The sequence below is a fragment of the Canis lupus genome, chromosome 17, assembly GCF_048164855.1.
Source record: "Canis lupus baileyi chromosome 17, mCanLup2.hap1, whole genome shotgun sequence".
NCBI lineage: Eukaryota > Metazoa > Chordata > Mammalia > Carnivora > Canidae > Canis > Canis lupus.
The window spans coordinates 4,360,967-4,501,802 of NC_132854.1; the positions used below are offsets into that span (position 1 = coordinate 4,360,967).

At 39.9% G+C, this 140,836-nt stretch overlaps 3 protein-coding genes across 13 annotated transcripts; 1 reads left to right on the forward strand and 2 right to left on the reverse strand.

Moving 5' to 3' along the window:
* Window positions 1-18,990: 18,990 nt before the first annotated feature.
* TNFSF13B (TNF superfamily member 13b) lies at window positions 18,991-66,652 on the reverse strand. Of its 4 annotated transcripts, none has more exons than XM_072782410.1 (8): window positions 66,635-66,652; window positions 52,682-52,812; window positions 50,542-50,695; window positions 50,357-50,444; window positions 34,885-34,941; window positions 24,543-24,655; window positions 24,308-24,458; window positions 18,991-20,612 (listed from the first exon to the last, which is right to left on the reverse strand). In XM_072782410.1, exons 2-8 carry the CDS (start codon window positions 52,726-52,728, stop codon window positions 20,500-20,502), a joined length of 723 nt encoding a protein of 240 aa, XP_072638511.1. In that variant the 5' UTR covers window positions 52,729-52,812; window positions 66,635-66,652; the 3' UTR covers window positions 18,991-20,499. The 4 variants fall into 4 exon arrangements, 3 of the variants coding, with proteins under 3 accessions (XP_072638511.1, XP_072638509.1, XP_072638510.1); XR_012009751.1 differs by lacking the exon at window positions 18,991-20,612 and adding an exon at window positions 30,410-30,458 and having other exon boundaries at window positions 24,437-24,458; window positions 50,542-51,368; window positions 66,635-66,649; XM_072782408.1 differs by lacking the exons at window positions 52,682-52,812; window positions 66,635-66,652 and having other exon boundaries at window positions 50,542-51,126.
* A 10,442-nt stretch (window positions 66,653-77,094) lies between these two features.
* Window positions 77,095-97,764, reverse strand: ABHD13 (abhydrolase domain containing 13). Of its 4 annotated transcripts, XR_012009752.1 has the most exons (4): window positions 97,471-97,764; window positions 96,814-96,984; window positions 93,780-93,900; window positions 93,427-93,626 (listed from the first exon to the last, which is right to left on the reverse strand). XR_012009752.1 is itself a non-coding variant. In XM_072782414.1 (3 exons), the coding sequence occupies exon 3, from the start codon at window positions 82,119-82,121 to the stop codon at window positions 81,108-81,110; it is 1,014 nt and encodes a 337-aa protein (XP_072638515.1). In that variant the 5' UTR covers window positions 82,122-82,141; window positions 96,882-96,984; window positions 97,471-97,749; the 3' UTR covers window positions 77,095-81,107. The 4 variants fall into 4 exon arrangements, 3 of the variants coding, with proteins under 3 accessions (XP_072638515.1, XP_072638513.1, XP_072638514.1); XM_072782414.1 differs by lacking the exons at window positions 93,427-93,626; window positions 93,780-93,900 and adding an exon at window positions 77,095-82,141 and having other exon boundaries at window positions 96,882-96,984; window positions 97,471-97,749; XM_072782412.1 differs by lacking the exons at window positions 93,427-93,626; window positions 93,780-93,900; window positions 96,814-96,984 and adding an exon at window positions 77,095-82,141 and having other exon boundaries at window positions 97,471-97,749.
* Window positions 97,765-97,783: 19 nt separating this feature from the next.
* LIG4 (DNA ligase 4) lies at window positions 97,784-108,524 on the forward strand. 5 transcript variants are annotated; one of them, XM_072782406.1, is made up of 3 exons: window positions 97,784-97,930; window positions 100,025-100,257; window positions 104,570-108,524. In XM_072782406.1, the coding sequence occupies exon 3, from the start codon at window positions 104,719-104,721 to the stop codon at window positions 107,251-107,253; it is 2,535 nt and encodes an 844-aa protein (XP_072638507.1). In that variant the 5' UTR covers window positions 97,784-97,930; window positions 100,025-100,257; window positions 104,570-104,718; the 3' UTR covers window positions 107,254-108,524. The 5 variants fall into 5 exon arrangements, with proteins under 5 accessions (XP_072638507.1, XP_072638504.1, XP_072638505.1 ...); XM_072782403.1 differs by having other exon boundaries at window positions 97,816-97,930; window positions 104,490-108,524; XM_072782404.1 differs by lacking the exons at window positions 97,784-97,930; window positions 100,025-100,257 and adding an exon at window positions 100,355-100,681 and having other exon boundaries at window positions 104,490-108,524.
* The last annotated feature ends 32,312 nt before the right edge of the window (window positions 108,525-140,836 follow it).

Below are 140,836 nucleotides of genomic sequence, written 5' to 3' on the forward strand. Positions count from 1 at the left end.
ATAAATCATGTTGATAACATGTACACTCAATAGTGAGGCACCTGAGGGCTCAGTAGATTGAGTGTCTGCCTTTGGCTAAGGTCATGGTCTCAGGGTCCTGGGATTGAGCTGTGTCAGGCTCCCTGCTCAGCAGGGGATCTGCTTCTCCCTTTCCCTTTGCCCCTCCCACTGCTCTCTCACTTTATCTCTCTCAAATAAATAAATAAAATCTTAAAAAACAAACATGTACACTCAACAAGACAGGACAGCAGTGGCACCTTATGTCTGTGATCTTCCTTCCAAGAATCCATAACCCCAGTCTCATCATGAAAAAAACATTAGGAAAATCCTAATAGAAAAGCAGTGGCCGAGGATCACTCCCCAGGACTATTAGAGTCCTCCTCTACAAGGGAAATGTGCAAAGCGGTCACTGACAAGAGAAGCCAAAGGAGACCCGGCAGCTGGATGTGATCTGCTACCCTGGGTGGGACCATCAGGTAAGAAACAGGAAATGGTCATCAGGTAAAAACTAAGAAAGTAGAAACAAATTGTGGAACATAGTCATTAATCCTGTATCAGTAATGGTTCATTAACTGTGACACATGGTACAGAATATGTGAGAACTCTGTACTAACTTTTCATTTTTTTCTATAAATCTAGAACTATTCTCAAAAAGTCTACCAGAAAGAAAAAAAAAAAAAAAGTTTACCAGAAAGAAAAAAAAAATGCAGTAAATTTGAACTACTAAAGAGTTAGATTTAGAGTCCCATGTAGTGTTTCCCTGTCTCCAAGGATGTATTTTTTTTTTTTCAGGATTTGCTGCTAGCAATGAATGTTCAGGTGTTTTGTGTTTCCAGGGTGGGGGGCATTCTTTTGGTCTATGGCAGATGAGGGAGGAGGCATATTTTGAAACAGGTCCCCCAGAGCACAGTATGTAAGTATGTGCTTTCTTTGAAAAGGCTGGCCTCATGTGAGGGCATGTCTTAAATAAATGTTTTGTTATTGGTGAGTACAGAATATATGATTATTGGCCACCAGGGAGGACTTCAGTGACTTGAAAAATAACAGAATTGAAGGCCATTTTTATTGGCCTCTCATACTTATTCACATAATCAAAGGCTTATTTTATAGCAAAACATTAAAATGAAGTGCCATCTATCTGACCGAATATAAAGGACGCTTCAATTGACCAAATGAAGAGACACGTTTTCAGGCTGCTTCTCCTATCTCTTTCCTTCCTTTCACAGACAAGCCTATTGAATGAAATGAAATGCACTCTATGTCCCCACATCCTTATCTATATAAATTTCTCTATCCCCTGATGCTCTTGCAGGATTAAAACTGCTCTCACCAAGGGCAGCAGAGATCTCCTTAGGAGATGCGTTGGAAATGTTTGGTCTTATCTTGGCCCATCTTGTTGTGAGGCCTCCACAAGAACTAGCTGGGGCTCAGGGCAGGATGGATGCTGAACACCCCCCTCCCCAACCAGTGAGTAAGCCATGAAACCATAGAAACAGGATCAAGGCTTCATGGGGGACACAGGGTCCTCTCACCCCACAGGACTCTTCAAAACTTGTGGGACTTCGTGGTCAGTGCAGACCATGCAGGCCATGGAGGCCCAGAACTACAGACTCACCCTTTTCCCACTAGAGACTGGGGATGCCGCCAAGACTATACCAAGGATCTTCTCCCTGTGTGGGTCACACGCCTTCCCTGGTTATTTCTTTCTGAGCCAGGAGGCTGCAGGGCCATCATCAGGATGGCTCTACCTCCCAAGTATCCCCACTGCCCACCTGCTCCGTCATGTCCTCTGCATGACTGCCAGGGTGCAGACCCTCTTCACTGATTTTCTTGTTTCCTTTCTCACTGTGACAAATCACTACTGCAGAGCTGCCAACATCATCTTACAAATGATAATGTCACTTGTAAGTACCCAACATGAGTGTTACATTCCTTAACACATCCTCTGAAGACCTACTCTCTAACAGTGTCCTCGCTCTTACTGGGCAGAGTCAAGCACTCCTATTACGTGATACTTCCCCTCCACTCCAATACTTATGCCCTTTGAGAGGTCCCACCACTTTGTACTGTCAATCTCTTTGCCTATAGGACTATAAAAATACCAGAATTTAGGTGTTCCAATGAATGTTAGAAGATCTACAGGCTTAACCTCAAAATTATCCATGAAATGTTGATTGAATTAATTCAAGACCTCTCGAAAACCTTTAGAATTGGAGCTGTCATTTGAGAAGAATGATGACAATATTTAACAAGCCCTAAATGTTAGATTCTATGCTGCTCGTTGGTACAAGACAGAAAACATAAGACCCTTGACCATTAGGTCTCAACAGTCCTGCTTGCATGTGAGTAACTAATTTCCAATGGAAATACGTAAGCACAATAAAAAAAATATATATATATATATATATCTAACATTTACTGAACACTTTAGTGGGTCAGGCAGAAGGGCATTTTCACATATTTTATTTCAGTGAATTTTCAAGATGGTTGAAGGTGCAGGATGTGATTGGCCCCATTAGGAGGCCCAGGTGGCGATCCCATGTCGTGCAGCTGGGAAATGGAGCACCTAGGAGGCATTCTCAAATGTGCTTGCTTCCAAAGCCTAGCCTCCAAGGAGGAAAATATACAGCATACTTTTGTTATTATTATTATTATTATTTTATTTATGATAGTCACAGAGAGAGAGAGAGAGAGAGAGAGAGGCAGAGACACAGGCAGAGGGAGAAGCAGGCTCCATGCACCGGGAGCCCGATGTGGGATTCGATCCCGGGTCTCCAGGATCGCGCCCTGGGCCAAAGGCAGGTGCCAAACTGCTGCACCACCCAGGGATCCCTACAGCATACTTTTGAAATGGACTCTATAGCTGCACTTCACAAATAATGTTCGAGGGACTCATGGTGAGGACAGATCACCCAACGTTGAGTGGGTGTAGTATGTGGACTGAGTTTGGGTATCCTCGTAATACAGGCTGTGCTGGAGATTCTGTGTCCATCACAAGAATATTGCTGCCCACATCCATATGGCCCCTCGTCCTACAGGGGCTGGAAGTCTGACAGCTACCTTCCCAGGCTTACCTGAAGGATTGTAATTTAGATGCTACCGCTGAGAGGTGTTCCCGGAGGACTAGAGGCAGGAGCTCAGCAGGAGCATTTAGGGCTCTGCCAGTAGCAGAGCTTCAGCAGCTGAGGGTAGCTCCAGCCTCCGAGGATGTCCTGGCACATCACCCAGGCCCTGCCAGTAGCCGAGGTCACCACACGTGACCTGTTGGGGATGAAAGCCACCATCCTTCGGACTCACTTTCTCAGGCATAGAAGTTTAGATCTTTGTAAGATGGCCATGGTTTCATCATTTTGGGGACTGGAACTCCTCAGGATGGATGACCTGTTACTTTCTGTTTTTCCCAAGATGCATAGTTTTGTTTGGGTTTGGTTGGTCTGACAGTGTGGCACTGGGTGTTCTTACACGTGACAGCCAAGTGTCTACTTCTCGCTTCCACAATGGCAGCCAACGATGTAAGCTCCTTTATGTGCTGGCATTTCCAACAGCAAAGACAAGACACCACAGTGGATCATTGCTTTAAAGATTTAAGGTTCAGTTCTTCCTTCTTGGGCCTTTAGGGAAAATATTAGGATATTATTATTACACGTCCTCCTGGTCCTGATTCCCTAAATTGCCAATACGCACAAGTCACTGCTGCTCTGTCCCCATGGGTTCCCTCAGTGCTGAGGGCATTTCCCGCCGTTCCTGGGAAGGAGCTGGAAGGCATGGCTCCAGCAAGGAGCGAGAAAGGCAGGCACAGAGCAAAGACGTAGCTAGAAACACAGAACTGGTAAGGCACCAGGTCGGCCCAACAGCAATTAAGGGATCGAGTCCTCATTTTAAAAATACAATTCATAAATTAGAGGGATGTTTGAGTTTACAATTTTTGCAGCTCCCAAGAAGGAAAGCGTTCTGGGATGAGGCACTGAAGAACTGTCATCGCGCCCCATCTAGTGGCCGCCACCAGACACGGAAGCGGCCTTTTGTCCTCCCAGGTGGGGACCAGGCTAGCACGAAGCCAAAGGGCTCCCTTTTACAAATTTTTTTTTTTTAAGATCTTATTTATTTATTCATGAGAGACAGAGAGAGAGAGAGGGAGAGAGAGAGAGGCAGAGACACAGGCAGAGGGAGAAGCAGGCTCCATGCAGGGAGCCTGACGCGGGACTCGATCCTGGGACTCCAGGATCACGCCCTGGGCCAAAGGCAGGCGCCAAACCGCTGAGCCACCCAGGCTGCCCTCCCTGTTACAAATTAAACCACCTGGAAAAGTAGACTCGTTTTTTATTTTTTTAAAGATTTTATTTATTTATTCGTGAGAGACACACACACAGAGATAGAGAGAGGCAGAGACACAGGCAGAGGGAGACGCAGGCTCCATGCAGGGAGCCTGATGTGGGACTCGATCCTGGGACTCCAGGATCACGCCCTGAGCAGAAGGCAGACTCTCAACCACTGAGCCACTCAGGTGTCCCAGATTCATTTTTTAAAGCCATGACAGTATTGGCCAGCGAACTCGAGACCGGTGCTTAATGAAAAAAAGTATTCTTCACATTCTTGGATTAAATGAGATAACTTTCAAAGGTCGCGATACCCCCACGATGAACTTCAAGAAATCACCATGACTTTTGTTGTGCCTCTTCTCTCTTCTCAGAAGAAGGCATATTGGATGCAATTTTCGATACACATACAGGAAGTTAGATTTCTGAGCAACCTTGCACTGTTAGTGTCCCTACAGAGCGGCCCACGTTTGCGTGGGTGCTGTCCAAGGTTTACACTTTATTAAACAAGCAACAGATAACGGGAGTTACTTGCAATTTGGAAACTGCTTTTCAATCCTGAAATTTTTTCCCTACAAACTCCAAGCCAGTGATCGATTTATCCCTAAAGACAATCACTCTAATGAAAAAGAATCCTGTAAGATCACTTCGATTAATTGGTAGCAGCCACACACTGTACTGCATTGAGAAATGGCATGTGATGAGGCTGAGAGCAATTTAGCCAAAGCAATTTGGGTTACCGTGATAGAACGGAAAGTATGATGTTCAACATAAAAGCCTAATTGAAAAGGAATATTCTTCTGGTGATGTGTTTGTCTTTTAAGTATGGTGCTTCTCAAAATATCTAGGTGCCATGACGAATTTGGGGGGAAGGGATTTCTACTTTATTATTTCCTAACTTACTTTTTAAAAACCTATATTCTTTCCTTTGCTCTCTTTGCAATAGCAAAAGTGTGGAGAACCCCAGATACCCATTCGCTGAGAACTGTGACATCTTTATACTGATTATCTCTGGATCATTAATGTTGGGATGTGTTCTCTGGGGGGGGGGATGATTTTATTTTTCCCTCACATACTATGAAAAAATTGAGTGAAATCATTTGGAAAATTATGAAAAAAGAAAGTGAAGATACTGATAAAGATCTGAGAATTTGATGAAAATATTCAAAGACAGGAAGAGTGGCAAAACTCTGGCAATGTACTAGAGATACCGGTTTTCAAAGAATTTGTGTGTTCGTTATTATGCCTAATATTATTATTCTGACTAGATTATCCCGGGGGCGGGTTTACACTTGGCTAAACAATATTGATCACATCAGTAATGGATACATAGGGACGGATGGAAAGCCTCAGGGCTCAGCCAGGGAGAAGAGTTAGATTGATCAGAGGTGTCAGCAGTTACTTCAAGGGCAACGAAGCCACAGTGGTTGGTGAGAGCCTCACCTCCTGGAACAGAAGCCATATTTCTATAAACAAAGAGAAAATGTTTGAAAGGCATGACTTGTCACCATCCTGCTGCAGTAAAAACAAAGAAATCAAAGACTCTAATTGCCCTATGCTTTAGCCTTTAGGGGGGAATATAACTTAAAATCTGCCAACTCAGAAATCTCCTCCATGAAGTCAGTACAGAAAGAAAACAGTTTTGTCACTGAATACGTGTTAAATCCAAATGTGGTTCACATAATGGGTAATCTGCTAAGAGATTGCAAAGAGAGAACGAAATGTCACCCTTGTGCGGCTGAGCTGGTGTACCCCCATGTCCGTGTTCTCAGGATGCACAGTAACTAGTCCTCAAGGGACAAGGCTTGACAGCACCACTTGTCTCACATGGTCCATCCTACACCCACTTGGTAACTGGAGTGACCATCTGTGTTAGTTAAATGGCTTTATACAAAGTCAGGACTTTGGGTGCACCAGGACTTGGGGTGGCTCTCTTCCATGATGCTTCATCTCATAGGAAGCCTCCCTAGTCCTCAAGAAGGATTTACTAGAGTTGGAAGACTGCCAAGATCAGCTTTTAAAAGACTGACATACATTCAAAGGGACAGAGAAAGAACCTACGAGTTTTTGAAGGAAAAAGAGGGGAGATGTCTCTTTCCTTAGCTTTAACGGGCTCAATGACACTCTTGGTATACTTTTTGTTTACTCTACACAGTCCACTCCCACTCATTTTCACGGCGGCACCACTACCTCTGCTGTCCCCCATCTGCCTTGCCAGCTGGTCAGCTCTGGGCCACCACCTTCGCCCCCAGGAAGCTGCTTTCCAATGTCACCCCTCCTTCTGTGGTTCCTGCAGCCATCTCACTGCCTCTACCTCAGCTGCTCTGGGACCGAGCTTCCTGCACTCTACAACATTTTTAAGTGCTTTAAAATAGCTGTTGTCACATCATTTCACGTGATAATGCTGCTATGTGATCTGTAGTTTCCTTTATAGACTTCAGCATAGACATGTGATGGGTCTGTGTGGCAAGGTGCCTCTAATTCATGCTGGAGGGATGAGAGGCAACAATGGATGAAGCATGAAACAAAACCTAGGGTGGGAGCTGAAGACCCTCATCGGGATTCCAGACGCCAGAGGCTAGAATGTCCAGCTCTACGAGTAATACCACCTGCACTGGAGGATTATTCATTAGTGTAATAGTCCATTGGAGAAATATGTGATGGTCACACTGTATGTTTACTGACAGTAGTTTAGGCATCTCAGTCCTTACGAGATCATGTATAAAAACCTGGTGAGTGAATAGCTTAACCTTCCAGATGGTGCCAAAGGTCTAAACCTCTGGTGGATCCTGTGACAGGCAGCTTCAAAACTTCGGTGTATCTACCTTCAGAACATGGTTGATTATGCAACTGAGTAAAACTTTCATGCAAACCACTTACTGAAGTATCTGATAGGACACAGAACTAGTTGTCTGACTGCACAGCCAAATTCAATACTCTCTTTCCCTCTACAGCATACTTCCTCATGGACAGTTTGTTGGAGGGTGTGAGGGTGTGGTGGGGGGATATCTCCAATTGTTAGAAACTACTAATGCCTGCCAAAAAAGATATGGAGATTACGACCACCAAAGAGATTTGTGTGAGATTTTAGCAGATGGATATCTGTCTCAGGAAAAGCTTAACTCATGAAGCAATGAGAGAAGTGACTGGATGTGCCAATACAAGACCCTGCAATGAAACCCAAATCTAAGAGAACAAGTAAAGTTTAAGTGTTTTCTGGCAAACAAAAACAAAAAGAAAACCATGCTAGTAATAAATAAATGAGGGGTGCCTAGGTGGCTCCATCGGTTAATTGACTCTTGATTTTGGCTAAGGTCATGATGTCAGGGTTGTGGGATGAAAGCACACGTGGGGTTCTGGGTTCTGTACTAGGTGTGGAGTCTGCTTAAGATTCTCTCCTCTTCCCCTCTCTCTCTCCTTTCTCTCTCTCTCTCTAAAAAAATAAATAAATAAATAAATGAAAAAATAATTATGTAAAGGGAATAAGAGTGATTCTACAAATTTCGAATCCACCAACAACCTATAATGAAAATCTTAAAAGAAAATTTGGTAGGGCACTTTTCTTTTGAAACAGCTTATTAAAAAAAAAAAATCAAGCTAGTTGAATGAAAATAGATAAGCCAGAAAAGAGACAAAAGTCTCAGTTATTGTCAAATCAGGCTTCTCTGATTTTCATTTACTCCCACGTTTCTTTTGTATCAGAAAATACTCGCATGCAACAGCATTCAAAGTTTTAGGTACATGGGTTGGTGAATTTCGGGAATTGCACAAAATGATGTTTGCTGAGTTGGAACCGCAAACTATGTCCTGGACAGAGGTCTGGTCTCAGTTCAGATATTTTCCTTTTAGCTCTGTGCTTTCAGTCTGTCCTTTGCACTCGTGTGTCAGGGGTCAGACAGAGACATGGGGAGGTCGGCTTTGGTCTGCCATTCTCAGACCATTTCCTTTCAACATCCCCGGCTCTCCCAAACAGGTATGTCCTCCCAGCTCTTTTCTGACTTCCCTTAGAGAACAAGCCTGGCTCTTTCCACGTGTCCCACACCACCCAGAGAAAGTTCCCGATAGAGTTCCACCTCCCCCTCTCCAAGGAAATGAGCACCCCCTGTGGGGGTCTGTCTGCTTCTCCTCACCTGTCACAGCATCAGGTCACTGCTTCATGCACATCCAGGTTCCATAGTTGTTTTTTCTGGGGCTTTGTCTAGTGGAGATTTAGTCTTTATTATTTTATTTTTTATTTTTTAAGACTTTATTCATTTATTCACGAGAGACACAGAGAGAGAGGAGAGACATAGGCAAAGGGAGAAGCAGGCTCCCTGTGGAGAGTCTGATGTGGGACTCGATCCTAGGATCCCAGGATCACAACCTGAGCCAAAGGCAGATGCTCAACCGTTGAGCCACCCAGGTGCCCGGAGATTTAGTCTTTAATGGAGACATTAGAGAGATCCTGTAGCAGAAGGCCCTCTGACTACAACTACTGACTTCATTTCCATCCTTACCAGAAACCACAGAAGGACAGGGTATACAGAGTAAAGAGAGGAAAGCCAAGTGTTTAAACCCTAAGCTTCCTAATTCAACCAGGTATAGAGTTAAAAGTACTTTACTAGTTAGCCTTTTCTAGGACATGTAAGTCCAAGAATAGAGAGATCAGGGAAATAATTGTCACAATCTCTCATAAAGCTTATCCATCAGGAACAAAAACAGGATCATTCAATCTTTCTTATCTGAGTGGTGACTCGTCTGGAGTCATTTTTATTAGCAGCTTCTTGCCAAGTGCTGTTGAACCACTGTGTTGACCCCAGGAGATGTGTGGACACAGGAGACAACCATGCACTTAGCACACATTCTCTGTGGGCGTCTCAATTCCCTCTATATTTTTTAAGATTGTATTTATTCATTCATGAGAGACACAGAGGCAGAGATATAGGTGGAGGGAGAAGCAGGGAGCCCAGGATCACGACGTGAGCCAAAGGCAGACGCTCAACCACTCAGCCACCAAGGCGCCCCTTAATTCTATTAACTTGAAATGTAAACAATGTTGTATTCTTCCCAATAAGACCTTAGGTGATGCACAACGAAAGTGCCAGATGTCTTTACAAACTGACATAACATACAGAAACTGACACAGGGCAAGAAAGTGGCTTTCTGGGTTTTCCTACGTTAGAGTTTCTAAGACACTTCATTCTTTTAACACCGAATTTCCTCAATCGAGAAACATAAACTGGCAGCTTTTAGAAGCAAAATGCTGAGCTAAGTGATGGTGGTAGAAGGTAAGATAGCTATTCCCCTGCCCTCCCTGGATGACATCAGATGCCTGGTGACCGAGGACACATGGGCGTGGGTGATGCCACAGCCACCCGGGCAGGATGGCGCTGCGGGGCCTGTAAAGGCCTGTCTGATTCCCACACGGGCTCCGCACAGATCGCTCTCCCTGTTCCACGGATCAAGAAACCGAGGCTCACAGAACTTCGGCACGTCCTTAGGGCTGCCCTCTGGGGTTGGAAATCAGACCGGTTCCTCAGGGCTGGAGGTCCCAGGTTCCTGTCGCGGTTCCACGTCGCTTTTTGAGTTCATGTAATGAGATCCATGAAAAATGCAGAAATGAAGTTCTGTGTGATTTCAGAGGAAGGCCTAAGCAATCCGAAATCCGAAACAGACTCGGCATCTTTGTGGCAAAGAAAGTGAATTCCTAGTCGAATGGACATACTGGTTCTCCACTGTGAACGGAATGCCGCCGAATAGAAGCGTTCCGCCCCAACGCCATTTCCGATACGTACACAGGCCATTCCATGATTATCGATTCGTAGCTGGTAAGTTCCAAGAAAAGCATGTGGGTGAAGACTCATGGAAGGGCTTCCTGTAGTTAAAGAGTAAAATAGGGAGGGCCCTTGAAATATCAGCTACGCCCTGCATTGTCTCATTGCTTGGGTCTGGTGCATTCGTTTAAAAGAAAATCGATGATCCGGAACTCCGAGATCAATATGAATAACACAATCACGAAAATCACAATATTTCAAGATGTGAATAACACGACCGTGGAGATTCTCTTATTGGATGGTGCGTTGTTGTAGGGCTCGATCCATTCGGGCCTAGTGATGCATGGCCAGTCCAGGTCAAACGCAAGCGAGCGAAGCGCACTGAGGCTGCGTCCAGGCCCAGAGTTCATTATTAAACTGAAAAGCTAATTAGAAGTGACGGGGGTGGGCGCGTAGGTGCACCGTCTTCCAGGAGCAGGAGCAGGAGCAGGAGCAGGAGCAGGAGTGGAGCGGGGTGGCGGGGTCAGGAGGCCAGGTGGCCTGGGCATCCCAGGGGCTGCTTGGCGGCTGCAGGCAGGGGGTGTCGGCGGGGCCAGGGCCGGGGACCCCCCAGTTCCTACAGCTCGAGGTGGACAGTTCGGGTCGATGTGATGGACAGGGAAGGCAAAGGAATCCAGACCCTCCGGGCTGTGCCGCTGGGTGAGGCGGGGGTGGCGGGGAGAGCCCTCCACTCCCCCCCCACCCCCACAGGTGGCCACCTGTAGGTGGGGCGGCCGCTGGTCCCCGAGGGACCCCGAGCTCTCCCTGCTGGGACGCCAGGAGAGGCCGCGCTGTGTGCAGCCAGCACTGCCGCCCCTTACCTGCCAGCGGGCGAGCTCTCTAGGTGTACCTACCACCTGCCCTGTCCTTAGGCTACTCTCGGCTGCCTCAGGTGAAGGGACACGAAGCTTTCTCCTTGCTATGATGCTGGATCCCGCCCTCTGGCCTGCAGCCTGCTGCCCTCTGGACCCCGGATCCAGGACTGGGGCCTGGCGCTTGCAGGATGCTCCCTCCCTGTTCCCTCTCAGCAGCGGATCACTGGGAGAACATTCTCTTTCGCCATCGGGACTGCTTGCAGTGATATGCCTCCCCTCTGTCCTCCCCGACTCCCACCCACGACTCTGTTGGCTGCCTGGTGACTTGGGACTGGGCACTCACAGATGCCGGCCCTCTCGCAGGCACTAGCTCCTCCTGTGGGCACCCAGGGGCAGCCCGGCCTCCCCCCATCCCGGGCCTCTCCCCTCTGCTCCTGGCCCAGCCCTGAGGCCCACAGATTAGATGGTTAGTGCTGCTCCACAGGGAGTGTCATCGAGCCACATTCTGACCGTAAGGTAGCCGATGCCACGCACGGGCAGCCGGATTTCCAGAAAACAAAATGTCCTTGTGTTGAAAGAAAAAATTGGCTCATGTTGAGTCTAGTTGTGCTCTTCCGAGTTATGTGGGATAGAGGAACTAATGCTGCTTCCTCAAGAAAGCATTTCAAATATTTGAGAGTGGCACCATCCCCCTCCACCCCCACCTCACTTTCCAGGTCCTCTGCTCTCTCTCTCTCTCTCTCTCTCTCTCTTTGTTTTGTTTTTAGGAAAATTGGTAGAGTTGATAATGCATTCACAGTACTGCTCGTCCACATTTTCTTCTGTGTTTGATTAAGTGAATTTCATAGCTCTCTCCCTGGAAATTTCCAGGCCAGGGTGATTTGAAATAAGGCCAGTTAACCCCCTGCCTCCACTCCTTGCAGATCCACTTTCATTTCCTCTAAGAAAACCACTAAACTCCCCTTGTTTAAGTTTCAGTGGAATTTTATGTGATCTTTCCAGAAACCATTCTATTCTCTGACATTGAAAAATCCCCACTGTTGGTCTGAATGCAACTCTTTGGAGGCTGGATATGATTTTACAGTATTTAAAAGTCTCTTTTAAAGCACCTATTATTGCTAACTCACTGCGTTTCTATTTTTTTTAAAGATTTATTTATTTATTCATGATAGACATATATATAGACATATGTGTCTATATATATATATATATATATATATATATATATATATAGAGAGAGAGAGAGAGAGAGAGAGAGAGAGAGAGGCAGAGACACAGGCAGAGGGAGAAGCAGGCTCCATGCAGGGAGCCCGACGTGGGACTCGATCCCGGGTCTCCAGGATCACGCTCTGGGCTGAAGGCGGCGCTAAACCGCTGAGCCACCCGGGCTGCCCACTCACTGCATTTCTAAATAAGCATTAGTATCTGGTGAAATGTGAATGGCAAACGGACAAGTATCAGGGTCTCAACATCATAACCGACCTCAGTCAAGTACCGATGGCCTGTGTGCAAAGCTAATGGGCACTGAATATGGGGTGAAGATGCGGTCAGCTCAGCAGACTCTGCTCCATCTGGGTTCACGTTCCAGATCCACTGTACTTTAGCATTTGTGAGCTTGGATGGGATACATAACTTCCCCAGGACCTGATTTCCTCAGGTAATTACCATACCTGGCATCACAGAGTTGATGATTTTTGCAACCTAGGAGAAAATCTTAGCAAAACACACATCTGATAAAGGACTTGTATCTGAAATATACACAGAGATTTTAGAACTCAACTATAAGAAAAGGAACTTACCAGTTGGATGGTGGGCAAAAGATCTCAACAGGCACCTCACCAAAGAAGATACCCAGATGGCAAATAACCATAGGATAGATGCTCCACATCCTGCGTCATGAGGGAACTGCAAATTGAGTATAAATGAGATAACTCTACTCACCCATTAAATGGTGAAAACCTGACAGCAAATCCTGGTGAGGTTGTGGAGCAACACAACCGCTCATTCATGGCTGTTGGGAATGCAAGATGGTGCCACCACTTTGGAAGACAGTTTGACAATTATTTACAAAGCTAGACACACCTTACCCATATGTTCCAGCAGCACTCCTTGATTCCACTCAGGGGATATTATTCAGCAGTAAAAAGAAACAAGTCATCAAACACCAAGAAGGCCAGGGGAACCTTAAATGCATATTGCTAAGTGAAAGAGGCTGGTCTCAAGAGGCTGCACATGATATGGTCCAAAGTCTATGGCATTCTGGAAAAAGCAAAACTAGGCAGACAATACAAGGATGAGTGGTTTGCCGGTGGCTTGGGGTGTGAAGGGGTGAATAGGTGGAGCACAGAGCACTTACAAGGCAGGGAAAGATTCCCTACGAAACTGCAGTGGTGGCTACATGACATCATGCACTTGTGGAAACCCGTGGATTGCACAACACCAAGAAAGAACCCTAATGGAAACTGTGCACTTTAATAATCCTGTATCGGTGTCTGCTCATTAATCATAGTAAGTTCATCACACTGATACAATCAATTAATCACAGGGGAAATTAGGGTGGTGGTGATTGGGTGTACGGGAACTCTGTGCTTTATGTGGAATTTTCTGAAAACCTAAAGCTGCTCTAAAAGTAGTATATTGATTTTTTAATTAAAATTAGATAATGTGGGGCACCTGGATGGCTCAGTTGGTTAAGTGTCTGCCTTCAGCTGAGGTCGAGCCCCACGTCTGTCCATCCGGCTCCCTGCTCAGCGGGGAGTCTGCCCCTCATCCAGCTCATTCTCTCTCTCTTACTTGCTCTCGGGTAAATAAATAAAATCCTCAAAAAAATTAGATAATGCGTGCAGATTGGTCTAGTGCAGTGAATATATAAGTAGTTTAAAAATTTAACGGAAGTAGTCTGCTATGTGTAAGCATCAGAATATATCACTAACCATCTCCCAGTAAGGGGTCAGAGATGGGAAGAGATTTCTACAAAGCCTGAGCCTACTTAGCCAAGAGAGCCTGTCCCTCAGCCTCCATCCCCTGTCTCTCCCTGCCCTTATTCTTTCCCCCTGCTCTGACTTCCCAGGATTGTATCTTTTCCAGGATTGTATCACAGCTTTCTGTGGACGAGCAGAAACCTATTTCCCAGGTTTGCCAACCATTTCATACAGTTGGACAGGAATCAACGTCCATCACGCAGGAACGGAGTAGAAATAGTGATACCGCAACTTTTCATTAAAAGTTGCATGTGATTTGAGGAAACAGGGTCTGGTTTGTCTGTGAACCATCTTCCAGTCCCGGTTCTATCAATCCTAGGATTTCTTTAATGCCCTGGAGTAGAGCACAGGTGGTTTCGGTTCCTTGTTCTCGTGCTTCCCTCTAGTGGTGACACTTGGGCATAACATCTCAGCCAGGCAAAGGCAGGACTGCCCCAAAACAGCATTTTGCGGGCTTCCAAATAACTGTAGCATCTATAGTTGACAGTTTCATGACTAGAGAAATTGTGAATTTAAAACTTGTCCTTTGGGAACCTGGAAAACACTACCTGGCCAGGTGATCGTGGATCTCTGATTTGATAGGGTGGATGTGAAGGGTTCTCCAACTCTATGGTGTTTTTCCCTCAAAAGGCACATCAACTCCGTTCCAACCGTGAGAATATCAGGCAAACCCAGACTGAGCGACATCCTGCAGAACAGCTGCCCAATACTCCTCAAAACTGCAGAGGCCACGAAACCAAGGAAAGTCAGAAGCTCAGAGCAGGGGAGGTAAAGGGGCTGGACATGCCCTGGATAGGATTCAAGGAAGAAAAAAGATAGCGGTGGGAATGCCAGTGAGATTCTGGTCAAGCATGGAGTTCAGCTAATCATAATGTACGGGTGTCCTTTCCCAGGTGTGATGATGTGAGAAACGTAGACGATGTAAGAAACACAAGAAACATGTAGGGGAGCCTGGGTGAGGCATTTGTAGCCTTTTGTAAATCTAAATCTACTTTAAAATTTTAAAAACGTGCTTCGCATATTTTCCTTAAAAGGTGGTAATGGTGGTTGTTGCTGGGAGACCCTTCTTTTCCTTCTTGGCAATATAATCTCGAGTTCCTATTATTTTTGTTTTTGTTTTTTAAAAGATTCTATTTATTCATGAGACACACAGAGAGAGGCAGAGACACAGGAAGAGGGAGAAGCAGGCTCCCTGCAGGTAGCCCGATGTGGGACTCGATCTCGGGACCCTGGGATCACACCCTGAACCAAAGGCAGATGCTCAACCACTGAGCCACCCAGGCACCCCTCAAGTTCCTAATGTTTTCAACTAAATTCTGTAACTTTCTGCACAGCTCTTCAAATTCATTTTTTAAAAAAACATTGCATTTTGCACTTTATATGAGTAAATTTTACAGTATGTAATGTGTACCTTAAAACATTTTTTTGAAAAGAAGAAAATTCTGTAAGTTCTATCCATTGATTCCAATGTTATCCTCTAGCTCTTTAAGTAATGAAAATGTTTCTTCCTTCCTCTTCCTCTCCTATTTATTTATTTATTTATTTATTTATTTAGATTTTGGCAGGAGGGGCGGTGTCTTTCTTTTTTAATTTTTCCCTCTCGTATAGAAATTTCTACTATCTTTATGCTTCATTACTTGGGAGTTTCTATATTTTTCACAGTCAGGTGTCATGTTGGGAAAGGCACATATGCGGAGGTGAGGGCTCTACTTTCCTGAGAAGCTGTGGGATCCACTCCCCAGGACAAACAGGCCGGCAGCCAGGATTCCCGTTAGTGTTAAGTTGCACAAAGGGAATCTCTGCAACTTCCCAGACTCGCCCAGCGGCTGCACCTGAGCTCATGTGGGAGCATGAGACGGTGTGCCAGGCTTGCCAGCCTCCTCTCTGGGACCCATGGTGAGACAGGTCCCCGGGAGCGTGGGACACACGGACACAGCTGGGACGGCCCCAGCGAAGCAGGCTGTCTTCTCTTGGGGAGTTTGCTCCGAGGCTGGAGGACGGCCTGCGACGTGGCGGAGAGCAGTCCTCAGCAGGTGATGCTGTTTAGAAACATCTTGTTCATTTTTGCTGTGAGTTTGGGACCCTAACTGAGCAGTCCAGTCAACTCTGAGGTTTACACTTTAAAAAACAATCACTTGCCTTAACTTCCAAGGCAGCCAGATGGCCCTGTATGATGCAGTGGACTTCTCTGAAATGCAAACCAATGTGTGGCTGTTTTCATTCTCACGTGACTCTTCACCCACAGCGTCCTGCTCATCCCCGAGTGTGGCTCCTACTCCAGGGGGTCACTGTGCACCCCTCAGGATGCTCACTCCCTGGCGAGGCCCCTTACAAAGATCAGCTGTTTCCCAAGGTTTGGAGGGAGCCATGTGGGGGGCGATGCTGAGGGCTGTGGGCAGGTCCCCCTCATCTACCTCCTGAGTCTGCTGAGGCTGGCTGCAGGCTGGGCATGTAGGGCGCCCCCAGGGCCCAGGAGGCTCTTCCCTGTGGACATTTTCTTTCTCATCACCACTACCCACCCCCTTCCTGTTTTCTTGCCACTCCCACCTGATCCCCTGGATCCAGGTCCTTTCACACTTATCAGGTTAAATTTAGGGCAGCCTTGGCTCCCACACTGACACTCTTGTCCCTACATCTTGGAAATGCTTAGCCTCTGGGGCAGGATTTCTGTTTCCATTGGCACCATCAGGCAGAGGCAGTTGTCCTTTTGGGACCTGAAGACAGGCAAGAGTGGTGTTCCCAACCCTGAGGGGCTGCATTCTTTCTTCTTTTTAAATTTTTGGTATATTCAAGATCTCTTAAGACCAAACAAAACCAGGTTCTTTCAGATCTTTTGCTAAAATAAAACCAAACACTGCATGTCTCTTTACTTCTTTTGAATTCCATACTCATGCTGCATTAATATTCTTCTATAATTTTATCTTATTACCTTTATTTTTAAGTGATGGTGAACATAATTTCATTGCATTCATTGTTAAACAACGCGAGACTTAGTTGACTTAAATAAGGACAGTGGTGAATGTGAGGACCTCAAAGCAAGCCTGAAAGCTGGTCAGGCCACGGCTGGACAGGGATGTCCCCAGAGTATGGTATCACTGACCCTGCATGGGCCCCTCACTCCTATGCATTACCTCACAAAAGATGAGGAACCCCAAAGGAGAAGCTGCCCTGGTATCAGCATGACCAGGGATCTTGGGCCACTGCCTTTTAACGGTGATTTGTTTGTAAAAGTTAATCCAATGTATACAAAGTTACAGAACTGATGTATGAAAGGGAATGTGCCCACAGATCATCGGGAGCAAAGTGCATTTGATAATCACTAGTCTTGGGCAGCCCCGGTGGCTTAGCGGTTTAGCACCGCCTTCGGCCCAGGGCGGGATCCTGGAGACCCAGGATCAAGTCCCACATCGGGCTCCCTGCATGGAGCCTGCTTCTCCCTCTGCCTGTGTCTCTGCCTCTCTCTCTGTCTATGTCTCTCATGAATAAAAAAATAAAATCTTAAAAAAAAAAAGATAATCGCTGGCCTCCTCATGCAGGGCCAGCAGGTGACAGGTGGGCAGAGAGTTGTATGGGGTCTGCAGCCCAGCACCTGCCTGGATAAAACTAGCCTACGGCACTGCTGCCTCTACAGCCTGCTTCTGTGCCACTTTCTGTTAACTCTTTACCCCTCAGATATCTTTCTGGCAGTATTTACTGAAGCTGAATGTATGAACATTCAATGTCACAATAGTTCGGCTTCTAGGTATAAATCCAGCAGAAAGGTGTCCATAGGTTTCCTCAAATATTTTCGGAGAATATTCATAGAAAGTTTAAATGTCCTGTTTTCATGTCACAAATCTAGGTTTTTTATATTAGCAACCAAGTCAAAAACCATAAAGTGACACGGAAGCCAAAGCAAACACATTAAGCTGTCGGCCTTGATGCCCCCTTCACGGGTCACCACCTCTCCCGGGACAGGCAAGCCTGATTTGTAACTCAAATTACAACAGGATTCATTAAGTTCCCCTATCAATACACTGCTGCACCCATAATCACCCAGGCCAGGAAGATCCCCTCTCTGGCTCGTCTGTCCCACACGGGCGAGCAAGCCCACACCCTCAAGCTGTCAGTTGTCAGCCCTGTTCCTGCGTTCACATGTAAGACCAGAGCCTCAGGTCTGGGCTCATACACCCAACTTTAGAAATGCTCTGTTCCAGAAAATCCCAGTACAGCATCATTTTTCTTAAATTGGGGGAAAGATAGGGAAGAGGGAAGCTGGACCACCAGTGCTGCCATGGGGACCCCGCATCCCCCACCCCTGCACTACCTCATCTTCGTCCCGTTTCCTCATTGCTAAATAAACTCCTATTGAATGGGTCTGACTCCACTCACAGCTTACACTCGAAGAGGACGGGATTCACATGTTTAATGCTGGTTTAAGCTGAAAACAAAGTAAGAGTTAAGAATATTTCATGCAACGGAATGCAGCATCTGCTGATAACTGGGCTAAGCCATTGAAGCACAGGGTAGCTGTAGACTACGGTGGCTGGTATGCAAGCCTGTTCATCTGTAGCACTACCTTCTTTACCCATGTGCTCCAAGAATTACTTATTTTCTTTCTATCTATCTATCTATCTATCTATCTATCTATCTATCTATCTATAAAAGCAATGTGAACAAATTCTTTCTGAAATATGTAAAATATTTATAATTTCAAATGCTTTGTTTCATACCCTAACATATATTACTTTTTAATACTTTTACAGGTATGCACTGAATTTTAATTTATTTATTTATTATTTTTTAAAAAAGATTTACTTATTTTAGAGAGAGAGAGGGAAGAGGAGAGAAAGAGAGTATGGGGGAGATGGGGCAGAGGGAGAGAGATAGAGAATCTCAAGCAGGCTCCATGCTGAGCACTAAGCCTGTCCCGGGGCTCCATCTCATGCCCCCAAGATCATGACCTGAGCAGAAACCAAGAGTCGGACACTCAACCAGCTGTGCCAGCTGGGTGCCTCTGCCCTGAATTTTTAAAATGGCATTTAGTTACGTGAAGAGAAGCCAAAAGATGAGTTGGTGTTAACCAAACTCCAATCAAAAAGCCAAGCAGAAGAAATTGAAGTTTTTTATTTGGCAATTCAACTTAGCAGCAACACTAGGAAAATGACTCACCCCCCAGATCAAGACTCCTGCTCCACCTATGCATTCAGATTATAATATTGTAAAACAAAGTAAGTTGCAAAATATATTTGATTTTAACCAAAAAAGCCAAAATTGTAGTAATCAGAGTTTTAAACAAAGTTTAATCTTAGACACAAAGTACAAATCGTTTTTTGTTCTGTTGTGAAAAGCATATCCTTAAAAACATTTTAATGTAGACTGGAGAAAATGAGTGTAGACCCGGGTCTATTGTTTTCCATCTACTGTTTAAACTAGAGAAGGAAATTGTTTAATGGAGTAAACTCCTTAAACCGATGACATTTAACAACAACAACAAAAAAAAGACAAGCAGAATAGGGAAACTGATGTTCTAAGGACGGTTATGACAGCATTTGCAAATATGATTGTCTATTAGACTGAAATGAGGGTGATGTCCCTGGCGCATCCTGAGCACACAGCTCAGCTCACCCTTAAGGAAGCCAAGAACTTTAATGAAACCTCCACTTCTGTAAAGCTAATCACAGGAGTATGTTGTAAAGGCTGTGATAATAGCAGCAGTTCAAAACAGAAGAATAGGAAATAAAGGGCAAATATATTCCATTGTTATAAATGTATTCATTAACTTCTCTTGGGAGATTTTATTTTTACATAGGAACAATTAGAGCTGGGCTTTTTTTTTTTTTTTTTCCACCTAATGCTCGTATGCGTAATAACTGGAATTACCCCACAGTAAAATTTCTGAAGTGAATGAAATTAGCTACGAAAAAATACATCGGGTGCAGATACACGAGAGAATTACCTCCCTCCTGTGAAAAATATCTGGTGCTCCATCAGGTGATACAAAATATTACAGGTAAAAACTGCACACTTGAAGTAAACCAGACGAATTTAAATAGTACCTGAATTTGAAGTCCAACTGCTTAATATATTTAAATGTAAGCTTTTAATTCCTTTTTTCATGTGTTAAGTGCAAGATTTGTTTGTTTTTCTTACTTACTACAATATTAACTGAAAGAGACTGGCAGATTGCACACGAAGAGAGAGGATGGACCTGAGAGTTCCCACATGTCCTACAGTCCTGTGGACGCCGGCAGTTGGTGTGCAGCAGTGATGGAATGCCGTTTTGGAAGAAATGATTCTTGCTCTTTTGCAGCCTGTGCTTCCTCCAGGTCAAGAAACTATGACTAAATTGTTTAACATGGCATTATAGGGAGAAGGCTACTTCTATCTTTCCTTAAATGGGCCCTATTTCTCATAATTCACATGACACCCTTTGGCTGTGGTTGTCTGTTAAATTTCCTGTTTTGGTCTAGTTTTAGCGAATCAAAACAAAGAGCTCACAGAGAAGGCTACGGTAACTACTGTTTTTCTTCCTTTTGGTGTTTCCAGTTAAGAGCCTTCTCCTTAGAGGTACAGAGAAAAGAAGGGATACAGCCACAAACGAGGTGTAAGTAGGTCACAGAAGCTTCAATGCACCAAAAAACGTGCCGTCCCCATCTCGTGATATTTTAGCGTCCTCACGCGGTATTGCAAGCTGGAGCTCATCTCCTTCTTCCAGCTTTGCGATGCCTGGAAAACAGTGATTTACAGGGACTTTAAGTGATTGTACAACGCGGGAGGCCAGGGGCGGGGGCATTAAGTAAAACAATGTTATTTTGGAAAAATGTGAACATGGGCATTCACACTTCAAATGACACCAGCAGACTTCTAAACCAGTTACTACTCTATCAGCCTAAAGACAAAAAAGAGCTAAAGCAAATGAGCACAAAGAATTACAACGGGTATAAGTGTATTTATCACCTGCTATCTGTAAAATGGAGACTCTGAACAGAAAGCCATGTCCTAGTTGAAGAAAAAAAGTTAAGTATGTCATGCACATTCCTCGATGGGGTATTGTATGGTTAAAAGTGGTTTTGCTTCATTTTATTGACAAAGAAAACTGTTTATAATAATTTAAAAAAATTATGTTAAATATGAACACAAACAGAAATACAAAAAAATAATGGTGCTAAATAAAAATATAAAACAGAAATACAAAAAGTACTCACACCATGTAGTATGTATATACTGCATAGACACTCATAAATACACTTAAATGTGGATATAATATGTGTGTATAATTAAAAATAAAAAACAAGGGCAGCCCGGGTGGCTCAGCAGTTTAGCGGCACCTTCAGCCCAGGGTGTGATCCTGGAGACCCGGGATCAAGTCCCACGTCGGGCTCCCTGCATGGAGCCTGCTTCTCCCTCTGCCTGTGTCTCTGCCTCTCTCTCTCTCTCTTTCTCTCTCTCTCTGTGTCTCTGATGAATAAATAAAAAATATTCTTAAAAAATATATTCTTAAAAAAATAATAAAATAAATAAAAAATAAAAAACAAAACACCACCTATTCACAAAGCCCATCTGTTAACAGTTTTTTTCTGGAGTCCAGACAACCGGGGTTAGGAGTCATGTGGATTATTTTTTACAATGTTCTATATTTCCATGTTTCCCTAAATGACCATATTTGTCCTCATAACCAAAAGCAATAAAGTACTTAAACTGACTGAAAAACCTGTATGTGCCTAATTTACAATGATGTGTTCTGCATATGTGTACACAGGGAGTACACTCAGTACATCAGTGGGGACCCCACTTTAACAGACAAATATGAGGGAAAAGAAAGGAGAATCAAGGGAGGAGAAGACACAAAGAAACTAACAAAGAAAGAAACTAAGAATACCAAAGCTGTTAATACTTTCAATCAAGTATTTAAAAAGTAGTTGCATTTTCATAAATCTGCCATGAAAACGTATTTACGCGAATTATGTTGTGTATATTAACATCCATCATCAAGTTGAAAGCACCTAGGCCTCCTTAGGCAACAGCCAGTCAGTGTTTACTTATCGAAACTTATGATGTACCAAACACCTTTCTAGACACGCACAGGGCTGTGATCAGAATGACAAAAATTCTGTCTCCAAGGATCTTGGGTTTTTTTTGTAATGGTTTGAGACAATAAACAAAAGAACAGTTTCAGGTAGTGTGGAGGGTGACGTGTACACTTTTCAGGATTAGCAAAGCATTTGATGACTACATGAAATAGTAAAAAAGAAACAGACTGGAATTTATTTGTTGAATAAGTCAGTTGTTATAAAGACTGAATATAATGTAATATTTTGACAAAGGCTATTGATCACACAGCATTAGGTAATACTAACTCTCAAAACAAAGTCGGAGTGAACCAATGATTTTAAGGTAGGTTCGATGGAATATCACTCAGCCATTAGAAACGACAAATACCCACCATTTCCTTCAACGTGGATGGAACTGGAGGGTATTATGCTGAGTGAAATAAGTCAGTCGGAGAAGGACAAACATTATATGTTCTCATTCATGTGGGGAATATAAATAATAGTGAAAGGGAATATAAGGGAAGGGAGAAGAAATGTGTGGGAAATATCAGAAAGGGAGGCAGAACATGAAGACTCCTAACTCTGGGAAACGAACTAGGGGTGGTGGAAGGGGAGGAGGGCGGGGGGTGGGGGTGAATGGGTGACGGGCACTGAGGGGGGCACTTGACGGGATGAGCACTGGGTGTTATTCTGTATGTTGGTAAATTGAACACCAATATAAAAATTAATTTATTAAAAAAAATAAAGTAGGTTCGGTTTAAAATTGCAACACAGGGCTATTGGCTATTTCAATTTTTCCAGGTTATAGAAATCAGGTATAACTTTGATTTGTAACTTCACCACACACTCGCTTTGTTAATGAAATAGTAAGACTCAGCTTTGTGTAAAAGCGGGCCTTGATGTTACACCGGGCTCCTCAAATGGACCATTTACATTTTTTCCAGGTTATTATATGTGGAAGTACTGCATTCTCTTATATATTAATATATAGTTTTTAATGGTTTTGAACAGAGTTGCCCTAGAACAGATTAAAATTGCACACCTGAAATGCTCTGGAGAATAGTTCTCATACATAACGCGAAGCTGCTGGCACTGAGACACAACTTTAAGGTTTGGTTAATTATTCTTAAAAGGCAAGGCACCTAGGGAATGTGGCTTAGAGTGTGAGCAGGGAGGGGCCAACAGCCAGACACCACCCGAAGAGCTCCTGGGGAAGCTCTGAGGGCTGCTGCATCTGAACACGGTACCAGGCATGGCCCCAGGGAGCCCCTGAGGTACCGGTTTGGATCTGCAACGCCAGGATACTGGTCATCATCACTGGCTGCAGGGGAACATCTCTTTATGAAAATTAGGGAGTTTTAGTTCAACACACTTCCTCATCATCCCCTTACAGCTGTTTATGGCTGTGGGTCCATAGTGCCAACTGTGTTCACTTTTTGAACTATTTTCCTTCCTTCCTGATTGAGTTACTATGTACTTGTTAGCAGGCACCTTCACATCTCAGGGCTTCAGAATTGGCGGCCAGGCTCCCAGCCTGTGTGACAGTAACTGTCTGAACTGAAGACATTCCTCGGGTTCTCAAGGGATTTATCAAATGACCAGAAAGGAACAAATGTATAAAAGGCAAATATTCCTCCCCCATACCAGCTTTGATAAATTTACCCCCAAAATAAAATGAAGAGTATGTTGGCAATTATAGCCCCAAAGACCTGGCTGAACAAAGCGCTGCCTTTCTCTTTTCCTCTCTACATTTTCACTGCCCCTGATCTGAAGAAGCCTTGCTCCTCCATGTCCCCATCCCAAATCAGCTGTCTAGTGTCCACGTGCACCAGACGTCACCTGTAGGAGAGTGAGAGAAAGCCACTGAGCAACTTGACCAGACCCTCAGTTCAGTCAAGGGCATTTCTTCAGCAACACGTGGGAAAAAAAAAAAAAAAAAAAAGCAAACCCTAGAGGCTCATTCTCTGGAGTCGGACCACTTGGTTTAATCCAAGTTCTGGAAATTAGAAGCTGTGCCACCTAGGACAATGTGTACTACCAGAGTGCCTCAGATTCCACCTTCCTTAAAAAGGGAGGATCATGTGAAGGAGCCCAGGTAAGGTGCAAGACAAGGATGCCTGGCACATGGTAATCATTCATCCTGTTATCCTCATCGCTGTTCTTATGCAATATTATATACTGAAGCAAATGCAGTTTAGAATGGCTATCCATGTTGCCTGCCCTTTCTCAATTACAGAAGAGTGATAAAACTATCGGTCACAATTTTATCCATTTCAATGCATTTGGACTAGCTTATCATTCCAGAGAATAAAAACCATGCAGTATATCAAGGAACATCTTCCTGTCTATTGATACAGAACCGTTATTTACCAGCTGAATAACAGGAATTATTGGGTAGTGTTTCAGGCATATTTTGAATACATCGGAACAAAGTCACCAGGCTCAGTTCATCCCCAAAGACATGGACTTTTTTCCTCTGTATTAGGTGTCCCATGGCAAAGGTGTTATCGGTGTATAAAACCTGAGAAACAAACCAAAGAAGCTGGTCAGAAGTGAGCATGGGACGGAGGCTGGGCGGTTGGCAGCAGGTGCGCGGGGAACCTACCTGACTGTATATGAAAAAGTAACCGGCTTCTTTTACAAGTATTTTATTTTCTTTCTCCTCCAGAGCTCTTCCCCTTTTAAAGCTGAGCAGCCATGGAACAAATGTGTAAGCTCCTGTGATGAAGACAGAAAACTTGTGAGAGCAGCAGTTTTTCACCTCCACTTAACGGTAAAACCGAGTCTGAAACTTAAGAGACGAATTTTATCTTTTGGTAAAAGAGGAGAAGGAGACAAATCAGGATGCTCCGTGCTGTCTCAGCAGTGGTCTGCACATTACTACCACACCCCTCAGACACAGGAACCCAAGGGCAAGCACTTTGCTTTTATTCTCATGTATTTAGCAGCGCTCACCAGACAGCCTGGTCTGGATGGGAGAGTCTCTGGATGACACACTAATAATAGGGATTTTCTGGTTTTGCTTTGGTTTCCACAGACAAGGGAGTTAGTATGGGGAAGAAGTCCTCTCCCCAGTACAGCACCAGAACAGCACTTACGGACAGCAGGGAAGTGACCAAGACAAAACCTATAATAGGACACAGTCAAGGAACTCGGAGATATTTGTCGGTGATACTCAAGTTGAAGTGGTTAGTGGTCAGCACACTAATTCTCCTTCATGACCTGAGATCTCTCTGGGGAGTGATGGGGGAGCCAGAGCTCAGAGCAGCCAGCAGCTCCAGAAGCAGGTAGGCAGGAGGGGACCCGGTCCCCACGCCAGAGCACCCTGCTCTGGGATGAACACCCGTGTGGGAGGTGCAAACACTCCTCTCCTATGAATTCACACCACAAATTCACTACATCTCTCACCACTGTGTAAAAATACTGGAATAAATGGTGAACTTTGAGGCTGGCTTAATAAATGGGGGGGGGGTTATAAATAAGATGGCGTGAAATAAGTGAAAAGAAGATTAGGTAAGTGGTAATATAAGGAGAGAATAGTGAAATGAAACTGTGGTAGTATAAAATAGTCTAAAAAATGTTCCCATGTAGTTAGTACTGTAGAACCACAAGCGTCCCCGAGCTTCACCTTGCTCATTGCATAAAGGGAAATAATAAACCTCAGAGCCCACTGGACAATAAGCCAGAAGCTCAGCAAGAACAATTTGTCCTAGCAGGAGCTTAAAGAAAATGTTTCCCTGTGAATTTTTGTAAGAAGGTGGCACCACCCAAGGATGTGGTGTTGGAGATGCTTTCACGTTCATAGATACAACTGCTAGGTGAATGTGCCTGGGTCAGCCATTCCACCAAGGCAAACCCATCATATCTGAACTTTTTCTAAATAGATCTTTGAGGGAATAGTATAAAACAAGAACCACACATTCTCTGAACACTTCTGAGAAGTAAAGAACCTGAGGTGCTCACACAAAGCAAACGACAAGGTGAATCTGAGTTCAGTTCCCTTAGGCAGCCCTGTAAGTGGGCATGCCAGACTGGAGGGCAAGGAAGGAGCCTGGCAGGTGCCTGTGGACGTAGGTGCTCTCGTGCCTCCTCTTCTGCACTCCTAGGATGCACCTCTGTCTCCCACAAGTAGGCTCTGCTGTTCCCAAGAAGGTCTGTGAGGAAATTTGGCTTGGGTGAAAGCCCTCTGGTGCTGTGCTGAAAGGGGACAGTCCCTGGAGAAAGCCTCCTCAGTTACAAGTCGCAGAGGCAAACTCACCATCCCCTGCTGTTTACACAGCATCAGCATCCTTTCAGTGGAGAGGATTATGGTAGCATAGTTTTACATTTGTTTAAGTGAGATCATGTGCCCAAGGCACTTCTAAATGCAGTGTGTCCAAAAGAGGAGGAGGAACTAATGATCATGGCTGTTCTTACTATAAAATAACTGATCATGGAAGGGGACTGCTCTCGTGGTCATGAGGACACCTGCCCGATGCTCTGACCAAGGAGGGCCTTCCTCCATTCAAAACCATACACGTCTTAGGTTCTGACCTCTCTGGGTTCAGGCATCACTGCTGTCCGGTTTCTGGCTCCTCCCCCGGGCCTAGTCACTGAATTAACTACTTCAATTTTAAACATAAAATAATTCAAATTGGTGGGGTACGATGCAGTTGCCCACCAGCATCCTGTTGTTTTTTAACATTTTTTTAGGGTATCCTGGGGGGCTCAGCGGTTTAGCGCCGCCGTCAGCTCAGGGCATGATCCTGGAGTCCTGGGATAGAGTCCCATGTCAGGCTCCCTGCATGGAGCCTGCTTCTCCCTCTGCCTGTGTCTCTGCCTCTCTTTCTCTCTCTGCGTCTCTCATGAATAAATAAATAAAATCTTTAAACAACAAAAAAAAAAAAGCATTTTTAAAAAAATCTATTTTTAAAAGCATTTTACGAGCTAGTTGCTGGAACTAGCTAGTTGTGTGAGATGGAGCGTCACCACGAAGGCAAGATGCACTTGTGAGCTGAAAGAAAGACACACATTTCCAAAACCGCTTGCTCATATTCTGTCTAGAGATATTTATTTACTAAATTTCTTTTTCAACACCTTAAGTTGGTTTCCTACTTCTTTACACCATACATCTACCTATAAAATCAGTAAGCTGGTTTTTACCCAGTTTCACTGCTGCATTGTCAGAATAGAAAGAAAAACAAGTAGTTATTAGGTATAAATTTTTATGTTTTCTTGACATTTTCTTTTGGCATTTCATCCTATCTTGCTGGAAATATTCTTACAAGAGACAGTACATGGTTGCTGGTTTTTATGCACTGTCTATATTTCTCCTTCCAGCACATACATGTTGCACACACATGCATACCCACAAATTACACTGCATGAGGCCAAATGCCAAGGACACAGCTCTGCACACATCTGCGTTCAATGAATATGTGTTACTGAGTGAATCTTAAATCCTTTAAGAAAACAGACGAAACAATACATTAAAAGCTAACGTAGGGCAGCCCAGGTGGCTCAGCGGTTTAGTGCTGCCTTCAGCCCAGGGCCTGATCTTGAAGACCCGGGATCGAGTCCCACATCAGTCTCCCTGCATGGAGCCTGCTTCTCCCTCTGCCTGTGTCTCTGCCTTTCTCTCTCTCTGTGTCTCTCATGAATAAATAAATAAAATATTTTTTAAAAAAGCTAAAGTAATTATAAACCTAAGCATAAATATTATAAACATGTTTCTACATCTTAAAACTTAATTTAGATATTTAGCATGTTAAATTAGACTATGGATAAATGCTAACAAGAAAATATGCATGAAGTGCCTATTCTGTAGGATGCTTTTCTAAGCCAGAATGTATCACTACCAATTGATATTTGAGAATTTGTAAATAAAGTCCAAGAGTATTACTGCTTCTCTCTCTCTCTGTTAGTCCACAGCTAAAATACAGATGTGCTGCGGCATGTAAAGGCTGAACTTCCCAGGTCCACTTAGCTGTAAATACTTGATGTATTTAAAGGTTTTTGAAAACTTAATATGTACAATAATATGTGAACTTAAATTAACAGAATGCCAGTATTAATATGTGAAAATAATTTATACATATACTTGAAAGTGTCCGCTCTTAAAGGAGCTCTTTCCTGATCAGACTTATACAAAATATATAAATTTTAGGTTGACAACATTTCATAGAAAAATCTGATATATTTCATTAATACCTGCTTTTTATTTTACTTTATGAATAGGAGATTTCCTTGAAAGCATCCATACTTCCGGTGTTACCTCCCTCAGAAACTGAAAATAAATGTTGCAGAGAGCAGCTGTCAATCACACCTATCCTATTGGGTTACAACTCTTGATTTTGTAATCCTATTATCATACAGCTGCTGGAAATAGTTTTAGGGGATAAGATACTGATAATACTTTTTTAAAAGGCAGATTATGTCAATTAATTCAAGAAATAGTAATTTCTTGTATAAAACAAGTACTGTTTGGCATAGAAACCCACAGTTATGGCAGATTTGGTTTTATAGTTGAGGCAGAGCAGCTAGGCCAGTCATGGGGGCTGAGCTCTTCAAAGGGCTGTGAGCAGCAGACAGAGATGATTACTCTATTTTAGAGAAACCACTATGTGGCTACCAGTCAAGGAAAGGTACAAAATTGGGGCCAAGGAAACCAGCCATGGGGACACATGAGGGCGGTCTAGCAGGATGGTGAGATGGGAATGAAGGGGAATAGATTAATTCAGGTTATATTCATGGGGAATAAATGATAGGGTTTTGAGATTAATGTACTGAGTCAGAGGGAACAGTCAAGAATGACACCCAAAATTCTACAGGAGGCAACCGAGGACACAGTCATCACACTCACTGAAATGGGAATGCTGGTGGAAGGAATTTGGGGGCAAATTGTACAGCCCAGGCTGAGATGCCACTGAGTTGCAAAGGAAGAAATGTTAAAGAGACAGAGGTGTATACAGGATTGGAGCTGAGTGGTTTGGGCCAAAGTGCTACATTTAAACCATCCGCACATAGATGCTAAGTGACAACATAGGAGTATTTAAGAACGCCAAAGCAGAGAGAAGAATGAAAAGAGAATGAGACTGTATCAGAGGACTGAAGAGCATCTATAGGAAGAAGGTACATTTAAGAGTAACTTGCAAGGAAATTTACAAAGGAGTGGCCTAAAGGGTCAGAAAATGGGTAGAGAAACAAACAAGGGCAGTGTGTGTTTCATCAAATGTCAAATTCTATTGGGATACTACAAGTAAATCTCATCATTTCCTGTAGAAAATACTCACATGGCAAAGGCAGAAATAAACAAGAGCCTTCTGCCACCAACATGAGTGTGGAAATAATGTCCGTCCTTTTCTACCTCCTGTTCCTTCATGTGAAAGAAGCAGACAGATTCATGTTCCAGAGTAGTCGTAAGGGCTTCAAAGTCACTGGGGTCCCCCTGGTACTGGGTGTGGAAGGGGAGGGACGAAGCAAGGAGAGCAGTGACAGGTTCTGGAAGTGGCCGAGTCCACAAAGAGCCAGCAAAAATCACCCCCCCTAAAGGTGAAGAAGCCCTCGTATGCATGCAGACGTCTCTGACGAGTATACAGTCCAAGAAGTTTCTGTGTCACCTAAAAGAACTTGGAAGATGAGGAGGGGAAAAAATCATTTAAATGAAAATAAAAATTTCAGAGTGGAAAATAGGTTTTGTACAAAAGAAAGATGGAAATAAAGAGTTTAAAATTTGAAAAAAAAAAAAAAGGACTATAGAATATATAGGACCCATAAAACAGTCTTACCCACATACCTGTGAACAGACCCCTGGTAGGCAAAACCAGCAACAACAAAAAGTCAAGCAGAGCAACCACAGAGGGCTGCTACAGACAGAGAGGACACACCCCAGGCCAGGAAGTTGATTCCAAATAGCTTCACTAGTTTTGTGCTGCTGTAACAAATCACCACAGACTTAGTGGCTTGAAACAACACACATTTACTAGCTCATGGTTCTAAACATCAAAAGTCTCACTGGGCAGAAATCAAGGTGTTGGCAAGTCTGGGTTCTTTCTGGAAGCTGCAAAACCTATCCCTTTTCTGGCTCCTGCAGTTGGCCTGCTTTCCTTGGCTCATGGCCACCTCCATCTTCCCAGGCACCCATCACATCATGCCTATCTCCACTTGCATCACCACATCGCCTCTCTGACTCTGATCCTACCAACTCCCTCAGTAAGGATGCTTGTGATTACCCTGAGCTCCCGGATCAGCCAGGGTAGTTCCCCCAAAGTTATTATCTTACATCTGCAAAAGTCCCCTTTCCCACATGACCTACAATACTCACAAATTTCAGGGATTAGGCTGCAGACATCTTTGGGAGCTGTTATTCTACCTACCATAATAGTCAACTCTGAAATATACAGTAAAACAAGCATTGACTTTTTAAGGTAAATAATTCTTTGTATAATCAGGCAAGAAAGTCAAGCCACTTATGAGAAGAAAAATTTCTCTTACCTTGGTTTTCTTCAAGTGCATTTAATGCCAAAAGAGAGTAGAGAAATTCCTACAACTCAAGTAAAGAAAAGATAAAATGGGGATTTTGCATCCAGCCACCTTTCTTTAAAATATAAAAACTACAGGGCAGTCTGGGTGGCTCAATCAGTTGAGCACCTTGCCTTTGGCTCAGGCCATGATCTCAGGGTCCTGGGATCATGTCCCACGTGGGGCTCCCTGCTCCTTTTTTTTTTTTTTTTCTTTGATACTTCCTCACTTTATTAAGGTTAACAGGATACTTATACATCTAAACATTTACTCTAGGTATTTATTCAGTGACATTTAAATTCTGAATTACCTTCCCATAATTAAGTTTCTTTAGGCACATTGGTTTGTATTTTACAGAAAACACTTATCTTTAGGTCACAAACAGGAAAGAATATAATTTGCAAATGTTACAAAGATGATACCAAATCTCAGCTAACCTCTTTCCCAAATTGCAACCATTGTTAGTATTTAAAGAAAACAGAGCCCCCAAATAATTGCTTACACATTATCACTGTATGATTGTGGTGACTAAGAAATCCCTGAAAGAGCAGTAAGCCATGATTACTGGAAAGCTCAGAACACTAGCAAGGCTTAATTGCCAAGTATTTAACAGAAGGCCACAAATTGTGTTTTCCTAAGAGGAGCTAGGAACTATGGATGTCATTTAGTAATGCATTGGAATGGCATTGCCTAGTGCGAGTGTTGCACAAAAACTCCAGGTCACCTCTTCTTTATCATTATTTTGGATAAGCTTCCACAATCATAGCATGGCCCTGCCCACCAGCTGCACAGGCAGCCACTAAGCCTAAGGTAAAGACCCCTCCCCCCTGCTCATGCTCTCTCTCTCTCTCTCATGCTTGCTTTCTCTTTCTCTCAAAAAAAAAATCTTAAAAAAAAAGAGTATTTGAAGAATAAGGGCCAAATTCTTCTTAATTTTGAAGAAAGAATGAATCTACACATCCAAGAAACTGCATGAATTCTAAAAAGGATAAACTCAAAGAGATCCATACCAAAGTGAGTTATAATTAAGGGGTTGAAAGAAAGAACCAGGAGAAAATCTTGAAAGCAGCAGGACAGAAGCAATTTTTCCAATACAAACAAGGGAGATGCTCAATAATATTAACAGTTGATTTCTTTCTTGAAACCATGTAGGCCGAAAACAGTGGGATGACACATTTAAAGTTCCAAATGAAGGATTACATCATCAAGGTGGCAGCATAGGAGTCTTACACATCATCCCTCCACAGAAACAATAATATTGGTGCCAAAACACCAGAAATTCAGAATCCAGCTAAGAAGTAGAAACTAAGTAGTAGAGCACAGACTGAGAAGAAGTCACATTTTTATAGGTAAGAAGAGCAATTTCAACTTATTTACATTAGCCCCTCCCCCAAACATGCCTAGGTCAGCACCACAAGATGGCCTCAGCCTGTGATTCCCCTGTGGAGGGATGGTGAGATCTGACTGTGCTCCAGGCCCCATGGTCTCTCAGAGTGCCTTCCATGGAGCTGGGTTCCATCTTGACCCATACTTTGTGCTGAACATCCAAAAGAGCTTGGTCCCTGCTACAGTTAGAAACAAAAAAAGGGAAGACATTCTTATAGCTCCAGTTTGTTTTCTTTGTTTTGTTTTGCATGATTGAGGAAAAGCAAAGAACAGATTATTTTCCTCCAGGAGGGAAGGGAGGAAGCAAAGGAGACCTTGCCCCTGGCCTTACAGTAGATAATATTAGGCACTGCTGATCAGTAAAAGTGTCTCCCAGTCAAAATCAGTCCATGAGAGGTAGCTGCATAAGCAACAAAGCAACTCTGCAAGGAATGTGAAGAATCAAGAAAATCCAACACAATCAAAGGGATAAAACAAATCTCTAGTAAATCTGAAAGAAATAGCTATAAAGAGTTGTAGATTACTCTGAACTCTAGTATAAAAGTTAAAAGACAAAAGCATTAAAAGGAATTATAACTACAGTAATTTGTTAATAGACACAATATAAAAAGTTGTAAATCAAAGTTGTTATCAGCTTAAAATAGACTACTGTAACTACGTTGTTTGATATAAGTGTCATGGTAAACACAAATTTAAAAACCTATAGCAGATATCCAAAATACAAAGAAAAAGGAATCAAAACATATAAATTCACAAAATAGTCAAGCCACAAAGGAAGACATCAAGAGAGGAAGAGAGGAACAAAGGAACTACAAAACAGCTAGAAAACAATTAACAAAGGAAAATAGTAAGTCCTCACTATCAGTAATTACCTTAAATGTAAATGGATTACATTATCCAATCAAAAGGCAAAGACTGGCTGAGTGAATTGAAAGAAAAACAAAATCCAAACATATTCCGCCTATAAGAAACTCCCTTCAGCTTTAAGGAAATATATAGTGAAGGGCTGGAAAGCAATATTTCATCCAACTGTTAGACAAAAGAGACAAGAAGTGGCTATTCTTATATTAGACAAAATAGGCTTCAAGTAAAAAAAAATGTCACAAAAGACAAAGAAGGTCATTATATGATGACAAGTAGATTGATTCATCAAGAGAATATAACAAGTATGTATGTGTGTGTATACACACACACACACACACACACACACATACACATATACACTCAACACTGGAGCCCCTAAATGTAATAGGCAAATACTATCAGATTTGAAGGGAGAAATAGACAGCATTTCAGTAACAGTAGGAGACTTCAATATCCTACTTTCAGTAATGGATAGATCACCCAAAAGAAAATCAGTAAGGAAAAAGTGTTCCTGAACAATACTATAGACCAGATGGACTTAGCAGATATGCACAGAATATTCTGCCCTATAGTCATAGAATATGCATTCTTCCTAAGGACACAAAGAAAATTCTCCAAGATAAATAAAATATTGGGGCACAAAATAAATATGAACAGATTTAGGAAGACTGAAGTCACACCAAGTATCTTTTCCAGCCACAATGATATGAAACTAGAATCAGTAGTAGGAGAAAAATAGGGATATTCAAAATATGTGGAAATTAAACAAAACACTCCTGAACACTAACAGGTCAAATGAAACCGAAAGGTAAATTTAAAAATATCCCGAGACAAATGAAAATGGAAACACAATCTATCAAACTTTATGGGACACAGGCAAGCAGTGATGCTACAACATGCCCATGTGCACCAACAGGTGCTGGTATCACAAGGCTAACCAATGGTTCCAAAGGGCAAGGCACCCAGTTCAGCACCCCTTGGTCAGTGAAGAGCAGTCACTACATAATATTCCGTGGAATTCATGTTCACGATCAAGGAGCAACTTCATCTTCTTGTGTGACATAGCATTTTCGTTTTGTCCAAATGTGTAAAACAAAGTTAATATTTTTAAAATGTTTTCTTTGGTCTTTAAGTTCTTCTTCTGACTTCATTTTAATTCTTAGTAAACAGTCTGATGCCTATTAAAGTGGCAAGCATAGGACTTTGGAAAATGCAGAGAGATAAATAATAACAGAATCTCAAATAGTTCCCTCTGTGTTACATGTTACATTTGGGATCACTAAAGTCACTCAGAAAGATACAGATGCAAGACAGCACTCAAAAAAAAAAAAAAAAAATACAGCACTCCTGGCACTCAAAGGCAAATCCAAAAATATTCTCTGGGCTCCTTCTCATTTCCATCCTGGCCTCCAGCTTGACTCTCTGATACTTGTGACCTCCCTGTTCTGGGTCGCAGCCCAGACATTCCCTAGCCCCTGGCCTGCTTTATTTTTCTCCATAGCACTTAATTTTATCATTCTACATTTTACTGATTCATTTGCTTTTTTTGTTATTTTTTTCCTGTTTTCCCCTCATCAAAAGGTAAATTTCATGAAAGTGAGGAACTATACATATTTTCTTCATTGCTAAGCTCTATGGCTCACACAGAAATTGGAACATTGTATGTCTTTAACTAATATGTGTAAAACATAAAGCAGTCATTTCACATTAGATTATCATAAAAGTGTTATATTTATTTGCACACAGTATATATTTATTAATAATTAATATTAAATGTTTGTGATATGTTCAGTTTCATCTTCATCCTATTATGATTTCTCAATCCTAGTAAAATAGGTGAACTGATATTTGTGCAGATGATCTCAAGTCATTAGAGAAGCCAAATTGATTTCTAAAAAATAAAAAAACCAAAAACTGAATTTGGCTTAGTATTGATTTTGTTTTATCATATGCTAATTTTAAAAAATTTCTAAGTATTAGCACCTCTACTAAACTAATTCTGCTTGTTAGATTATTATATTAGCCTAAATATTTACTCCCCAATCATTTTGAATATATTTCAGCTTCTTATTTTACATCTGATTCTGAGAAGCTTGGAGGCAGACAGCTGATGTGAGATGAAGTCTGAATATAGTCTTACAAGTGATTAGATTGGGTGGAACCGTAATAAGAAAAGTTATAGGAGATGATCTTATTACCTTTTCGTATAGTAGGTGTGTCACTGTCTGCAATCAGTTGCAAGCAGTCCTGAGTGACTGAAAAACAAAAATACATCCTTTTAGCTACTTGAATAAGAATGATAAGGGAAGTAAGATGTCTGAGCGCATAAGGCTACACAGCTGTTCTTCCAGAAACACGGAAACAATTATGCTTCCTACAGAGCCTGCACTTTGTTTTAAAACTGCTTTATGAAATCTGCACATAGATTTTTGTTACAAATTTTACTTAAAATATAGTACATACATGAAATTCATGGTTTAGAAAAGCTCTATGGGCTGTTTGAAACACAGTAAGTGTACCATCCTTAGAGTCCAACCTAACTTGCTGTGAGGTATGATGCCTGGACAGAAAGTGAGTTTAGTGATGATTATCATGTGCCTTTCAAGCCCACCGTACATATGAGCCAAATGATCAGAATACTCTAATGTAATGTTTTTGTTTTAGAAAAATCCTAACATTAAGGAGTGCCTGGATGGCTCAGTCAGTTAAGTGTCCGACTCTTGATTTTAGCTCAGGTCATGATCTCAGAGTCATGAGATTAAGCCCTGCATCCAGCTCTGCGCTGGGCATGGACCTGCTTGAGATTCTCTCTCTCCCTCTCCCCCCCTCCCTCTCCCCCACTCTCTCTCTCTTTCAAAACAAAAACAAAAACAAACAAAAAAAGCCAATGTTAAATAGCAACTCACTGTTACTGCTAATACAATTACCATTACTGAGAATAAAAATATTTATTGAGTAGATACAAATACAGGCAACCTCACAAAAATCCTAAAAATTATGTACGGGAAACTAAATCCTGAAAAGTGTAAACAGCTCATTTGGGGCCCATGGTGAAAAGTTAGCCAGAGCTTAACCCGTGCCTGTTTCACTCTGGAGCCAAAGTCAAGCTTTGGGTAAAATATTTTGGACCAAGAAGAGAGAAGAGACAGCATCTTTCAAAATAAAATGGGAGATTTCCCTGAAACTGCATAATCAGTAAAGTTTCTGGGAAGCATCAATTTGCATCACATATCACGTGTCCAATATCCCAGACAGCATTCAAGGAAACAGAGGACTATTCTGTTAAATAAAGACAGATGCCTCCAGGTAAAAGCATATTGAGAACACTGTGTAGATATCATGAAAAATAGGACACAGAAATTTAAGTTTGCCTATTTTAAGTCAAGAAGACATTAATTTAGAGTTTTTTTTATTACCCAGCAAGTATCTTATTCAGAGTTGAAGTATTACTTTAAAAACATTCTTCCCACATTTTAAGAGCTTGGCACAGTGAATTCCTGCTTCATTTGATGATTTTAAAATGTTCTAAGTTCTAATATTTGCAACACAACACCTAATAACAGATGTAATAGTTACAAGCTATTCCCAAGCTGCACAAACATACGGCTCTACAAAGATCACCGCTGCAGGGAATGATCACAGAAGAGAATCTGTTAAGAAGTCTCCCTCGGTGTTTGGGTGGAAATACGATGTTGCAATTCCTTTATCACCCTGAAGCTTTCCTAACATATTTCTATGTTTATCTGATCATTTCAATAGGAGCAGAACATTCTGGACTACTTGTGATTCTTTTGTTGATCTGCAAAGCAATGGTGGCCATGTCTGTGCCACAGGGAAAATGTGACTCATTAGTGCTGTTACTATGGTAGACCTTCTGCCACCACAAATAAGTAAAAGCATCGCAAGAGGAAGAACTGTTGTGAATAAGGATGGCATGAAAGAAAGAAGAAACAAAACACCCACAGCAGTGAAAGACTGAAGAGCGGGCACAGTATCTAGCTAGAGTGGCCCTACTAACCCTGCCTTTAACGTGTTCCTATCTTTCTAGCAAACACTTCTTAAGGAACTACCATTCATAGGGCACCATGGTAAGTTCTGTGAGGGATGCAAGGGTCAATCAGAGCTTGGGAGAAGAGGATACTGACAAAGGTCAAGGTCAAATTTCCAAATGTTCCATCTTTCCTTTGCTGTATGTGCATATGCATACAGAGATTATTAAGTGAGATAGTGTATGTGGCCCATTTAGTACCATTCCTGGTCCACGATACTTACAAGGTCAATCTTGGCTATTATAGTGGGAACAGTGCTAGCATTACTGCTCTTCACACTATTGCACTCAATAAACTGGACACATAAAGGAAGAGCACCAGGAGGCCATTAAAACCAAATGACCCCAATACAGAGAGACAAGAAAAATTGTAATATGTTATTCCGATTCCAATTAATCCTTCTTGACCATTTACCCAACATCCCATAGAATACTTACATGTTTTATTCAGAGAAAGAGTCTACCTAGAAAACATCTGAATTTTAATCTCTGCAGCCCAACAAGAGTTGGCTACAACTTACATGTTAAAAAACAATGATCTATTCCATCACGTAGTAGCAGAAATATAATTTTAATAGAAAATACACTGTGGTAAGAAAAGTGTATTCCAAGAAAATACTCTTCAGAAAGGAAAGTGGAATATTACAATAAAAGTTCAGTAATATGTTTGAATTACACTCACTGAGACCAGTGTCATTCATTGACTTTTCTTGTTCCAGACAAAGTCAATGGACTTTTGAACGAGGGCTGTCGGAAATAAGCCAAGGACATCCCACTTTGGCCTCATGAGTTGCTGCTTATGTGTCGTCAACCTCATCAGTGCTGTTTACCTCTTTGCTTTCAGCTCTTCCATTTTAGGAAATCTAATGTCCATTATCATCTTCTCTCTAGTACAATCCTTTAAGACTCTCCAATTCAACAGATCTGGCCTTAAAGTATGTATTATTGCTCACAAAAAGTGGGTCAAAATAGCAATACTGCTTTTTCACATCTCCCAGTAGCACAGATAGCCAACCACAAGAGTTTTGAGAATGCACAGTCGAAGGTAAGAAACACAATGCTGGTAACAACTATAATGGTCATCAATGTGTTTGGTTTTCAAGTCTTGCATACATCCTTCTCTCTACTACAACTGAAGGAAACTTGAAGAGTGTGAGAATAATCTATCTTTTTAACTAAACAGGGTGACAGCATACATTAAAACCTTTCTGTATGATGGGGATATACATATTTCTAAATATATATATTTTATATTATAATAATGTGTGAAAAAAAGGATAATTGATAAGTACAAATTTACAGCATAATATTGATTCATAACATTGTATTTTGTGTAAAATGTTTCTAAAACAAAAATATTGTATTGATGGCAAAAATAGTTTACAAAAGAGAATTCCTAAAATAAGAGTTTTTAGAACAAAAATAATTTGCTATTGCTCAATATTTGATATAATAAAATCCAACCAACCTCACAGTGAGAATACATTTAAATATTTTCCATATGGAAAACATTTTGAGTTTGAAAGCCATGTGTATGACATTATTGCAGAGCCTGTGTGGCTCAGTCTGTTAAGCATCTGCCTTCGGCTCAGGTCATGATCCCAGCCCCACATTGGGCTCCTTGCTCAGTGGGGAGTCTGCCTCTCCCTCTTCTCCCCACCCCCCCATGCTCTCTCTCTCAAATAAATAAAATCTTAAAAAAAATAAGTATGAGACCTATGCTACATTCAAACACCATTTAATTAGGAGAAGGGATTTGACAGTTTATGGGATTGCTAGTATCTGCTGTATTATTTTCTGTATTGGAACTAGACGTTTTCAAACTAGAATTGGGTTTACTGTACATTATTTCAAGAAAGTTCAACCTAATATAAACTACCATAAATAATGCAGTTATTGCAGATTATGCGTAATTCCAGTAGAAAGCACAGAGCTTCCCCCATTACATCTGCCCCATTCATATGAACCTCACCTACTTGTTCCTGATCATCCTTCTTACTCAGCTCATTCAAGCTGCTTCCAAGCTCCTCAGTCTGGATGAGAGGCCCTTCCTGCATTTCCCTGTATCTCTTCTTCCTTCCGTCCTCTTACTTACTGCACCATAGTTTCTGAAGGTGATGCCTCTCTCCTATTGCTGCATACTTTACCTATCAGTATATGGAAGTCATGTAGTTTGATTTTTATGGAACTAATTTTTTAAATTTTATTTATTTATTCATGAGAGAGAGGCAGAGACATAGGCAGAGGGAGAAGCAGGCTCCCTGTGGGGAGCCCAACATGGGACTGATCCCAGAACCCTGGGGTCACAATCTGAGCCAAGGGCAGATGCTCAACCACCAAGCCACCCAGCTGTCCCTGGAACTAGTTTTGAATAAATAATCAGTGGAAAAGTCTAACTAGGAGAAATCCCATAAAGATCTAAATATTGACCTAATGATGGACATGGATTTAAGAAGAAATTGAAGAAAACATGACTTTGGGATAAACATTCTTTAAGGAATGGGAATACAAGAATTTAGGGGTAAAAAAATGGATTTTAGAGTTTTATTTGACCATTGATAAACAGTTTGCGAAAACGAGTTAACAGGGTTTTAAAAGTCTTTCTAGAGATCTAAATTGTATATATTTGACTTACCAGAAAAGCTTTTAAAAATTCAGAATTTTTAATCTTGAGAGGGGCCTGCCTGATACATGTTGTGCTTTAGAAAGATCATAATGCATCCTTGTGTAGAATAAAATGTAGAGAGTATGAAAGCAAAGGGTCAACTGTTGACTGGTAGTAAATATAACATGAGGATTTGATCTCAGAAGCAATTATATAAATAGAGCATCCGAGGTACATTGTGAGAAAAAAAATTAAAAGTTTGTAACTAATGAGTATGTGTCTGAAGGAGAATTAAAAACTAATAATGAAAACACGATTTCAATTCTGGATAATTCAGAAGATGGTTGTACTACAATCCTGAGGCAGTACAAAAGGGGAGCTGGTTCTTTGGAGGTTTTGGAAAGAGGTTGATAAAATAAAATAGAAATTACAAGTGTCAACAGGAGTAAAGAAAGATATCTCAATGTAAGATTTGTGTGTGTGTGTGTGTGTGTGTGTGTGTGTGTGTGTGCTGAGTCCTAAGCACTAACTGGGCATTGTTACATACCCTTCATAATGTGAGTGTATCTTCTATGCCTAAAGCACTGCAGGATATACAAAATGGCAGCCCATTGCCTTGCCTCATAAACATCAAGAGTAAAAAAGCAGACAAAAAAAATTAAACAAACCCCGGAAAACAAGATGCCATCTTCATAAGTTATTTCATTTTACAACTGATGAACTATTTTAATTTAAAATTACTAATTTTATAATCGAGTCATCATCTCCACAGGATATGTTTTTATCTTTATTTTGCCATGACTTCTTTGCATCACTTTAGAATATTTCTCATTATTAATGATGTATACTCATAAAGCCCTGGATATCAGTAACTTACCAGTGAAGAAAATTAGCTTCATGCAAATTGCACAACATGCAAACATACTTGAAGTTAAGGAAGGTAAAAACAAAGAGAGAAATACACAACTGAATGCTTGGAGAAAGCTACCAGAGAGCTGCACAACGAACTCTTACACCTTCAACTCCTCCTTGGATATTTCTGTCTAGATGTCACGCTGATAATTCAAACTCAACATGACCCAAATCGATCTCTTTACCTTCCTCACATGCACTCACCTCCTGCTCATTTTCTCTTAGTGGCTATAACCATCCTCTGAGCTGCCCAATCTAGAAACTTTGTAAAAATGCCAGATTGCTTCCTCTGCAATCTTGAAACCCAGCAAATAATTCAGTTCTAATGGTTTGAATTTTCAAGTTTTGCTCAGTCACTTATCTCATTCAATAATTTCACTGAACAGTAAATTTAGGTCATGGGTTGTGCTCTGGATAGCAAAAAAAGAAAAGAAACAGAGAATACACAATCCCTACCCCTATGGAGCTTCTGATCTAGTGGAAGGAACAGGTATGAATCAACATCACAAATACAGAATTGAAGTTGCAAGAGAAACACAGTGCCCAGACTTTGGCCCAATCAGGAAGGCTTCTCTGAAACGGATGCTTAAACTGAAGTCAGAAGAAAGAAGGGGGGCATGAACATTCCAGACAAAATTAACAATCATGAGTATATACAAAGGCTGAGGTTGGAAAGACATAAGTATGGCCAAAGGGGAGAAAGACAGACAGACAAAGAGAGACAGGGAGAGGACAACACACAAGGACAAGACAAGCATGGCAGCCATGTTCAGATTTCTACACTCTGGACAATTGTACTCATCCACTGAATTGTGCCTCTTCTCTTTTCTGCAATTTCGATTCCATTGCTTGCATTCCCTCCAGACTTCCTTTCCTAAACCAAATTTTATCTTGTCCTTGTAACATTTATAAGTCCTTCAGTGGGTTTTCCCTGCACACAAAACCCAAGTCTACCTTTACACCTCCATCCTCCCACCGCACACAGAATGGGAGCTCAGCCTCATGCCTCCGTGACTGTGTATCCACCATTCCCTCTGGCTACATATTCCTCACCTTGACATCTGGTGAAATCCATCCATCCCTCAGGGCTCAGACCAAATATCAACCCTTTCCCTCATCCTTCTAGCTAAATATTTGATCCTATTATACTTTGTGCACACATCTACTGAAATAGCATTTCATGATCCATCCTAATCATTTCTATTATTGTCTCACTCCCTAGGTTGAGCCACTTGATATTAAGGACCATCACTTACAAATTTGCAGTGTCTGGTTTACATCAGAATAAAAAAAAGAAAAGAAAGAAAATTTGTGCAATCATTTAGAAACAAAAATAGACATCATAACAATATCCAACTTTTTCCAAATGGTTCTTAAAACTAAAATGCTTGAGGGCAAATAGGTTCTATAAAAACCACCACCACCACTGATATCTGGACTCTCTAACAATAAGTCCTTGGGCCCAGGGTTATTTGGAAAAGACTTTACATTGCAAATAATCCTCAACAATAAGGATTTTGAGTTTTCATTTGTAGACCTGTAGCACACTATACTATTTTTTGAAGCAAATGGTTGTGCAGTATTTCTCTAAAATTTTGTGCTATTTCCCAGAAGAAGTTCTAGTGTAGCAGATGGGAGAGAAACAGAACAAACTGTGAAGTGTGACCTCACAGTCAGTGTCAGAAGCTGTCACAGGGTAGTTATTTGCAGTCATCTCCCCATCTACCCCAAACGGCCCAACCATAGGAGGAGGAAGAGAAAGCCTGAACTTGTAAGAACACTTCAGGAGATTTTCCTTTGCAAAAATCCAAGCAAAGGAAGAATGCCAAGGCGGTGGCAGGCATTCTGTCACAGTAATGCCACTTCTTGCCTGTTGTAACTTCATGATGCATCACTGTTCCCATATCCTGGAACATTGTCACTTCTTCCCCAAATCTGCTCAGTCTTCAAAATTCAGCTCAGCTCTTAACCATCATGGTGTCGACCATCGTTCAGCCTGTGATCTGAGCCAATATCCTGTGATACCACAGCTAAATGTCCTCTTATTGGTACTCATGTAGATAACAATCTAGGCCTCTGGGGGACCCAACAGATTGTGTCAAATCTGGTGCATTACTTGACCATCAAGCATGTACAGCTTGCATAACGGAAAAAAAAAAAAAAAAAAACCTCAGAATTTGTAGTCATTCATCTCATTTGATAACTTTCCTGAACGCTAAATTGGGGTCATGTATTGTGCTCCAGAGAGCAAAAGCCAATAACACCAACCTAATAGGGGTTACCGAGAAGGTAAATGGTATCACAGATGCACAGAGCTCAACCCAGAGCTTGTGCATGTAACATACCCAATAACTTTTCCACTCTCCTCGTTTCTGTATATTCTGGAGTGCTCACCTCAGACCTCTGCACAGTGGATGTTTCCTCTGTTTTTGAGCAATATCTCTTTCTTCTCTAACTCTTAAGAAATGAGAACATCTTTTATTTTTTAAAACACTGTATTTATTTGAGAGAGAGCAAGAGCAGATTTGTGCAAGCGGGGTGACAGGGAGAGAATCTCAAGCAGAGCCCTCATGGAGCGCAGAGCCCGACATGGGGTCGATCTCAGGACCTTGAAATTATGACCTGAGCCAAATCCAAAAATTAACTGAACTCACAGAGCCCCCCCCAACCCAAGAGCCATTAGAATACTCTTTTTTTTTTTTAAAGATTTTACCTATTTATTCATGAGAGACAGACAGAGAGAGAGAGAGAGAGAGAGAGAGAGAGAGAGAGGCAGAGACACAGGCAGAGGGAGAAGCAGGCTCCATGCAAGAAGCCCAATATGGGACTTGATCCCGGGTCTCCAGGATCACTCCCTGGGCTGAAAGGCGGCGCTAAACCGCTGAACCACCTGGGCTGCCCTAGAATACTCTTTAAAAGAAAATCTAACCACAAGAAAAGTGCAGTTGCCCAATACAGTTCTTTTAAATAGGACTTGACTTATAAAAATAATAATTAAACATTAAAATGAATATCATCCATTCCTACAGGATTATTAACGAGAACAACACATTCTTCAATATTATGAATTTATTTTGAAAATATCAACCCAGGGCACCTGGATGGTTCAATTGGTGAAGCATCTGCCTTCAGCTCAGGTTATGATCCCAGGTCCTGAGATTGGGTCCTGAGATGGAGTCCCACATCAGGCTTAGTGGGGATTCTGTTTCTCCCTCTACCCTCTGCCCCTCGGCCCCACTTGTGCTCACTCTCTCTCATACTCACTCTCTCTCTCAAATAAATACATTTAAAAAATTTAAATATCCCTCCATTTCTGCAATTTTTTTTAAAGTTGAAAGTATAAAGAATTATTGAACCTTTGAGGAGAAAAAGAAAGACCTACCCTGGCCTTCCTTACATACGCTGCCCCTCCCCTCCTCCCACCCTTCACATCGCCCATCTTGTGAACCCCTGCCCAAGATATTTCACTTTTTCATGCTCTTTGCCATTTTGTATTGTAACTTACTCATTAATTGTGTTTATTGATTACTTTCTGTATCTTTCCCCTTCGCAGTAATTTAATCTCCTGTGGGCAGGATACTTTTATCTGTTGTGTTTTCTGATCAGAACCCAACACCTAGAACAGTCCTTAAGACCTGGCAGGCCTGTGGCATACATGGAAGAGATGCAACATCACTTCTGGCTGCTTTGATTGACTCATTTCCTGGCTCTTCTGTTTCCCAAAACTTTAAACTTGACAAAAACAGGGTTCAGAGATTTGGTTGTGAGGTCACTAATTTATTTTATTACTTTTTTGGAAACTGAACAGAAGCCAGCTCTTGCAACACTGAAAAAAAGAAGTAATTATTGAAGCAAGGGGGAAAAAATAGCACTCGGGGAAGCTTCTGGTCAAAGATCACCATGACAGCAGCCAGCTGTTTCTGTTCTAGGAAGGAACACGCCCTTACTGGGTAAAAGCCTCCATCAGCCTAACTTTGGTACAAATTGGATGACATTGTATATGCTCTACATTGTATGCTTTCAACACTCATTTTACAGTCTTGTAAGATACCGCCAAGCCAGAAATGTCAATGAAACAAAGACTGGATGTTACAGACCCATCGGACCTCCCATCTTTCCTTGCAAAGGAGATGGATTATGGATTTTAAGAAAGAATACTCAAAAATGGAGTTCAGTTATTTGTTAAGTACTAATGCTGGTATCTTAATTGTGACAAAGTATTGTAATGTAAGACAACAGGAGACACTGGATGGGGGCTAGATAGCAACTCTCTGCACTACCTTTGCAACTTTCCTATAATTCTAAAATAATTACAAACCAAGAAAGTTTATTTAAAAATGGAGAAAAATAAAGTAGATTGTTCAAAATCTTACAACAAATACTTAGAAGATGAAATATGAGTAATTCCCCCCCTCTTGTTTGTATATTTTGTTCATGCTTTCAACACTGTTTTACTATTATAATTGAGACAAGTATAATACACATTATCAACAAAAATAACTTTTGTATTTCTATAATCTAAAACACATACATTTCTAATAACTTTTAAATTCCCTACTGAATAACAAGAGTTAAAATATAAAGGTTACCTGATTTTATTAATAAACTGAGCTCAGTGGAAATCCATTTGAAAGAACCCATTCTCTTGATGGCTCTTGGTATGGTTATCTCTACATTTTTTAAGTGGATGGAATAGTTAGATGAGAACTGAACTACAGGGATCATGATGATTCCATTTGTGAAGAAATTTTAACATGTAATGTTTCAAAGCCAGATCACTTTAGTTATTAATTTTATTTGGGAATATCTCCAAATACACTTATGGGCTGAAAAGTGAACTTTTGGCTAATGCATGCCATTTGGCAATTCTTTGATCCTGGATTTCCCCACATTTCTGTTTGTTAGATTACAATCAGAAATTATCTTATGAAACACAGAAACTTAATAAGACTTCCATTTGAAACACAACACAATTAAGACAAACAAAACCGGAGCCAAATACCCAAAGTGTATAACTAAGCAAGGGCAGCATTTACCCTTGAGAGGACTGGAAGAATGTCAAGTGGGCACGTGGGCTGAGGCTGATGTCGTCCCTTCATCTACTGCTATTCGTTTTGTGAATACTCACCAAGCTGTCTCCTTAAGATACGTGCCCTTTTCCGCACGTAAATAATACTTCAATTAAAACCAAAACATTAAAGAAAACCCGAAATCCATGAAATTAGAGTTAGATTGCTGAATATGTGAGTTTATCTCTGACTCTTCAGCGAACCCAGATTGTGCCTCTACCTGGTGAACCAAGAAGGTCTGGGACAAGGGGCCCCTGAACTCTCCCTGCAACTCTAGCCTTGCAAGCAACCTCATCCTTTGGCAAATTAGCTGCTTTCAATGTCAAGTTAAAAAATTGCATAAGATGGCCTCTGATCTAAACCTGAGAAATGAAGAAATATGGGAAAATCACTCCCTCTTCAAATGATGCCAAGTCATTGCATCTTACCTCATAGTAAGCCCCAAATCAATCAGCAAATATTCATAGAACACCTACTGTGTGGAAGTATCACAATGAATGTGCCAAAGAAAGAGGACCTGGACCACAGAAGCCTCTACTCTTAGGTTGTACAGACAGGACACATACAAACCTCCCCTGGGTGCTATGTAATCCCAGGTGTGCTACATACTGAGGATGTGGTATGTTCTACCCCAACACCCTGGAGTTTATTTACAAACTGAACAAGCACACAATAAAACTGAAGTGCTGCTGAAATTTAGATTGGATTTACAGAGAAATAAAAATGGGCAACGTCCTGGGGTGTTATTTAGCAATAGTTAGTTCTGAACCTATTTGACATAGTTATAAAATGATGGCACACTGATATTGAGGAGTATATGTAGAAAGCAGACTACTCTTTAAAAAAATCTGAAACAATATTATAATTCTGTTAAGTACAAGTCCAGTAAGGGTGTTGATGTGGCTCAAAACTATCCATGAGATTGAATGCTACAATATTTGTTGAAAATTCTGTATATTTTAAAACAGTTTAATAAGCTATTTAAAAATCCCAGAACTCCAAAATCACAACAAAACCTTTTTAATAATTAACTATGAAAGAACAGTAAAACCTAAGAAAATTCTATCTAATTGGGAAATTTAAGATTTGTTATTTAATAAAAAGATATTAAGCATTATTGGTTATATAAATTAAACAGTGAACAAATTCATTTTCATCTTCAGAGTTACAATTTGCATAAAATTCCAACAGAAACTGTCAATGGTTCTATAATGCATATAGAAAATGAATAAATAAGAACAAGAATGGACAGTTTGAAAGTAACAGGGACAACCTAAAGTTTTTGAGGCTTACTTAATAAAATCAGGACAAGGGGTGCCTGGGTGGCTCAGTCGGTTAAGTGTCCAACTTGTGGTTTTGACTCAGGTCATGACCTCGGGGTCCTGGGATTGAGCTCCACATCTGGCTTCCTGCTCAGTGGGGTATCTGCCTTTCCCTCTGCCTCTGCCACTGCCTTCAGCTCATAGTCTCTCTCTCTCTCAAATAAATAAACAAATATCTTAAAAAAAAATCAGAACTAGAATAGAAACAAACAAAAACAAAGAAAGTTGCATAGATTCAAATTATACAGAATTTTCTCAACTCCAAAGAAAGGACATTACCAAACAGAGAAAGAAAGAAAGAAAGAAAGAAAGAAAGAAAGAAAGAAAGAAAGAAAGAAAGAAAGAAAGGAGTCAAGGAGTTCCAGACAACCCTCTTGGTTACATACACATTACTCTTGTAGTACTAAGCAAATTACATTTTCCCTGCACAGAAGGATGGCATCTAAAATGACATTCAAGCCAGTTTCACCAATGAGGAATAGCAGATATGACCTGTAACTGAGGTCCTCCTCTTCAAGGAGAGGAGATCTCCTCTCAGATCTATGGACGTTATGAGTGTTAGTGTGTATATATATGGGGGGTACTATTTATTGCATATATATGTTATCTATACATATTTGATATATTTATATACATACTATATATACCTATACTAATATATATATATAATGTATATATACATACATATATACTATATAAAAGGTCTATATATATACTATATATATACTATATAAAAGGTCTATGAAAATCTCAGGCAAATTATGATTATGAAAATAGCAGTTATATCTGGGCTGTGGAAACTGGGTAAATTTTTATTCACTTGATACAATTTTTTGTTACTTTCCAAACTTTCTAAAAATTACAAATTTATTTAGAGAAAATTTTTAATCAGTATATGATTTTTGGATGCCATAGAATCACAAATTTGTAAAATTTTGCACATAGGAGGAAAATTTAAATATAATAGAGGGTATTTATGGAAGTGGGACTCTGGGAGTTAATTAATTTCTTATTCAATGTCGTTTCTTCTTAAACCTGCTATAATGAGCCCTTTGCAGCTCTTTTGCAATGGTAAAGTTAAGGATTATTCATAAACCTAATGTGCAGAGACTGGAGGATACTAGCACGGAGGTTGAAGAAGATTGAAACATTCTGACTCTATGAGATATTAAAGCTCATTATATTACAAAATACTTAACATATTTTATTTAATACAGATAAAAAGAATAATAAATCAATGAAAATGTCTCAAAATAGATTCAACTATATGTGAGAAACTTAATACAACACAGTAAGCTTTCCAATGCAAACAAGTTAAAAAGAATCATCTAATAAATTTAGTTGAGATATTAGGAATAATTTAGAAGGAAAAAAATTAAAGAAGAAAGGGTAAGTTAAAGCTAGTAGACATGATCTACCAAATGAATGCCAGGAGGATTAAGGAGTTAAATAACAGCAAACTAAAACACAAAGTTGTAAACAAGTCAAAGTGGTAGAGAATAGAATAGGCTATGTAAGAAATTATGAAGAAATACATTTTTAGCTTTAACGTATGACAGAGATCAGAAGGAAAAGTTTATCATATTACATACACAGATGTAAAATCTCTGTACACATTTTAAATAAGCAAGATATTGGGAAGATATTTACAGCAAAATTTTGATAAACAGAATGTTTAATATAGTTCATTCAAATCACAAAGAATTAGGACAAATGAGGGAAGTTATAAATAAAAATTAGCAGAAGATAAAATTAGAAGTTATGTAAATACGCAGAAATTCTTATTTGTAAGCAAATAACAAATTACATTTGAGATACTGTTTACAACTACCAAGCTAGCCAACATAAATTTTAAAAGATAAAACACTAAGAATGTGGAGAACTTGTACAGTGCATTTCTGACTACAATACATTTATAATTCATTTTGGAAGCAACATGGCAAAAGGGAGTAAGGGTGATAAAGATGTTTATCCTCTTTATTTCTGATATTCTTTCTTTGGAACATGTAATTCATCAGAAATAAGAGGGTGGCCCAGGTGGTGCAGCGGTTTAGCGCCGCCTTCGGCCCAGGATGTGATCCTGGAGTTCCAGGATCGAGTCCCACGTGGAGCCTGCTTCTCCCTCTGACTGTGTCTCTGCCTCTCTCTCTCTCTCTGTGTGTGTGTCTCTCATGAATAAATAAGTAAAATCTTAAAAAAAAAAAAAAGAAAAAAGAAAAAAGAAATCTGCACAAAAGTTTTGGAAATGGTCATGTTAAATAACTGTGTGACAGGAAACTAACATGGATGTGTGAGAATAACTTAGTAGTAGGGAAAATGCTTATTGCATAATGATAAGTGAACACAAAAATAAATCCATAGTATATATGCTGTATTTTTTCAGTTAGGTAGGAAATACATATGATAAAATTGCAAAGTATGAAAATAATTCATGTGTTAAAGTATAGTAAAAGTACTCACATTTCCTAGTTTATATATATTTAAACCCAACTGTTTCTGATACTTGACACAAAGCATATGTAGAAAATTATGGTTTTAAGGAAGAGGTAAGAATTTTCTTTCCATGAATAAGGCAGTTAGTGAATACATTTCCAGCCAAAGCACCTAATGTGTGTGAGTGTGTGTGTGTGGTCTGACGGAAGAACACCTAGTCTCTAAGTCATGTGCTTCCCTCCACAAGTACAAATACATATGTACAGAACTACACCTGTTCTGCTCACCTCAAGGCCAACGTGAGGACTTAAGGAAATGGTAGCCGTGACAATAACTATCCCAGCATGCGCCAAGCAGGCCCATGCTGTTTGCTCAAAACGTGTTCTTTCAAAAAAAGGAAAGAGAAAGAAGAAAAGAAAAGAAAAGAAAAGAAAAGAAAAGAAGAAAAAGAAAAGAAAAGAAAAGAAAAGAAAAGAAAAGAAAAGAAAAGAAAAGAAAAGAAAAGAAAAGAAAAGGAATGATACCAGGGATTGTTTAAGTTGTGATATTATTGAATGAATGTAATGCTCTTTTTCATCGTTGAAATGCAGGAACTAGAATCAAACATTTGGGGAAGCTCTGCCCAATCCAAGGTTTCTGGAATCTCTAAGACTGTGGAATAAGTGGGACAGAAAGAAAGGCAGCAATCATGAAAGAACTCTTCCTGGAAAAGTTCCTGGAAAAGCATTAAAGAAAAGCTTTAAAATCTGTGTGTATACGCATGCATGCGTGCGTGTGTGCATGTGTGTGTGTGTAAAATGAACTTTTTTAGAACTACAGCAATAAACAAATCACAAACACACACCTGCTCCCAACAGGAGCTTCACTGGGCTGCATGGCACACAAGGTGCCCTCAGGAAGTGTTTACCTTTACCTGACTGTCCATGACTCAGGTAGACAGAACCTATACTGACCTGAAGCGCTTTCCTGCTGGAGTGATGGACACTGTTTCCAACACAGGCACGATCTATTGGAGGAAGACTCTGGGCTCTTTCTCATCCTTTATGCTGCCAGGACAGCAGGGCCCTCACTATGCTCATTGGAGGACAAAACGTGGCGTGCAGGCTCATCAATGTGCCAATGCACAGGCTGTGCCCTAAAGCCACATCTGGTGTAAATGCACCTCTCACAGTCTTTGAGTACTGATCAATCAACTCTCGGGACCTCAAAGCAGAGGCCAGCCTCCACACCTGTGGATGCCAGGCTCCCTGGCTCCCAAATGCTTCTGCACCCAAAACTTACCTGTTTCTTCCGGCCCCTGAATGGCACGCTTGTTTCTGCTGCTTTGGCTGGAGTTGCCTTCTCCTGCAGCGGATGGTGCCAAGATTCCCTAAGGAGAGAAAAACCCCAAGTTATTGCAAAGATATCTGAGGTGTGGGGGGCAGTGGTGCGGGGCAAACCTGGGGCCGCAGCTGCTGCAAACTCACGTTCAGAGCTGAGGTGACAGCTGGGGTCTCCCGCATGGCTGCCCTGGGGGCCCTGGCTCTGGCCTGCGGAGGGCCTGGCAGCCGCTCAGGCTCAGCGTGCTGTTCCCGCAGCTCCGCCCGGAGGCTCCCCAGCTCCGCTTGCAAGGCAGCCGCCCTGTGGAAAGACACCACGGAGAGGCAGCAGGCCGTCAGGGCCAGTAGCAGGGTCACGGCCAGCAGCGTTCCATCTTTGGAGCATGGGACAGAGGGGCTTTCCTTCAGGGGGAGGATGGAGACACACTCCTTCAGTTTCATTTCTTCTCCCCTCTCAAGGCAAGGAGAAAGGCGTGACTGCTGGCCTTCTGTGCAGCCATCCATGGCACTCCCGCAACTTTGAAGGTTTGGACCTTTCGAGTAAGTGAGCGCAGGGACCGGATCATTTCCTGTGAGCTGTGCTTGCTCATGTCCTACACGGACTACATGGCCTGGCCCCGTGGTCGCCCTCAGGAGAGCTCTCCTGAGCTTCCCTCCGTCTGCCTGGCCGCATCGCGGGGCCCCCCCGGTATGATAGGTCTTCCTGGCACTGGCCCTTCTATTCGATTGCCCAATCATTTCCTCATTTCACTTTCAGTTTTTGTAAGAATTTTAATCGCATCTAAGACACACACACACACACACACAAACGGGCCTCGGGCATCCATTGGTATGACAGGACATGGGGTTTGAGCTGGTACACTTGGGACAGCTGGACAGGTACCGGAGGAGCCGCCGGTGGCAGGACGGGAGCCACTCTGCTCGGGGCCACATGGCTTCGGAGGGCAGGGGAAAACACACTGACGTTCCTGCTGCTGTAATAAAAATAATTAATGCGAAGGTCAGATAAGCTAAGTACTAGCACTGAACTGTACTCAGCTGGAGAATGATTTATGAACAGTTTCAGAGTAGGAAATAAAACGAGATTTCCTCAGGGGAGGCACAGACATCCACTGGGGAATATTCTTTTTATTATTATCTTAGCAATGAGATAAAAAGAATGTGACTAAATTTGGGGGATGTAGTTAGATTACACATGAGGGCTTCTTTATATGCAGGGGATGCATTTTGAAGGGAAACATGTGTACTGCGTTCCTTCTGGGACTCACTGCCCGGCAGGCAGCCACGCACAGGACGGCCAAGCTGGGAAGCACTCCCACTAAGCTCCAAGTGTCCGCTCAGGCCGACAGCATCTGGGAAAACTGGCCTTATCTCCAGCTCCAAGTGCCTCAGTCCAGCCCACCATGAACTAAGTGCTCTTTCCCTAAAGCAGCTAATCTACTGGTCCTTATTAGGTTGACCCTGCCCCAATCTACTGTGTCTGTGAACAACCTGATTCAGCCCAGAGTCACGGTAGTTCCAAATCATGGCTGCTGGATGTGGTCTTGCCGCCAAGACACGTCTTGATGGCTAGCTCCTGAGTACTTCCTGGGGTCTGGCTGCTCGGCTCCTAGGACCTGCATGTTGTGTCAGGAGCTCACACTTCAACAAATGCTACTGAGCAATTGCCAAGGCCTGGCTGGGCCTGAGTCCTCCATGTGCCACGACTGGAGCGCTAGCTCTGTCTCACATGATGTCCCTATGCCAGCTTCAAAAGGAAAGTCACAGAAATAACGTAAGTGAGGGTAGGAGCTCCAGAGCCAGGGTGTGAATCCTCACTCTCCTTGGTCAAAACACATGGTGTGTCTGGGATTCGGTTTTCTGTCTGTGAAATGGGATGGTAAGGGTCCTTGGGAACTGTAACAGGGCTTATAGGAACCAGGACAAACTAGATTTAATATGCTTCCATTTCTCATCCATTTTCACTCATGACATGAACTATTTTTCTTTATTACAAATGGCACCATCACAGACGTCTTCGTGCGGGTCTCCTTGGAATGTCTGCAGGGATTTCCCCGGGAGACACCTGCTAGGGTGTCAGCACATCTTCACCTCTGTCAGGAGTCACAGAGCAGCCTCCCTGAGGAGTTCCTGCTTCCTCCCCGGCTCACGAGGGGTGACGTCACCAGACACTCATTTTTACCTGCTAGGTTCCTTTATGTCTGTGAGTTCTAAGACCTTGTTAAATGACTTTTACAGAACTTGGAAAAAAAAAATAACACCTCTAAAAAGTTCTTTTGAAGATTACCTTGGCCGCCCAAAGCAGCTGTTCTCCGATCTCTCAGGTGAGTGCATGAGCAGACTCCTTTGTGTCAGATGTCACGTAATACACGTCTTCTGTCATAGTTCTTGCTTCCAGGCCAATCAGGGGGACATACACTAGAGAAAAAGAAAAAAAGAAAAGAAAGAAAAGAAAAGAAAAGAAAAGAAAAGAAAAGAAAAGAAAAGAAAAGAAAAGAAAAGAAAAGGAAAAGAAAGAGAAAGAAAGAAAGAAAGAAGAAAGAAAGAAAGAAAGAAAGAAAGAAAGAAAGAAAGAAAGAAAGAAAGAAAGAAAGAAAGAAAGAAAGAAAGGAAGAAAAGAAAAGGAAAGAAAAGAAAGAATCAGTTTGGGGATTATACTAAACCCTTCTGACTGAAAGTAAGGGAAGCTCACTCAGGTTTATGTGTGTGTGTTAATATTACCCAAAGACATATGGAATAAAAGAATTTGAGGCAGTGCTAGAAATTCATCGCTCTGTGCTTTTACTCAGGACACTTGTAGCCACCGCTTCTTTCTGTGAGTTGACTTTCTTCCACTTTTGGTGGGACACTCTTGTCCATATGCTGCTGTAAAAATTGCAGAGAGGGGGAATAGTTCGATTGCGTTAGAGAATTAGTTCTGCCTTCATTGCTCTTTTGGATAGACACCTTCATGGCCGACTGTCTTCAGAGAGTACCACTGACCAGCCTATGTGTAGGTCAGTTTAAAACAAGTGTCTCATCTTGGATCAAGTGGTGGGCAGCCCTAAGCATAGAGAGGGCTGGTGCTTCTTCCACAGAAGGCGGCAGGCCGGTGGCTTCCCCTGACCCAGATGTGAGGCTCACGGCTACTGCCATGTGCACATCCTTCACAGTGATCACACGACCAAATTTCTCTGAAGACAAGTGGAAACCAAGCAGCATTCATGTGCTCCTGAATTTCTTATTAGAGGAACAAAAGGAAGTTACTACTCCATAAATCAAGGATCTGTTTCCTGCTGAGGAAATGTCTTGACAATAATTTAACTGAAATTCTGTTAAACAAATAGCTTGCCACTCATTGAATAACACCCCACACCACAAGTTTATTCAGGGAAGGAAGCTACCATACCTGAGCCGCAGAGTGCTCTCTGCCAGGATGCAGCTACTTCTTACCTACTTTTTTTTCCTCACCTGAAATAGAAAATATTCCCGTGTATCACAGCTACACCACTTGTAATAAATGAATCCGTATTGCTTGTCCCATCCACTCAGGACTGGGCAGATAGGAACATGTAAGAGTATAGGTGAAAAGAATTTAAGTTATGAGTTTATCCAAGGGTGTGAACCAGAGAATAAAATATTAAAAAAAAAAACGTAATTAGGAACTTCTGGCTTAATAGTATTATGAACATTTAGCGCCTTTAGGAAACCTCTCTTAGACCTCTTCTTTGAGGATAAATTATCTTTATTGAGGATGTGGACCTCTCAACTACGTGAACAAGAGCTCTTCTAGATATGTGGATGTAGCTACAATGGATCTCGGTAAAACTGGCTTCCTAAAGAGCTCAAAACGTGGTAAACAGCTGGATACAAATAATTATTACATTTGAGAAACAATCATGTTGTTTTCTTTTGGAAATATATATGCAGTCAGTGAAACTGATTTGTAAGGCTAAATGCTAATCACCTGGTAACTGTGAAGTAATGATGTATTTTTCTGGTCATTTTGTGTACAAAAAAATAATCCGGGCAATGCTGATTCCTATTTCTCAATAGTTACACTAAAAAGAGGAGCAGGTGCATTTACTGGAGCTTAATTTGTGTCACTCTTGGGAAAAACATCCACTTTTGTTAATGATTTAGTTTCATTTGCAAATATGTCTTTAGTTTGTTGGGGCGCTGCTTTCAGACGTAATGCTGTTGAACAACAGTGTTTAAATGTGTGCTTTCAATAAATTTCTGTCGACCTCAATACTATTTTCAATGATAGTGCAGTTTAGTTTGCTCTTCTTTCCCCTTGTAACACCAACATGAATAAAATTTTAATTAGTATTAAGGTGGGTATGTGTCAGTCAATGCCATCATCTACCTATTCCATATACATGAATGAATCTGTCCATGCCACATATAAGGCCACAGAATACACACTCACACCTAGGGACACTTGAATAAAAACTGGTCATATTCAACCCATCTCGAAAACACTTAGAGAAACGATAGAGTAATTGTTTCAATCAAGTAGAAGTAGAGTAATGAATCTCTGTAAGATTTCATGCAAGAAGTCTTACCCTCTGCCTCTAAAAATTATTAAGGCAGAACTTGCAAACATTTAAAATAATTTATTTGAAATTTTGTTCAATAAATGTCAGAAGTAAAGTGATGGAGGTGGAGTGCCCAGGTCAGACATGTATGTCTGCATGCCTAAGGTTGCTTCACCATCTAAACAGACTCTTTTCTGCCCAAAATCTAGAAACTGATTTTTTTTCCTACCTTCAGCACTTTATTATTTTTTTTTTAATTTAAATTCAAGGGGCACTTGGTGGCACAATTGGTTAAGTGTCCAACTCTTGATTTCGGCTCAGGTCATGATCTCAGGGTTGTGAGATCAAACCACATATCAGACTTCTCTCTGGGCATGGAGCCTGCTTAAAAGTCTCTTTCTCTCTCTCCACCTCTGCCCCTCCCCCAGCCCCTGCCTATATGTGCACTCTTTCTCTCTCTCTCTCTCTCTCTCTCTCTCTCATAAACTAATGCAAGTTAGTTCACATATAATGTACTGGTTTCAGGAGTAGATTTCAGTGACTTATCACTTACATATAACACCCAGTGCACATCCCAAGTGTCCTCCTTAATGCCCATCACCCAGTTACCCCATCTCCCTGCCCACCTCCCCTCTAGCAACCCTCAGTTTGTCTCCTATTGTTAAGACTCTCTTATGGTTTGCTTCCCTCTCTGTTTTTATCTTATTTTATTTTTCTTCCCCTTCCCCTATGTTCATCTGTTTTATTTCTTAAACTGCACATATTTATTTCTTAAATTGCACATATGAGTGAAATCATATGGTATTTGTCTTTCTCTGACTGATTTATTTTGCTCAGCATAATACCCTCTAGTTCCTTCCACATCATTGCAAATGGCAATAGTTCATTCTTTTTCATGGCTGAGTAATCCATTTATGTATGTATATATGTATGTGTATATATATGTGTGTGTGTGTGTGTGTGTGTATCCCCTGCATCTGATTTTTTTAAATTAATTAATTTATTTATGATAGACATAGAGAGAGAGAGAGAGGCAGAGACACGGAAGGAGGGAGAAGCAGGCTCCATGCCGGGAGCCCGACGTGGGACTCGATCCCAGGACTCCAGGATCGCGCCCTGGGCCAAAGGCAGGCGCTAACCGCCGAGCCACCCAGGGATTCCACCCCCTGCATCTTCTTTATCCATTCATCAGTCGATGGACATTTGGGTGTCGCCCATAATCTGGTTACTGTGGACAGTGCTGCTACCAACATTGGGGTGCATGTGCCCCCTTGAATCAGCATTTTTTGGGTGGAATCAGCATCCTTATATCCTTTGGAAAAACACCTAATAGTACAATTGCTGGGTTGTAGGGTAGAAACTGATTTTGTTTAGGTGTCTGTCTTTGTGGGATGCTGACCAGTTGCACTTTAAATCCTAATTACTGAACTGCAAGCCTGGTGATTCCATGCACATTGTCTTTGGTTGCTCAGCATGGACCAAGTGGCGAGGTTCCTCACAACCAGGTGTGCGGGGGGCTCATGAGAGAGAGTTCATCATCTTTCAGGAGAAACAGAAGGAACTCCTGCTCTGGCACACGTCGTCACAGGACAACCTGGAAGTGTGTTAGCTGGCCTGACTGCCAGGCTGCGGGTAGGAGCGCAGAGTCAGGAAGAGACCTGGGTCTCTCACCACACTGCTGAGCTGCTGAAGTAATCAATCTTCCTGTTCCCTATTCAGGGATTTTCTATATTAAGTCATAGATTTTCCTTATTCTTTCAGCCGGTTTGCTACATGATTAAATGCGGAGGCTCCTGGGGCATCCTTAACAAATTCTGTTCGCTTGAGGATATTTATAGGTCTGCAATTACAGACTCTTTGTGCTGAATGGGTTTGAATGTTCGTTCAGATTTTTTCCACACGTCCACGTTTTAAAAACCACAATATAAAGAGAAAAGGTCGGTAGCCACAGCTGGGAAAGCTAGATGCATTCACTAAGAGTCTTCTTTCCAGTTTTACCTTTTTTTTTTTTTTTTTATAACGTCAGTTATTTCGTTGTGTAGGGATCTTCAAAAGGTAACATGATGACCAGTGCTGCCATGTGCAGACGGGCATAATGGATGGGTCTTCTCTGGAAGGAACCAGACCCCACTCGGTCACCTCCCTCGACAGGGAAGACAGGAAACCAGCACTGTGGGTGTCTGCATGGGAAGGGAATCACCTCGCACAACCCAAGGGGATCCCGGGGTGTTCCTGGGGAAGCAGTGTGGATCTGTCCTTCTGTGATTCCTACCAGCTCCCAGGGGGAGCCTAACTGCAGGGGGGGCCAGAGGCAGCTGGACGGTGGGTAGTTTTGGAAGACTGTGAGAATAAACCATTTGGTGGGAAGTCCAAAGGTGCCATGAAACTCTGAGCCTTTTCCTATCAAAAAAGTTCTCTATTTCCTTGCCCCCTGAGTCTGAAATGAGCTTGTGAGTTGCTCTGACCAGCAGAGTATGGGAGATGCAACCGAGTTCCAATTTATACTCTCTTGGGCTGTTTTTCTGAGACCACCATGTAAGAAAGTTACTGAGAAGCACCCCAGGGTCCCAGGGTAAGAAAGCCAGTCTATCCACTGTGGGATAGGAAGACACGGGAGTGTTCCCAGCCAAGAGCCAGCATCTAGTGGCCAACATGTGAGGGAGGCCATCTTGAGCTTTGCAGATCTCGTGGCTGCCAGGGACAGGCAACTAAGATAATGAGGTAGGTGGGACCAGGAGATGCATCAACCAGAAAGCCACAGAATCACAAAAATGATCAATCATCACTGTTAGAATCCACAAAATCAGGGTGGTTTGTCACTTAGCAATAGAAAACTGAAATATCACATTCGCTGATTATAGTTTAATAAAAATCATTTAAAAAGCTCACCAAAGAGTTACTTGAAAATGTAAAACTGCAATCACAGATAAAATCTGAATCAAAGATGTTTGCAAAACTGAAGTCAGAATTGGAAAATGATGAAAAAAGGGAACAATGTATATTAAAATGGCAATGCTAACGAGATCAGAGCTCTAAAAACAAAGCTATCGTCAAAACCCAAGAATATTCTGAAGAAATCATAAGAGGAATAAAATAAGCCAAAACAATCCAGGAAGTTAATAATTATAAAGAAAATTAATAAAGGTAATCAGCATTGATGGTTAGTTTTTAATTGTGTATTTCTAGTTGGAATGTCAGAACTCTTTCAAAAGTGCAAAATAAAAAAGTTGTTTTGGAAACGACTCTGGCAATACCTAGTAACACTGAAAACACAAACGAACTTGGTTGGATGCAACGGTCCTGCCACTAAGAACTTATCCATGGGAGGCGGAAACAATAGAAAAGGACATATAGACATTATCTCAAAGAGAATTAAATCTTGTTATGTTTAGTCCTCTATTGGCAACAGGCAACTTCTTTGGTGTGTTTTCCCACTACTCAAAACATAAGGCTAAATAAAAGACCCTCTTGTTCTCAAACTGTTTCATTACCAAAATGATGGTCCAACTAATTTATATGATAATTTGTAAAAGTTGTGTTAGATAATTGTGTGGAGTCATAAAACTTATATGTTAGTAAAAATTCATCAACCTTATTGTTGATTACTTCTGAATTTTCTGCATTTAAAATGAACTGACTTTTGTCTATTTATCTTAAAAACAGGTTTCTTTGTTCCACCACTAGTGTAAAAAAAGAGGGTGATTTCCAGAATTTTAACCAAAAGCATAATCTGTTATCTCACGGCTTCAGCTGTTTACATATTTTAAACTGAATAATGGGCTTCTAATAGCTTCAAAAATTAAACACAATCCAGACTCATGTTGGTATTTCCACACTTAGGAGAAGCAATCATGATGCAGCCTAAAATTCCTGCAAAATTCTCATTGTCACTTATCAACCAGCAGTTCTCGTGATACTTAACCAAGAATGACAAGTAAATCTGCTAGTGACTATTAAAATCTTCCACCAGGCAGCCTGGGTGGCTCAGCGGTTTAGCGCCGCCTTCAGCCCAGGGTGTGATCCTGGAGACCCGGGATTGAGTCCCACATCGGGCTCCCTGTGTGGAGCCTGCTTCTCCCTCTGCCTGTGTCTCTGACTCTCTCTCTCTCTCTCTCTCTCCCTCTGTATCTCTCATGAATAAATAAATAAAATTAAAAAAAAATTAAAATCCTCCATCATTTCAGGATGCCTGGCTGGATCAGCTGGTAGAGTGTGTGACTCTTGATCATGGGGTGGTAAGTTGGAGCCCCCTGTTGAGGGTAGAGATTACTTAATAAGTTTTTTAAAAATCCTTTACCATTTCAGAACACTAACCTTAAATCATTAGCTATAGATGGTTTTTCACTTTTTATAAAATTGCATTAAAATACAAATAACATAAAATTTACCACCTGACCCTTTATAAAGGCACTCTTTGATTTCTCTTTAACATAGTTGATTTTTGAATTTATCATTTTCACCCCATCTCAGACAAGGAAACCTATTTCTCTTTGGGAAACTTCTGCACGTCTTGGGTTTTGCATCACAAAGAAAACTTACACATCATCTCAGGCTCCAGAAGGTGGCAAAGTGTGTACAACACTCCATTCAGTATAGAGAAAGGTATTTTGGTTCCCACAACTGTCCTTTGCCTATAACGCCTCTCTGGCCCTAGATTGTTTTTTATGGTGTTAAAAAACCTACAAAATAAAACTTACCATCTCTCACTGTTGTGCAACCGCTGCCACCAACCATCTCCAAAACTTTTTCATCTTGCAAAATTGAACCTCTATTCTCATTAAACTAACAACTACTCTGCCCCATACCTGATAACCATCATTCTTCATTTGGTCTCTATGATGGTGACTATTCTAGATACTCAGATAAGTGGAACCGTATAGTATTTGTCTTTTTGTGACTAGCTTATTTCACTGAGCATAGTATCCTCATGGTTCACCCATGTTATGGCTTATATCAGAATCTCCTTCCTTTTCAAGGCCAGATAATATTTAATTGTGGGTATGTATGTCTATGATTAACGTGTGTGTCCCTGTTCACTCTGTTGATGGCCCAAACAAAGCTACTTATTCCAAATAAGAGGGAATTGCACCTGCTTGACTGCAGGGCTGGGATATAGGTCTTTTCCTGTCTTCAGACTTGAACTGAAATGGGCTCTTCTGGGGTCTGGAGTCTGCTAACTTTCAGACTGGAACTGTCAGCATCAGCTCTCCGGGTTCTTAGGCCTTTAGATTTGCATTAGAATATATGCATTAGTATTATAACATGTGCATATATACACTTATTCTGTTGTTTCTGGGAAGAACTCTGTCTAATGCAATACATTTTGTTTATCCACTCATCCATCAGTGATCAACTTGGATTGCTTCCACATTTGAACTATTGAATACTGCTAGAATGTTCTTGTGCAAATAGTTCTTGGAGGTCCCATTTTCAATTCCTTTGGATATATATACACAGAAGTAGAATTGCTGAATCAGATGGTATCTCTATTTTTAATCTTTTGAAGAACCTCCATACTGTTTTCCACAGTGGCTGCACCAGTCTGCATTCCCACCAACAGTGCAAAGTGGTTCCAATTCCCCCACATCCCTGCCAACAAGTGCTACTTCCTATTTCTTGATAGTCATCATCCTAATGGATGTGAACTGATATGTCATTGTCGTTTTGATTTCCATTTCCCTGATTAGTGAAGAGCCATGGACAACGTTAAAGCTCTTTAAAAAAATTACCTTAGAAAAAAGCACATGTTAACTTGTTTGCACTATGAAATAAAGCTACAGATAGACACATAGTTCTTGCTTGCTGATTGGCAAATTTTCTCAAATATGCTCGTAAAGAAAACCTCTGTCATCCTCCTATGCATCTCTTTTACTGTCACGTAGTTACCATACTCACAACACTTCTAACATCAGGTGTATGGGTGTTCTCCCCCATCAGTGATTCTCCACAAAACCAGACAGGTGTCCTACAATTTACCCCAGTTCTGACACCATCTACCTGGAGACAGGATCAGATCCCACAGGTTAAGGGCTCAGTCACTTCAGATTGCTCCACCTCACTTCAGACGCCAATGATAAGTTCAGGGTGTCACATGTGCTTCAGATGGAGACACTCTAAATCAGAGGTCCTTACCATCCCGCCTCTGGTTTGACTAATTTGTTAGAGCAGCTCACAGAATTCAGGACAAGAGTCTACTTACTACTTAGCAGTTTGTTATAGAAGAATATGATAAAGGATACAGAAATATCCAGATGGAGGGGGGTGCACATAGCAAGGTAAGTGGGAGGGGGTGTGGAGTATCCATGCCCTCCTCAAGAACACCATTCTCCCAGCACCGCTATGCTCTCACCAACCCAGAAGCTCTCCAAATCCAATGCTCCTAGGATTTTTATGAAAGCTTCCTTGGGTACTATGGATCATTAACTCCATTTCCAGACCCTCTCTCCTCTCTGGAGAAGGGAGATGATAGGGTGCTGAAAATCCCAAGCTTCTAATCATGGATTGGTTTTCTTGGTGATCAGCTCCATGCAGGAGCCTACCAAGAGTCACCTAATTAGAACAGAAGACACTGCTATCATCTAGGATATCTCAAGGGATTTACAAACCAGGGTCAAACACACACATTTTTTCTAAATTCTTTTTTTTTTAAATGAATGCTAATTATTTACAATGTGAAATGAAACTATACACGGTGTTCAGTGAGCTGCAACTTCCTCAAATATGCTGATTCATTTGCAAACACACTAGTGAAGCAAAATTAGAAACACATTAGTTGGATTATTTCATAGTAATTGTTATCTACCCATGTTAGCAAAAGAAATCCACATCCTCTATAAGGACACATCTGCTCTAAATACCCACACTCTGTAGGTCACTGTGTCCTTGGTCAGGACAAATCAGGACATGTACTGTCAATCTGAACTCTACTGTCTCAGCCCTGGTGCTTGACCACTCCTCTGAAGAACTATTTTCCTTTGGATTTGTTATTCTTGTCCAGTGGACCATCCTACTTTTAAAAGGTGAACTTGCATATTTTTAATCTATTATAGTTTCTTTTCTAATACAAAACATAAACCCCAAATGCAATGTACAAGCAGATGAAGATCCCAGTTAAAAAACAAAAGCTTCAAAGACATATAGGGAGAGAATGAGGGGAGATGAATATGAATTGGCTACTTTATTGTTCATCATTATAGGTGTAATATTGATAATGTGCTTATGCAGGGGGACATCCTCATTCTTAGGTGATGCACACTGAAGTATTAATGGGTAAAGTGTCATCACACTACTTACTTTACAATAGTTCAACATAAAAGAATAGATACTTGATGGATGTAGCAGATTGACACGGGTGAAGCAAAATATGCCCAAATTGGGATGCCGGGTGGCTCAGCGGTTGAGCGTCTGCCTTTGACTCAGGGCGTCATCCTGGAGTCCCAGGATCGAATCCCAAATCAGGCTCCCTGCATGGAGCCTGCTTCTCCCTCTGCCTGTGTCTCTGCCTCTCTTTCTGTGTCTCTCATGTATACATAAATAAAATCTTTTTAAAAAAAAATTCTAAAAAAAATATGGCCAAATTCTGACTCTAAGTGACAAGTGAATGCTTACTCATTTTACTGTTATTTCAACATCTCAGTAGGCATGAACATTTTGTAACCTCCCCAAAATGAAACAAAAGATCAAGCACTTTTTTCTATTTACAAGTTCTAGGGAAAGCAAATGTTGAAGATGTCACCTCAGTCTTTGTCTATGTGCGTAATTATCCTTTTTCTCAAAAGTAAAATGATGACACAAAGCTGATCATCATATAAAAAGCAGATTTTTCATTTAGCCATTATTTCTTGTATATAGCATTGAATTTGCAGTGGAGTTTCTGGTATGAAAACAATCCAGCTAAACAACTGTGCCAGCTTTAATGATGTGTCTCTTGCTTCTATCCTTCCTTCCAAAAGGCAGATCAGCTGTTTCCACTCTAATCCTTCAGGGTCTGTGCCCACCACATGCTCTTTTGATGTGGATTTTCAAACTACATAGCATTTATGTCAGTTTCTGATAGATACACATTCAGAATAGAGACTGGAAAGACAAGGGGGTAGCTTCCATCAAGGAGGGACACCCATGTCTGCCATCATGTAGGGCCTCTAACAGGTGCCTGTGTGGGTGTGGGCACCAGAGACAAATTGTGTCCTTAGAAGCCATGGAACATGATCTCCTGACTGAGCCTGGTATGGAAAGAGTGACACTGCTTTACAGTGAACTCAGGATTAGAATCACCCAACACAGGCTTAGACAGCAAGCACTTCAGCAGTTGTCATAATATACTGAAAATCAGAAGCACTGCTCCAGGTCGGTCTGATGGCTCTTCGACCAGCAACCATTCCCAGATTCCACCAGAACCATTCTCCATTCAATCACCTAGACTGATGATATAGCCAGACAGGTCAGGGAGGCTGAGGCAGGTTAGTTTGATTTAGAGAAACAGAGGCTGCACCTGGCAGCTGAGTCTACAGAGTGTGTGACTCTTGACCTCGGGATGGTGGGTTTGAGGGCCACATTGGGTGTAGAGATTACTTAAAGTCTTAAAAGAACAACAACAAAAAAGAAATAAAACAACATATGATGTTTCCTGTTTCCAAGTAGAAGGGAGTCAATTCTTTTTCAGGGAATTCTATTCTTTCCGATTATAACACTTACTGTGTATTTGTATTGCATGTGCATATATTTCTTTATTTGCCTGTTAATTGTTTATCTCCCCAAACTCCATGAAGGCAGAAGGTGAGTCTATTTTGCTTGCCTTTATAGAACCAAAATAGTACAATGACAGATGTATCATAGACGCTCCATACATGGAAAGAATGCAGTAAATAGTACCCATTGTGTAGGCTACATGTCTTTAATTTGGCCACATCTATATAATCAAGAATTTAGGCTAGTGTATATCTAAATGTGCACTTGTCTACTTATGGAAATTTTTATATCGGAATCTTATCAGCACAACTTAGATTAACAATACATTAGATTTCTGGTAATTTATTATACTTCAGTATGGCAAATGTGATGCATGCCAATTAATCAGATTTAATGAATTAAGGTTGGTTAATTATTATGTAGAATGACCTTGTCTGTATAACAATTTAGGTTTTATAAGAAACATAAAGACTGTTGGAAAAGGGGGTGCCTGCGTGCCTCAGTCAGTTAAGCAGTTGACTCTTGAATCTGGCTCAGGTCATGATCTCAGGGTTCTGAGATCAAGTCCCAAGTCAGGCATCATGTTCAGTGGGGCATCTGCTTGAGATTCTTTCCTTCTGCCCCTACCCCCCGTTCACATATATTTTCTCTCTCTCTCTCTCAAATAAATAAATAAATCTAAAAAAAAAAAAAAAAAAGGTTATCGGAACCTTCTTACATATGTATAGGCCTCCTAAGAGACTATTACTATTCACATTACACTGCAACTTATTTGTTTCAGTAATATATCATGAGTATTTCTGCAGATCAAAAAAAAAGAGTTAGTTCCTTCTATAATTTATTATTTCCCACTGATGGAGTTTCAAGCTGTTCTGTAGGTTTTTTATTTGCTTGCTTGCTTGTTTATTCTGGCTACTCCAAAAATGCTACATTATACTTTTACACATGCCTTCATCTACTTATATTTTAGGGATAGGCTCCCCAAAGTGAAAACACTGGGTTAAAAGTAATGAAATGAATCTTCAATTTCAATACATAGATGCAATTTGGTCTCCAAAAATGTAACAATTCTTAATCCTGCAGCTACACTTTCTCCTACCCTTGTCAGCACAGGATCTTAACAACCACTTAAATTTCATTCCTATTAACCTTGAAAAATGAAACAGTGCATTGTTCATACACTGACACCAAATAAAACTGCTATTCTAGCTATCTCTATACTAAAATGTCCTTATTCTTCACGAATTTTACTGAAAATTAAATTCTTATGGTTTTAAAATATAATTGCCAACAAATCTTCCTAGAATTCATACATTCTAAAAGAAATATACTTGTACTAAAGATACTCATCATGTCCTCCTTCCTTTTCCTACATTCCCCTCTCAGATAACCTGCCCCATGGACAGCTCGAGAACTGAGTAGTGGAGCTGAAGGCATCTCTGATGGCACCAATTATGGACTAAATCCAAGCACAGCAGAAGTCAATCTGCTAAGTGAGAGCATAGATGTGAGTCCATCTGACCCCAGAGCAGGCCAGAAAGAAGCTTCATCCATTGATTCTTTGATCAAAATGGTCATGCTAGGGTCTGCTTTTGTTGGCATTTAACAAAACCGCGCACTCTTTCATGGTATAACACTTAACAAACTAAACTAGAAGAATATTAACTCAACATAATAAAAGCCATATATTAAAAGCCCACATCTGACATCATACTCAATGGTGAAAAACTGACAGCTTTCCTTCTAAGGTTAGCAATAAGGGCAGAATGCCCATTCTTGACACTTTTATTTAAAACTATATAGGAAGTCCCAGCCAGAGCAATTAGGCAAGAAATAAAAGGCAACCAAAATTGGAGAGGAAGTAATAAAACCATCTCTGTTTACAGATGACATGATCTTATATGTAGAAGACAGGATTCAATTAAAAAAAAACTATTAGAACTAATAAATTCAGCAAAGTTGTACAATATAAATCAACACAAAAATCAGTTGGTCTTCTGTCTAATAACAATGAACAACTTGAAGGAAATTTTAGATACAATCCCATCTACGATAGCATTTAAAAAGAATAAAATAATCAGGAATAAACTTAACCAAGTAGGCAAAAGACTTGTATGCTGAAAACTACAAAACATTGCTGAAAGTAATCAAACAAGACAGAAATAAATAAAAATACACTGTGTTCATGGATTGGAAGATTTAGTATTGTTAAAATGTCTATAACATGCTCTAAGTGAACTACAGATTTAATGCAATCCCTGTCAAAGTGTCGATGGCATTTTTTTTGCAAAAATAGAAATAATCATAGTAAAATTCATATAGAATTTCAAAGGACTCCAAATAGCCAAAACAATCCTAACAGAAAAACAAAACGAAACAAAACTAACATCTTCACACTTCTTGATTTCAAAACATAGTATAATGTTATGATAATTAAAACAGCATGTTTCTGATACAAAACTAGATACACAGGGCAGCCCGGGTGGCTCACCGGTTTAGCACTGCCTTCAGCCCAGGGCGTGATCCTGGAGACCTGGAATCGAGTCCCAGGTCAGGCTCCCTGCATGGAGCTTGCTTCTCCCTCTGCCTGTGCCTCTGCCTTTCTCTCTCTCTGTCTCTCATGAATAAATAAATAAAATCTTAAAAACAAAACAAAACTAGATACACAGACCAAGGGAATAGAATAGACAGAAAAAAAAATGCATAGCCATGTAGATGATTAAATGATCTTTGACCAGGTTGCCAGAGCTACACAACGGGGAAAGGATACTCTCTCTTCAACAAATGGTGCTGGGAAAACTGGATATCCACCTTCAAAAGAATAAAGTGGGACCTTTCCATTAATACCATATACAAAAACTAGCTTGAAATAGATTAAAGACTTAAACTTAATACCTGAAACTATAAACCTGTAGAACAAAAAGCATACAGGAAAAAATCTCGTGATGTTGGATTTCACAGTGATTTCTTAGACATGGCACCAAAGGAATAAGTATAAAAAAGCAGAAATAGACAATTGGGAATATACCAACCTTAAAAACTTTTGCATAGCCAAGGAAACAGCAAAATGTAGAAGCAACCTAAAGAATGAAAAAATACTGCAAATAATATATCGAATAAGGCAGTAATATTCAGGATATATAAAGAACTACAACTAGCAACAACAGCAGCAACCCCCCCCCCAAAAAAAAAAAAAACTGACTTAAAAATGGGCAAAAGACTTGAATAGACATTTCTCCAAAGAAGATATACACAAGGTCAGCAAGCACAAGAAAAAGATGCTCAACATCACTAATCATCAGGGAGATGCAAATCAAAACCACAATGAGATACCACTTCACAACTAATATGATGGTCACTTATAATGACAAAAAAAAAAAAGCAGAAAATAAAGTGTTGGCAAGGATATGGAAAAAGTGGTACCCTTGTACTCTGTTGGTAGGAATGTAAAATACTGTAGCTGCTATTGGAAAACAGTATAAAGGTTCCTCAAAAAATTAAAAATAGAGGTACTATATGATCCAGCAAATCTCACTTCCTACTACATATCCAGTATGATTGAAAATGGGATCTCAAAAAGATATTTGCACACTTATGTTCACTGAAACATTATTCATAATAGCCAAGATGTGGAAACTAAATGTCCACTGACTGGTGACTGGATAAAGAAAATGTGATATATACATACAATGGAATACAGCTTTAAAATAAAAGGAGAGCCGGTCATGAGTTGCAGCATGGATGAACCTTGAGGACATAGTGCTAAGTGAAACAGGTCAATCCCAAAAAGATCAATATTGCCTGCTTCCACTTACATGAGGTATTTGAAGTAGTTAAGTTCATAGGAACAAAAAGTAGAATGACATTTGTCAGGGGCTAAGGAAGGGGGAAAAAGAGAGTTATTCAGTGAGTACAGAGTTCCAGTTCTGTAAGATAAAAATGTTCTAGAGATCTGACGCACAAGGTGCATACAGCTATCACTACTGTACTGTTCACTTAAAAATTATTAAGATAGTAAATTTTGTTATATGATTTTTACTACAAAGAAAGGCAACTAACTTATGACAAAATAATAATAAATATGTAAGCTATATAGAGACAAAATATTTGACAAAAAAAGCACAAGGGCAAGAGATGGAAAAACCAAAGTGTTACTTGAAGATAAATTATAAATTTAAAAAAGATGCTGAGAGAACTTAAGGCCTAAAGATGCATATTTTTAGGATATTAATTTGACCCAAATTAATAAATAGCTCGTCAATTTGCAGACTTTTTCTTTTTATAAAGTAACATGCTGATTTCAATGTGTAGAGAAATGCAAATGATTTAGAACAGTCAAAAAATCTTAAAAAAGAAATCAAAGATTTGCACTAAACGATTTCCAAACTGTCTTACAAAGATCCAACAAGAGTAGTACTGAAATACACATAGAGAAGTGAATGGATCCAGATACAAGGCCGGACATAGTTTTTCTGGACCAATCAGCCTCCCCGCCTTCCCCGCTCTCCTACTACGATGGCAGCAGAGCCAGTACTGCCTTGATCTGCTCTTTCTCAAGGATTGGTTATACTTCAAAATAAAACAGTTTCAAGGTAACAGAACGTCTAAATGTAAATGCCACCATGTCTCTCTTTCTTACACTTTATCTGAATATGTTCATTTCTGCCACCCCTAAGTATCCAGCAAAGGAGAAAAAGAAACATAAAAATTAACTCTGACATTTTTATTGTCAACGGAAAGGAGCTGGCATTATTAATTAAATAAAGCTGTGGTGATCCAACAGTAATGAAGGTTGTTAATAACAACCTAAATTCATGAATACATCTTAATAGACTGACAATGCTTTGAATGCAAGCATGTGTGATGGGTCATGACTGTTAAGTAAAGTGTCTCAGAGGTGCTGTGCTGCCTCTCACAACATACAGGGTCAGTGGTGCTGGGCTGAGCGTACCCCTGTCTGTCTTCAGTTCCTGCGAACTCTGCACTGTAATAAAAGAGGCCGTTCTGGGCTGTGACACCAATTTGCTAATCTTTTTCACCATGGTACGATACACCAACTTTTATAACCCATGTGTATTTGCATAAGCAATCAATACTCAGCAACCTCCAGAGCTCTCTAGCTGAGCATTAAGCTCATTCATTCATTCGCATTTTGAACAAACCTTGTTCTAAAACTAGCAAGTGCCAGCTACTCTGCCAAGAGGTGAGGAAAACATCTTTCTCTTTCTCTTCCAGGGATATCTTCTCTCCTCCTAGCCTTTAAATGTTCAAGCTCCTCACACTAGGTCCTAGGTTCCGCCTTTCCTTTCAGACTCTTTTCCTCAACTTTCTCCCTTTTTGTTACTTCTGTAAAACATACATGAAATTTACCACTTTATCTGTTTTTTCAATATATGGTTCAGTGCATGAAGTACATTCCCATTGTTGCACACTATCCATCTTTATGGTGTCACTAATGGCTACCTCAGTGCCTATCTTTAGATCTCTTTCCCAAAATCTAATGGCGTCTTGGATATCATATCCTTCAGGTTTCTCGTAGGTACAAGTGATAAAAATCATCTCTAGCTAATTAAATAGAAAAAGATTTCACTGAACAGATTTGGGGTAACTTCTAGAATCTTTGTAAAGAACCAGGGAATCATGCTTGGAGGCTCTAGATCTATATATCTCTCCTAATCATGATGCAGAATTGGGCCCATGAAACTACCACTGCTATTGCCACTAGTACAGATCTTTCAGCTTGCACCACCATTTACACTCCCATCTCTGGGAAACTACTTCTAGAACCAAAGGTGCCAGAGGCTCTGAAATCCACATCTGGCTGCTGCTCTCTGCCACTGCCTACATTGGTGTGGGTTTTCCACAGCCTTTCTTTTCCACGTCACTACCCACCACCTCAAAGTCTGGACCCAAAGTCTGGATCCCACACAGAAACCTGTATCTTTGCTGTGAGAGGAGTACCCCACATTGGGAGCCCAGTTCAGCTAGAACTGCCAAAGCAAGGGAGGGTGCTGGGGAGTTAAAAGAATGAGAAATGTTCATTATTTTGTTCTATAGCACTTCAAACTCATCATAAAATTAACCTAAACTAGCATTTCTGTCAAAACCTTCTTGTGCTCTCCCCATCATCCAGGCATTAAAGGCAGAGACACAGAACTAATAATTCTGTATTCTTCTGTACTCCTTCCCATCAGCCACATCCCAAGTATATCTTGAATCCATCCACTCCTCTCCAGATCCAACATTATCATTTGAATCCAAGCTTTTTTCTTAAAATATCCCTAAATGGTCTCACCCATTATAACAGCCTTATTGAGATATAATTTACGTGCAACACTACTCACCCATTAAGAGGGGCAATTCAATGATTTGCAGCATTTTCACATAGTTGAGGTAGAGATAGATAATAATCTATTTTAGAACATTTTCACCACCCCAAAAAGAAACTCCGTCCATCAGCAGTCACTCCTCATATCCCTTCGGTCATTAATCTACTTCTTGTCTCAACAGAGCTGCCTACTTTGGACACTGTAAATGAATGCAATCATATAGTCCACTTAAACCTTCAACAATGGGGGTTAGGCATACTGACTCACTATGCAGCTGAAAATTCATGTATGGGGCAGCCGGGGTGGCTCAGCGGTTTAGCGTTGCCTTCGGCCCAGGATGTGATCCTGGAGACCCGGGATCAAGTCCCATGTCGGGCTCCCTGTGTGGAGCTGCTTCTCCCTCTGCCTGCGTCTCTGCCTCTCTCTCTGTGTATCTTTCATGAACAAATAAATAAAGTCTAAAAAAAAATTCATGTATGACTTTGGACTCCCCAAAAACTTAATTACTAATAGCCTATAGCTGACCAAAAACCTTACAGATGGCAGTTAACACAGATTTTGTACTTTATATGTATTATAAACTGTATTCTTTCTTACAGTAAAGCTAGAGAAGAAAGGTGTTAAGAAAATCATAAGAAAAAAAAGAAAATCATAAGAGAAAATACATATACAGCATTATACTGTATTTACATTTTGAAATTTTGTGTAAAAGTGGAACTTTGTCACTGTAGTTCAAACCTGCATTATTCAGGAGTCAACTGTATATAGTCTTTTGTGACTAGCTTCTTTTATTTTACATAATGTTTTTAAGGTTCCTTCATGTTATAGCATCTAACAGTATTTCATTTCCTTTTATTGCAAAATAACAGTATATTCACTGTATGGATACATCACATTTTATTTATTAAATTATCACTTAACACATATTTGGATTGGTTCCACTTTTTTGTTATTATGAACAATGAATGCTTCTATGAGCAATCGTGTACAAAGTTTTTCTGTGAATATATATTTTCAGTTCTCTTGGCTATATACCCAGGAGTAGAAACCCTGGATCATATGCTAACTCCATTCTTAACCTTCTGTGAAACTGCTAGACTATTTTCCAAAGTGTCTTCTCCATTTTACATTCCCACAAGTAATGTAAGCATTCAAAATTTCTCCACATTCTTGCTGATGCTTGCTGTCATCTTTGATTATGTCCATCCTAGTGGGTGTGACGTACTATCTTATTGTAGTTGTGATTCATATTTCCCTTATCACTAATGACATTGAGCATCTTTTTATGTGCTTATTAGCCACCTGTATTCTTCTTTGGAGAATGTATTCAAATCCTTTGTCCATTTTTAAAGGTATTTTTATTTATTTATTTATTTATTTATTTATTTATTTATTTATTTATTTATGAATGATAGTCACACAGAGAGAGAGAGAGAGAGAGAGAGAGGCAGAGACACAGGCAGAGGGAGAAGCAGGCTCCATGCACCGGGAGCCCGATGTGGGACTCGATCCCGGGTCTCCAGGATCGCGCCCCAGGCCAAAGGCAGGCGCTAAACCACTGCACCACCCAGGGATCCCCCTTTGTCCATTTTTAAATGGAGTTGTCTTTATATTGTTGAGTTGTAGATGTTTGCATATTCTAGAAAGAATTCCCTTATCAGTCATGTGATATCTACATATTTTCTATCATTGTGTAAGTTGTTTTTTTCATGTTCTTTATAATGTTCAGGCAGACTTTAATTTTTTTTTTTTTTTATCAAGCTCAATTTATCTAGTTTTTTCTTTTGCCACTTGTGTTTCAGTGTCATAGCTAAGAAACCATTGCCTACCTAATCCAAGCTCAAAAAGATTAGGGCTATGTTTTCTTCTAAGTGTTTGTTACATTTTGACTTACTTTTTATATGGTGTCATGTAGGAATCCAAATTATTCATTTGCATGTGGGTATCCAGTGACCCAGTGACACATCTGTTGAAGAGATTGCACTTTCAATACCAAATTATCTTGGCACTTTTGTCAAAAATCAATTTTGGCAGGGGATACACAATCCAGCCCACTATATTATCATGTTTGGGTTATTTATTAATAGTGCATAGTTATAAAATTGATTTTTGTACCTTGATCTTGAATCCTGAAACCATGCTGAACTCATTTATTAGTTCTGATTTTATTGGGATTAGTTCTGATTTTAGGATTTTCTATATACAAATCATTTCATCTATAAATAGGTATAGTTACTTCTTCTTTTCTGATCTGGCTACTTTTTATTTTCTTGCCTAATTGGTCTGCATAAAACCTCCAGAATAATGTTAAATAGAAGTGGCAAGAGTATACACCCTTGTCTTGTTCCTGATCCGGAGGAAGGTTTCCAGTCTTTCACCTTCAAACATGATGCTAGCTGCAAGTATTTTGTAAATACTCATTATGGGCCTAAGTTTCCTTCTATTTCTAGTTTATCGAGTGTTTTCCATCAAGAAGGTGTGTTGTATACTGTCAAATGCTTTCTTCTTTTCACACAGTGTTATAAACTGAATTATGTCCTCCAAATATTTCTATGTTGGAGCCCTACCCCAGGTGAGACTGCATTAAGGGATAAAGTTAATGGGGTACCTGGTAGCTCAGTCATTTGAGTGTCTGATGCTTGATTTCAGCTCACGTCATGATCTCAGGGTCCTGGGATCAAGCCCCATGTCAGGCTCTGTGCTGGGCATGGAGCCTGCTTAGCATTCTCGCTCTCCCTCTCCCTCTGCTCCTCCACCTCCCTTAAAAAAACAAACAAACAAACAAACAAACAAACAAAAAAACACCTTAATGGGATAAAGTAAACCAAGATCATAATCATGACCTTGATAACTGGTGTCCTCACAAGAAGAGGAAGAGATCTTTCTCCATCTACTCACAGAAGAAAGGCCTTGTGAGGATACATCAACAAGGAGGCCATCTGTAAGCCAGGAGGAGAGCTCTTACCAGAAACCAAATTTGCTGGCTTCTTGATCATGAATTCCTAGCCTCCAAAACGGTGACAAAGTAAATCTTGTTGTTTAAACCACAAGTCTGGGTTCTGTTATAGTGGCCCAAGCAGATTAATATGCATAGTGTATTGCATTAATTCAGATTGTAAACTAAACTTGCATTCCTGTGATAAAGATCACTTGGTCTTGGCCCATAGTCCTTTTATATTTTGCTGGATTCAATTTGCTAGCATTTTACTGAGGGAGATCCTTCTTCCATAAAGGATATTGGTATAACTGGCAAAATATGAATGGGATCTGAGAATTAGGTATAATAATCTACTTGTGTTAATTTCTTGGTTTTAATGGTTGCATTATGAGTGTGTATGCAGGAGAATGTGTTTAGCTAAACCCATTAAAATATTCATACATGATGGGCCATTAGCTTGGGAATTTACTTTTAAATGCTTCATTAAAGATTCTTTTACTATAAATTCATCTTTTCTGTAAGTCTGTGATTGTTAACAACAATATAATGAAAGGATGGATGGAAAATAAAGAAAGGGGGATGCAGAATTGAAAGACTAACAACTCCAGAGGAAGACATGAGAGATTTAAGTAGGAAGGGGGAATTCAACAAGATGCCATAGGGCTCTCTAATCTTGAGGAAAGGAAAAAAAAAAAAAATAAGGCTATTTTCTGAGCCACGTTATAATCTGGGTGTGTACTATTCTCACATGCCAGGATCATTCCTCCTCTGCATTTTCCAAAAGCTCAGTAGGAGATAAGAACACTTTGCTAAAAGTCCTTCTTATGAACTACTCCTCAGGCAGATTTGCCCTCAGCTTTTCTTCCAGTTCTACTCATAATAAATAAGAATTAAAGGGCAATGAGTTACTCATTAATATATTTTCTTAAATTTTAGGCTCTAAGCAACAATTATTCTTATTAAATAAGGGAAACAAGTTATACTATTAGAACACAAATGGTTTATATTTTAGATTAGCTCCCCCATAGAAAATGTAAGACAAATAATTAAGGTGTGCAAAACACATATATCAAATATGATGTCAAACTGAGAAAAACTGGTCTTCACAGGACAGTTCTATTCAGAACTATAGTAACAGTGTCCAGAACCTACAATTCTCCAATACTATATGAAAATGTTTAAATCGCTCAAGGAAAGCTTCTATTTTGTATAAAACATTATTAGCTATATACCCTAACTATCTGGTATTCTTAGTAAAGAAGTATGTCATGTAAACTAACCATTCTTGTTTCAATTATAATAACATCACTTATGCTGGGCTATAGCCTTTATAATCATCTTAACATCAATACCTAGATTAACTTCAGTGAATACTTCAGCCTTTACGAACTTCTGAGATGACACAGGGATACGAACAAACTACTCAAAGTTCCAGGGTTTTCTGCTCTTCAGATAATGTCTCTGGAGTGCAAAGGTATTTACATATATTTTCCATCGATATCATCATATAATGGAGTATTTGCTATATCTAAAGAACATTTTTCATCCAGCTACTATTTTCTAAATCCCAGCTATGTGTCCAAGGCAATGAGGAGAAATGAGAACTGTGTCCATCCTTACAAAGTTTAGTCTACTGGATGACACTGTGTGCCTGATGCCTGTGTGTCTGTAATTTACAATGTTACTGATGAAAATGCAGAAGTCCAAATAACAGATAATGGTGAAATATAGTAAAAGACTGGGAGAGGCTTTAGCAATACTGCATCACTTATCATTCATCTTCAGGTCTGCTTTTATTTGAGAATTACAATTGTTTACCAACTATCTCCCAAGATTCTGAGCTTCCCCCTGGGCTCTCCCTTAACCCAGTCCATCCCATATTTACAGGTCTACATGATTACAATAGAGGAGCCTTGAACTCGTGTTTACCTCAAGGTATATGCCCTGGGAATAAAGGCCACACAAAAAAACCCAATATGCCTCATTAAGTGCATATCTTACTGGTTTAAAAAATGATAATAGGGATTATGATAAAATTTTAAAAGGGGAATTACAGGTACGTGGTTAAAAATGTAATGGAAGATAACAAAACTGGGACATAATCACTATCAACCAGATAAGAAACCCCATGACAAGGGGTTCTTTGGCCTTCCACTGGTGTGCCTGCTAACTTTGTGGCCCTTGTTGTCTTACCCTGTACTTCTACCAGTTAATGCCAAGCTTAGTGGTCACATCTTAGCGATGTGACTTAATCACATGGATACCTTCGATGTTTCTACTTTCATCACAGGCTGGGGTGTGTGTGTGTGTTTACCTTCCCTTATAGGTGTTGCTATTCTAGATCTAAACCTTTAAGAAATATGAAAAGTATTTTATTAATTGCCTCTGTGCATCTTCTTCGTTCTTAGAGAAGGAAAGTGTGGACTAACTTCAGTGAGCACATTCAACACAGAAAACCTACAAGGTGCTCAGCACTGTGCTAGGTGCTGTATCAATCAGAAAGAAACCAAATGGCAGCCTGCAGTATCTTGGTTTATTATAGAAGCCAAGACATACAAAAGGGAAATAACAGTGTGTATAATGAAGAACTAAATTGAATATAATCAAGTACCAAACTACAAAAGGTAGTGAGTGCCATAATCTTCAGAAAGGGGAGCAACTATTCCTAGAACTACCATGAATTTGGGTTATGGGTGTGGGAGCTCAGCAAGGTGAGAGGACATTAGATTTAGAGGTCAAAGCACCAGGCTTAAGTAAATGCAGAGATGAGAAAGGAGTCTGATTCATGGAAGAGGAGTAGCCACCGTTTAGGAGAATATGGTTAAGTTTACTTTGTGAAGGACCCTACGGACCAAGAAGTCTGACTTTGATCTGATGAGAAATGCAGTCACTTAGTACCCTTTGGTAGGGAAAGGTGTGGAGTGGTTTTGGCAAGTTAGAACAGGACAAAGATCAAGGAGTGAGATCAGCAAAGTCAGAGACCAATTCACTACTTTGTAATCAAGAAAAAACAACAAAAAGGAGTCAGAACAATACTTGGTATGTCACAAGCATTCAATAAAAGTGCTCGCTATTATAAAATAATTTCAGGGACCAGCATGGTAAGGCTGGGAAAACAAACAGTAAGATCTATTTCAAAAGTACCTGTTTCACAACATGAGAAAGATGGACACTCATATTTTTTTGGGTCTTACTTTTCTATCAAGGGCTGAAAAAAGAGAATGAGCAGTCTTATAAGGTTAACTTCTAGATCTTCCACAGAAAAGCATTTAAATGCTTTGTGGAAAATGTGGTTTATTGGGTAACATTCCTAACAAGTAAATTGCTCATGAGCAAAGTACTCAAAGGTTTGTTGTGGGGGGCCAGTGATCATTAACACATTCTACCATCAGGTCTCATACTCGTAGGTATTCAGAAAATGTCTTTCCCTCCCTTTTCCTTATATTCTCTAACCCGATCCAACTGTTGGCTTTTAGCATGTAAAAGAATGTAAAGCAAGAGTTGGGAGAGTGAAATAGGAATGTGAAAAAAAAATTTTTTTTTTAAATAAGAACTAGTAGTTTAAAAAACTTTTTCTTGAGATTCAGGTTGGCAACCTTTCAGTAAAGCACACAGGAGATCTCACCTCCCATCACATCTATCAACGGAATGGTGGTCTCCAATAAGTGAACTCTTCACCTCCACTTGTAAGGGGGCCATTGAGGTTTGTCATCCAGTTCCTATCATCAGACTGGTTCGGACACTCTTGAAACATGTGAGTTTCTTATCAGGGAAAGCAAGCTACAGACTCTTAAAGACTAAATGAATATCAGGCCATTTTTAATCATACTAAACCATCAACTCCATAGTAATGGGAGTAAAAAAAGACCAATTTTGTGAGAAGGCATTTTATGAATCTGAAGGCAAAAGGACGATGAACAGTTAAAATTTATTCATTCCTAGATTAATTTAGCTAATTAAATGCTTTGGGGCCTAGTCATTCACCAATGGTTCATATTACAGAAAATACTTACAATTAGCCTAAATTATATGTCTGTGGAGGGATATAATATGAAGGAAGAGAATATAAATCTAACTTCCACTTATCAACCTTACCATTACAACAATAAAAATTCATTAATTTCCATAAATTCAGAAATTTTATTTAACCCTTAAGGAAACCTTAATGTCCTACCATATAATTCAATAGAAAATTGGGGAAAAAAAAGACTGAATACAAACTATCTTAAGACATTAATCAAACTTTTAATGTTATCAATTTATTGCATATGTCAGTACAGAAAAATAGAAAGTATATTCTAAAAGAAATTTATTGTAAAAAAAAAAACAAATGTAAATGCTTGCTTGCCATGGCTAGCACATCGTTTACGGTAACATTCAAATTTGAGTTATAAAATTTTATTACTACTTCAAATAAAATATGGCAAATAACAAAATATGATTTACATCATGAAACTGGGTTAACGTATTTTATCCTGAATGTACTTGAATATGCCAAAAACAACTTGACTTTTCAGTATTCACTGTACTGACAGAAACTGTTATAAATTATGTTAAACAACACACACTCATCCCTGTTACATTATGAGTATATGGCACTTTTTGTAAAAAGTGTCTCTTATATGTAGTCCTATTTTTAAACTACATTTTTAAGATACAAAATATAAATGGAGGTATATTTGTGCCATTTGGCAAAAACATGTCGACTATAAGTAGGATGAATGTATTTATTCTGCTATACAAATGAATGTATTATTTCTGATTAGCTAAGATGATGTGCATACATGGTAATATAAATAAACAGAAGTGCTTTTCATTTTCTACCCTACTGATTTAAAAAATAGATGTCTGTGCTCTGTCATTTCTAACTTTACCTGAGTGATATGAAAATACATAAATCTAAGTGGATAATCTGAAAGCATTATAACGAATATTTTTCACAGTTTTTTTTTTCTCTTCATAATTGTTGTCAAACATAATAGGAAAAATGGAGAGGGGCGAGGTCAGTGGAAGAGTTCAGTATATCTCAATCATGACCTAATTTTAAGTGATTTCTGTGACATCCTGTTTAAAAGTACCTTATTTTTTCCCCAACCTTAAGGAAGAAAGGGACTCAATAATAAAAAACTGCCCTTAAACTGACATTGAGAGAAAATTTATATAAAATTGAACATGGCCTTCATTCTGTAATTTGACCAAACAAACCTATTCAGACCTCAAACCAAATCTTACAAAAATAAGAAATGAATATAAAAGCATCAGGTGGTATGAATTCTCAACAAGAGACTATAATTGACACATTACCAAAGCTGGAACTTGGGTGATTACCAAGTGTCTACAGCTCATCAGGAAAGCTGCCCAATAACAAAAAGGAAAACACTATTTTAATAAAAGTATCAATTCTACAGTCAAAGTATTTGCAATTCAGGTGCTCTAGTCACTTTCTCCGTTAGAGACGCCTTGCATACAAATGTATTGTTTTGCTCTGTTAGGTATCCTTTTTGCCAATCTCCTCAGTTAATCATTTCCTGGATCTACATCCAAGAACCAGGTCATATTCCCTTTCCAGCTACTTCTATTCATTTAATATTTTTTACCTTTCATCTGTCACAAATTCTTTCTCCCCATAGTTTGCAATATCCTTCTCAGTATCCTTTTTGTCATTTCCCTTCCAATAATCCCTTTCAAAATAATGGTTTTGATCTAAATGAATTGTATCTTCCTGTATTTAAAATCGTTATATGATTTCCAAATTTGCATTAACTTAATAACTTAAAATTCATTCATAATCTCTTAGAGCTGCTCTTGCAGAATGAGCCAGAAATTAATACACAAGGCAGACATAGTTCTATTCCCACTAGGACATGGGTCCAAATGAAGGTGTGACCTATGAAGCATTCACATTTTATTAAGACCGACTGCTTTGGCCACAAATTAGATGTTTTGAAAAAATGACCCCATGAGCTTCATGGACCTCTAATAACAAGAGTTTGTTTTCTACTCTCTACCCATCTAAGAAATTTCAAATACAGAAGCGAGGAAAGAAAGATGTATTAACAACCCTAAACACAGCCCCTTCTGCTGCAGGAAGACAGTTCCTTAATCCGAAGAGAATGAAGGTGAGGATGGAAACAAGTACTTTACAATTTTTGAAATCCTGCCTTAGGGAAAAAAACAAAACAAAACAAAACAAAAACCTGTTTATAAACCCTTAAAAAAAAGCAGCATAAGAACAAAACACTGATGAAGAAAAGGTTGAAAGCTTTTATACTTCATCAGCATATTTACAACTAAAGTTGATAAATCCCTCCATGAGTAGTAAACCAAATAATCACATGGAAACACACAAAGGTACTCTGTAAACTTAAAAGAATGATACAAGTCTAAGGTGTGCCAAGTAAGCTCATGCCTAAGGACACTGCATTTGTTGTATTAACTCTTTTCTTTTTAATATATTACTATTTAGTCATTCTACATATCAAGGATTGACAAGATGAAAAGTATCCTTTAATCATGGTGAATTTATACATAAAAATACACCTTCTAAAAAAAATACACCTTCTGTGATATGCATTACCAACTTTTTTTAAAGCATGACTAACAATAATTTTTAGAAAAAGTGTCCTTAAAAATCATACTTGCTAGAATTTATTTTCTAAATACTGACATAGAGTGATTTAGAATGTTATGCAGCAAAAGTATTTCTAGCCCAATCTCCTTGGAAAGATTTTAAAATTAAAGTCAAGAATATTGACCCATTATTCCTCTACTCTAGCTGCTTGCACAAAGCCAATAAATATAGCTAAAATATTCAAAATATGTTAAAGCTGACGTAATGTAATGTACAGAGCTCAATTACATCTAATTTTTGAAGACGATTCGAAACAACCTAGCACAATTATACCTCATAGCTTATTTTTTTTAAAGTAAATCCTGCAAGTTTTAAGAGGCTTTTTTTTAAAGCAAGATTTTTCTTACTCTTCTATGTGCCTAAGTGCTACTTCTCACTTATAGCCATTTAATTGTTAAATGTGGAAATAGGTTCTGTATGAAAAAGCTCTAGAGTTCCTTCACTCCCACATTCTTACATTGGAGAAAAATAAAGAAGACTTCCTGAAACTGTCTTTCAGTGCTATCATAACAACTGAAACATTAAACCAAAGAACAGCTTTTTTGCTTTTGTTTTTGTAACTTTTATTTTCAGAAAGTCCAATAAATGAGATCTTGACTTTAGTGGGCTAGATATACCTAGATACTGGACTTAAAAATTAAATGTGGGAGTTTCTATAAAATCGTATGTACAATCATGTAATGATGGTAGTAAGACTTGCTAATTTAATTCTTAAACAAGTTCTAATTATCATTATGACTGCTAGTAGTGGTTCAGCTGTAGACGTACAAAACCGACAGAAGCTAAAAGTCTCTTTGCCACCAAAATTACAAATGTTAAAAAGTTCAAATATGCACATCAAAGCTGCAGTAAAATCCTAAATTTCTATTTTTACATGCTATGATCCAGACTGTACCTAACAAAACACGGTACATGTATATTGGAAAATGGGGTCCCATTTATTTGTAAGAAAAAGCTGGATCTCAGCATTCACCGGAGCAAAAGTCAACGGCAACCTGCACACAGGCCTCAATTTCACTTCTTGCCAAGAACAAAATAGAGTTTACATAAAAATAGATATGACCCAGGTTACCATATACATAGGTATATGACCAGTACTATTTACATTAAAAACATTGCATTGCATAATTCAAGGAATAAAATACCATCATGCATTTCATTTTAACTGTTAAGGGGAAGAATGCAGTTACAGACTACGTTTGCTTACCATGATTGTCCTGGTATTTACTAAAGGCAGAATACTCAAAGGTTTCTCGTTTACAAATCTCCTTCCACACCCAGCCATTAATCCATGTGTCACAGAGGGCACACCACTTAGGCAACAAGAAACTTTTGAATACAATATGCTATTATACTGGCATATTAAACTAAAGGTATGGATACATAACCACATTGAAAGGTTCGATGAAAATGTATGAAATAATCCCAAGAATTACAGTTCTTCAAATGTAAAAAACTATTTGGATCATCTCAAAGGAGCACTGAAGTCCTTTCAAAGTTTAATGTCACTCTTCAGACAAGTACAGACATAACACACTTCTAGAAAGGAACATTCTTTATCATTCTGCACAAATTAAAATACAGTGCATTAATCAAAAAGAAAAACATCATATAATTGTTACATTAGATGAAGTTTTTGCCATTTCTTCAGGAGAATGACTTTTTATTACTTCTTTGATGAACTGTTCAAGGGCAGTGAAGTAACCCTGGCACTGCCATGTATCATTATGAGTTCCATCAGGAAAAATAGCTAATCTCTTAGTCCGAGATGGGGATAGTTCATAGAGTTGCTTCATCATTACTGGTGGGATCAACTGGTCAGAGAGTCCAGAGATGAAAAGAGAAGGCATTCTGCACTGAGAGATTTTTCTGTAGGACAAGAATTTATTTTTGTAGCACCATAAAGGAAGGTAACGCATCGGAAAGAATGAAAATAAAGTGCTGGCCATGTGCGGTATGCTTAAAAATGTGTTCTCCACCATAATGGCTGAAATCCTATGTGAATTTTCAGAAGCCAAATGAATAGCCACTGCTCCTCCCAAGGAACGGCCAAAAAGGAAGATTTTTGTTTTGTCAAGGTCAGGTCTAGTCATCACATAGTCTAACACAGCTTCAGAATCTAGGTAGAGTCCTTCTTCACTTGCTTCTCCTTCGCTTTTCCCATATCCTCGATAATCAACAAGCAAAAGATTAACTTTGAGGTTAACCAACATAAGCAATGCATTTGGTAACCTGTGACCTATGTTGCCTGCATTCCCATGAAAATAAATTATAGTTGGGGAATAAGGTGAATTGTCTCCAGTGTATCTGATCAATATAAGATTTAGACGCACTCCATCTTTGGTTCTGATGAAAATGTTTTCATGTGGAATACCAGTGGGCATGGGAACATAAAGGCGTGACGAAGATGGCTGTTCTGGAAAATAAAGCAATACATCCTGGAATTTATATAGAATACCTGCTATTGATACGAATATTAACAAAAGTAAGATAATGCCTCCATACAGATGAAAAGTCACTATTAAAGGTAAAAGAGAAATACGGCAAAGAGCCCAAGACCATGAAGCCAAGGCTATTAGCCATCTTTCAACAAAGTTCCACAGCATCCAGGACTTTTCCATTGTAGCTCTCCGAAAGTATCCTAAAGAGAAAGAGAGAGAGAGAATCAGTAATTCAACATACATTTTTTTAAAAGTTAGTTCCATGATATAAGAAATCATGGTCCTACAAGAATCTTTGAAAGGCTACATCAATCCATCCACCGTTGCTCTAATTTCCCTTGTTCCTTCAGTTCTCAACAGTCTCCTTTCTCCTTCCACTGCTGTGTTTAAGAAATATAAATATTCATCAAATTATATTCACTTTTTTTTTTAAGTGCTTAATTACAACCAGGTACTTTCATTACTGCTTTCTCCTTGATTTGATAGGACAATCAGTTGATGTCATGTTCCCAAATTTTTATATAAGGGATATGGAGGCTCAAGGGCATAAGTAAATTGCTGTGCTAGAAGCTCCTCAGGCAGAAGAGCCCAGGGGCCAACTAGGATAATCCCAAAGCTCTTGGTGTGCTTACCAGTGAGCTAGGTAGGTTGAGGGGGGGAAAAAACTGTACTGAGGTTTAATTGACATATAACATATTATTTTCAGGTATACGACATAAAGATATTGATATATGTTGGGAAACAATCACCACAGTAAGTCTAGTTAACATCTGTCACCATTCATAGTTGCAGAATTGTTTTCCTGTGATGAGAACTTCTAAGATGCGCTCTCTTAGCAACTTCCAAATATGCAAGACGTATTAATGACAGTTGCCAAGCAGTAGACCATATCCCCATGGCTATTTATTTTACAACTGCAAGTTTGTACATTCACCCATCTCATCCATCCCTGCCTCTGGCAACCAACAATCTGTTCTCTATATCTAAAAACTTGGGGTTTGGGTTTGGTTTTTGGAGTTTTTTTAAAAAAAATTTTTCTTGTCTTTCTCTGACTTCTTTGTTAGCATAATGCTCTCAGGTCCACCAAATTTTGTCGCAAACAGCAAGGTTTCATTCTTTTTTATGGTGTGGTAATAGTTTGCCGTGTGTATATATCACATTTTCTTTACCCATTCATCCATCCATGGACACTTAAGTTGTTTTATATCTTGGCTGTTGTAAATAATGTTGCAATGAACATGGGGGGGGGGGTATCTTTCTGAGTCAGTGGTTTTGTTTTCTTTGGATAAAGAGCCAGAAGCAGAATTGCTGGATCATCTGCTGGTTGTGGTTTTAATTTCTTGAGGAACCTCCATACTCTTTTCCACAGTGGCTGCACAGTTTACACTCCTACCAACAGTGCATGAGGATATCCTTTTCTCCACATCTTTGCCAACACTTCTTGTCTTGTTGATAAGAGCCATCCTGACAGGTAGGAGGGGTATATCTCACTGTGGTTTTTGACTTGCATTTCCCTGACAATTTGTGATGCTGAACATCTTTTCATGTACCTGCTGGCCCTCTATATGTCTTCTCTGGAAAAATGTCTATTTCACTTCACAATCACATTGTGTTTTGCTGCTATTCAGTTGTGTGACTTCTTTATATACTTTGGATACTAACCCCCAATCAAATATATGATCTGCATAGACAGTCTGCCATTCAGTAGGCTATTGACTCACTTGTTGACGGTTTCCCTTGCTGTGCAGAAGCTTCATAGTCGGGTATAGTCCCACTTACTTATTTTGCTTTTGTTGCCCCTGCTTGGGTGTCATAGATCCAAAAATCACTGCCAAGACAGATGTCCAGGGGTCTACTGCCAAGTGTTCCTCTAGGAGTTTTAGGGTTTTGGGTCTTAAAGTTTTTAATCCATTTTGAGTTAAATTTTTGTTTATGGTGTTAAGACTGGGCCAGTTTTATTCTTCTGCATGTGGAAATCCTGTTTTCCCAGTGCTATTTGTTGAAAAAACTGACCTTCCCCCACTGCATATTCTTAGCTCCTCTGCTATAAATCAACTGACCATTAGTGTGTAGGTTTATTTCTGGTCAGTCTATTCTGTTCTACTGATCTATGTATCTATTTTTATGCCAATACCACATTGTTTTGATAGACCTTTGTGATATAGTTTGAATCAGGGAGTGTGATGCGTCCGGCTTTTTCTTTTTCAAGGTTGCTTTGGTTCTTTGAGATCTTTTGTAGTTCCACAAAAATGTAGGATTACTGTTCTCTCTCTTTCTGCAAAAATGCCACTGCAATTTTGATGGTGATTGCATGGTATCCGTATATTATTCTGGGTAGTATGGACATAACAATTCTTCTAATCCATGAACAGGCAGTATCTTTCCATCAATTTCTGTCTTTTTCAATTTCTTTCATTAATGTCTTAATAGTTTTCAGTGTACAGGTCTCCCACCTCCTTGATTAAATTTATTCCTATGTATTTTATGAAAATGTAAATAAAACCGTTTTCTTAATTTCTTTCTGATAATTATTAGTGCATAGAAACACAACAGATTTTTGTATATTGATTTTGTATCCTACAACTTTACTGAGCTAGGTAGGTTGAAGGCAAATTTTACTAAAGAGATAGTTAACATATTCTAACCAACCAAGGCCACTCTGATATAATTTATTGTCAACTTTCTTTTTCACGTTATAAATTATAAGTAAACAAACTAAAGTCAGAATAAAATATTTTCTTCTCTACCTGGAGGTTTTCCGTTAAACTTAGAACAATAATTTATTTAAATTAACCACTGGTTTCTAATATTGTATTATTTTTTAGAAAAAGTTGAATAATTCATTGTACACATTAAAATTTCAGATTGTCAGCATCATGAAATAACGCACAATTGTTCATATAGCTCTTATTGCAATTTCATATCACTGAGTCAAAACAGGTTGCTATGATTGCTATTGATAAAGCCACAAACACCTGGGGAATAAGTGTGAAACAATAGAGCAATTCTATTTGAGAACCAGAGATAAATGAAGAAAATTACTTACTAGAGAAAAACTTCTTTAAAGATTTCTGAAAATTATAATTGATAAAAGAAAATACAGAAGAAAAGTGATTCAAGCCAAAGCTTTCTGGTTATCAAATAAAAAAGTCTATGTATGTTATCTTAAAAAGGCAAAAAAGGTGAGATACAAGTTTTCTTATGTAGCAGTCATCTATTTATACATTTGCTTAATTTAAAAAATATTAAATTCTCTTTTACTCACTAATAAAACTACCATAAAGAAGTTATTCTTAAATTTAATAAATAACAGTTAATGACTAATTTTTAAAAATTTTACTGTATTCTATAAGCTAATAAATGTGAAATTTTCATTCACTGAATTAAACACTGAAAAAAATCATAAAACCAAGTTAAATTAGACGGCTATAAAGAGGAGCTAGATGACTTAACAGATATGGTCTTTCACTATTATCTCACCAAACACATCTTACTATTTCACTAAACACAGACTTTCAAATTTGAGCTCTTGTTCAAATGACTCTCTTTGAACATAAACAGCATAGCATTTTTCTAAAGTTTCTCTGAAATCAATACTGCCACCCAGTTGTAGCAAGTTTTATTACAATGAGTACTATGGTAAGCCAGAGAAAAGCAGATGTGTGAGGTGAAACAAAAATTCAAGCTTAAAAACCATAGAGGCAATACCTGAGCAGTAGGTATCAAGAACTGGTTAAAGACCGGATTGAAAGAGTCTGCACTCTAGCAGCCAAATCAGCCAATTACATTCAATACTGAAAACTGTTCCAGATCAATAATCAGTTAATATCTTTTACAACCTATGACAGCTATGTATCAACAGAGCTTAGAATCAGATAGGGCTACTCTATATTCCTTCAACATAGTGGATAAGTCTTAACAACACATCCGGCCCACTTAAACTTTTCATCTAATGTTTAATTTTATTTTTATCTTTTTTAATTATAAGTGGTATCAATGATTTTCATTTGTACCAAAAAGGTGTACTTGAGAAATGTGAAAATACAACAGTGTTAACTTTATACATAATTTTTTTAAAATTTATGTAATGATTAGGATTAGCAGAGTTTGGGATAAAATACAAGTATACTAGAGCATTGCACTATTTGGAAAATATATACCATTTAAGATATTTCTTTAGTGAACAATTTCATGGTCTTTTTCATAGTTAAAGCCAATCATTTATGACAGTTTTCAGAGAGATGAGTAACTTAAACACCATTTATTTGGTGATTTAGTAGAAAAAAACACTAAAATTTCATCACCCTAAATTCTGCTCTATCATACATTTGCTGAATAATTTTGTGTTTGTCACTTATTTCCATTTTGAATTTCCTTTTTAGTACAATGAGAATCTTTAAAATGTCTATATATAAGGATGGTCAGTATTACCAAATGAAACTAAAAGCATTTACAAATACTATGAAGATATGGTAATTTCATCTGCTTTTGTGACTAGTATTTCTAGCTGTACTACCATGTTTCTAACCATGTTCTGCTCAAATTAACATCAACATCAGAATGTACCAAGCAAATCTAAACATTTGATAAGGCTCCCTATTATCTTGCATAATCAAGAGCTGACTCAGTTTTCAAATCAAACAAAATCTACTACAACATTACATACATACATATATGTAATATATATACACATACATACATATGTGTATATATATAATATATGGGAAATAGTTATAATCTTCAATTACTCAAGCTCTGAAAAATTATCTTTTTAAAAGTAGCCTCTTTAATTTCTAATTTCAACATACAATTTTGAATTTAAATCTATAAGGCCAACAACTGTCTTCCTTTTTCACTACCATATCCCTACTGGGTAGTACACCACTTGACATACATTCAAGACTAAGATGCTTTTTAAATGAACAACCCAGTAATATATCTAAATTATTGACTTCTTAGAAAACATAGCTGTATTCTGAGCATATACATATATATATATATATATATATATATATATATGACTGGACATCAGAAAAATGGCATATTTGAGTCCAGTTCTGGTTAGAAATAGAGGAATTAAATTTGCAGTTTTCAACAGAGCATTCCTGAACAGTCTTTGTGACTTTTGTGATAAATGTAGCTAAATGACTTTGTGATAAACAAATGTAATCTTATAATCTTAAACTGTAGAAGACAGAATCAAAGTCAATCCATATGGAAGAGTATCAAATAGAAATCAATTTTAAGGGGGACAGGTGAATAAAAACTGCTCTGAAGTGTGTATGCTGTCTTCTATTTACTATGCTTTGGCATATTGGTGGTTTAGAAAGAGACCTCTATTCACAGACTGTCATTTTTACTTAACCCAATTATGCTAATAATTTCTGATCCCTAGTGTGTCACACCTCTATGCTCTTAAAGGAATGGAGCAAGCAAACCTAATATAGGAAGGATTTTTTTATTTACTAAATTTGTTGAAACGATCAGCAAAATACAATTACTGGAGGCATTTTCTCACATGTAAAACTTGTACAGACTCAGATGTTAGGAAAGTCAGTAAGAATGAATCCACCTCTAATACAGTCCACCGTATAGATCCCATAGCTAGCGGTATGCAAGTTTTCCATATATTTTGTCAATAATTTAGTGTAAGTAAAGAAAGTAAAACCTTTTCTCAGGCATGAAAAAAAATGACCTCTGGTTAACCTTCTAGTAGTTTCCCTGGAAACCCATAAAGGTGGGATACTAGCTGTTTCTAGGCAGTTTTTTGTGGTAAACTTGACCCCTAGTGGTGAGCAAAATCTAGATTGATTGACTGATTGATTGATTTTTTAAGATTTTATTTATTTATTCATGAGAGAGACACAGAGAGAGGCAGAGACACAGGTAGGGGGAGAAGCAGGCTTTCCATGGGGAGCCTGATGTGGCACTCGATCCCAGGACTCAGGGATCATGAGCTGAGCCAAAGGCAGATGCTCAACCACTGAGCCACCCAGGTGTCCCTAAATCTAGATTTAGATACTGAGGAGGGCTACCCATGTCCAGTAGGAAGTATAAAGGTGGCCTTTTCTCAATGGGGATATGGCTTGTAACTGGCGTGTCCTCTGCTAAGTCCTGGATGCAATGCCCATGAGCTATTACAAAAGATACTATTTCCCAGTAAGCAGGAAGCAGCTAAGTCAGAGTGGCACCTGCTCCCACCCACATCATCTTTCCACTAGCCTGAGTTATTATTTGGGAACAACACACCTGACGCTGACACGCTGGCTTTTCTATCCCGTATATTTCAACAAAGGTGAGAGAGACAGTGCCAAGTATGGTCTATTGGGTCTTGAGAGTGTGAATATCCAGCTGAACCCAAGACCATTGCTGGCCGTGGACAATAAACAAGGCAAGATGTTATACCTTAGAGTACATTTTATGGGGCAAAACATTTATGAAATGTGATGCCAAATAAGATGGATTATCTGCCAGGTTCTTTTGTATGATCAAATGCATTTGCTGAGGCCTCTTAGTATCCTAAACAATCAACTTTATACTAACTAGAAGGGTTGCATAAAGGGAAAGAACATTAGATCTACAGACAACAGAAACTCAGTCAACCAGTATCTTCTCATCTTCCATGCTTCTACCTTACTATGTTCTATCACACCAGATCCTACAGTCTGAAGTCTCTAAAACCCATCCAGCTGTGGCTTTAACCACCTCACTTAATCTTTACTTAATATAGGAGAATCTGATGCATGAGCTCTCATCATGATCTCTCATAAAAAGTAAACCTCATTTGCTAATAAATCCAATGGCTCTTTCTCAATAAACACTGCAACATCACAACCCCCAAGCAGCACCAAACACTGACTTCCTCAGCTTCCAGTATACTCAAATTCCAGCAGTCCTCCCTCTGACCCAACCCCTAATGCAGGTATTTTCCAAGGTCTTGTCCATTTACCTCCTTTCCCCCAGCCATCTCATTCTCTCTCATGGCTCCAATTATCATACTTGTTGTATAAATTATTCTGATTCTGTGTCTACTCCATCTACAATCTCAATTTACCTGTTTCCTGAGTACCTGATGTTCAGTGACACCTCAAACTTATCTATAACTAACCATACCCTTCTCATCATGCATTTTGAATGCTTTATGTTAATTATGAAAAAAAAAAAAAAGCATGATGTATAAACACTTAAAAAAAAACAGGTGAAATTCTGGAGCTCAATATATAACAAGTAAACTAAAGCTTAAGCACATTATTATAACACACACAGGTCGTGATTCAATGAAAAATCAACATTAAAAATAATTTTGTGCTTTTTATTTAGATGAAGTGATTAGAGGCCTCAAATTGATACTAGTAAGCACTTCTCAAGAAATAATCTATTGAGGGGTGCCTGGGTGGCTCAGTCGGGTAAGACACCAACTCTTGATTTTGACTCAGGTCATGATCTCAGGGTCTTGAGATTGAGCCCCAGGTAGTTGGGCTCCCTGACCCTCCTCCTGCTCCCGTGCTCACACTCACTCTAAGATAAATAAATGAATCTTTAAAAAAGAAGAAGGGGCACCCAGGTGGCTCAGCATCTTCCTTTGGCTCAGGTCATGATCTCATAGTCCTGGGATAGAGCCCCCATATGGGGCTCCCTGCTCAATGGGGAGTCTGCTTCTCTCTCTCTCTCTCTCTCTCCCCCCCTTCCCACTGCTCATGTTCTCTCTCCCCCTCTCAAATAAATAAATGAAAATCCCCCCCAAAAAGAAATAATCTATTGGAAGCATGACTAATTTTTATTATAATGTATAGGCAAAGTAGATATGAAAGTTTTCCTTTTAAAAAAATTGTTTTGAAATATTAGCAACATCTTGTACTGTCAGAACCATCAGGTTGGCTACAGTGTCAGTAGAGTGATAAGTCAACCAAGTGAGTGATAGGCATGCTCACCTGATCTCCGTCACCTCATGTGCTCCCTCATATATACGTACCTGGAGAAATGCGAATGGTTCCATGCCTAAGGGAAAATATTTAAATACTGTCTAACCTCATGCTCAACAAAAAGAGAGCAGTAGCAAAGTCATGCCCCTCCTCAATGACAAGTCCTCAGAACACAACCACAAATGCCCACGGGAGTTCTCAAACCCATCCTAGGCCAGTGAAGCGGTCCCTCAGTTTCCCAGCCCTGTCAGATTCCAATGCATCCCTCCCTACTATTTAAAGGTTAAAGGTCATGCCATAAATATGTACAGATCCCATTATGTGCATGATAGTGCCTAGGGACTACAGACTATTTAAATTTCATAAATGTATAGCCCTTGTCCTCATATAACAATGCACGTGTAATATAAGTTGACTTAATTATAGAGAAGACAAAATCAAAGATCACAATTGTCTTTAAACACAGCAAAAGAAAAATAAAACCATAATGATGTGTCCTTTACAACATGATTTAGTCATCTTTACATTTTATCATGCTTGTTTACTTAGAGAAACCATGTGGAAATCTATGCAAACTTTTAAAAAACAGGACAAAGCACAACTCCATGATTAAGGATTTCTCTTACTTGCCATCAAATAGCTGTCTATGCCACATATTTTTATCCATTTAGCATAATTATTCACAGGAAGTGGAAGTATTCAGGCATAATCTAAGTAAATACTTGGCCATCACGGTGTCAAGGAAATCAGAGCAGCCGAACTGGATGAGCTTAACGTTCCCATTAAACCTGAGACCTTCCTTTGCCGGTGGTTTTCAAAAGGTGGTTGCACTGCAGACGCCTAGGGACACCAAGACCCTCTGATGTGTCTCTGAGATCTGCATTATAATTATATTAAGGGATCCCTGAGTGGCGCAGCGGTTTAGCGCCTGCCTTTGGCCCGGGGCGTGATCCTGGAGACCCGGGATCGAATCCCACGTCGGGCTCCCGGTGCATGGAGCCTGCTTCTCCCTCTGCCTATGTCTCTGCTTCTCTCTCTCTCTGTGTGACTATCATAAATAAATAAAAATAAAAAAAAAATAATTATATTAAGACACTATTTGCACTAATGGTACAAAACCAGTGCTGCATACAACTGCAGCTGCCTGGCAACAAACAAGACAGAGCAACCAGGAGTCCTATTCTTTATCCCCATGAATTCCAGGAAAGGGGGGGAACGTCAGTTTTACTCAAGAATGTCACTGAAAAACTCATAAAAAAAGTATTAATTATATCTCAACCAATGAGTACACATCTTCCATGTTCTGAGTGACAAGTGTGTGACACAATGAGGAGGACACCAGATCACTAGTGCTGTGTACTAACAGTCTGAGTTGTGAGCTGAACTATGTGCTTTGTTTAGGTGACAATATTTTTACTTAAAAAGACAATTAGCTGGGCAGTCCCAGTGGCTCAGCAGTTTAGTGTTACCTTCGGCCCACAGTGTGATCCTGGAGACCCGGGATCAAGTCCCACATCAGGCTCCCTGCATGGAGCCTGCTTCTCCCTCTATGTCTCTGCCTCTCTCTGTGTGTGTCTCTCATAAATAAATAAAATCTTAAAAAAAAAAAAAAAAAAAGACCATTAACAAAACTATGGTTCCTCAGGCTTAGGTGTCTGGCACCTTCCACAGAAAATGAATGTGAAGTTGCCAATAGCTTCCCATGACTTCAGAGACTTTTCTGATAGCATTGTGGTAATGATATTATTAGCAAATGTGATTTTTGATAACCTTTCAAACGTATCGGCATTTGGAACTACCTGCCCAACACAGCAAACAAATATTTTCCAAACAACCAATGAATGATATCACATAAACAAAGCATGAGTAAAAGTTTATTGTGAGATAAACTGATGGATTTTTTTAAAAAAGATTTTCTTTATTTATTCATGAGAGACACCACACACAGAGGCAGAGACATAGGCAGAGGGAGAAGCAGGCTCCCTGCAGGGAGCCTGACTGCAGGATTCGATCCCAGGATCATGACCTGGGCCAAAGGCTGATGCTCAACCACTGAGCCACCCAGACGTCCCTAAAAAAGTTCTTTGATACAAGTTTCAGATTCCACAACGTAACTAACCCTTAAGATGCCATCTGTCTAGTATTGGAATAGTATCCATAATAACCATAATACTACTCCCTTATCAAGTATGGGTCTGTGCAAGCCTGATACTGCCTCATAAAGTTCACCTAAAACAGCCTACCTTCTGAGAATGAATGTAGAAACATGATGATCAGCCTGTATTCTATCAAGCAGACATTAAAGATATTTACAGAGATGTAAAACAATGCCATACTCCTCATTATTATTTTTTTGCAAAGACAGCTGTTCTGGATAAAAAATATATTAATGTGCAATAAATATTTTGCTGCCACTGTAAAATGATAATTTACATATTTCATAAACTCTCAGCTTTAGTTTCTAACAATAAATACCTCTCTCTATAGTATACATATACAAGAACACTTTGGCATCCCTGGTAATTCTTTAAAATGTAAAGGGTTCTGAGACCAGAAAGTTTGAAAAACACTGTTCTATAGTGCCTAACTATATAACCTTACCATCTTTCTCCTCCAGAAACTTGTCTCCTTCAAATTAAGAATGATATACTATGGAGAGAACTAGGTAACTATCAAATCATCCTAAATACCCCACAAATTGTCCTGAAGACTGACAGAACAGATTCCACAACTAAAAGGAGAAAAGAGGCCACGTCTAAGAAGATTCTTACAGCTGAGACTTGCAGTACTAGGTGGAATCAAAGCGGGGCGAGTGGACTTCCTTGTGTTGTTCCTGATCTTTGTTAGGGCTAAAGCATTAAATCTTCCACCACTGAGTATGATGTTACTTTTGAGTATTTTATATTTACATGGCCTTCATTTGTTGAAGTATATCCTCTCATACCCACTCTGTTGGGAGTTTTTATCATAAAATCAGATGTTTGATTTTTTCAATAGTTTATTCTGAACATTAAAATGATCTTATGATTTTTATCCTTCAATTTGTTAATGTGTGGCATCATGCTGACTGAGAATATTGAGCCACTACTGGATCCCCAGAATAAGTCCCTGAAACTAGTATAATAACGTATGCAAACTATACTGGAATTAAAATAAAAAATAAAAGAAAAAAGAAAAATCCCCACCCCCACTCCCAAAGAAAGAAGTACTACATTAAGTATTTTGTGCATTACAACATATGCAGGTTGCTAAAGCTTGCTAGATTTTGGAAGAGAAGTATCTTTAATAAAAAGACCTAATATTCTTCAGGTTCCCAAGGATCCTAAACGTAAGACAGATGACAAGCTGTGGAGAGGAAATTTTCTGCCTAGGCAAAGGTTCTGTGTCACTCTGGGTGAGGCTGGTACCCAGTGAATGTTGCTTCCCACATTCTCAAATCACTAGCCAAGTCGATATTTAAATGTGGCAACCTATTTTGAATGGGTATTCCCGCATATCATTTTTTTAGCTTGGGTTTCAGTTTCCACATTTGCAGAAAGAATCCCTAAGATCTCACAAATTCCTTTTTTTTTTTTTTTAAGATTTTATTTATTTATTCATGAAAGACAGAAAGAGAGAAAGGGGCAAAGACACAGGAAGAGGGAGAAACAGGCTCCATGCAGGGAGCCCGACGGGACTCGATTCCAGGTCTTCAGGATCAGGCCCCCGGCTGAAGGCAGCGCTAAACTGCTGAGCCGCCAGGGATGTTCAGGTCTCACAGATTCTATTTTATAGGTGATAGAGAAAAATCAAAGGCAGAGTTGGAAAATAAGCAGCAGATTATAAACAGTCTTTGCTAACTACCACAGAAGGTTGGCGGGCCCAGTTATATGACTTTAACAAGTAACTGAAAAGTTAGGGATAGGTAAGTATTCACCAAGATTAAAAATGATTCTCCAGCAATCTCGGATGTGCACAGATCCAGTGATTTCATATTTCAGTTGAAGTTTGTGAAGTATTTTATTCATCATAAGCTTTCCAGTCTCCTTCCCAGACCACTGTCAAATAACACATTTTTAAAGCACACGTAGTTAAAGTTGTAGAAAATAACTGGCTGCACAACCTTTACATAAAACTACAGACATAGCATGTTTTAGGAGTGTGTAATTACTAGGAGAGGAGAAAAGAAAACTAGGAATATACAAGGAATGATCATGAGTTTCTGTGAACTCTGCAATGTCTTGTTTCTGCTTTAACAGAACTCAGGTTAATGTTTCCAGTAGAAAAGTAATGTACATGATGGCAAACACTAAACATTACTTTCAAGTCTAGAGTAACAACCACCATCAACTTCTTCCTTGCCAAAAAATATTATCACCCCCCTTTGAAGTTGGTAATCTATTCAGATCAGTTCTTTATCCAGCAATATTTTATCTACAAATTAAAAACAACTTAAATATATCAAGACTAAAAACCCAAATTATGGGAATGAATACATTTTAATTATTGCCTCAATAACTAGGGAGAGTAAATCAGACAAATATGTTATTCTTTCAATCACACTTAAAATTATATTTTAATAAAGGTCAGAATTCTCACACAAAAAAGTAAATGCTTATTATCCTTACTATTTTTTCATTGCAAATGTTTACACTGTATTACACAGTATATGGTGATTTACTGATTCTGCCAACAGTACAAGATCTTTAAAAAACCACAGATGTTTACCTGCACGTGAAAGACAAATTCCCTCTATGAATGTGAGTGAAGGTTCCCCAACTATATACACACAATGGAAAAAGTCCTCACTCATGAATATACTATTATTTTTCAAGGCCCTTAAGTCCATCTCAAATTGATAATTTTGGGAATAGCTTGTTTAAAAATAAAAACTGATCATTTATTAAAAAACGTACCTACAAACAAAACAAAACAAAACAACATACCTACAAGTGACAGAACAGTGCACGTTCAAGCAAAGGCTGTAAAACTTAGAAAGCAAATTCATGTGTCATCGCTAACAGCCAGATCACAGACAAACAATGAGTATCCCATGCTGCTCCTCAAGCACTCTGAAGGAATTCAGTTTCCAATCCCATTCCCAGTAATACAGAACTCAGACTCAACCTTCCTACATCAACAGATCTCCTTTTCTGCACAGGGAAGTTAAGAAATCATGCCAGCTGCACAGCTGACGTGGAAACACAAGTAGCTATCTCTGTGCTGGAGACACCACAGAATGAATTATCTACTTCCCTAATGGGTATCCACATGTCATCAATAATGAAAAAGGGTGTATTAATAGTCCTTTGGGACAAATGAACAACAATGGCCTATGAAAATGTTGGAGAGTAACTGAATAGTTGAGATAGCTTTTTACATTGGGATTTAAACCTGCTTGAGCAGATATCTCAAACACACCAGACAGCCACACAAATAGCATTTTCCTGCTGCCCCCCTTTACTTGAAGCATGGAAAACTTGGCAAATACAGCCAACTCTGAGAGAACAAAGATGACAGATCACTGTCACTATGGAAGCCAATCACAATTTGTCCTGAGATTATAAATATCTGTAAGAAAGAAAATTATTTAAAAAGATTCACAAAAGCTAAAAATGCAAATAAGTGATGTTAGAATTAAAACTGATAATGAAATTCAGACAAAGTTTCCAACTTATGGAGGGGTACTGTTCTAGATGCTTTACTCAAAACTAGAAGGAGGAAACTTAAAAATCATTTTTCTTATAAAACCAACGTTACAGAAATAAAATTCTCAGGCTAACTCATTAATGTATATAGTTCACTTTGGGAAAATACTACAGCTTTGCAACTTCAGAAGGTACTGCTGTAGGAGTCAGGACCTATAAGAAAGAGTAACAAAATTTGTGATAACTCATTATGAAGTGTATCCTTTGAGGGGAAAAACATCTCAACTAGAAAAATTAGAAAAACCGGATCCCTTTTCTTCGGTCCAAACCTAAGAAGCGTTACCTAAGGGTCTCAGGCATTCCTGAATGAGATTAAGCAAGAATTAGAAAGATTTTAGAATCTGAGTTATAACTGAGTTCTAAATCAGTGAAAAACAGAAATAGATTCCCCTGAAATGAGCAGCAAGAGAGGGGAGATCACAGGAAAACGTCAGGCCTGGCAGCCTCCTGAACCTATCACCAAGTTCTCACTTAGCTGGTGTAGCCTGTCACTCAGAGGGCAAGGGCCAGGTGTGCCCGAGAAGGCAGGTGGGGCTCCCGGGTCTGGACGCACAGATGGTCCTGAGCTGGCTTATACGCGTCATTTCAAATCACCTACCAAAGGGAGGCAGTGTGATGCAGCGGAAAGAGACCTGTTTTCCGGCTTGGTCTGTAATTACCTGGGTGACTTCTGCCAACTCACTTAGCCTCTCTAACTATAGGTTTCCTCCGAGGTAAATGGGAGGTGAAACACATAACTGGAAAACTGCTGGGATCCAGCGTGATACATAGTGTGTTGGTGCAGCTGCTTCCCTAAGACCACATTCAAAGCGTTTATTATCCACCCACAGCGGGGTAAGGGAAAGTAAGTACAACGAGAACTTCTGCTAGACTTGGGTTCAATACGACAAGACTCGCTGGAGGATACCTGAGTATGTGCACGCAGGAAACAAACTGGGCAATGCCTTATGTTTCTGTGAAAACCCAGCTCCCCCAGGAAGCCTTCGAGGGACCTCTGCCCCCTACTAGCAACCGTTCCACATTCTGCAGTCAGTACACATTTACGGGGTGCCGCCTACTGCCACAGGATAACGAGTTTATCTGCTTCCCATAGACTGGGACTTCCTTGACGACGAGGACTTCGTCTCTTCGGTTCTGCATGTTCAGTGCACAGCGCCTGGCACATAGTGAGTCCACGCGCAGGGGCTGAATGGAGCAGTCTGCTTTGGGGTGGGGTGGGGCGGTGAGATGACATTACACGGGTAACGGCCAACGGCTACTTACTGAGATAACATTGAACTTTTCGGCAGAAGACGTGGCTAATCTAAGCCTGCACACAGAGAAGTACTGACCCGTGCCGGGGAGACCGGGAGGGGATCACCCGACATCAGACATCGGCACGCGAAGCCCCTGTACCTACTCAGCTACCGCCTAGCAGACCCATGTGAAACGGCTCTGGAATAAACAAACAAAAAACAACAACAACAAAAAAAAATATGGGGTTTTGGTCATGACCCCCCAGGCAGTAAGGCTCATGATGCATTTTTGCAGGAAATGAATTCAGCGGACAGACAGACACCCCGGCGGGACCGGCCGCGGCCATGCGGGGTGCGGTCGCGCTGTTCCCTGGACACCCCAAACTTCCCGCCCGGGAACCCGCAGGTCGAAGGCTGTCGGCGGCAGGTCCCCGCGCCCGAGCCAGGGACGTCCCGGCTCGCTGTCCCTCGGGGCGCGGGGGGGCGCGGGGGGGCGCGGGGGGGGGGGCGCGGGGGCCTCCCCGTACAGGTCCGAGCGCGCTCCCGGGAACGCGGCGCACCAGGTCCCGACCCCCGCCCGGCAGCCGCCCCCGCCGGGCCCCGCAGCCACCCCGCGGCAGACCCCGCCGGCCGCCCCCCCGCCCCTGCCGCCCCCGCCGCCGCCGCCGCCGCGCACCGCACTTACTTAGACCCGCTCGCAGGCTGCGCAGTCGGCCGCGGACACGGAAGCCGGCGCCGCGCAGCAGCGTCCCCCCGCGCCGCTTCCGTCGCTCCTCATCGTCCTCCGCCAGCCGAGGGGCCGCCGCCGTCGTCGCCACGGTCTAGCCCGGAGCTCTTGCGGCGCCGCTCTCGGCTCCTCCACTTCCGGCCCACGCTCGGTGTCGCCGGCAAATACCCCCGCCGGCACCCGCATCACCTGCTCTCCCCTCAGCCTTCCTCCCCTAGGCGCGAGCCGGGCCCGCCCTCCCGCGCGTGCGCACTAGCGACGGTCGCGGGGAGTCCCCGCGACGGTGGCCCGCGAGGACAAGATACCTCGGAGCCTGGACCCCGGCCCAGCGGAGCTCGCAGCGCGCTCCCCGCGCGGCTTCTGCGCCGGGCGGCCTCTGGAGGCCTTCCGACACTCCTCGGGGCGGGGGGCCCCCAGGGTGAGTGTTTGTAATGCTCCAGATTTCCCTTCGGGACACAGTTCTAAGTGTGCACACGAATAAATATTAATTACATAAGAAAGCGTGTCTGCCTAATAGAGTTATGAGCGCACTAAAGTGTATTCCCTTACCTACTTACAATGCATGCATAACTCATTTTGTTTCTATTTTCTCCCAACCCAGCCCTCTCCGACCTCTCTCAGACGCCTGAACCTGGGGAGATTTAGACGGGCTTTCAAAGGAAAAGAATGCAAAATAATCTTATTTTTGCAAATTTTACAGAAGCACGGGCCCAGGGGAACACTGCTAGAGCCCAGGGCGTGGGAAGTGGCCACACAAATGAGCCCTTGAAGCTAATATTTCATTAGATGCACTGTCTTTTTTTAAAAAAAAAAAAAATTTTTTTAAAGAGATTTTATTGATTTTGAGAGAGAACACAAGTTGCGAGAGGGGCAGAGAGAAAGAGAGAGAATCTCAGGCAGACTCCCTGCAGAAGGTGGAGCCGGACAGGGGCCTCCATCTCACCACCCTGAGATCATGACCTGAGCTGAAATCAAGAGTCGGAGGAGGCTTAACCTACTGAGACATCAGGTGCCTCTCATTAGCTTCACTGTCAACCCACCTGGGCATCAAGTTGTACTAAATTGTTTTTCTACAGATGTTTGTCCCCCTCCCTCAGCCATTCTCTATTCTCTGTACCTTATTTTATATAGAGAGAGAATATTTCATATTAAAAAGAAACAAACAAAAACAACGACAAATAGACATTTATCTTGCCATCAGTCAGAGCGCTCCAGGTCAAATCCAGGCTCTTGATGTGTCACCTAATAAATGCCAGGCACTAGGGTAGACTACCTATATAAAGTAATAATCACAGCAACTCTAGAAAATACGTAATGAGAAACCCTTGATTATCTTTGAACCAACCGTTAGAAAAGCTAAAATATCATGGTAAATTGGAGACTAAAATTTGAATCAATTTGGAGTTTGGTTTCATAATCCGTGGTTCTTAGATCAGCAACATAAAGTGCAAACTCTGATACTGTAGGAGCTCAGTAGATGCTGAACAAGGTGCAAATGTGCACAGACAAATGTCCTTTCATAAGATGGGCAACTATGGGATGTCCTCTACCAAAACTGTTGGGTGCTGCTCCAAAATAAATTAAATAGTGGGTAGAGAAATTGCCATCACGAGAGTATCCTGTGACTTTGAAACTTCATAGCTGATTTTAGAGACATTTTTGGATAACTTAGGTGAATTAGACATACTAGGAAATTGTTGTTGGACTCGAAGGAGCCCTAAGTCTAGCTCTACTAATACTGTGAATTAATAAATAAGTGTCAGTTTTGTAAAATGCGATTTTTGTACACTAAGGACCCCTAAGGGCACTTAACAGCTTCAAAATGTTCTCAGAATCCATTGCAGCAAAATATCACTTTCTTATAATACCACATCTTAGAGCAACAATATCTTATGCTAAGAGGAAATAATTCCGCAAGTTGTTTCCCCCATTGTCATGGATAATTTCTCAATTCTCCATGAAAGAGGACAGGCCATAACAAAACATTGGTAGAAATCAACAGCTCCGGGGACATAAGGACTGAGTTTGTTTTCATCTCAATCTTGAATACTTAGCACAATTACTGTATTGGTGCTGAAGAAAGGTTTGCCAAATAATTTTATTTTTGATCCTGGAACGGACGCTCAAAGAGTCCATAGTTGATTTCTGGGCATGCAACTCTTTACTGTCTGTATTGAAAATTAGGTATCAGGTATTTTTATGAATTATGTATTATTTCTGCATGAAGAGACAAGAACTCACATCAAAGTTGCAACATCGTGAGAAACAAGTAGGAAAGGACAGCCTTAGGCAATTTTGCAAATGCCTGTTTTTCTTTTTTTTTTTTTTTTAGATTTTTTATTTTTTATTTTTTATTGGTGTTCAATTTACTAACATACAGAATAACCCCCAGTGCCCGTCACCCATTCACTCCCACCCCCCGCCCTCCTCCACTTCCAACACCCCTAGTTCGTTTCCCAGAGTTAGCAGTCTTTACGTTCTGTCTCCCTAATGCCTGTTTTTCCATTTGAAGGAAGCAGCAGCTGTTTTGGGAGGGAAGCCGCCCGAGCCTCCGCGCGCGTGCGCACAGCATCCCCGTGACGTCACGGCCCCGCGCTGCGACTGCGCCGACGCGTGTCCGCTTCCTGACGTCGCGGCGTCTCCGGGCCTCAGCGGCGAATGCGTCTGCGCCGGGAGCAGCCGGCGGAACCGGCTCCCGGTGCTGCGGCTTCCGGTCTGGTGACCTCACCTGCGGCTCGGCTGCCGGTAGGACGTGTGGGCGGCGGCGCGGCTCGGGGCGGGGGCGGGGGCGGCTCGGAGTGCCCCGGGCACGTCTGGGCGGGCGGGCGCCGGGACTGGCTGACGAGCGGAGGGGGGGCCGCCCCGAGTCTTCTCAGCCCGGCACAGGCGTGTGGGCTTGAAAGTTCGCTTTTCTTGTTTCGGGACAAAAAGTGTGGCAGCCCCTCCGCCCCTCCGGGCGTCACAGGTGCAGGGCCCGGGCCACCGCGGCGACCGCGCTGCGTTAGAAGCGGGCCTTGGGCTCGGGGTCCTTGATCTGGACCCCATCCCCGGGACGCGGGGGCAGGGACGGGAGCTCGCCCGCGTCGCCCCCCGGGACCGTGCTGGCTGCGGTGTTGCAGTCCGGGGACCCCCCTTCCCCAAGCCGGTGGGGACCCTCGGGCTCAGAAAGGTAACGGGATGCGCGCCCGGGGTCCGTGGCGGGCTTCCTTGGGGGGGGGGGCGGAGGAGGGGTGTGTCCCCCCGGCCCCCCCCCCGTGGTTCCGCAGGCGGGCGCCCCTGCCTAGAGCCGGACCGAGAGGCTGGAGCCTTGCTGCTCTTCTCGCATCTCGTCTTTTGTCGTCCTTTCGGCTGCCACCGCCGTCTGGCCTTTTCCTGCCCCAGATTCCTTTCTGCGGAGACTCCCCCCGAATGTCACAGGTGCTTGGAAGGGAGGCTGCTGTAGACCTTTGTCCCCCAGGGAAGAGCATCGTCTGCTCGGGGGCTGCATGAAGGACACTTAACTTGCACCAGCCGCTTTCTCTCCTGTAAAATCGCTCTGAGTCATCATCGTCACCGAATACAACCTTTGCTAGTATGTTTTGTCGTGTCACTTTAGGACAAGACAGGCAGCCGCTGAGTTAGACGATGAGTCATTATTGTATACGAATTGTACTCATTCTCTTGAATGTTTTGCTTATGTTTGTTAAAAGGTAAGCGTGCCCCTCCCTTTTTTCCTTGATATTTTGTGACATTTACATTTTAAACGTCACTTGCATCAACAAGCATTATGGAACTAAAATTAAGGATTTTTATTAAAAGGTAAGCGTGCCCCTCCCTTTTTTCCTTAATATTTTGTGACATTTACATTTTAAACGTCACTTGCATCAACAAGCATTATGGAACTAAAATTAAGGATTTTTATTAAAAGGTAAGCGTGCCCCTCCCTTTTTTCCTTAATATTTTGTGACATTTACATTTTAAACGTCACTTGCATCAACAAGCATTATGGAACTAAAATTAAGGATTTTTATTAAAAGGTAAGCGTGTCCCTCCCTTTTTTCCTTAATATTTTGTGACATTTACATTTTAAACGTCACTTGCATCAACAAGCATTATGGAACTAAAATTAAGGATTTTTATTAAAAGGTAAGCGTGTCCCTCCCTTTTTTCCTTAATATTTTGTGACATTTACATTTTAAATGTCACTTGCATCAACAAGCATTATGGAACTAAAATTAAGGATTTGCTGACTGCCGAGTACTGTGTTAAGCACCTTGTGTACATACCGGATGTCATCCTCATCTCACCTTCTACAGTCATTACCCCCATTTTACACTACAGAAAGTGACAAAGACATTATGTGGCTGCCCCATGTCATGCAGCTGTTAAGTTGTTGAGTTCACAGTTGAACTCACATTTAGTGGTCTCTAGAGCCTGAACCCTAACCACAAACGTTTTTTTTTTTTTTTTTTTTTCCCACAAATCAAAAACATCAGCTAGCAACCTCAGAATCCAGAAGATAAAATGAGAATGTTTAAAAGCAGTGGAAATTCTAATGTTTGACTTTTTTGTACAATTTTCTTTTTTTTTTATTTTTTTGGTACAATTTTAATGAGTAAAAATATTTAAGCCAATTCATCCTATACTAATTTTGGAACCCTTGTTATAGTTAGAGCAATTTTGGGATACATGTTGAACCTAGATTTCAATGTGGTTATAAAGTAATTTGAGTCTTTGCCTGGAGATTGTTGAGAGAAACCAAGACCAAGTAGAATACTCAGATATTCAGAAACTATATACCCATCTTGAATGCTCAGAAAAGTATTTCTTAACATTCTTCATATTATATCTATATATAATATATGAATTATAAATACAAGATTATATACTGGCTTGAGGGAGCCTGTTTTGAGAGGTAGACAGTGAACATACATAACCAGGTGGTTCAGTCAGTTATGCAGATGAGACAGAGAGAGGGAGCAGTTACTGATTCAAAGATAAAAGTCTAAAAAAAAAAAAAAAAAAAACAAAGATAAAAGTCTCAGGAAAATGGTGTCTCATGGGTTTACCTCTTGGTCTAACTGACTCCATAGAAGTTGAATTTCCTTTGTCAGGCATTAGACCTAGAAGTGTGGCCTTTCTGACAAAAGGCCACCAAATGGGTGTTGAGAAACTTGCCCAGTGCAGTCACAGCTGCTAAATGTTTTTGACCAAACTGAATCCTAACCTGCATATGTGGGGGGTTTGCGGGGGTGTGACCAGCCGCTGGCCTTTCCTAATGTGATCTTCCAGGGACCCAACTCTAGGGGCTCAGTAATCCATTCCACAAACAGACCTACCAAGTGCCAGGCGCTACGGACGCAGATCACCCCTCCTGAGTTTCTGGAGACTGTAGTAAAAGTGTTCCCGTATCCAGCCATTGGATCTCTTGTGCCAGATATCAGACAATGCAGCGGTGTGCCGGCAGTGTGTGTGCTGTCTTGTCTGCTGCTGCAGGGACTCTAGTGGTCTCCAGAGATGACAGTAGACCTCCTTCCTCCCTGTAAGGCTGCTCTGACTCCCTGCTCTCTAGGCAACATGGGGATGTGCCAGAAGGTATCTGAAACCACAAGACAGAATGTAGTTTATATTCTTAGGATGCACATTTTTACTTGAAGTCCTTATTGGGAGAGTGAATGGATTTTAATGTTACCTAGTTTAAATAATATAATAGCTCTGATATCATATAGATTCTAATAGAATTTGCTGGGATGCCTGGGTGGCTCAGTTAAGCATCAGACTCCTGATTTCAGCTCAGATCATGATCTCAGGGTGTGAGGTTGAGCCCCGTGTCATTCTCTGCACTGGGCATGGAACCTTAAGATTCTCTCTCTCTCTCTCTCGCTCCCTCTGCCCCTCCCCACCTCTTAAAAAAAAAAAAAAAAGAATTTGCATGAATATTTAAAATTTCAAAGAAATTTCGCACTTGTGGTGACCACTTTAGGAAATAGTCTAGACCCTAACCCAGCAAGGTACCTGTTATTTCCTCTCTGACTTTAGACAATGCTTCAGTGAAAAACTGTCTCGTGACATTTTACTTTTGTTAAAACATTTAGCATTTTATAATTACTTCCCACTATATCCCCTTTTTCTTTAACAGAATGTATGCTGTATTAAGGCAGAAGCATACTATTTGTCTATAGTATGTTTCCCTGGTGCATATGTAGCTGGTGAATTGTTGGAGAGTAAATGGCATGTGAATATGAACAAAAAACTGTACTAATTTAAATTTATAAAGCTATTTAAATTACTATGATAAAATAGCTAAAAGAAGTACATTAAGTAAGGATTTCATGGGGAAGGTTTTTTGAGTTGTGTTTTGAATACTGGAGTGATTTGGCATAGCTAGTAGTGAAATGAAAGTAAACACAGACATAGGCTTTGTTTGGCTAAAAGAAGATACCTTTTTTTTTTTTTTTTCTTCCTGCAACGCCAAGTTTCAAATCAGTGATTTGGTTTTTTTTTTTTTTTTTTTTTTTTTTTAGTGATTTGTTAAAAACATCTATTTCTGATGTTGTGTGGTAGTCTGACAGGAGAAGAGGAGAAATGTAAGGAAAGGCCTTCCCTCAGAAACCCAGAAACAAAATGAATTGAGCCTTGTTTTTCTGTTATTGTTATTCTTTTGCATTATGTGCTAAGTAAGGAATGGAATCATTAATTCACTGAAAGTTGGATTTAGGGAGAAAAACAAAGTGGTCCATCTCAGTATCATAAATGTAGGGAAAGGGGCTGGTGATACTTTCAATAATAAATACTAAATAAGATTGAAGTAACATAGTTGATTTTTCACTAAATGTAGAGATTGAGAAGAGATATAATTTATAGAATTAATTCATTTTCATGTAGCAAACATTGATAAACATTTATTACAAACGAGGCACTCTCTGTAAGGTCTTCACATTAAATATTTAGTTGAATTTTATATTTTATTTAAAGCTATTCTCTTTTTGCCTTATTAGTTAAACCAGAGGATTCACCATCGCTTCTATGGCTGCCACACAGACTTCACAAACTGTTGCATCTCACGTTCCTTTTGCAGATTTGTGTTCAACTTTAGAACGAATACAGAGAAGTAAAGGACGTGAAGAAAAAATCAGACACTTCAGAGAATTTTTAGATTCTTGGAGAAGATTTCATGATGCCCTTCATAAGAACCAAAAAGATGTCAGAGACTCTTTTTATCCAGCAATGAGACTTATTCTTCCTCAGCTAGAAAGAGAGAGAATGGCCTATGGAATCAAAGAAACTATGCTTGCTAAACTTTATATCGAATTGCTTAATTTACCTAAAGAAGGAAAAGACGCCCTTAAACTTTTAAATTACAGAACACCCACTGGAACTCGTGGAGATGCTGGGGACTTTGCAACAATTGCATATTTTGTGTTGAAACCAAGATGTTTGCAGAAAGGAAGTTTAACCATACAGCAAGTAAATGACATTTTAGACTCAATTGCCAGCAATAATTCTGCCAGAAAAAAGGACCTGATAAAGAAAAGTCTTCTTCAGCTAATAACTCAGAGTTCGGCACTGGAACAAAAGTGGCTTATACGGATGATTGTAAAAGACTTAAAACTTGGTTTTAGTGAGCAATCTGTATTCTCTGCTTTCCATAATGATGCTGCCGAGTTGCATAATGTCACTACAGATCTGGAAAAAGTCTGTAGGCAACTGCATGATCCTTCCATAGGACTCAGTGATATTTCTATCACTTTATTCTCTGCCTTTAAACCTATGCTGGCTGCTATAGCAGATATTGAGCGAATAGAGAAGGACATGAAACACCAGAGTTTCTACATTGAAACCAAGCTAGATGGTGAGCGTATGCAAATGCACAAAGACGGGGATGTGTATCAGTATTTCTCCCGAAATGGATATAACTATACGGATCAGTTCGGCGATTCTCCACGGGAAGGTTCTCTTACACCGTTCATTCACAGTGCATTCAAAACAGATGTACAGATCTGTATCCTGGATGGCGAGATGATGGCCTTCAACCCTAATACACAAACTTTTATGCAAAAGGGGAATAAGTTTGATATCAAAAGAATGGTGGAGGATTCTGATCTGCAAACCTGTTACTGTGTTTTTGATGTACTGATGGTTAATAATAAAAAGCTGGGACGTGAAACGCTGAAAAAGAGGTATGAAATTCTTACTAGTGTTTTTACACCAATACCAGGTAGAATAGAAATAGTGCAAAAAACACAAGCTCATACTAAGAAAGAAGTAATCGATGCTTTGAATGAAGCAATAGATAAAAGAGAAGAGGGAATCATGATAAAACATCCTCTATCTATTTACAAGCCAGACAAAAGAGGTGAAGGATGGTTAAAAATTAAGCCTGAGTATGTAGATGGGCTGATGGATGAACTGGACATCTTAATTGTTGGGGGCTATTGGGGCAAAGGTTCACGAGGTGGAATGATGTCTCATTTTTTGTGTGCTGTAGCAGAGAAGCCTCCTCCTGGTGAAAAACCGTCAGTGTTTCATACTCTGTGCCGTGTTGGTTCAGGTTATACTATGAAAGAACTGTATGATCTGGGTTTAAAATTGGCCAAACATTGGAAGCCTTTCCATAAAAAAGCTCTACCAAGCAGCATTTTATGTGGAACAGAGAAGCCAGAGGTATACATTGAGCCTTGTAATTCTGTCATTGTTCAAGTTAAGGCAACAGAGATTGTCTCCAGTGATATGTATAAAACTGGCTGCACATTGCGTTTTCCACGGATTGAAAAGATAAGGGAAGACAAGGAGTGGCATGAATGTACTACCGTGGATGACTTAGAGCAACTTCGAGGGAAAGCGTCTGGAAAGCTTGCATCTAAACACCTTGACATAGGTGGTGATGATGAACCACAAGAAAAGAAGCGGAAAGCTGCCCCAAAGATTAAGAAAATTATTGGAATTATCGAGCACTTGAAAGCACCCAACCTTTCTAATATAAATAAGGTTTCTAATATATTTGAAGATGTGGAGTTTTGTGTTATGAGTGGAACAGACAGCCATCCAAAGCCTGACCTGGAGAACAGAATTGCAGAATTTGGTGGTTATATAGTACAAAACCCAGGCCCAGACACGTACTGCGTGATTGCAGGATCGGAGAACATCAGAGTGAAAAACATCATTTCTTCAAATAAACATGATGTTGTCAAGCCTGAGTGGCTGTTAGAGTGTTTTAAGACCAAAAGCTGTGTGCCGTGGCAGCCTCGCTTTATGATTCACATGTGCCCATCGACAAAAGAACATTTTGCCCGTGAATATGATTGTTATGGTGACAGTTATTTTGTTGATCTAGATTTGAACCAACTGAAGGAAGTGTTCTCAGGAATTAAAAATTCTAGCAAACAAACTCCAAGAGAAATGGCTTCTCTGATTGCTGATTTAGAATATCGGTATTCCTGGGACCGCTCCCCACTCTGTCTATTCCGACATTGTATTGTTTATCTGGACTTGTATGCTGTTATTAATGACTTGAGTACCAAAATCGAGGGAACGAGATTAGCAATTACAGCTTTGGAGCTTCGATTTCATGGAGCAAAAGTAGTTTCTTGCTTAGCTCAGGGAGTGTCTCATGTAATCATTGGGGAGGATCATAGTCGTGTTGCAGTTTTAAAATCTTTTCGAAGAACTCTTAAGAGAAAGTTTAAAATCCTGCAACAAGATTGGGTAACTGAGTCCATAGACAAGTGTGAGTTGCAGGAGGAAAATCAATATTTGGTTTAAAGCTAGCTTTTCTAGTGAGGAAAGCCTGTGATCTTGTGGCCACATTGTAACATGTGGTCATAATAAAATATCAAACTATATTTTTATCCCTTAAAATTTATGCTTAAATATATTAGATATAGAAAAACAGTAATTTTAACTTTTGAGATAAGACACTGAATGGACCAAAGTCAAGAAAAAAAATTCATTTTAACAGAGTAGTATTTAATGACTTTTAAAACCAAGATGAGGGACACCTGGATGGCTTAGTGGTTGATCATCTGCCTTTGGCTCAGATCCTATCCCAGGGTCCTGGGATCGAGTTCCACATCGCGCTCCCCACAGGGAGCCTGCTTGTCTCTCTGCCTATGTTTCTGCCTCTCTCTCTGTGTCTCTCATGAATAAATAAATAAAATCTTTAAAAAAAAAAAAAGTTTTTTTAAATAAAACCAAGATGAAATAAACAGTTTAAAAAAGAGGCATTTATATAATATCCCTACTGAAATCTAGAATTCTGACTCAAATATTAATAAAATACATTCAGAAGCTTTTAGAGTCATTAAAAAGCATTGATCTAAGTGGATTTTCTGAAGTAAAATTTTAAGTTTTTATCTAATAAAAGCATTGCAAGAAAAAAGAATTGTTACAATCGGACATATATTATGTCTTTTAAACTGAAGGTGAAAATATAAAATGTGAAATGTAAACAAATTTTTAAAGTTAAGGACAACCTCGGGAATAAAACCTCATAAAAAAAAAACTTGTTAATGGCATCATTAGGTAAATTAGGAGAAATAAAAGTAGATGAATTTAATTAAAAGAAACTTGCAGTTTTAAAAATACTTGACCCACATTTATTTTTTTTTCAAAACTAGACTATGTTTTAAAGAGAATGTTTTTAGGTGAACTGTACACCAGGATAAACAGTATTCACAGAGAGTGGTTTTCCTAGATGTAATCCATTGAGTACATGTCAAAATGGCATATGTCTCGTGACTTCCATTACATAGGGGTAAACTGCTTTGACTATTTAAAATGATTTTTATCTTTAGGTTATTTAAATTTAGTATGTATAATATGTATTACATTTGGATTTATATACCAAATTTTGGAATATAGTCTATTCATTTTGAAAAATATGTTTTCATGACACCTTTGCAATACTTGAAATATGGTACTTGAGGAAATGTTATTATTTATTTGTAAGTAATGTGAAATTTTATCGAAACAGTGGAGCAAATGTTATTGTTATATTTCTTAATTTAAATAAAATATTTAATATGCTATTAAAATGTATGATGTATTTATTTTAGAACACTTCATAATAGTTCTTTCAATCATAAATATGGTATCAATATAATTTTTACAGATTCAAATCAGGTTCCTATTTGAGGTCCTTTCTATTTCATATTAGAATGAACTTTATTAAAAACTTTAAACTTTCAAAGTTTTAGAATACCTATTGAGAAAAACTACAAAATAGACACCAGTAAGAATAATAAGGGAGGAAAGTACATAATTTTACCACCAAAGCTATTAACATTCCCTATTTTATGTTACTGATAGTAAGGAAAGCACAAAATACTTTATTTACAGTGTAGCAGATAAATATAAAACTATAATGCTGTATATGATCAGCTTTTCTCAATGGGTGGATTTACAGGTCACTGAAATATACCAACAGGTCACTAAAATATACCAACATCACTTTAAATTGTTGTACACTGTCCTACTGAATGTAGTGTAATGCATTCAGCTAGCCCTTATTGTCACCTAAGAGGTTATTTGACCTTGCACCCACTGCTGCCCCCCCCACTTTTTTGTTTTCCTACTAAACATAATAAATCTGAATCATAGTCTGTGTATTCTAGTTTTGTTTGTTTCTTATACATTCTTAGAATGGAGTCGCTGATTCAAAATTAATGTACTTTTTAGTAAATTGATGTGCATTTATGCAAAGTGCCTTTCTAGTTTCTTCTCATCTTTCTCATCCCTAAATGTTGTAGAGTTTAGTTTCTTAGCATTGGACCTATTCTCTTTCTTTATTCGCTCTGTAGGTATTCTCATCTCATCCCTTGGCTTTAACTTTGCTAATACCTCTCATGTATTTTTAGCTCTGATTTCTTTGCTGAACTCCAGTTCATGTATCTATCCACGTAACATCATCACATGAAGTCTAATGAAACTCTCATACTTAATGTGTGTAACTATCATATCAAAATTTTAAAATGAAAAAGTAGTATAATTAACCTACATGTGCACATTGCTCAGTGTGAACAATTGTCAATGATCAGTCTTTTTCATATTTATAGACCTGGATTGTTTTTTGACATTTAGATTACCTAATTTAATTTACAAGTGTTCTGGATTTCTCTGGATTTCTCAAATACACTTACACTCCTTCCTAGCATTCCCCTCCTCACTAAATGGTGTATCTATTCACCCTGCTGCTCAAGATGAAAACCTTGGAGCAATCATTGGCTCCATCTGTTCTCATATTTCCAATACACAGCAAGTCTTCCTGGCTAGAGTTTCCAAATAATCCAGGATATGACCTCTCACTACTCTTCCCAGTAACCATATTCTGCCCCTATTTTTCACTAGACTACAATCACCTTCTCACTGGCTTTTCTTTGCACTTTTATCGTTGTCTGCTCTCCAGAACAACATTTTTACTTTTAAAGATGCAGTCAATTCATTTTTCTTCCACTGGTCAGAATTACTGAATTCCCATCACTCATAACTTCCAAAGTCTTGTAAATAAATGACCAGTTGGACTTGGCCCCAATTACCTGTCTTTTGTTAGCTCTCTGACTTGATTTCCTACCAGGTACCCCCTTGCTCACCACACTGTAGCCTTACTGGTCTGTGTGCTATTGATTACAACTTCCTTCAGGTCTATAGTTTCCTCCACTCACATCCCCAATACTCACTATCCCTTCACTTTGCTTTACCTTTATTTCTTACCAATAGAATACAAATTCCATGAATAAAGGCACTTGATATAGTTTGTTCACTGTTGTAATTGGTCATTCAATAAATATTCATGGAATGTATCCTCTGAATCAGATGGGAAAGCCTACTTTGCTCTTCTTCAAAGCCATGGGTTCCTGCCAGAAAGCAGGATGAGATATTTACTGTTCAGGAACACCTTTTTCTGCATCCCTGATGGTTAGCACCGTTCTGAAAGAGTTCCTATCTTTAGGCGGATGGCATCTTCTTTGAAAATCAGGTAGCTACCCTAGCTACGTCACAGTCATGCACTTTGACATTGAAGTGAAAAGGGCTGATTTGGAAGCTTGGAATTCTCACTCGGGAAAATAGGTTGAATACAGCTTTAAAACATCTAATATGGAATTCCCTGAGCACTAGAGCTATTCTATAAACCATTACCATTCAGTTTCAGCCAACATACATTTGTACTCTCTTTGATAGTCATATAAGTTTAAAAAAAAAATGAGTATGACAGCCTTTGCTTTCAAGGAACTCACAGAATACCAAAAGATAGGTAATTGAAATACAAAAGATAAGTGCTTTCCTAGATAAAGGAATGATGGATTCCCTGAAAAGCCATATGCTGTAATGAATACAAGCTTTAGGATCTAGTTATCCTGGGCTCTGTTCCAGTTTTTGCACCAATTGTCTGTGTTATCTGAGCAAATCACAGCCTCTTTGAACCTTAGTTTCTAAACTTTCAAATGGAAACTGTATCTATCTCACCCAGAATGTTTGAGGACAGAATTATAGCACCCAGCATGCAGAAAGGCCCCTTCAGCTTTTATCTGCTGCTCTTACCTGGGCCTCTCCAGAGGAGGTTAATTATACCAATGGGGGTTAATAAGTGAGTGGATTCTGGAACCATAAGTAGAATTCCATCAGGCATAGTGGTATGGAGGGTGTTTCCTGGCAGAGGGAAGGTAATCAGGCGTGGGGAGTACAAAAATTCAGGGGTGAGTATGTGTAAAATATTCAAATTTAGGTGGGAGGGAAAGATATAGGTAAATTTGGATAGATTTTTGAAAGATTCTAAATGCCATGCTGTAGAATATGAAAAATACGTTGAAGAATTTTAAGCAAGGTATTTCAGGTTCCTGTCTAAAGCTTATTTCTTGATTCCCCCCATATTAGTTCAAGCTCATGTAGCAAAAATACCGTCAACTGAAGGGCTTAAACAGCAAACATCTATTTCTCACAGTTCTGGAGGCTGGAGGCTGGAAGTCCAAGATCAAGGTCCCAGCATGGTTGGTTGAGGGGTGTCTTCTGTAGACTTCTTATTGTATCATACCTGGCGGAAGGCACTAATCTCATTCATGAAGGCTCCCCTCATGACTTAAACACCTTCCAAAGCTCCTACCTCCAAATACCATCACTGTTAGGGGTTAGGATTTCAACATACAGATTTGGAGGACACACAAACATTCAATCATTTTGTAGAATAAGAAAGTTTTATTTAGATGTAAATTTGTCTTTCTATCTGGGGGCCTGAAGCTCCATATTCTTGAGCTTCTATAACTGGCCGCACACTCTTCCTATATATTGTTGTAAAGAGCAAATATATTTTAAAAGACTTGATAGAGTACCTGAGCTATAATAGTCTCTAAACAAAAGCAATTGCCCATTTCTCTTCATCTCTGCTTTTTCTCTGGTAGAAATGTTCCAGAGACAATCCAAATTGGTCCTTGGTCAAAACTGATTTTTTTCCCCTGATCTATAGTAATGACATTAAATAGTCATTTTACTGTTATTTAGGGTATCATGTCATGTGTGATCTCAAGTAAATGATGTGTGTTCCCCAAATGTAGCACTTATCCTCACTGGATCTCGGTATTGGCATTTGTTGAGTGTTGTAAAGGACAACATGGCCTTAGGTCCCTCACAGCTCCAAAATTATTATGCATTTGTAACCTTTCGTTTAGGGTTATCATGTACTAGTTGAATTAATTAAAAGCCATTTTATATCTTTGGGAAGTTGTAGTGACAGTAGGATAATAACCTGATCTATGTAAAATCAATAAATAGTTTTCATTCTTTTTTTAAAAAAGATTTTATTTATTTATTCATGATATATATATATATATATATATATATATATATATATAGAGAGAGAGAGAGAGAGAGAGAGAGAGAGAGAGAGAGAGGCAGAGACACAGGCAGAGCCCGACGTGGGACTCGATCCCGGGTCTCCAGGATCCCACCCTGGGCCAAAGGCAGGCGCCAAACCCCTGCACCACCCAGGGATCCCCAATAAATGGTTTTCAATACATACTAAGTCTTAAACATTGTAGCAAATGTGAGAATTAAAAAGTAACAAAAATAAACACCATGAAACATGAAATGTTTTAGAATATTATATATAACTTTAAATGTTCTTAAAATTTAACTTTTTAGATTAAATTAATGATCCCAAATGTGTTAGGGGTATCTCTTTATTTGGAACCTATTGTTTAAATAATTAATGAAAAATAGCCAAATATTTATTCTATTAAGGAGATATTAATTCTTAATATTACTCTTTTATACATTTAGAATTATATATATTAAAAGATCACATTTACTAGACCTCAATAATGTTAACTAAAAAACTATTTTTTAAAAAGATTTTATTTGAGAGAGAGTGGTGGGGGTGGGGAGAGGGAGAGGGAGAAGCTCTGAACAGGGAGCCTGATGATCATGACCTGAGCTGAAGACAGACACTTAACCAACTGAGCCACTCAGCCGCCTAACTAAAGACTATTTTTACATATCTATAAAAGTTACATGCTTTCTTGTATTTCTTTAGACTATTACCTGAATGCCAACAATATTAAAATTTTTGAATTGGGCAAAAGGATATAAAAACATGTATGAATGTCATGTAAGGACAGATGGCTTGCATCCTGGAGGCTTTTATTTCTTATGATATTCTTTAGAATTCACTAATAACTACAATACTGTTAAAAGTCATGCAAAGAAACTTCTTTAGAAATGTATGAAATATCTGTCAGAGGATGGACTGCGGTGGGCATAGTGTAAGGTCATCCCCATGATCCCTGCATAATGGTGCTCACATTCTTGTACAATCCTCTCCACTTGATCATAGATGTGACCTGTGACTGACTTCTTATCAGTAGACTATGACAATGATAGATGGCACTGCATGATTACATTATGTTGTATACGTCTGTCTTACTAGCTGACTCTCCCTAGCCTCTCTGTTTCCCTTCTTCCCTCCCTCTTCCGCTTCCCTCTCTCCCTCCTTCTATCACTTTTCCCTTTCTCTCTGCTGACTTTCACAGAAGTAAGCTGTCAAATATCTTACATCTGTGAGAAACCAGGTGCTGCCACAGCCACAAGAGCAGGGAAGCAAATGCTTTCCAAATTGAGCCTTCAGTTAGAAATGCAGGAATAGGTAACTAGTTCATGTCTCATAACGCTCTCCTTTTCCTGAAAACCTTCAGTTTTTATAAATAATAATAATAATAAATTTATAAATTGAGTATAACACGTTTAACCTGCCCTCAATTTTGTCTTTTCTCTGCTTAGCCAATTCCAGCCAAACTGACTGACTATACTTCACCCTTTATACCTCCATGAACATCCTGTTTCTTCTTCTGAAATGTCCTCTTTGAGTACCTGCTATGACAATCCCCCAAGTTTAGATCCTATTCATCTTTGAAGAGCCGATATGCCATTTTTATCATGTAATCTGCCCCAGTTTCTTAGTCATGATGCATCTCCTCCCTACAACCCAGGAACCTATCAGTTTTGTGCTTCTTATAACTTTCTGCCTCAAAATCTATTTATCTGATGTTATCTTTTGAGTTAGCGCTTTGAGGATACGAATAATGCTGTATGAGTCTCTTATGCTTCAGTGTGTCTTGTGTTTATTGAAGTTCATAAATACATTAGAATACAACTACACAGTATTGCTTCACTACTTTTTCTTGAGAGTTCTTTCCTTGTCCGTAGTGTCACTGTTATTTTTAAGAGACTTTATACTGACACTAATGACATCACCAGTATTCACTGCTTAAAAATTCTCTGCTGGAATAAACATACATACAGTTATAACTCAGTAGTGGAGAGCACAGACCCCAGAAACAAGGTGCCTGAGTCTGAATTCAGAGTGGGCATATCTGGGCAAGCAATGCAACTTTTCTGTGTCTTGATTTCCTCTTGTATAAAATAGGGTAATAACAGCACCTACTTTATCACGTTGTTTTGAGGACTAGTGTGTGTGTGTGTGTGTGTGTGTGTGTGTGTGTGTGCATACGTGTACATGCATAATGCCTGGAACACTGCATCATATCAGGTATTATTTAGTATATAATGTTGAAGGGGAATACCAGGTGCAGGGGTTCTGTGACACATGGTAATAACAGAATGTGAATTGGAGAAAAGAACTGTTATTTGTAAGGGAAAACCTTCCAACAGGAGGTCAATCATTTTTTGCCCTTTCTTCTACATAATGATTCACAGCTGGGGAGGATTTTTACACAACCCTCTTCTCACCACCACCCGCCCCCCCACCCCGGAGCTGGACAGCACCTAGAGACTATTTGATTGTCAAGACTGGGGAAGTGCAACTGCCATATGGTAGATGGGGCCAAGGATGCCATTGAATATCCCATGATGAACAGGAAAGTCCCCCACAATTAACCAGACAAGGAGCTTCACAGTGTTGAAGTGGAGAAAGCTGTTCTAGAATCATGTAAAATGTAATGGGAGAAGACACTATTTTATTTGTTAGTGATGCCTTCAGACCAGCCATAACCACAGCTTTATTGCGAGTCAGTTTTTCATTCATAAAACAAATGCTCATTCCTGATTATTTCGTTCAAAGGGGTTAGTATGTGGGTTAATTAGTGTTTGCAAAGATCTTTGAAGATGTAAAGTCCTACGTAAGTGCTATTTATTATTAATTACCATTCTGGAAGACCTGTGCTGTGACCCTACTTGTTTACTAGCCAAGCCAAACCTCAAAGACCTGAGTGATACTGAATGAGTTTTGATAAGTTGGAACATTTGTAATGAGAAAGATAGGCATCTGGGACCTAAGCCCATTTTTGGATGGCTGGGATATGAATCTATATAAATTAGCTCATTAAAATCAAGAAAACTATAGGTTTTGCATTGGGGTCTGTTTCCTAAATTGGAGTAAATTTCTTCCAACTTTGCAAAACTGTATATAGCAAGAGAGGGTGGAATCCATGATATAACTTTAATGATTATGAAGAAACAGAAATAATGCATAGGAAAAATTACATTATTTTTATTCATAAGCTGCTTTTCTCTGGCCCACGAGTCACTGTGTAATTTAGACTGTCCAGTAAAATGAAGGCAATAAAATGGTTTGCAAAAACCTCAGGAAACCAGGTATAATACAATATGCTTTTTTCTCTAGATATGAAGTTTAAATTATGACATAAATACTTTTATACTTCCACTGTATGAATGTCTTTAAATTTCAAAATAGCTCTTAATCTCACCTAATATGATGTTTTCCTGTTACAGCAGTCTAACCTGTAGACTTACATAACAGTATTATATTTAACTCAGCATCAGTCTGGATCACATATTTGTCTATGACATACTGGGGTAAATCTGGGGTGGCCAGCCTTGTTAATGCATAAACCTGAGCTGTGGGATTTAGCTTTGTCAAATTCCATGGAATACCATGTGTGAACTTAAGTGTAAAGTAAAGGAGACATTGCATATCAATGTCATTTTTTTTAAGATTTATTTATTTTTGGAGGGGGGAGAGGAAGAGATAGAAGGACCAAGGAAGAGAGAGAATCTCCAATAGACTCCCTTCTGAGTGTGAAGCCAGATGCAGCACTCCATCCCAGGAATCTGAGATCATAATCTGAGCCAAAATCAAGAGTCAGAGGCTCAACTAACTAAACCACTGAGGTTCCTGGGAACATGGATTATTTAATAAGTAGTTTGGAGATACTATGTAGTCATCTAGAAAAAAATTGTTTGTAACCCTCACTGCTTAAATCAAATATATTTCATACAAACCAGATATTTAAAAGTTAAAAAAAAAGGGGGATACGTGGTGTTTCTTGATTTGGCTCAGGTCATGATGGAGACCCAAGTCAGGCTCCACCCTCAGTGGGGAGTCGGCTTGAGAGTCTTTCCCTCTCCCCCATCCCCCCCGCTTACTAAACTGTCTCTCTCCCTCAAGCATTTAAAAAATAAAAATTAAAAGTAAGAAAACAAAGCCATATAAATAATACAAATTTAGGGGAAGAGTATTTTACATATTGAAAATAAAAACAAAATAGAAGCCAGAGAGAAAAGAAAAGATTGCTAAATTTAATTTACAAAATTTATAAAAATAATTTGCAGTAAGTACTATGAGTCAGTAGAAGGAGGTGACCAAGAAGGGGAAATATTTGTAATGAAATAGTAGAAAAATGACTTTTTTCTTTATGATATAAAGAGCTTCTATAAAAAAGACTATCATCTAACAAAATAACAAATATGACTTTATTTTGAAATGTTAAAAACCACAAAAATATAGCTTAAACAAAACAGATGTTAAGCCCATAAAAAGATAGATTGTTCATGGCTAACAAAGACATACTAAAGTATATTTTTCTTTTTGCTATAAAATTTACAAACCAAAATGTTGATATTTTGTTTCAATAAGAATGTGAGAAAACATATTCTTATGGTTTTTTAATTCAAATATTTATATCATGTACATATTAATCTTCTATTGGGGCAAGTGGCAATACCTGTCAAAATTAAAAATTCATGTATGTTCTGCCCAAGTTATTCAGTTTCCAGGGATTTACTTTACAGGTGTTGTTACACATACACAGAAGACATATTTACAAGGATAGTTACTGTAAAGTCACACTATGATGGAGAGGAAATAAATGTTAAGATATGTTTGATTTCATAAATGATGGTACATCAGCCCATGAGAACATGAAACTCTGATATGCATAGAAATACCTTTTCCAGTCACCTGGGTGGCTCAGTCAGTTAAGCATCCAACTTTCATCTCAGCTCAGGTCTTTATCTCAGGATCATGAGTTCAATCCCCATGTTGGGCTCCACAACCAGTGTGGCGCCTACTAAAAAAATGCCTTTACTTTTCTAAGAGTTTCTCTGTTTTTCTACTGACTATATCTCAGGAAGTTGCAGGGCACGGAGGGAATTCTTTTACCATTTATATATTTTTTTAAATATTTGATTTTTGTATTCATGAGAGACACATAGAGACAGGCAGAGACACAGGTAGAGGGAGAAGCAGATGCCCTGTGGGAAGCCTGATGTGGGACTCGATTCCAGGGCCCTAGGGTCATGACCTGAGCCAAAGGCAGATGCTCAACCACTGAGCCACCCAGGTGTCCCACCATTCATATTTTTTTAAGGGAGATATAGACTAGGGTGCTCATACAGGTTTCCCCCCAATATCCAAAAATAGAGTGTTCCCATGAAAACGTCTTTAAGCTCCACATGAAGTGAAGAAACAATTACCATTAATTAATACAGAAACATTTTTGAGCATTCCCAGGCCCCAAAAGCTCACCTTTCTTAGGCTTTTCTGAGACCTTAGGACACATCTTGCTAACACAAGCACAGAATAAATCAAGATAAGGCCCAGATGCTCACAGATAACATTTCAGAGCTCTGGTGGCTGGATGAGGAGATGCTGAGTATGTTTGCAAGGCAAGGAGTGGGCAGGGCTGCCCTAGCTGCTCCAGGTACATGCTGCCTCCATAGCACCCTGTAAAACCAGTGCTGACTGCTTTTTCTGCTTTTCACCTTTTCTTGTTAGAGTGAAAATCCTCTTCGAATTTCTTATGGTTGGCAAAAACAGGTTTTTCATAAAAGCAAAGTGGCATAATGCAAACTTTTGGAAGGTTGGAGATAACTGTACAAGCTATCTCATCTCTTGGAGATCACACAGGAACTGTCTTCCCTACAGAAGGCAAATGAGAGTCTACATAGACAGAAGTGAGATAGAGATTTTCTCTTTTCTTTATACTCATTTGTGCCTTCCAAATGTTGGCTGTGTTGATGTATTATCTATTAAAAATTATGTCTGATCTATTGAAGGAAGGGCCAACAAGTGAACTACCTGTTCACAACAATAACTATTATCACCACAGCCCTTAGCATTTTCCAATATTCCAAATAATATTGTTGCCTTACCTATGTGACTGTGCAATAACCATCTTGCTGATAGGAAAACTAACACCATTTTTTATGTTTATTTTGGTATTGAAAAACTATAGCATATTTGGTTATTCGATATATAGAAATAAAATATCTTAAAATGTTTTGTTTATTGAAAAAAAACATGAAAATAAATGCCAATTTAATCATATAGAAATTTTGTTGCAGTCAAGAGATGCCATTTAATTGTCACAGGCTAGATTAAGAAGACTTGACTATTTTCCTGATATAGTTTACACTGATTAAATTTACCTGGCATTCATGTTTGGCATTGAAAACCAAGCTATATTCAAACTATGTTTTGTGTTTGTTTTTCAAGAATAATCGCTAATTCTAAAAACCTTGTTTAATCATTCAATTTCTCATTCTGCTGCTTCACTATTGGTATATAGAAATGCAACAGATTTGTGTACATTGATTTTGTATCCTGTGACTTTACTGAATTCATGTATCGGTTCTAGAAGTTTTTTTGGTGGTGTTTTTCAGGTTTTCTACAGAGTACCATGTTATCTGCAAATACTGAAAGTTGAACTTCTTCCTTGCCAATTTAGATGCCTTTTATTTCTTGTCATTGTTTGATTACTGTAGCTAGGACTTCTAGTACTATGTTAAGTAACAGTGATGAAAGTGGACACCCCTGTCTTGCTCCTGACCTTAGAGGGAAAGCTCTCAATTTTTCCTCTTTGATAGTGTTATTAGCTATGGGTTTTTCTTTTTTTTTTTTTAATTTTTTTTTTATTTATTTATGATAGTCACAGAGAGAGAGAGAGAGAGAGGCGCAGAGACACAGGCAGAAGGAGAGGCAGAGACACAGGCAGAGGGAGAAGCAGGCTCCATGCACCGGGAGCCTGACGTGGGATTCGATCCCGGGTCTCCAGGATTGTGCCCTGGGCCAAAGGCAGGCGCTAAACCGCTGCGCCACCCAGGGATCCCTAGCTATGGGTTTTTCATATATGGTCTTGATTATGTTGAAGTATGTTCCATCTAAAGCTGCTTTCTTGAGGTTTTTATTATAATTGGCTCTTACACTTGGACAAATGCTTTTTTTGCATCTATTGAAATGATTATTGGTTCTTGTCCTTTCTTTTATTAATGCAATATATCACATTGATTGATTTGCAAATATTGAACCATCTTTGCAACCCAGGAATAAATCCCACTTGATCATGGTGAATGATTTTTTTAATACATTGTTGGATTCAGTTTGCCAGTATTTTATGGGGAAGTTTTGCATCCACGTTCATCAGGGATATTGGTTTGTAGTTCTCTCAAAAGTTAAAAATAGAACAACCCTACAATCCAGCAATTGCACTACTGGATATTGACCCAAAGAATACACAAATACTATTCAAAGGGATACGTGCACTCCTATGTTTGTTGCAGTATTACCTACAAAAGCCGAATAATGGAACCAGCCCAAACGTCAAAGGGATACGTGCACTCCTGTGTTTGTTGCAGTATTACCTACAAAAGCTGAATAATGGAACCAGCCCAAACGTCAAAGGGATACGTGCACTCCTGTGTTTGTTGCAGTATTACCTACAAAAGCCGAATAATGGAACCAGCCCAAACGTCCATCCACTGATGAATGGATAAAGAAGATGTGGTATATATACAATGGAATATTGGTCACAAAAAAGAATGAAATCTTGCCATTTGCAATGACATGGATGGAACCAGAGAGTATTATCCTAGGCGAAATAAGGCAGTTGATTTCACTCATATGTGGAATTTAATAAACAAACATAAGGAAAAAAGAGAGAGAAAAAAAAACAAGAAAGATACTCTCAACTGTAGAGAGCAAACCGATGGTTATCAGAGGGGAGGTGGGAATTAAGGAGGGCCCTTGTTATTATGAGCACTGGGTGATATCTGAAAGTGATGAATCACTATATTGTGCACCTGAAACTAATATTACACTGTATGTTAACTAACTGGAATTTAAATAAAAACTTAAAAGAAGGAAAACCTGTCTAACCACAACAGCAAGCCACCATTTTATTTCCTTGTTATTATTGCAATGACAGTGACCACATTTGGATATTGGTCCTTTTATTGTAAATATAGATTGAAAGATAAGATATGGCTAATCCAAAACGGATACTCTAGATTAAATGGAAAATTAAACCGCACAGTCATTGCCAAGTATACTGGGCTCCACTCAGCAGTGCTACTTTTCTCTACCCCACAAAACTGGAGGACAGGCTTGGAGAAGATGCAGTTTTCTCCTTCACAATGTATCTCAGAATGGCTGTTCTCCATGCATCTCAAGCTGTAATGTAAATTTATTAATTGAAGGAGCTTCAACTTTTGTATCGGAAATCCCAATGCAAAATCAATTTAAACTTTTCTCAGTAGAAAAACTTGGTCATGTATTTCTTACAATATCATCTCCTAAGGATAAGTTCATTAGAAGATAATCAGCAAAATACTTTTTATACAATCTGTTAACAGCCAGACATAATGCTTGCCTCGGTAGTAGCAGCTGCCAGCCTCATGATTCACTGAGCAGGACAATAAATTTCAACCTATTTGATTTGGTTAATTAGTGTAAATGAGATCACTGTAGGAGCAGTTGCTAATTATCAGTTACCATCAAATACCTGATGGGAGAGGTGGAGACGATATGCATAATTTTAATCATATTCATTTACTTGAACATAGTGAGAGTAATCCAGTTCTCAGTGTTGCTCTTTAAAGTGAAATCCCATATATATGGCTGGATGGATGTGCAAGGATGGTCATCACGATATTGTTTGCAACAGAAAAAAATTAGAAACAATCTGAGTGGTTATATAAATAGAATGTTTCATATGCGATTATGGTAGGCAGCCATTAAATTACTGAGGCAGGAAATTTAATGGCATGCAATGTTTGAAATATACATACAGTATACATTTTTAAAGTATATTTTAAATGCATAGAAAAGATATAACCTCATAGATCTTGTATCAAAATAGGACCCTCAAATATATGTAATGTAGTTGTTGTGACTATCTTTTTTTTTCTTTGTATTTTTCTTAGTTTTCTATTACTTTTGTACTGAGGGGAGAATTCTAGTGAAATGAAATTAGTATGAAATTAAAAATGAAACACTGAGAACTGAAATTGAACATTGAAATCAGAGATCTTATTTTTCTCTCTGACTGGAATTCATAAGACATGTTCATTTTTTTCCTCTTGGCTAATTTAGCTTTTCAGGTATCTACTCCTGCATGTAGTTCACAAGTTTTTACTTAGTGGGAAGACAGGAGTTATGTTTGATTTGAATCCTAAACTGGTAGGGCCAATCCAGCTCTGATGGACTTGGCTGTGTTGCTGACACCACACAGGGACCACAGGATCTCAAGCTGGTGTGCTGGTCCTACCTCCAGGCAGCCTCACAGCTCTGAGTCCCGGTCACCAGATGCAGCCATGTGAGAATGCACCTTGCAGACACATTTTTTCCCACTTTCTTTAGACAAATAACTGATTTTGTGGGGTTTCTTAAAAGATTTTATTTATTTATTCATGAGAGACACACACAGAGAGAGAGAGAGAGAGAGGCAGAGACACAGGCAGAGGGAGAAGCAGGCTCCATGCAGGGAGCCCAATGTGGGACTCGATCCTGGAACTCCAGGATCATGCCCTGAGCAGAAGGCAGGCACTAAACCACTGAGCCACTCAGGGATCCCCATGAACTGATTTTGTAGTACAATAATACCAGAGAAAAGATAAGAAATAGAAATTCACCAGGCTCCTGTCAATGACAGGAACCATAAATCAGGAAGCTAGGAATGTGTATCATAGGCCATTTAGACACCTGGGTGGCACAGTCGGTTAGGCGACTGACGCTTGGTTTCCGCTCAGGTCATGATCTCAGGGTGATGAGTTCGAGCCCCACAATGGGCTTCATGCTTAGCATGGGGTCTGCTTGACACTCTCTCTCTCTCTCTCTCCTTCTGCTCCTCCCCCTGCTCATATGCTCTCTCTCCCTCTCTCTAAGTAAATAAATAAAAATTTTAAAAGAAACATAGTATAAGAGAATCACAGGACTCTAGATTTCTTCAGGCCTGTCTTGGGAACTTTTAGGATGAGCTTAAGGACTGGATATGGTTTAGCACTTCTATGTGAATAAAACATCAACTCACAAGTAGTGCATATAGAAGGACCACAAATAAAAGGAGAGAAAGAGCAAGTAGAAAACATAACGGTCTGGTCCTGAGAAACCATAGGACGTTACTTCCTGGTCACAGATGTCCCTGGGCTCATCAGTATGTCCATCAGCTTTCACCACCGCCACTGCTTCATCACTCATTATGCTTGCATTTCTCAACATGAAACCTTTGTTCTTTTTTTTTTTTTTTTTTGAAACCTTTGTTCTAATCAACAGGCTTCCCACTGGCCCATCAGTCTTTAATAAATGATTTCTACAAAGAAGACAGGAAAGATATATGCCTTATTGTTATTTATAGCCTCACCTGGGTTCACAGAGATCTCGGAGCACCACTGGCCCCCTCTCTGTCTCTGAATGTTCACCTTATTTGCGTGGGCCATTCCCACCTATACCTGTCCTGCAGCCTCCTCTAACCCCTCCCTCTCTGAAATCCTACTGTGTTTTTAGCCCAAACCAAACAAACTCATACTTCTCTCTGTTTTACTATAGTTATAGTAGTGTTTAGTAGGTCATTCAGGGAATTGCAAAATCTTACCAACATTTTCAGGGGATTTTTCCCACTTCAGTTATAATTCATAGAGATCCATAGCAAATACCTACTGGTTAGCTGATCAGATATTATTGTGCTATTTTACTTTTATACTTTATCCAAGTCGTGTAAAATAAATAGAAAATAAAAATAAATAAAACAAGAAATAGACCGTTATAGTGCTGCAGACTTGGCAAATAAATAAACAATATTTTGTAGGATTGCTGATGAGTAATTTATGGAATTGACACTTTTTAGTACAGATGTAGAAAAATAAAAACTAACCCCCTGGTGGAGCAATGATGTCTAATTTCAAAGGACTCTATCTATCTATATAATACAGATATATCTGGGCTAACAAGGAATTGGCATAGGGAGGTACTGAAGTTAACTTTAGAACATATTCAAAAACTAATCACAGAAAATAGATGGTTTATGATTGGACTAGGGCCTGAGAATTGTTGATGGCAGGAAGCACCTGCTACCAGTTTTAAGTTGTGTCAGTGCAGTGGTTGCATGCTGGACTCTGAGTCTAGTATTGCTGGCAGGATGACTCTGGGCTGCTAATTCGGCTAGCTTTGAGCTGAACTCCACTTCTAGGTAGAATCGTGATGATGACAGGCTTCTCTCAAGGGATTGTGGTGAAGATTAGATTAATAACTGTAAAGGACTTAAAACAGCTGCTTGGCACCAGGGACAGATACATTTTTGTGGGGGCCTAAAGCTTATAGAATTTTCCATCTCTTCTATAAGAAGATTTTTTTAAAGTTTATTTATCCAAGCAATCTCTACACCCAATGTGTGGCTTAAATTCACAACCCCAAGATAGAGTCACATGCTTTTTCAACTAAGCCAGCCATGCCCCCCTTAAGAACTTAATACAGAATTAGACATGACATCAAGTGATATCATTAGGAAAGGCAGAGTAACGTGCTTCAAAAGTCCTCTTTTCCATAAAGCAACACGAATACTGGCAAAACTTGTTAAAGCCAAAGTAGACTTTGTACCCTTAAAGACTGTGTTAAGTAATTGGTGTCATGACTCAACGTTTCTTTGACTAAGAAAGTGAAGAGAAATATTGAAGGCAATGGAACCTGAAATTGAAGGCTGGAGGCTCTTGGATAATGGGCTGGAAGAGAGAATTTTGGAGGATGCATGTCAGCTTTGGAGTTGGGGAGGGGTATATGTGTGAGTAGCAACTTTCCCTGTCCTGCTCATGGGTGACTTAATGTGAATAGGTGCAGCCCAGGTCCTCAAGTAGAATGAAAACATCATTTCATAGATTTGAAGTAGTTTTGTTTATGTTCTACCACAGGAAGAAATGGAGGGTCAGGGTGAAATCTTGCCTTACTATGTGAGCAGAGGAAAAGAGTAATGTTATGGTAGAGAAACCTGGCAGACAATGCCTCAGTCAGGTGAGGAAGAGCACGATCATCAGTGAGAAGCTGTGTTGATAGCAGGTGCCCTGGATACGATGTGATAAGAATAGCAATTTACTTCTATGCTCTTGCTCCCCAAATCCCATGACCCAAATCTAATCCAAGAAAAACATAAGGAACATCTCCAAAATGTTCAGCAAAATAGCAGCTGGTAGTCCCAAAAGCTGTCCGGGTCAACAAAAACAAAGAAGTCTGAGAAACTCAGAGTCAGAGGAGCCTAAAGGGATGTGGTAACTAAATGTCATATGCCCTGGATGGGACCCTGGAGCAGAAAAAGCATATTTGGTAAATTCAAATAAACTGTAGACTTTAGTTGATAATAACGCATCAACATTGACTCATTCATTAATTGTGACAAATGTGCTATACTTACGTAAGATGTTAACAGTATGGGAAACTGGGTTGTGGGCTTTGGAGAAACCCTCTGAGCTGTCTTTGCACCGTTTCATAAATCTAAAACTATCCTAAAATAAAAATGTTTATTTAAAAAAATGCCTTAGAGAACATTGTTAGTTGATGGAGAAACAGATTCAGACTCGTGCTCTTTGCATCATACGAAGGCACTCTATTTGGCTTTCCAGGGCTGCCATCACAAAATCCCCCAAACTTGATGACTTAAGCAACAGAAAGTTATTCTATCACAGTTCTAGAGCCTAGGAGCCCAACATCAAGGTGTGGACGAGTTTGGTTTCTCCTGAAGCCTCTCTCCATGGCTGGCGGATGCGATGTCCTCACATGGTCTTTCCTCAGTACACCATCCCTGGCGTCCTCTGTGTGCAAAGTTCCTCTTCCTATAAGGACATAAGTCATATTGGATTCGGGCCTGCTCTGACAGCCTCATTTTACCTAAATCACCTTTTTAAAGATCCTGTCTCAAATATAGTCACATTCTCAGGTCCTGGAGGTTAGGACTTCAAAATAGGAATTTTGAAGGTGAGTCACAATTCAGCCCATACAGGTACTATTCATTTAGGGGGATAAAACCATGTCTATTTAAGAACTATTTTATGTATGTTTCCATTTTAGATTTAGGGCATTTACTCTGGGCAGATGTACTGTGTGAAAATCTAGGTTGGAGCTGCAAATACCTGCTTTTTGTGAGCATTTGTCCCAAATCTACAAACCCCAATTTTTTCTCCCTTCATTCTGCCTGCCTGTTTTGTCTTGCTTTGTATTTTATTCTCACCTGGCATCTCTCCTCACCCGACCCTAACATACTTGAGGATGTACTTGTCTCCTGACAGAGCCCTCTTCTCTTGGAGGCTTGTGTTAAAAAAAAAAAAAATTAACTCCCTGAAAAAACCAACATGTACCAGCACTTTTAAAGAAATATCTAGAAAGTCCCATGACATTTTTATGATAACCTTTTCCCTCCTTCTTCTAGGTCTGAGTGCCAATCTCAAGATTCACAATCTCTCATCTTTAAAGCTATCTAGAGGTAATAAATGGGTGGATTTTTTTCCTGCTCTAACTCTTTGAAAATTATAGCTGCTTGAAAGTGTTTTATAGGAAGTATAAAAAGGTCAAAAGACTTAAAGTAGCCAATAATAATTTGGACTCAGGAATGTTTTGATTAAGCTTTTAAATTATGTTATATAAATAAATTATATGGGTTCGAATGAGCTGTAAGATTTCCCTAAACATCTAAAGAATTTTCAAAGAGAGAGGATGTCTATAATTAAAGTAGTAAATCTTTAAATAAGCAGTAAATTATGCAGAAGCTCTTGAAGCATTTACGGGAAGTAAAGACAGGGCAGAGTTAGGGTGTAAATAGGTAAATATATATACGTACAATTATTTATATATATGTATGTATATGTGTTTTTTGGTTTTGGATTGGTGTGCTTCTGAAACACTGACTATACTAAATATTTTTAATACTATAAATATATTACACATGAGGTGACTAAATATATTAATATGTTATAATCATAGGGTTCTAAGGAGGCTTAGCAATTATTTAAGTTCTTACTCTTAATTTAACAATAGGAATATTGAGACCTAGAGAGAAGGTATACTTTTTTTGATACTAACAAACATATGTACAAACCTAAAGGTGAGGCAGCCCTCACGGCACAGCGGTTTAGCGCCGCCTGCAGCCCAGGGCGTGATCCTGGAGTCCCGGGATCGAGTCCCACATCAGGCTCCCTGCATGGAGCCTGCTTCTCCCTCTGCCTGTGTCTCTGCCTCTCTTTCTGTGTGTGTCTCTGCATGGAGCCTGCTTCTCCCTCTGCCTGTGTCTCTGCCTCTCTTTCTATGTGTGTCTCTATGAATAAATAAACAAAATCTTAAAAAAAAAAAAACAAAACCTAAAGGCGTTCCATCTCATGAAACTGACCTTTGTGATCCCAACCCAAAACATAACACAGAGCCAGAACTTGGGGATAAAGAGGAACAGGAAGGACAGTTTTATGACCTTGCAAGGCAGAGGAGGCTGCGGTGGGCTGATGCCTTCCAAACTGCCCACCTGGGGTAAGAGGCTGAAGGTTTTATAGGAAAATGCAGGACCTGGGCAGTTTCAATAGTGCTGCCAGCCGCGTTCCCCACCTCTTCAAGATGGTCTCATGACCATGGCTGCTGCCAGCATCCGAGTCTTGCTCCTAAGTATGGATACTGGGTTTGTACAACAAATGATTGTACAGAAAAACAAGCGAAGGAGAGAGGGAGGTGTCAAGAATGAGGAAGAGAAAAATGTGTTCACAGTGAAGCCTTGCTGAAGCATGAACGTGTCCATCTCAATTTCCACCCACCTTTACATCTCTATAGTGGGTTTCAAAGTGAAATGAAGAGAGATGCAAAGAAAGTCAAGTTGAAATGTGACCAATTTTACAGAGGAAAGAAGTCGATGTAAATATTCCAGTCCTACCCCTCCATGCAAATACACAGACATGCCCTGATTCCATGATGTTGTTTTGCTTGCTGAAAAATTTTTAAAGATTTTATTTATTTATTTATTTATTTATTTATTTATTTATTTGAGAGAGAGAGCACACAAGCAGGGGGAGGAGCAGAGAGAAAGGGTCAAGCAGACTCATGATGAGCAGGAAGCTGGATGCTGGCTGGATCCCAAGACACTGACATCATGATCTGAGCTGAAATCAAGAGTTGGACGCTTGACTGAGCCACCCAGGCGCCCCTACTCACCGATATTAACTCTCTATGGGAGACTCAAGATGGATGCATATTCCTTGACATTCTTCCTGTGGCAAAGAAGGGGCTCTTTCTCCTTCCTTGGAACCTGGGCTGGTCCTTCATAGTCTGGACTAAGAGAATATGGTGGAAGTGATGCCACACTAGTTCCATGGCTCTCTTTTAGGCAGGCTGGCAGCTTCTACCCTGATTCCTGAGTCCTGAACCAGCCTGTAAGATGTGCAGTTGCCCTGCTGAAGAGACCACCTAGAGGGACCCTGAAACCCAGGAATGGGAGAGATACCCAGCTGAGCTCAGTCCTACAGACACATGAGTGCAGACCCCTGCTGACCTCAGGCAGTACCAGTCTGAACTCCCAGCCCATGAAACCATGGAATAGAGTGATATTACTGCTATCTAAAGGCACCAAGTTCTGAGAGAGTTTGTCTGAGAGATAGCTATATTACACTTTGATTTAAATTTAGGAACTGCTACAACATTAATTTCAGGAAATGATTATATTTTAATACATAATATAATAACTTAGCTAAGTATATTAAGATAAGTCAAAACATAATTAAGAAATACTCATGCCTGGAAAATTTGATTAGAGGCCATCGTGTACCTATTAATGAGTACAGGCACAGGTCATTCTTGCTTTTAAAATTGTGGAAATAATTGTACTCCAGATCCTGCCAAAATTGTGGTCCAGAGTATAGAGCCACCAGCCTCACCTGGGAGCTTTCTGGAGATGTGGGGTTTCTGGACCTGCCCCAGCATCAGAAGCTGCATTTTAACAGCTTTAGCTGTTAAACAGGGAGCTTTAACAGCCACTACCTGGGTGATTTGCATGTAAATCTCTTAAACTAAACACTGAGAAGCACTAGTCTAAATAGTTTTATTAGAAGGAATGGGAATTTATTTTTATATATTTTAAAGATTTTGTTTATTTATTCATGAAAGAGAGAGAGGCAGAGACATAGGCAGAGGGAGAAGCAGGCTTCCTGCGGGGAGCCCGATGTGGGACTCGATCCCAGGACCCTGGGATCATCACCTGAGCTGAAGGCAGATGCTCAACCACTGAGCCACCCAGGTGCCCCAGAAGGAATGGGAATTTATGCAAATAAATGTGGGAGGAACATTCTTAATTTTATTGCAGAGCACCCCTTCCTCTGGAATGTTTGCATGATGGTTAAATCTAAAGGCAAAATTGTTCACATCTACTCTGCTCTTCCTCAATGGCAATGGATGCTAGGTCTGGGTTACTCTTTTCTTCTAACATCTCGTTGCTATTTTTAAAGGCAGAATTTCTTCAAACCACAAATATTCAAGAATAGGAAAGTATACTTTAAAATTGGGCCATGTATCATATATATACTTAAGCTATGCCTTAATTATATGAATAAAACATATAAACCCTCTTATCAGTTCTTTGAAAATAAATATTTTATAGGATAGGCTAGTGAAGAAACAGATCCAACAGAAATTATATTACAAATGGAGTAATTAAAACCGTTCTGAAAAAAAAAAGTTCTGATTTTATGGTTCTGGGAGAAGATGCAGCAAATCTGGAAGGCATCTAGAGAAGAGTAACTCAATTTATTAATACGATAAGGTGACTTCTGGCAAAACTGGTAACCCTTCTGCATACCCAGCTCAAGAGGACCTGGTCAGGTCGCCCAGGGCACTTTCTTGACATTGGTCCACTGCTGCCACCTACTGGTCAGGAGTGAATTTTCCTCTGTTGGCCTTGTTTGTTTTTTGTTTTGGTTTCTTTCTTTCTTTCTTTCTTTCTTTCTTTCTTTCTTTCTTTCTTTCTTTCTTTCTTTCTTCTTTCTTTCTTTCCTTCCTTCCTTCCTTCCTTCTTTCTTTCTTTCTTTCTTTCTTTCTTTCTTTCTTTCTTTCTTTCTTTCTTTTCTTTCTTTCTTCTTTCTTTCTTGATTTTATTTATTTATTTGGGGGAGAGAGAAAAAGAGAGAAAGCATGAGTGGGAGGAGGAGCAGAGGGAGAGGGAGAAGCTGACTCCCCACTGAGCAGGGAGCCGGATGCCAGGCTCCATCCCAGGACCCTGAGATCATGATCTGAGTCCAAGGCAGATGCTTCACCAACTGAGCCACCCATGTGCCCCTGGCCTTTCTGTTTTAATATTAATTGGTTTATATGTTTGTTTTTTATTAATTCAGGAGATATAAATTAAGGCCTCTTCGAGGGTGGGCTCTGGTGATACAGCAATAAGACAGTGTGCTTGCTTTAGTTTGGTTCAATCAAATGTCAGGACCAGGCCATGACATCCAAGGAGTATGGAGTGACCCAGGATGAAAGGGAGCCCATGGGAAAGACATCAAATCCAGTCTTGGAGGTCAGGGAAGGATTTTGAAAAAGAAGTACAAAGAAATGGTTCTAATTTGTGGTTCTGGATTCAGGACATGTAGGATGGAAGTCCCCCTTGTTACTCTGGGGAAAAGACTTAGCCTCTGTCTGTCTCAACTTTCTTATCCTGGAATTGGCCTCAGAGAGCTGCTGGGAAAGAAGAAAGAAAGGACAAATAAAGAGCTGAGAAATGTGCCCAGTCAGGAGTAAGTGACCAAGAATATGAAATGTTAGCCTTGTTCAATCATATTCTTCCCAGTCTCAGGGCACACAGTAGCAGCAGTTTAAAAATATGCCCACTGGCTTCACCATACCGAGAAGGCATGCGTGGGCAGGTGCGGTTTCCTGAGATAAGCAGGTTAGTGGGGTTGGAGGCTTCAGCTCACCTGGCTAGTGTGCCTCTGTCACCACCGGCAGGCCAGCTGATTCCTCTTCTAGATCAGGGTGGTGTTTTTGGTTTGGGTTTTGTTTTGTTTTTTGTTTTTTGTTTTTTTTTTTTTTTTTTTTGAGAACAAGATTTTGTTTTGTTTTGTCTTTTTCCATATTTTTCTCACCTTTGTGTGCAGACTAAATATTTCTGTTTCTTTTCTTCCAAACTTACTCTGATTCCACAACATGTTATCTGGTTCCTGGATCACTTATTGCCTGGATACTGTCCTGAGTCAATGACACCGAAAAATTAGATCTCTACGCATTGCCTGTTACAGACCTTCCACTTCAGAAACAGCTTTATCATTCAGCCGGTTCCCAACTTGTGCATTCTCTAGACTGATTGTCATCTTTTTAATATTTCAGATTTTCTCACCACACTGCATTTCACCCACGACTCTGGCCACAGAATGCCATTTATCTGGTACTTGTTAACCTGCCTAAATTAGCCATTTGTCTGTTGCATAGGCCCCACCTTCTGGTTTATTGAGTTATTGTACATTCGTCGGGAGACGACTAGACAAAAGGAGCAACTTTTCTTTATTTTATTGATTTTTCCCCCAAATACCAGAAGAAGTAGGAATGAATACTCCTGCTTGCCAGATGTTTTGGGTTTTTTTTCCCCCTTTGGAAACAAGAGTATTGCAACTTTGAGTGTTTCTGCTTATTCAATTTCAGACTTGGAGATGAGGTCAGAATTGCCAGGTGGGGAGTTATTTTTTTTTAAAGCTTTTATTTATTTGAGAGAGAGAGGGGGTGAGCAAGAAAGAGAGAAGGAGCAAGGGGAGGGGCAGTGAGGGAGGGAGAAGCAGGGTCTATCCCAGGACCCTAAGATCATGCCCTGAGCCCAGGCAGCTGCTTCACCCACTGAGCCACCTGGATGCCCCCAGGTGGAGAATTCTTAGAAGCCCTGCCGTAGGTTAGTTTTCTCTTTGAAGTCCTATGTCCAGTCTTTTAAAACTGACTCAGAAGAATGGCTGCATGTTCATACCTACGTAGCACCTTACATTTTAATGTAAGAACTTCTGCATTTTCTTTTTTGTGAGTGTTTGATGTTTTTGGTGCTCAGTGAGAAAAGATGAGACCCATGAGAAATAACAGCAAGGTCCCAGAGTGAAATCTTTTGAACAGGAGAGTCTCAAACAGATTCCTGGGGGGGGGGGGGGGGGGGCAGTAACAGCAACCTAAGGGATGCAGGAGAGAGCTGAGTGAACCCTGGAGTCTAGCTTGGTCTGCAGCTCTGGGGGGATGCTTCTGGCCAGCACACTGAGAGGTCACCCAGCCCCAGCCCAATCAAAGCTTTTCGTGGGGGGGGCACCTGGGTGGCTCAGTTGTTGTGCATCTTCCTTCAGCTCAGGTTGTGACCCCGGGTCCTGGGATTGAGTCCCACATCGGTCTCCCTGCATGGAGCCTGCTTCTCCCTCTGCCTGTGTCTCTGCCTCTGTGTCTCTCATGAATAAATAAATAAATAAATAATATTTTTTAAAAACCTCTTTATGAGAAGAGGCACTAGAGAGGGAAGAACTAGGGCCACTTGCGTAGTACACCTGAGGAGCGCTCCTGGCCCCCAGTGAGAAGAGGATGTTCTCTGCTACCCTCCAGGTTCTGTGGGAACAGGCTGCAGGCTTACTTCCCTCACCCGACTGTCCCAGCAGCCAGCCTGGTGACTGGCATGCGTCTCAACAAATATTTGGTGACTGACAAACCAACAGGCCTCTCCAGGTGATAAGGACACGGAAACGCAGAGCGAGGTCACAGGCTGGTGGGAGAGTCAGGCTGGCAGGGGAGCAGCAGCAGCCCCAGGACCAGTGCTGGCAGGCTGCAGGCTGGTCACAGCTGAGCAGAGACTGGCCCTCAGAAATTCCAGACCAACAATCCACCTGCCATCTTAGCTTGTTTTCTATGGGCAGGGAAGGCCTCTGGGCACAAAGGAACAGTGTTTGCTTTGCCCATTTCTGTTGTTCTCTCAGGATTGGTCTAGCCCAGGGAAGTCCAAGTTACAGTTCAACTTCTATTTCTACCATGTCATGTGATAAAATATTGTTTCTCATAACACCTGTACCTGTATCCAGTGCACCTTATGTTTTGTCGCTTTGCTTTCTCCAAGCTGATACATATACAGTAACTGTAAGGAGTAGATTTGCTGCTTGTTTATTACATTTCCATGCATTAATCAGTTCTCATGTGTTTGGTTGTTTTTTTTTTTTAAGATTTTGTTTATTTATTCATGAGAGACACCGAAAGAGAGGCAGAGACATAGGCAGAGGAAGATGCAGGCTCCCTGTGGGGAGCCCGACGTGGAACTCGATCCCAGGACCCCAGGATCACAACCTGAGCCCAAGGCAGATGCTCAACCACTGAGCCACCCAGGTGCCCCAAACAGTTCTCATTTGCAAGGAAAAGGAACTCAGAGAGGAAAGATAGCTGAAATCTGTATGGCTTATATAAATTGTAGAAGTTGAGGTATAAACGTATCGATCAAGCCATATTATCATTTGCAGAAAATACACAAAGGAAGTGGCTTTAGTATACATCACAGAAAGAATTTAAAGAAAGGTCTTTTTTTTTCCACAAAAGTTAATTAGAGGTAAACAGTATATATCCCTCAACAAATGTATATATATTTATTTATTTAGAAATTGAAATATAATTGGCATAAACCTGATTTTAGTTTCATGTGTACAACATAAAGATTTGTTATTTGTATACATTGTAAAAGGACCACCACAGGAAGTCTAGTCACCACACAGAGTTACAGAGTTTCTTTTTTCATGATGTGAACTTTTAAGGTTTATTCTTTGAACAACTTCCAAATAGGCAATACGTTATTATTAATTATAGTCACCATGCTGTACATAACATCCCCTTGACTATCTTATTACTAGAAGTTTATTTTTTTTATTTTTTTTTTAATATTTTATTTATTTATTTATTCATGAGAGACAGAGAGAGAGAGAGAGGCAGAGACACAGGCAGAGGGAGAAGCAGGCTCCATGCAGGGAGCCTGACATGGGACTCGATCCTGGGTCTCCAGGATCAGGCCCTGGGCTGAAGGTGGCGCTAAACCACTGAGCCACCCGGGCTGCCCTTACTAGAAGTTTATAGGGCAACCAGTGCTATGTTCTCTTTATCTGTGAGCTTGTTTTTTTTTTTTTGTTTTAGATTCCACATGTAAATGAGATCATACAGAATTTGTTTTTCTCTAACTTATTTCATTTAGCATAATGTCCTCAAAGACCAGCCGTGTTGTCCCAATAGACAACATTAAATTCTTTTTATGGCTGAGTAATATTCCACTGTATACATATACTACATCTTACTTATCAATCTGTCATTGATAGAAGGAGTATTTATTACACAGCAGCTGTATACCAGGCATGGTGTGGCTGCTGGGGATTAAACAGTGATCAAGACGATGAAATGTTAGCTTTCATTGTCTTTACAGATTTGCAGAATACAGGGGGAAAAACGAGAAATTGGGACAAAGTATGAAAATGTGGCTTGGGGAAATGGGTTGAAGGAAGGCTTCCTACAGGATGTGGTGTCCAATTCAGGGGATGGTGATTAGTGGCTGTGGGATGTGTGTCGGAGAAAGAGTCCCAGGCAGACAGTGGCATGAACAAACACTGGTGAGGATTTTACTTTTACCCTCAGGGTGAGGGGGACGTGACCAGAGGCGTGACACACGCAGACTAGCTTGCTAGAAGACTCTGACCTGATTGTGGAGAACACACTGGAAAGGAGTAAGGACGGGGAGTGGGATGACCTGTTTGTCATTTGTCTTTCACAATTATGATGGGCATGCCCCAGAAGCATGAAGCCTTTGGCATACAGCACCACAGACTTTTAATCAGTGCCTCCTTCCCTGTACATTAGCACCCAGTTTTCTTTCCATTTTATTCCAGTAGTTGAACAGTTTCCCTTTTATTCTAGCTCTTCATCAGCATTTAGTGAAGGCAGTCTCATCTAGTGTTGGCTAAGGCTGGCAATGTGCAACGTCCTGTGCGTTTTCATGTGCGTTTGTAACAGTCCTTCAAAGCAGGTGATTTGCACCCATGAGAAAGTTTGAGGAGCATTGTTCTAAATCTTTCAAAACCCTTATCAATGAAACACAAGCCCATGACCTAGCAACATCCCAACTGCCCGATGTGTTGGTTAAGTAAAATGCAAATTCTTGACCTCCACAAAAACCACATTGAATGAGAAACTCTGGACATGGGACCTAGGCTCTACAGTTTTAGAAATTCCCCATATTAGGGGCCCTTGGGTAGCTCAGTTGGTTGGTCATTGAGCTCTTGGTTTTAGCTCAGGTGGTGATCTCAGGGTTGTGAGATCGAGCCCTGTGTCAGGCTCCATGCTCGGCAGGGAGTCTGAGTGAGATTCTCTCCTTCTGCCCTTCCTCCCACTCAGTCACTTGCTCTAATGTAAATCAATCAATCTTTGGGACACCTGGGTGGCTCAGTCAGTAAAATGTCTGCCTTTGGCTCAGGTCATGAACTTAGGGTCCTGGGATCAAGCCCCACAGTGAGATCCCTGCTCCATGAGGAATCTGTTTGTACCTCTTCCTCTGCCTGCCTCTCCCCCTGCTTGTGCTCTCTCTCTCTCTCTCTGTCAAGCAAATAAATAAATAAAATCTTAAAATAAATAAATAAATCTTAAAAAAAGAAATTCCCCATATAATTCTGTGCATAGATATGTTTTAACTCCTGATATAAGGCAAGGGAAACCTCCAATATCCACATGAGATTCTATATTATTTGCATACCAACAAAATTGTTCTTCTCACAGACTATTTGGAGCAAAAACATTGCATAATTAGATTCCATTTTATTTGTGAATGTAATTAAACTGTCATTCAGTTATGAAGTTCAGGACATTTTGCAAGTATTTAAGAGTATTTTAAAATTTCTCCAGGGGAACATGTTGCATAGGTTCTGTTATGTGATAAATATCTGTCTTTCTATTGGCTTTGTCTTCAGAACTTGTAGCTATTCCTACAAAAATCAGGGAAAGCTCTGATGCCCATTCAAATTCACAGTGTGCCTGACTTTTTAATGCATTTAATCACAGAGTTTCATAACATGCAGATACTAAATTCAAATTGTGGAAGCTCAGTGTTTTAAAAATTTCCATTTCTATTAAATCATCACATTTGAGGTTTTTCACATCAACAAGTGAAAGTAAGTGAAAAATGCAAAAAGCAAATAAAATGTGTACTGTTTGTTATTAGCTTCAAAGCTGAATATTTCACCATGAGGCCCTGGAATATTTGCACATGGAGCTGGGCTACAGCGCTCCCTGGGGGCCACCGGTGCTTGCAATGCTCGAATCTCAGAGAATCACATGCTCATTAGAATTGAGGCCACAACTTTAATGAAAGAGGCATTTTCTTTGGTATTTGAACTGTCTGTGTTAATAGTCTAAGCTTTAATATCATATTGTGGGTAGACTAGTCATTCATGTAGGAAATTAAAGCAATTCGACCATAGGGAGTTACTGAGATGGGGATGATGTTAGGTTTTATTAGTATGTTTGGTCTCTTATACTCAAACTTGCACTGGGGATATGTTTCAAATGCTTCAGACACAGTTTTGAGAATGTTATATTTCAACCAAGGTGATTTGGTACACAACTGGACGTCAGCTGCCTGGCCTCCGTAAGTTCAGAAGGTTTTCTGACAGTTCTATCTCTGCCCCTTCTGTTTAGTAATAAATCTAATTCCATTTTAACTGTGTGTTCTGATTTCAGATAAAAATGAGACCACCACTAGCTAGGAATAACAGCGAGCTTCTGGTTACTTCTTCCTTGGTGGCAAGTGTGCATAGTGGGGCAGTTCATGCTGTTCATTCACGGGTGGGTATTGTAGCTGGGAGGTTCTATGCTTCCCAGCCTCTCAGCATAAAGTGTGGCCATGTCACTAATTCTCCAGTAGAATGTGAGCACAAGTCATGTGTAGTATTGCAGAACCAGGGGTTTCTAGAAGCAGACACTCCATCTTCACTCCCACTTCCCTTCCACTCTCTCTCGAGGAGCCGCAGAAGGAAGGAGCCCAGATCCTGAATGAATACAGGCAGGAAAGATGCCTGATGACTGGGATTACCCATCTTACACTATTTTTCTGATTGAGAAATAAGATGCTGTGGTGCTGAGCCATTATCCTTTGACGACTATTTATTATCACAGTCAGTCTCTCTGTTAAAATGGAGAGAATGGCCTGGGGAGGATTGGAAGTATGGCCAGCCAATGGCACCACCTGGAAGGAAGGCACCATGGGGATGGCAAAGATGGACTCCCACAATCCACATTTACCAAGGGCTGGTCCTCACTTTCTATAAGTGCTGTAGTGTTTAGTTTTGATGTTATGCCAACTTTCTATCCAAATGTAATAATAAATGAATTTTCTTATTTACCCATTTGTTTAATAAGAAAATATTTCCTGAGTACCGACCAAATGCAGGACCAGTAGTTTCTGAGGGATGGACAAAATGCCAACAGAGTGCCAGCTCCAAGCCATAGGACTTCATGACCAATGTTTAGGCCAAAGGGATTGAAGAAGGGAAGAGAGATGGAGTACAACATGATTATAACAGAATATCACAAATGCTTTCATGGAAATATGTCCAGAGTATTGTGAAAGCCTTGGCAAGACCATGGTTCTACATCAAAGTCACTGGGAATGGTTCACCAATGTCCAACTTTCAGTGCTTAGGATGAATAAATCAGCTAGCTTTAGAATGAGGACATTTTTGGTAAGCAATAAAAATTAAATTACTTGGGGCACCTGGGTGTCTCAGTGGTTGAGCGTCTGTCTGCCTTCTGCTCAGGTAGTGATCCCGGGGTCCAGGGATCAAGTTCCACATCGGGCTTCCCACAGGGAGCTGCTTCTCTCTCTGTCTATGTCTCTGCCTCTCTCTCTGTGTGTCTCTCATGAATAAATACATAAAATATTTTTTAATTAAAAATAATTGCAACAGGTGGATAAAATTAGAATACTTCGCTATACCTGGAAACTAGAGAATGGATATAGCAGGAGCAGACAACAATCCACTGTGTGTGGATTAATGATTAAGCTTCAGCAGGATGCCGAAGGACCTCCCATGTTGTGGGATTTCTCTCCTCTACTTGCCACTATACATACCACAGATGGATCGTAGCAATGCACAGAAATGAAATTCTTTATCTTTAGTGTCATGGGTTTTATTAGCACACTGTCTAAACATCTGTTTGTCATGTTGTTCCACACCAGCTTTTGAGATTCAAACAAGGTGTCATGCATGAGTGGAAGTCAGCCACCTAATTTGCATAATTTCTAAAAGTTCTCTGACATTCAACTTACTTATTAAGGAATTATTATCTAGTGAAAATTCTAATTAAATTTTTTTAAAATTTTAAAATTTTTTTAAAATTTAGTTAGAATTTTTTTTAGATAATTTTTTTTTAAAGATTGAACTTACAATTAAAATTCTTTGGTGCTACTATCATGTAAAACTGGATATCTCCCCACCAAATTATATGTATCCAATATTAATCAAATGAAGGTACTGATAGAACAGTTAGGATTTTGTAAAAATCCTAACTTAAATTTTTAAAAAGATTTTATTTATTTATTTTAGAGAGAGAAAGAGAGCAAGGAGAGCAGAGTGAGAAGGACAAGCAGACTTTCCACTGAGTGCAGAGCCTGACATGGGGCTTGATCTCAGGACCCTGAGATCATGACCTGAGTTGAAATCAAGAGTCAGATGCTTATCCAATTGAGTCACATCAGTGCCCCTTAACTCAATTTTTTCTGTCCCTCTTTGCTTATCTACATGTACACGAGAACGTAAACTACCAATTAATGCTTATAAAAATGGAAGATGGGGAGGCAAATACAAAGAGATATAGAGTAGTTACATATGTGGAAATTAAAACTTTATCTATGCTATTAATTCTGAATTTAGAATAGTTTTATTAAAAAGATAATGCAAGGCTGACACTTCATGCGTGAATTTGATCTATGTATGATGAATTAGGTAACAAAGACCTGATACTAAGAATACTTTCATTTTACCCCCCAGTTAAGGATCACCTCTCTGCAAAGTGATTTTTCAGCCCAGCTCCAATAAATACAAATATGCAAGCTAAAAAGAGCAAGGAGAAAGTACATGGTGGTGAAAATCTTGAGTGTGGAGCCCAAGAACATACAAGGAAGGTGAACATCCCAGTGGCACCTGGGTGGCTCAGTCAGTTAGGTGTCTGTCTTCAGCTCAGGTCGTGATCCCAGGGTCCTGAGATCAAGCCCTGCATCAGGCTCCCTGCTCAGTGGGGAGTCTGCTTCTCCCTCTCCCTCTTTGCTCTCTCTCTCTCTCTCTCTCTCTCTCTCTTTCTCGTGTGCGCACTCTCTCTTGAGTAAATAAATGTAAAACTCTTAAAAAAAAAAAAAAAAAAAGAAGGGAAGGTGAACATCCTATGGCTGGGTAAGACAGAGTAAAGAATGCCCCTGCAGAAGGCAAGTAACTTCAAAAGGAAAGAAATACTTGTCCTGAGTCCGCAGTATTCAGGAGTCTTATTTCACTCTGTTGCCCTGCAGGGTAGATGGGAACTACCCACTCCAACTCAAACCCCTGTTCTCTGACCTTAAGTGCTTGCTGTTTCTGCTGTGTGCATGCATTGCAAGGAGGTGACTCCCAGAAGTCATAGAATTAATGGAACATGCCACAATATCTGCATTTTGTAGGACTGTGAAGCTGAAGGACAATTTAGAGATTTCTTAATCCAATAGTGTCACCTTACATTTATTCATCCATTAGAAAATCACGTCAGCAATACCTTAAAATTATATCCTAACCATCCCCCCCCCCCACACACACACACACCTCGGTAGAGATCACTATTTTGAGCCACCATCATTTCCTTGACTTACTGAAATAGCATCTAATTGGTTTCCCTCTTCCACTTGACCCCTTAATGTCTATTCTTCACACACCATCCATGATGACATTTGTCAAAAGTAAAATCGATCACTCTCCTCCTCTGAACAAAATTATCCAAAGATTTTGCATCACATGCAACATAAAATAGCAATAAAATACAAATTCTTACCATGATCATTAAGGTCCTATATTAAAAAAGCACCAAGACATCTCTCTGATTCCACTTCTTACATCCCTTATGCTTGATGCTTCAACCTTTCTGCTATTTCACACACGTGCCAAAAACACTCCAAAAACCCAGGTCCTTGGCAAATGTAAGAGATACAAGGGGAGAAAAAAAGGATAAAGTGGAGATGATTCAAAGACTTTTGTTCACAGCAGCTGAGTTTTTGGTGATGGTTTTTATTCAGATGGTGAAGATATAGTTTCTTTTAAGATTTTTATTAGGGAAAATTTTAAATATAACCCAAATTAGAAGGACAATAATATGAAAACCCACATAGTCCTCTGTGATAAGACAACTCTTCCAAGTTGGTGCCTAGGCATTTCACAGTATGGTGGTCCTGCTCACATCTGAGTCTGGACACTTACAGAGAGATCTGAGTGTAGGATTCCCACCCCAAGTCCCCACCTTGTTTTTCCTGAGACACCCTTTAAAATAACCACTCAGAGTTAAGCCCCTGAAGAGTTAGTGACCTCTAGCCACAACCACCTTGTAAGTAACAAGTGCTGCCACTCTGCTCTCACTCATGACCTGGGACACTCACTCATGACCTGGGACAGAGAACCACCCTTCCCCTGGCTTGCAATGCACCCCCCCACCCCCCACCCCCACTTGGGAGACCTACAAGTAATGCATCTTGTGACTTTTCTTCCTTTAATGTGGGTGTACTGAAACTATGCCTTCAGTCAAGATGACCCAGAGTTTTTACTTCCCCAAAGTGGAAACTCAGATGCTGAGAGAACTACCTGCCCATCCCATTTGGCCTGTGCCTCCTCCCATAGCAGGTCATGATCTGCATGTTCTGAATTTAATAGTTTAGCCCCGGCTTCTCAGCACATCATCACCCAACTGAAGCAATCATCAGCTCACCGAGATCCTTGTTCCATCCGTACTTTAATTAGATTCTTCTCCTTCTACCTCCCACCACCATTAGCCTACACAAGCAAATCCCAGACCTCACATCATGTATTCTTATCAGTTATTTCAATCAATTCATTATTAAATTTATTATGCATATCATAAGGAATCTTTTTTCAAAAAGAACCACAATTCTGTTATCATCCCTAAGAAATAAATGGTAATTTCCTAATAATATCAACTATTTATCAATGTTCAAATTCAGAAAAGTCACTGTGAGTCATGAGAACCAAAAGTTTTCCTTTGGCTATATAAACTTTTAGATGCTTACTGGGGACCTTTTTAAGATGCCAAGTGAAGAGGTGATCATGTGAATGTGAA

Excerpts from the sequence above, each read along its gene's own strand:
- TNFSF13B (XM_072782408.1), bottom strand. The coding sequence starts at position 50,898 with ATGGATGGCTGCACAGAAGGCCAGCAGTCACGCCTTTCTCCTTGCCTT. Across the intron at positions 24,656-34,884 it reads CACACCTACTATACGAAAAG|GAGCTTACACATTTGTTCCA; the intron begins GTAATAAGATCA and ends TCTTCATCACAG. Across the intron at positions 24,459-24,542 it reads ACTTTTTCATATACAGTCAG|GTTTTATACACCGATAACAC; the intron begins GTAGGTTCCCCG and ends TTTGTTTCTCAG.
- ABHD13 (XM_072782412.1), bottom strand. The coding sequence starts at position 82,121 with ATGGAAAAGTCCTGGATGCTGTGGAACTTTGTTGAAAGATGGCTAATA.
- LIG4 (XM_072782403.1), top strand. The coding sequence starts at position 104,518 with ATGGCTGCCACACAGACTTCACAAACTGTTGCATCTCACGTTCCTTTT.